Raw genomic sequence first — 137859 nt, 5'->3', positions numbered from 1 at the left:
TTTTGTACGTTGACTCCTAGTGGGACCTAGTTGTGCACCTTCAATTTTGGTTGCATTCCGTTGTTTCTAAGGGGGTCTTTTGCCCTTTTTTGGGGGAAAATCATTGTTAATTTCGATGTAAACTCAACTGGTGTTATAATTTGTCGGACACTTGGCGATATATCGCCAGTGTCTTTTTCGCCAAGTTTTGTCGCCAACTTGGCGACAAATTTAGCGTTTTTTTTAATTTTAAATTTGATTTTAATTTCGCCACTGTTGGTGATATTTAGAGAGTAAACAATTGAATCACATAAAAATTGCCAATGATTTATTAATGACATTAAATTGGAGTAAAAGGAAGTCATGTGATGCACACATCAGCTCGTTTGTAAAAGGAAGTATTGTATTCGCGAAAAAAATTTCACTCAAAAATCGACCTTAATTTCCATTTTACTCACCCCCGAACGAATGTTGAGTTTTTTTTTCGACCCGACCACACGTGGATAAGTGCCTAAGAACGTATAGACAAGCGAAATATCCATAAGACGATTCCCGAGTTAATTACAGCGAATTTTCTCGTGACATCTGTATGTATGTATGTGCGTATGTTTGTCGCATAACTCAAGAACGGTAAGTCCTAGAAAGTTGAACTCTGGTTAATAGACTCCTGGTGGGGTCTAGTTGTGCACCTCCCCGTTTGGTTGCATTCGGGTGTTTCTAAAGGGGACTTTTGCCCCCTTTTGGGGGGAAATCATTTTTAATTTCGATGCAAACTTAAGTGGTGTTATAATTTGACGTACACTTGGCAATATTTCGCCAGTGTTTTGGTCGCCAAGTTTTGTCGCCAACCTGTCGGCAAATTTGGTGAGATTTTTTTTTTGAGCAATCACGATTGCTTATTGTTCTCATTTGACCGTTTTTGGTGTCCGTGCCTTTTTCAACTTGAACCAGAAGCCTCTGCAGCACCACCGCCAACCGTCCTCTGCTGGCGACGCGGCGCTGCTGCTCCGGTTTTGAGCTATCCGCTTCTCCTGGTCGGAGGCGTCCATGTCCTACACACACGCACGTTCACACACATACACACACACGACTTCACACACATAACTCACACACGCCTACGTGCATACACACAGGTCTACGCACACACACAACTATGCATAAGTAACCACCAAGGAGGAGAGGCAGACTTTGGGGGGACAGGAGCCGTTTCTAGAAACAATAACTCCAATGAGTAGGGTCCTGTCTCAGTTCTTGATTGCGAAAAACATAATTTGAATTCAAAATTTCGGAATTCAAATTAATTTTCTTTTTTTTTTTTAATCTGATTTCAATTTGGCCACTGATGGTGATATTTAGAGAGTAAACTGTTGAATCACATTAAAATTGCCAGTAATGGGGAAATTACATTATATTGGAGTAAAAGGAAATCATATGATGCACACATCAGCTCGTTTTAATTTTAATTTTAAACATGAACTGTACAGTGCACAGTGTATTTACATGTAATAACGTCTAAGTGACTTCCGTTAAAATATATAAAAAAATCGTTGAAGCTAAAAATTAATTTTAAGTAGCGACTATGGGTTTAAGGCAGAAAAGTGTTGCTTCTGAGCAAATGAGGCCCCATATGGGAAGAAATTCGGCTTTGGCCTCGCTAGATATGGAAGCACCACCTCCAATATTTACGCATAGTTCTACAGGGGAGGGAAGTCTCCAACAACTCTGAATCCATAGTAACTGCAAGCGATCTACCACAGGGATTCCTGGATTCACAGATTCAATGAGCACGTTTCCCGCACGCACTCAGACTCCGAACCCGGAATTCTCGGTTTCTGAGTCCAGTGCCTTATTCAATAGGCAACCCACTGCCACGCTATTTTAAATATGTGCTACAACACTTCACATGGAAAACGCGTTATGTTACTTAAAAAGCATTACCATAACCTTTTGTAAGTTGTCAAATTATCCGAATTTATCTTAGTCAGATCTGCCTGAAACACGCATGTAATGTTTTTGAAAATTTTGTTTGATAATGCTTTGATCATTATCATATTTTTTTATATTTAAGTATTTAGGGCACTCTTAATTGAAATTTTGTTAAACTGATTTTCACATAAAATATACAGTTACCTGAGATTCAGTTATAAAATTTGCTAACGCATAACTTCTTCAACCCAATACCAAGCATTTCGTTACAGCATGTAGAGAATACACTTTCACCTTTGTTGAGGAACATCAGTCTAGATTAGCCATACTAGAACTGAGGGTAAAAACGTCTCAAAATGAACTGATATTACCTTCACACTGGTAGCTAAATTTAAATGTAGCGCACCAGTGAGGGAACCACAATAATGGTGTCTCACACATGTGGCGGTGATCCTTAACATGGATGAAACTGAGATCTCTGAACGCCGTAACATGCTGTGTGGTGTCTGTTTGTTCAAGTATGCCTAAACTCTGACTCTGGCTCATAATTTACATCTCATTACCCCTTCACCCACAGGATAAATAAAAAGTAAAACTTCCTTGGCGAAGACAGTGGCATAAATGTGCATCATTATCGAAATAACATTTAAACATGAAGTTCGTTCAGAATGGAGTTGTTTCCGAAATTTAAAAAAAAAAAAAAATTCCGAACGAGAGCAAGCATGCTTAAAAATAGGATTTGACCATTTAAATAATAATTTGACAAAGTTTAATATTTTTCAATAATTGTTTTAATCGGTGCGCAGATTCAATTTCATTTTTTGCGTTTCTGTACATGACGTCACAAGTAATGAAGTTCCATTCACTGATGCCATTAGCGCAGAGCGTAATATTTAATTCGCTTCTTTACTCACATGCACTGGCAACGATATGGTTGATAGCAAGAGTAGAACGCAATGTTTAATACGCTTCTGAATTATCATAAGCTGGAAATGCGGTAGACTTCACGCATAAGCATTCAACGCGCCAGTGGAATAGCGCCAAAGTGCATCACTTGTGACCAGTGGTGTTCCCATAGGGTATACTCCATATACGCCGTATAGTCTCAAACATTTTTTAGACACATAGCGTATACCCTCTAGCTTCAAAAATTTTCATATTATGACATACTATGTACATGATCAAAAACACAAATTGTGCGTAATGTATTACTGGGAATATACCCTCAAAAAAATTGATGGGAACATCACTGATTGTGACGTCATCGGACAGTTAAAAAAACTAATTAAAAATAAAACTCTTTTAAAATTAAAGTCCTTCCTCACTCCATGTTACTTTTTTTTTTTGCTCATTCTATCAACTTCAGGCTGCGTTCGGAAACGATCCACCGGTTACACCGCGTGGTTAGTCCGGTGTGGTTATGACGTATTTGGAATTTCTCTAGGAATTCCGGTAGAACAGCTGTGTTTCCGAACGCTCCTGGTTAAACCGCGGTAGTTCTAGTTCAGCAGCAAACGACACTCCAATCAACGCGTAACTTTCATAATAGGCAAGTCACGTGCGTTACGATCAAAACATGAAACACGACCGGATTGGCCAACACAGACTTTGTGACGTTTGTGATCTCGCTAACCGCTTCCAGACAGCGGTGCCACAGGTTGCTACCAAGTCGACCGCCAGAAAACAACCGCAGTGTTTCCGAACGCGGTTAAGTGACGTCACCGGTTCCACCCCAAGCGTTTCCGAACGCTTGCGGTTGCACCGAGGCGACCGATCCGCGTTTCCGAATGCACCCTCAGGCTGCTTTCGGAAACGATCTACCGGTTACACCGCGTGGTTAGTCCGGTGTGGTTATGACGTATTTGGAATTTCTCTAGGAATTCCGGTAGAACAGCTGTGTTTCCGAACGCTCATGGTTAAACCGCGGTAGTTCTAGTTCAGCAGCAAACGACACTCCAATCAACGCGTAATTTTCATGATAGGCAAGTCACGTGCGTTCCGATCAAAACATGAAACACGACCGGATTGGCCAACACAGACTTTGTGACGTTTGTGATCTCGCTAACCGCTTCCAGACAGCGGTGCCACAGGTTGCTACCAAGTCGACCGCCAGAAAACAACCGCAGTGTTTCCGAACGCGGTTAAGTGACGTCACCGGTTCCACCGCAAGTGTTTCCGAACGCTTGCGGTTGCACCGAGGCGACCGATCCGCGTTTCCGAATGCACCCTCAGTGACTAAAAGGGTGCATTCGGAAACAAGGATCGGTCGCCTCGGTGCAACCGCAAGCGTTCGGAAACGCTTGCGGTGGAACCGATGACGTCACTTAACCGCGTTCGGAAACGCTGCGGTTGTTTTCTGGCGGTCGACTTGGTAGCAACCTGTGGCACCGCTGTCTGGAAGCGATTAGCGAGATCACAAACGTCACAAAGTCTGTGTTGGCCAATCCGGTCGTGTTTCATGTTTTGATCGTAACGCACGTGACTTGCCTATTATGAAAGTTACGCTTTGATTGGAGTTTTACCGCGGTTTAACCACGAGCGTTCGGAAATCAGCTGTTCTACCGGAATTCCTAGAGAAATTCCAAATACAGTGAAACCTGTGTAAGTTTACCACTCGCGGTGCAGTGCTTTGGTGGTCAACTTAGACAGGTGGTCAACTTATAAAGGGCGGTAATATTTTTTTTTTGTCATTTCTTGCACCACGTATTCATTTTTTGAGGAATTCACCCTTACTCTTTCTGTTCAACTCACTTTCATTGTTTAAGATTATTGAAAGTAAAACAATAATTAAAAATACTATTCAAATAATTTTGTTAATTTTTCCTTGTTTTTAACTATATTAGACACTTTAGTTTTAGAAATTCCATATATGCCAGCTAATATTCTCTGGATTTTTCCATTTTCAGTTAATTTTAATATTTCATACTTTTTGTTAATCTCAAGTTCAGCTAACTTTCTTTTTGAAGCCTTTTTATGTAAAACTTATAGCACAAAGAGCAACAAGCTCGACTCTCCCAGTTTATAAAGGCAAAATCAAAATGTCCTATCTCTTAATCCCTTGCACCAGAAAAATTTAACTTTACTCATTAGCAAGCCCAGATCTGCGTACCCGCAGTGCAAGAGGCCCGCGTCCTTAAAGGGGCTAACGGCTCTAGAAATTGAAGAAAAAATAGAAAAAAAAAATAGCACTAAGACTTATTCACTTTACTAAAAGACTTTACTTTACTATCTCAAATGGAACAACAAATGAAAAACAAGTTTGGAGAATAAAGAGCAGCATTAAGCTTTATTCTGCTGTTTAGTTAGTAAAATGCTGTTCTGTCATCAAAGCCTTAACAACATTCTGCGAAAGCTATGAAAATAATAATAACAATAAATAAATAAATAATAAAATAAAATAATTTGCTGAAGAAAGTTAAAAAAAAAAAAAAAACCAAGTGGTCAACTTACAAAGGGTTTTTTACAATACTCCAAACCAAATTTGGCGAACGTTAGTGGTCAAGATAGAGAGGTGGTCAAGTTACAGAGGTTTTCCTTCATTACATGAGATAGGACTAATTCCGTTCCTGACAAAAACGGTCAACATAGACAGGTGGTCAACTTACAAGGGTAGTCAACTTTACAGGTTTTACTGTACGTCATAACCATACCGGGCTAACCACGCGTTGTAACCGGTGGATCGTTTCCGAACGCAGCCAAAGTAGTACTGTTGACTGATGGAAACAACCCCATTAAACAAACCTACTTCCCGTGTACCACCATCGCAATTGTAACTGTCTGTCGTTAAGTTTGGGCTTGAATCCTCGCTCTGCGAAAATCTGCAAACAATAATTCGTAAACTGCATTATGTATTTGATCAAGTAGAGTTTTAGGTTTCTGTCTTCAAACGGTAAGGTCCAGACAACGACCAGAGGTTCGAGTCAGATCCAGCAAACGAAAATTCCGGGTAATTAAACAACTTTAGTAAAAGGTTATGGAAATGCATTTTTAGGTAGAACTTCTTTTAATTTTTCTGGGGTTACGATTAGCAATTGCAGTACAAGTGCATATTACAAATTGTGTGTTTACAAGTTAACACAAACTGTATCGTCTATACTTAAAATAATAGTAGAAGACGGATGTTACATTTCCTATGAATCATTCAGTGCTATACTAATATTTTGAAGCTGTGTTTTGTATTGTGGGCAGTTAATTTTAGTACTTTAAGTCTCGATAATTATTTTCTTTAATGCACATAACCCGTGTTATAGTAAAAAACTTTTAGTAATGGTATTTAAATGATGCTTTAGTTTTTTTTTTGAATATTAGAAATGGAAATGTATTGTTTCAACTTGTGAATTAAACGTGCTAAAAGAGTTCTTTTTGCGATAAATGCGACTTTTCGTCTTCTTTCCAGTACTTGAGTAAATTCGACAGTACGCTCCTGTAATGTGAACATGTGATTACATGTTCACGAGACTTAACTCCATTTATAGATACACTTTACGGAAGATTAAAGTCGAAAAATTCTGCTACCGAGTCCTGTAATTTTTAAATGAGTTAAAAGCTTCTTCCTATTGTTAAACACGGAACAAAGGAATTCCTGTTACTTAACTAATCTATTTCAAAACTTTTGGTAAACAAACGTTCTTAAATTAGAGGCGGGCACTTGAGAATAAAGCCTTTGTTTTATGCAGGGTAAACGAACCTTGATGATCGCTACAAGGAAGTTAAACGAGGAAAACTTAAATCTAGTTTTTCCCTGCATTCCAAAATTGTTTTCCGATCTAAAACGGGCTAAACTTCAAAACTAACTAATAAAACACAGAGGGAAAAGAAAAGACATTAGTACGTTTTTAAAAATTAAAATAAAAATATTTTCTTATAATGTTTTTTGCAGGTTTGTTATTTTACTTTTCAGCATTTTCGCGATTTGTTCTTCACTGCTTATTTATTCTCGAAATTTTCGGTTGTCGTTTTTAGTGTCTCCTCAGAAACGCCCCTATGGGAGGTCACGGGGGACCACTGTGACCTCCCAAAAATCTCTTTATTCGGCAAATTTTTCCAGAAGATTCGGCAAAATTTGGAAATCCATTTGACGAAAATTCTCATCATTCGGCAAAAGTTGGAGTTCTATTCGGCGAATTGAAAATTTCTGCCCTCCTAAAAATTTAAGTTCGGGGAGCCTTGTTCCCCCTTTTGAAGCTACCTTACATAATTTACATTTGTTCTATTACATAAACAGAATATGAACAACTGCTCTAAGAGATAGGGGGAAAAAAACTGGCACCAGCAGCTTAAATTCTTTAATTAATTTATTAAGAAAAGTATTCTTTCTTCTTTCTTCCCTACATTCTTAACAAGCAATAAAATTGTCAGATGAAGTTGGGGAGCACAGTGTTTGGTTACGGATAACTACTCTCTGTCCAATTTTATTTCTTTCCGTTTTTTTTTTTCTTCTCTTTAATAATGAGTAGCTTTGTTGTTGTTACCAATCCCAGAAGATGTGCTCTGCATAAAAGCAAAAACCTCCAAAAAGTCCTGAAATAAAGTCTGGTTTCCTAAAATCTCAAGAACTTTGAAATACGAGTACCTTTTGTTCACGTTAGGTAAAGAATTATTTGAAACTTGAACAATTTTTATGTGTATATTTTGAAGCTTTTTGTTGTATTTTTTTTTTCTTCACACGACTGTTTGGCGCCAATTCGAATCCTGGCAGCCCGAGCTTCTCCAAGTCCTTGAACGGTTGGCTGAGGCAGCTCAATCGAGCCATTTTCCTGTGTCAGCCCACACAACCTCCCCAACTGAAAATGATAGAAATAGAACAGACCCAGGAACCCACATTTTCGACCAACCCCGTTCGTTTAGGACGCGAAAAATCGAAGCCATCAAAGAACTTTAGAGTCGGGAAGAAAAATAAGACAGATTTCTTTCATTAGGAGAACTAAAACGAAACAGGTCTGTTCTTTTTGGCAGAAGAACAACTGAAAGAGTTCAGATTGACGAAGACAGATGGTCTGAACACAAACTGGGGTACTAGGTGCTGAAGAACGCAATATGTATTTGTTTTGAAAAAATGATCTCTTCTAACCTTGCGGTGATCAATCAGACAGCACAACACGCTTAAAATCTACTCTGCTTTTGATGTCCAATAATATTCATCAACTTACACTTATATCGTCAAATTGTTCATTCAAAGATAAACATTACGTAGACCGTCAAAATGTCTTGAATTAACTATTCCGAGACTTTTATTTATTTATTTATTGAATGAATTTTTTTTTTCGAGCAAGCACGAATTGCTAATGATCCTCACTTGACCAAAGTTGTTGACCAGATTTTTCCGATTACCATGGTTACAAATTACGACGGTTGTTTTTAACATTTATTTAGAGAGCGAATTTTTCGTGGCCATACTTAAAATCGTCCGGTTTGACTTAATTGAATTTTTCTTTTTCAGGGCTTAATTCAAGCAGAATTTATAAAAAAGTGTTTTTTGTTTCAAATTACGTTTTTTTAGAAAAAAATATTCACATAGATGAACTAACCCCCCCCCCCCCCGCAAAACTTCATCTGAATGCAAAATTTCCAGATTACTAATTCCCATCATTTAGCAGGGCCGTGTCCAAGGGGAGGGTTTTAGGGGTTAAACCCCTCTTATTGGCGAAAAAATAATACGTCAGATGAAGAAAATGTATATTTGACTTAAATTAACTTTAATAAAAAGTTTGTGCGCAGCGTTTTTATTTATTTTTTTTTTTTTCAGCCTTTGAAGTTTTTCCACAATTTACAACTGTTCATGCATTACCAATTGAAATATTATTTGTGAAAAAATATGGTGGAAAAATCGCTGGATGATCTATCAACGGAAATCATTAATATTCCTTATGGTAAGGTGGTACAGTAAAACCTGTAAAGTTGACTACCTGTCTATGTTGACGGCTTTTGTCAGGAACGGAATTTGTCCTATCTCATATAATGAAGGAAAACCTCTGTAACTTGACCACCTCTCTAACTTGACCACCTGTCTATCTTGACCACTAATGTACGCCAAATTTGGTCTGGAGTATTGTAAAAAACCCTTTGTAAGTTGACCACTTGGTTAATTTTTTTAAACTTTCTTCAGCAAATTATTTTATTTTATTATTTATTTATTTATAATAATAATACATTTTTTTGATAGCTTTCAAAGAATTTTTAATGCTTTGATCACATACTAGCATTTTACTAACTAAACAGCAGCATAATGTTTATGCTGCTCTTTATTCTCCAAACTTGTTTTTCATTTGTTGTTCTATTTGAGGTAGCTTTTTGTACTCTGTTCAATGAAAATATGTATCAGTAGAAAAGTTCAAAGTCTTTTCTTTCAGTTGCAATACGTTGTGGCAACACAGGAATTCTGCTAAAAAGAGCAGGCCCGGATCTATACATTTTGGGTCCTCCTGCAACAAAATATGTAGGGCCCCTCCCTAGTGGCCAGCAGTGTCTATTTGTAAAGTGAATAAGCTAGTTTTTTTTCTATTTTTTCTTCAATTTCTAGGGTCGTTAGCCTCTTTAAGGACGCGGGCCCTCACACTGCTGGTACGCAGATCTGGGCATGCTAATGAGTAAAGTCACATGTTTCTGGTGCAAGAGATTAAGAGATAGGATAGTTTACTTTTGCCTTTATGAACTGGGAGAGTCGCGCTTATTGCTCTTTGTGCTATTAGTTGTACAAAAAAGGCTTGAAAAAGAAAGTTAGTTAAACTTGAGATTAAAAAAAAGTATAAAATATTATATTAAAATTAATTGAAAATGGAGAAAGCCAGAGAAAATTAGCCGGCACATATGGAATTTCTAAAACTACAGTGTCTAATATAGTTAAAAACAAGGAAAAAATAACAAAATTATTTGATTAGTATTTTTAATTATTGTTTCACTTTCAATAATGTTAAACAATGAAAGTGAGTTGAACAAAAAGAATATGGGGGAATTACTCAAAAAATGTAGGAAAAACTCAAAAAATACATGGTGCAAGAAATGACAAAAAATAAAAAAAATCATTGTCGCCCTTTATAAGTTGACCACCAAAGTACTGCACCGCGAGTGGTCAACTTACAAAGGTTTCACTGTATAATGAATTTGGCATAGGTTGCAGCTATGAGTGATTGTGTTTGGTAATGTAATTTGCATCTGCGATCAACTCTTTCTTGTTTAGTTTATTAAGCATTATTTCAGAACATAAAACCTGATGTACATTCTACATTATAGAATAATTTGTGGAGTGTTTTTAATACGTATTGCAACATACCGCATAGTAAGCAGATTTAATTAAAAAGAAGCAAACAAGGTTTGATTAAAGTGAACCTGTAAAGTGAAGGAATACTTTGGTCACTTGCGCTGCAGCCAGAATTATTCTTCTGGGACGGGGGAGGGGGGGAGTCCTTTCAGGAGTATAAAGGTCGTACTGGGATCGGCAGTCGGCTTTAAGAGTCATTATTTTGAAGTTCAGACAAGGTGTGGCAGTGACCATTTTTGATTTTTCTAATTTTTTTATATGTCAAAGTAGGTCATGAGAAGTGAACATTCTGAAATTTTTAGCCTTCCAAAAAAAATTTTTCGCTCGTTAAAAATTTCCAAAGTTTGAGGTTTTGCAGCGCTGTTTTAGAAAAATTCTAAAAGTCGCATTTCAGTGCGCTTTAGCTCTTTACAGAAACATTACCCCACGGTTATGTTTATATTTATTGGTTGTACTGTATCTAGTAATGATGACTTCATAGTTATTTTGGTTGGGGGTTGTTGCTTTCTTCAGTTTAGGGGTCGCAAAGTATAGATATTATCCGTTTTCGCGCAAGTTTAACCTGCGTTATTTTCCCCCAAAAAGCCACCCCCCGAAAAAAATGTGATATATACTCAAAGTTCATACTATGAAGAGAGTAAATAGCACAAAATTTGTTTGAGGTTTAATTTTTTTTCGGAGAAAAATGCCCTGATATTTTTCAAATTTTCAAAAATTGTGCTTTATTGATCGCAATTAACTCAAAACAGCATCACTAGGAGAAAAAACCTTTTATATATTATGGTACCTGGCTATGTATAAAACATCATGAAAAAGAAAACAGCGTGGGATCTTTTCTTGTTTTCTAGAAAATAATTTTTTTTGTAGCTCATTTTATTCGTTTTCTCGTGCGTAAAACGTGTGTCCAGTATGCAGATTAGATCTGCTAAAACTTAAAGTATGTAGTAGGAATGTATATATGTGTGAATAGAGAAAGAGAAAAAGACTAGCAATACTTTATTTTTCTGATTTTTACAAATTGATGGTATTTTAATTGCAGGTAAATCAGAAGACGATAAATCGATATCTCATATATATATATATATATATATATATATATATATATATATATATATTGATTTATCGTATCAATCCCAAAATAATTCTTTTTTATTTATGTCCATAAAAGTGGAAGAAATTTCATGAATAATATCTGCTTCACTTTCGTCTAAATGTCAATTTTCTATGTCATCTTCAAATACCTGTTCAGAGTTCTGTTTCTTATGGTCTTGGTCAGGCATCTACCAGTCAACAAGGAGAAAAAAAAGAAGAAAACATTTTGTCAATCTCATGTGAGGGGTGGGCTCTCCCAGCTCGTAAAGAACACGATTTTCAATGAAACAAAGAGAGTTTGAAAAGTTCCTTTATGGTGAGAAAACCTGGAGAAATCAGACGCCCGACCAAGTAGAACATGCAATGAGAACAGAGATGATTGAAGACATAAAAATATTCCAAAAGAACAATATCTGAAAGGTCAAATTCAAGCTGCTTTTAGCCGATATACAAAGCAAAAAAAAAAAAGCAAATAATACTGATTTATCAAGAACCGACAGCCTTTTAGAGATATTTGAAGATAACATAAAAAATAGACATTTAGAGGAAAGTGAAACAGATATTGTTCATGAAATTTCTTCCATTGCTATGGACATAAATAAATAAATAAGAAAGAATTATTTTGGGATTGATGCGATAAATCTATATATATATATATATATATATATATATATATATATATATATATATATATAAAGAAACACTATCATATACTGTATTTATAATCTGGACAAGTCAACCAAAATGAACTTCACTACTCAGTTCAATAGGCGCCATAGGCTGCTCTATGATGCTGGTAGACCCCTTGGGGATAGATAGTATCATAGTATCCCCCAAGGGTAGATACCCTTGGGGAGTACCCCATGATGAGGCCCCAGGGTATTTTGGATTTTTCCTTTTTTCGTTCTTTTAAAAGAATTTCTCTTTCTTGTTCAATCCTTATATTGCTATCAAATATATATATACACACACATATGATATCGATTTAACGTTTTCTGATTTACCTGCAATTAAAATATCATCAATTTGTAAAAATCAGGAAAATAAAGTAGTGCTAGTCTTTTTCTCTTTCTTTATACATACATATATACATTCTTATTACATCCTTTAAGTTTTAGCAGATCTAATCTGCATACTGGACACACGTTTTACGCACGAGAAAACGCATAAAATGAGCTACAAAAAAAAATTATTTTCTAGAAAACAAGAAGAGATCCCATGCTGTTTTCTTTTTCATGATGTTTTACACATAGCCAGGTACCATAATATATAAAAGTTTTTTTTTTTCCTAGTGATGCTGTTTTGAGTTAATTGCGATCAAAAAAGCACAATTTTTGAAAATTTGAAAAATATCAGGGCATTTTTCTCCGAAAAAAAATTAAACCTCAAACAAATTTTGTGCTATTTACTCTCTTCATAGTATAAACTTTGAGTATATGTCACATTTTTTTCGGAGGGTGCCGCTTTGGGGGGAAATAACGCAGGTTAAACTTGCGCGAAAACGGATAAAATCCATACTTTGCGGCCTCTAATCTGAAGAAAGCAACAACCCCCAACCAAAATAACTATGAAGTCATCATCAATAGATACAGTACAACTAATAAATATAAATATAACCGTGGGGTGGTGTTTCTGTAAAGAGCTAAAGCGCACTGAAATGCGACTTTTAGAATTTTTCTAAAAAAGCGCTGCAAAGCCTCAAACTTTGGAAATTTTTAACGAGCGAAAAAATTTTTTTGGAAGGCTAAAAATTTCAGAATGTTCACTTCTTATGACTTACTTTAACATATAAAAAAATTAGGAAAATCAAAAATGGTCACTGCCGAAATTTCCGTTTTTTGTCTGAATTTCAAAATAATGGCTCTTAAAACAAAAGTTTGAGAGGGGGTTGAACCCTCCCCCCCCACAGGTAAGATTAAAACCCCTCTCTTTATGAAAATCTGGAGACGGGCCTGTCATTTAGGATTGATATGAAATAAAAATGCATAACGTTATACGCTGTAAATAATGTTTATGATAAGTGTACTGGTGTATATCGGCCATTCTTTATTACATCATCCTAATCACCATTTCTTTTTTACGGATATGCTTCGTATTACCTATTCTAGGAAATCTTTCAAATTTCTTGGCCATTTCCATTCCATTTGTAGAAGGAAGAAACAGCAAGTAAGGTCCTACAGAAATTCGTGATTGCAAAAAACATAATTTGAATCCAAGACGTCAAAATTCAAATTAGTACTGGATGTTGGAGTTATTTTTTTCTTTTTCAATTAGGGAAAAGAACTTTTCTTCTTCTTGGAATACTTCAGCAGCGTGTGTTAATAACTGATCGGGATGCGAAGCTCAGTTTTGTCAAAATCATTTCATATTACAATTTTCGCTATGACGCCTCAAACACGATTGACATCCAGGAGGACATTGAAAAATTACTTTGGCAGCTCAATAGCAAGGGTAATCTAATACTGCAACGCCATGGTTAAACAAAATCGGATCTTTGAAGTAAATGTATTGCTACGAGCAGGACTTAACTTTTTCAGAAGCTTACGGGAGCTGAGCTTCTGCACTTCTTTTCAATTTTCTGCAACTTTTAAGAGTTCAGGAGAAATTCAGGTTATTTAAGAATAAAAATAAGTTGTGGGCACTATATAACTCCTGCACTTCTTTTATTAGAAATCAAGGTCTATCTACGAGTCAGAAGGTAGCGAACTCAAATTATGTAAAAACATATCCCACACCGCAAGGAAAAGGACGCAACTCAAAATTTTTGAAAGATATACTAACTCAGTCAACTTTCGATAAGTAGAAGTGCCTAGGAATAGGAACCGGCTAAAACGTTCGAGTTGTTGGTAGTTCGAGTAATGGGAAGTTTCCACAACAGTCTCAAGAGTTTGGGAGTCAATAAAAACTTTGAGCTAAAGGAATATTCGAGTAATAAACTTCGAGTTAGTGAGATTCGACTGTATTACTTAAAAATCTAAACTTAATGCTCTTTCTTGCCATAAAACTCGCACAAAATAAGTTAACATAAATAGTGCGTGCAGTGGCGTAAAAACTATACAATCAATAGTAACACATTAATTAAAATTTTGCAATTTAGAAGAAATTGTTTTGAGCAAAAACTAACTAGTAAACATCACATCATAATGTTTTTAGGTGCATTGTTGGAGATGAGCAATTGGTAAACTTGCCCATTAATGATCAAATTTAACAAAATGTGGTGCCTAAAATGGACCACCATTTAAGAACTATGACAAGCCTATTTTATGCTTTGTAAATATCACCGACAAAATACCAACTACTTAATGAAATATAAAAAGGCATTACAATTATATCAATTATATATAGATAATAAAATTTAATAAAATAACATCCGGAAGATAGACTAAAGTCAAAAAAAATCTGTTAGAACTGGCGACAACCGTACTTGGCAGAAACAAATTGCGTATAGCTGAAATAAGAAAGGGTAACTATTTTTTTCCGCTAATGTATTTGGAGGAAAAGATTACTATTCAACCAATTAAACTATTACCTCATTTGTTCCTATTAGTCATATAAGTTCGTTTCTCACCAATCAAACCTGATGACCTGTTATGGGTACATTTACCTTATTACGCAACAAAATACAATGAGAACGCGCGGTAAAAGTTATTTAAGCGTTGAAGAGTATACATATACAATCTCTTATTATAGGAAGTACGCGCGCTTTTCTCGCGCAGGTAATTACTTAAAAAAAAAAAAAGGTAAATAAAGGTTTGCTCCAAAAACCTCTCCATTTCTGTAAACACTAGCTAGTGCAGGTATAAACATTCTTTCAGAGAACGTTTGTTTCGTTAAAATGAAGGAAAATTTAAAGTGTGAAAAACTTTTCTGGAAGTGAAAAATGAATTATTTATGCTATTTTTTTTTATTTGGCCTCTGTGAACTTAACTTTTTGAATGTTAAAAACATAGGAGTAAAATGGAACTCTTAAGACCGACAAAAAATATGTTATTTCTAAGGTTTTAATCTACCTACTTTTGTTTAAACGAAATTTTACCGCACTTTTGTTGTTTACAACTAAATAAGTTGAAAAGAACTCTTTTGTAACAGTTTTGAAAAAAAATTCCAGTATCTTTAAAGCACATTTAAATGTAAAGAAAAAAAGTCATAAAAAAAGAAAAAATTAAATTGAAAACTCGAGATGAAATATACATTTTTTCACACTTATGACCTGTATTCTCTATGTCAATACCTAATAAGAGGTTTTACGACAATATACGGCAAAAGGAAAAATAAACCTCCTGGTTTGTTTTAGAAATTAGCGCATACTCCCTTTTTTCTAACAAATCTGATGTTTGATATTTTATTTTAATGATTTTTTCTCCATAAACAATTGCGTAAAAAATACCGCACACGGAAATACCTAAATCAAATACATCTAATATATAAAAATCTCCTGTTGTTGTGTTAATGTTTGAACTCCTCCAAAACGGCTCGACCGATTTTTATGAAATTTTTTATGTGTGTTTGGTAAGTATGAGAAAAGGTCGTAAAGTACATTTCATATCGCTAGGTAATCAGGGTGTCCCTATCCAAAACTTTTTTTTTTTTGAAAATCATTGTAAAAACCATTGTTGAAAATCATTGTAAAAACCATTGTTGAAAATCATTGTAAAACCCATTGTTTAAAATCATTGTAAAACCTATTGTTTAAAATCATTATAAAAACTATTGTTGAAAATCACTGCAAAAGCCTTGGAAGATACTAGACGTTAAATCCCGGTTATCACAAATTTTCCATTTCAACTGCGCTTGCGCGCGGACTTAGGGTTTTGGGCTTTCTATTTTAAGATTTCGTGTTGCTTGTGTTATATTTAAGCTGAGCTTGAGTCCCAACAAATTAATGAATAGGATTAGAATATTTTGACAGCAATTTCGTGATATTTTATATGAAATTCCGGATATGAATAACTGATAATCTTCATAATGTTAAGAGAAAAATGTCACTTTTTTTATTGGTTTGGAAAAATTTATTTGACATAAACGTAAAACACGCTGTGTACTTCAAAAATGATTGGAATATGAGTACAGATATTCGTCTTTTGCGGATATTTTACGAGGCGTAAACAGCTTAGTATTATACATTTTTATTTAGGTTAGGGGTTCAGCTTTGTATTAGAAGTGATGCAATACTAGTACGCTCTTCAGAGGTTAAAAATTTGATATAAAATCAGACACCAAATCCATTAGTAATTAATACTCAAAACTCAATCTTTACCGAGGCCTAAAAACTAAATCAGAGAAAGCTTTGTGATTTCTAATATTTATCTGTTGCCATCTCATATTTATTAACAAATTTAAAATGTTTGTAATTAATTTTAGCAAGATTTTTGAATTCAGCTAAGTCCGCGCAAGCGCAGTTGAAATGGCAAATTTGTGATAACCGGGATTTAACGTCGAGTTTGGAAGATGGCAGCAATTTTTTTTTTAAAAATCATTGAGGGTTTTTTCCGACGTTTTGCCGGAGCTTGGCATCATTTTGGCATTTCATTCGGCATTTGTTTTGTATCACAAAGCACTACGTGCCAAATTTTGAACGATACAAAAATTTTGTCTATTTGCGTGTTTTTTTTTTTTTTTTTAATTTTTTTTTTAATCGGTGATCATCGTTTTTTAATTAACAACCATAATATTTACTAGAAAATATTTATATGACAGAGCAGCGTTTGCTGGGTCAGCTAGTTAATGTATATTTTTTTAATTCAAGTCTTATAATTTTTTTTTTTTTTTTTTTGTGTTTCAAATGTTTATCGTAGTTTATAGACAAAAATACATCTTGCCGTGCTGTATGAGAGGTGGTATGCAGTAAGCTTGCAAGCAATGTTTGCTTGTATATCAGATGTATTTTCAGAAAAACAAAAAATCTTAGTGCCTATTTTCTACATTTTAATAGAAGTTGCCCATCATCTTGGCTCTCAAGTTGTAACCTATACCCTGTTGTATTTGAAATTTTTTAAAGTGCTTAGAGGAAACTGCTTCCTGCTCGCCAACTTCCCTTAACTGCGAGCAGTTCCATTCGGTTCGATTCGCTGTCACATTTCGCCTCTTTACTTCATTACATACTAAGTGCAGCATTAGGTGCAGGTTCTTTTAGGTGCAGGTTCAGTAAAACTCATAATAAGAAAATATCCTGGCCACTAAAGGTTACTTGACTTTTCCTATCTTGCCAAAATGAAACGAAAATTGCCCATAATTTACGATTGTGCCAAAATATTCCCCACACCTAGGAGCCTGCTTTAACTTCAAATGTTTTTTGTTAAATAAATGTTTTTTTTTTCTTTTTTCTTACAGAAATTATCATAACAGCATACTACTCCATCAATTTAAAAATAATAATGCAAATTTGATCTATTTCCGCCTTTGCTTGAAATTTTAAGTGTCGATTAGAAAATTCAGCCTTACTTTTCTACGTCATAAAGTTTCGACGATTTGAAGCGACGTTATCATTCTTCTGCTACTTCTACAACAACAGCGCTGCTCTTTGTTAATTTTATTCTCAGTCCCCCCCCCCCCCCATGACAGGTTACGGGAGTTCACTGTGATCTTCCGAAAATTTTCATATTCCGCAAATTTTGTCTTACGATTTGGCAAAATTATCATCATTCGGTAAAGTTTGGAGTTCTATTCGGCAAAATTGTCTTTATTCGGCGAAATTTGGAGTTTCATTCGGCAAAGTGAGATTTTCCGTCCTCCCAAAAATTTAAGTTCGAGGCGTCCCTACTCTATCTGCATTAATGAGTCAACTGAAAGCATTGTTATGAGAAACTTTTCTCAAAGTCACGGTGAACTTCTCCAACGAGCAGGTGGCGTGGGATGGCAGGCAACAGGGCTCCACTTCTGCTCTTTTCTGTACTTCTGAGATAAAGTTCTTGCTGATGAGGCGGGAATAAAAATACACTTTTTCTGAAGCATTTTTTCCCCTCAGCGTATAACCTTCTTTTGTCCTCCTTAACCAATCTGCTAATGATTTATCTTGAGCAAAAGAGAAGCAATTACAGGGAATAAAACGAGATGGTAGTTATTGCGGAGGGGTTTTTTTTTTCCCTTTTTCATTTGAATTTTGTTTTTGGTCCTTTGAGTAAGTTTTTCCACAACTCGAATCAAAGCTATTTTAGCCCTTGTATGCTCGATTTTCTAAAGCTCTTATACAGGGTGTCCTGAAAAAGACTGACTGTTTTTAAAAATTTATAACAGGAGAACGGTAAATGATAAAAGAAATAATTCTTGCAGAAAATTCATGTGGTGGGTCGTGAATTCCCCCCCCCCCCCCAGTTCCAGATTTTAGTTGAAATTTTTTCCAATAGATGGCGCTGCAGGTAGTAAGCCCGTAAATCAGAAAAAAAAATAGAAAATTACATCATAATTTTTCGCAAATAATGAAGAAAAAAACAAAACATTTTTTTTTAAACAATCGTCGGCTGTAATCCCATGTCGCAATCGGAAGAAAAATCGGTGAATTTCAATTCTTCTTTTTTGACTTACCGGCTTACTATGTGCAGCGCCATCTATTGAAAAAATTTTGAACTAAAACTTGGAACTCTGAAGGAAAAAATGTAGTGCCCACAACATGAATTTTCTGCAAGAATTTGATTTTTATCATTAACCGTTCTCCTGTTATAAACTTTTGAAAACAGTCAGTCTTTTTCAGGACACCCTGTACAAAAGTTCTTTGGTTTTTATCTGTTTAAAAAAATAAGGAAAATGCTAAAAAAATGATTTAAGTATGGTTTATCTGTAAAGAATATTTGGGGAAATTAAACTTTAACTCGAAAAATACTTCACTGTCAAATATTCAATTTGTTTAAACTAACCGGTTTGAATTAGTCATTTCAACAAGCAGCCTTCAAAGCCTTCAAGAGGAAGAATGATACATTCATCGTATAAAATATGACGGTTTTGATTTGTTAAATAATTGAAAATATTTAGCTTTTTTTTTTTTGTTACAATACAATTTTTAGAGCTCAAGCAAGTTATCTTTACATATTAAAAAAGTAACGTCAAAGAAACTGAAATTGTGTTCATGACTGTCCCCTACGTCCAGACCTCATTGCACTTACAATCTGGAAACTTGCAAAAAAAAAAACCGCACACAGGAGCGTTTCTTAAAATTTCGAATTAGTTTTTTGTAACTAACTTTTAAGCGAAAACTTTACACAATTGCCTATATTAAAGAGATGAAAATATTCACACCTTAACATTCCGTGTCGTTCGAAAGAGATTCTTTTCTGTACAAGATGAAGTTTGTTTCAACTGCTCAATTAATTATATCAGGGGATATAGATGCTGCACCTCTTGCATTTCTTGTAATTATTGATAGAAAGCAGTCAGACGCGCTGTAATGCTTGCACCAGTGCATAACGCGAGTCCCAGTCGGAGGATTAATTTTAGCTGAACAGTTTAATAGTTTGAGTTATAGTGCCTAGAAAGAGTAGTGTGCCGATCGACGGGGAAAAAGTGAGGTCAGATCTGAGGAAAATTCAGATGGCGCTGCGCTCGAGGAGTACGTCATGCTCCTCAATCAGACTCGTTTTAAATCAGAGATTGCATGCTGATTTCGCAGTTTAAAAGCCCCGTTTTCCGGAATGAACTTATTCCTGCGCAAAAGACAAATTCTGTAATAAGTGCTATTTGTTACATGGGTGTTCATTTATTTTTTGAAGCATATAAAATTACCTTATGCTAATTTATCTTCAATGAAAATAGTAGACTATAATGGGCCATTCATTAAATACATAAGGGTCCCAGAGGGGAGGGGTTTGGAAAAGCCTCTACGTACCCTTACTTGGGACTGGGGGGGGGGGGGTCAAACTCATTCTTACGTAATATTTTCCAAGTCGGTATTTCACATTAGAAATTGCGTGGTCGCGTGATTTGGCAGAGATGATGTTCCATTTGCGTCTGGAAGGTAGGAAACGTGTTAGGGTAAGATGTTTTTTTGTTTGTTTTACAAACAATGAATAGTGTAAAATAAAATAAAATAGTAGCATTGTGTATGGCATGTTTTATTTTTAATTAATATTACATTAAAACAAAAAACAAAAAAACAAAAAATGTCGAAAAAAAATTCAGTTTAGATTCTAACTTTTCAGTAACTATTTTTTTACGCAAAAGGTTTAATTTAATAATGTGAATTTGATAACGATTCCAGTGATGTAACGATTCCAAGATTTGTTATTTTATCATTTTGAAAAATGAATCTTACGTAAGAATTGGGGGGGGGGATCTTATGTACCGTTACATGGGGGGAGGGGGATCAAAAATTGCCAAAATCATCCTTACTTATTTAATTACGTTTAATATAACTTACGTGCTCGTTGATTCCGTTTGTCCGAAAGTCTTATGATCGGTCGCTAACAGTTACCAGGCGTAGCGTTGCTGGAGATTTTCAACCTATTCTCCAGAACTATAAACTGTAGAGGTGGTGCTACTAGAGAGCCTAAGTCGGGCTCTTTCTCATTTAGGGGCCTCATTGACTCAGGAGTCGCTCCTTTCTGCTTTAAACTCATGCTGGCTACATGAATGGGGCTTGAGTCTCCCAAGTGGCATTAAAAATAACAACAAACTGCGCCCTAAGCCATCTCGATTGATAATACATTTGCCTTAAAATATAAGTATCAAATTTTCAGTCAATTGTGTAAAATTTTGTTTTGAAAACATCCTTGTCTTTGTGTCTACTTCAATAATGATCTTTTTATCGTCAATATTATTTTCCACATAATTTTCATTATATACAAAAACTACAATATTTGGAGATTTTTTTAATTTCATACAAACCCAATATTTGTTAGGCAAATTAATATGTACAATTTCATTTATAATAGATTTATACGTGGTTATTTCAGTTTCATCTGCGGAAAGATCAAGTTTTATTTTTTTCAAACAGGGAACATTTTTCTTAACTGCATAATTCCTGATGAACCTTTTCTTTGATAATTTTTTAGTAAAATATGTTGGCAGATTTGGAAAAATTGTCGGAATTGCCTCATTTTTCAAAAAAGGTTTTCCCTGAGGAATCAAAACTTCCTCACCATTTATAATGTGCTTAAAATGCGTTTCAATAAAATGTTTTTCGAAATGCAGAGCACAAATTGAGCAATATTTATCAAAAACTTTATCTAACCTGGGAATTAACGAGTTCCGCTTTAGTTTTTCTTCATCTGCTGTAGCTTTAAAAAGCGCAACTTTTTCCTTGCATGTTTTGTATCCACTTTTGCACCCTGTTACGAAACAAGATGAAGCTTTATTTCTTCTAATGTTCAACTTTGATGCCTCCATTAAAAGTCTTAAACGCTGTTTCATGAAATATTCACGAAACAAGGGTAAAAAAGAGAAACGCGGAACTAAATTGTAACAAAATACCGCGTCTACTAATGTAAACACCGCGAAATTGAACGTGCACCTCGACCGCACTGCCCTCTAGCGGTTTTCATAAAATTTGTCTTCAAGAATCTCGGGGGGAAAAAGCGCCGGTCGGCACACTACTCTTTCTAGGCACTATAGTTTGAGTTGAGGGTATAACTTTTTTACGAAAACATTCAAACACCTTATACTGAAATTTTTTTTTGAGGTGACGCTTTTATGCGAGGGTTTTGCAATTCTGAACTACAACATTTTTGGATGTCGAAAGTGACGTAGTTGGTTTTTAGTTGTTGCCAAAAACAATGAAAAATAATGAAGTTGTAATGCTACTGCTTTTTAACTGCTGCCAAAAACAATAAAAAATAATAGTAATAATAAAGTTAGTTTTGTTTATAAATTTAATCAATTTATTTTAAAGCTGGACGAAAACAAGCATAATTTGTATATTTTGGGCATTTTAAACTTTTCAAAAAATTTTGTTGTGAATGTGCCCAAGTCAGGAACAGAAAAAAAGGGACCGTGACGGGAATGTGCGGGTGAAGTGATAGTTCAGAATGTAAAAAAAATAAAGAGAAAGATAAAAGTTTCACTTCTAATGTTCTACGACGCACATTTTTTTTTTTTTTTTGGCACTCGAATCACCGTAACCCCTATGCATGATTTTAATACTAAGTCCATAGGGTCTTTATAGAACAGTGTGTGTGCATGTGAATACACTAATTTCCTTTTCTTGGGCAGACAACTATGGTGTTCGGCTTCTGAGCCGTACAAAACCGGACACTTGCCGCACCACGTTCCGGTACACAGGGTGTTCTAGTTTAACCTGCAAGATCTCTATCTTCGCAACCTTTAGTCCTAGATGCATACATCCAGTTGTAAAAATGTCCGAAATCAGGCGCAGAAATAATCTATTGGAAGTTTGCAGCGAAAATAAAAATAAGTCCAAAAATACAACTTTTTATATGGGCCCTAGTTCCCATAACTTATATTTAGGGAAATAATCTCCATTGAAAATCAATTCCAACACAAAAAAGTGTGACATTAGTACGACCAATATCACCGAGATATGAAACGCAGCGTTTTGTGACCTACACCACTTTACAATCGCCGTGAGTAACACCTTTTGGGGGAAAATATATTGGTTAACAATGGCTTAAAATTATATGTGTACAGAGTACTTGAGGCGGTGGGTTCGATTCCTACCCTCGCTTCGGATGTACTCTTCCCTCTTTGTGCTGTAAATTCTTTCACATGTTGTTTATATGTATTCTGTACTGCGTAGACTAAAAATATATCATGCGTTAGGGAAGCAAGACACTCAGATTGTAGTCATCATCAAAACAAACCCGTGCAATAAGCACCAAAAGAAAGAAAGAAAATGCAATATCAACCTCTTGTGGGAGAATTTGGTAAGGAGGTAATTCTAGCATAATGTGCAATAGAACCAATAACCACACGTTTTCCACTCAATGGAATAATTTGAACTAACGTAATTGTAGACGTAATACCCCTTAATTACTTATTAGTGGAATGTTTACTAATTTCAGAACGTGGACCATGGGAGTCAACTATTCGTTTCATAATGTAAGAAGATTTGTTAAGAATCGCAGATTAAACCGCCATTCTTAGCTTTGATGCTAAAAGACTAGTATTAAAACTTAATTGACCTATCGGTTAACTGATTGTACAAAACCTGTTTTAGAACTCCCAGGTTGAAATGAATATAGGAATCAATATGAGGTCAAACGGGTGAATAAGTTGAAGCACTAAATCAGATCTGGTTAATTAGATACCCTTTTCTTAAAAAAAATAATGCTTGAAATTAAAATTTTGCTTTTGCTTAACACAGCTAAATTGCTATTGTATTTTCAAAATGTAATCACTGTGTGATGAGCATTGGAACTACCACATTGAGGATGTGGCTAACTACTGAGTAAATCAAATAGCACAGTAATCAGTAGTCAGCTCAACCATGATCAAGTATTGGAAATAAAAAAGATAGCAATACCCAATGTTCGTTTTCCGCTTTAAACACAACTTAGAGGCTCATTCAATAACAGAATTCGATCGAATCGAATACGATTCATTGTATCTACCAATCCGCGGGTGCGTGTCATTTTGATCCCGGATAATGAAATATCCTCCTGCTTATTAGGACATTTTTTTGTATATAATTGGTTATTCCACTAAGCGGGTTCGACTACATACTTGAAATAGTATTTAAAGGGTGGTCGAGTTTAGGGTAATGTATTGTTCAATTGCTAAAATAATAAGCATTTAAACCAATTTTTTGAATGTAAACTGATTTTTAGCTTGAAGTTTTGTTGTTTAGTTTATACTTTAATTAAACTTTCTACATGTTTTAATTCGAATTGGTTATCCTGATTAAAACCAGTAATGAACCGAATCGGCTCATCATTAATTCTTTTCTGGCCCAATACTGACATACTTGCGGCGTATTACTAACATAAGCGGCAGGTGCATCAAAAAAGTGGGGGAGTCAAAAGAAGGATAGGAGTTAGGGGGCGTGGCCACATAAGCTGATTTTTCTTTTTGAAAAATTGGGCAATATTACTTTTATAATATTATTGACTTAATATCTTCTAAAAATGTAGAATATGGCATTAAAGATCGGACCGGATGGCTTCAGAGACTTTCCCCTTCCATTTTAAAGTTCCATTCTTGCAGAAAAATGTGAGAAAATTTCATTTGTATGGAATTTTTTGTTTTTACTTTCGTAAAAAAAACCAATCCACCGTACAAAAATTATTTTTAAATAAATCATTAATTTTTAACTCTGAAAAGTGAAGGAGAAAGGCCCCTTTAGTTTTGAAAGTGAGGAGGCAGTTGCCCCCATTGCCAACCCGTACGAGGCGCTTATGGTTACTAATAACTAGAGCGATTCTCTTAAAAAAGTGCTTAATTTATTTTTTGATGATTGTTCTTCGAGGAATAAGCATACATATTTAAGAGGTCCAATTGAGAAAGGGGGAGGGAAAATTAATGGCGCAGCTACTCCCAATATTGGAGCGAAGAGAAGGTTTAAAATTTAGGCATACTTTTGACGATTCCATATAAATAGTATCATGAATGTAAAGATATGAAATATGATGGGTAAATAGTCTTACAACAAAATCCTTAAAAATCTTTATTGTAACTGATTACTGACTTGAAGTACTTAAATGATCTATTATTTGCACATTTACCTTTGTTATCTCCGCACCATCCGCTTCAAATGTTTGTCTTTCATGAGATATTTATTAACAATTAAACCATTCTTTTAATGATAGGTAAATAACAAAACAGGTAATTAATTAGCAGCAATATTTTTTAATGAATATTTTTAACTAGAAAATCGCCCGTCAAGGTGTGACGGGTGAAAATTGCTTCTACATTTGAACGAAGCAATTGCCTCCTTCGTGATATTTTGAAAGTTGAAATTGTAAACCCTCACTCCAGTGAATGATCCCTAAACTCCAGTAGATAGCGTTCATTGTTGATCACTTTTTAACCGACTTTAAAAAGGAGGCGGTTATCAGTTCATGTCGTGTGCATGTTTTTCTTTTTTTTTTTGTTTGTCTACTCACAGCGTCTCACCTAGTGAACCGATTTTGATGATTCTTTTTTTAACGGATAGGGGATGACTCAACTTAGGTCCCATTACTTTGTTTGACCATACTTGTTCTTTAGAAAAAAGTTATGGGCAAAAAACTGTAAATTTTATGCAATTTCCCTATTAAATGATTAAATATAAAAACCCATTGTTAAAAAAGTTTGGTGCCATTAAACAGTAATATTAATAGTAATTGTAATCTAATATTAATATTACTGTAAACCTAACCTGGAATCGAGGTGATGCAGCGGCGTACGCAGACAAATCAGTTCGGGGGGGGGGGGGGGGGGGGGGGGGGGGGGGGGGGCTGAGCTCGAAAGTCTTTGAGCTGGGGGGGGGATACTTATGAACTGTAGCTAAGAAAAGTTCATGTATCGCTTTTCTGATATCAATACCGAATGTAAGATTTCAAAAATACATCATAAAAATAAACTTGTTCTTTATTATAATTTTTATAATTAATTTTGAAAATTTCGGGGGGGGGGGGCTGTAGCCCTATCAGCCCACCCCCTGGGTACGCCACTGAGGTGATGCAGTGATTAGGATCTGCGTTGGAGCAAACCTAACCTGGTAGTATAGCCTTCACAATACTACCAGGTTAGGTTTGCTCCAACTATATATAGTAGTACTTTTATCGTTTTCATCGATGCCAATAATAGATAATCGGGGCTAAATAAGGATATAGGATTGCATCACAAGCAATTCATGATTGTAACTTCTTACTATTTCTGAAATACATTTACACTAAAAAGAATGAAATAAAAAAAATTTGAAAAAAAAAAAATAAATAAAAATAGAACCGACTTCAAAATTGCTCTAAAAAGTGAAAAATAATTTTATACTTTTAACACCGTCGATAATACTTTCAAACACAATTTTTGAAGTTGGCGCAAAAGCGATACATAAAATCATTCACAGCCATAACTCAACTACAGCTATAAATTCAACCCAGTTTCTTTACTACCACATCCATTATGCATTGATTACAGCATATTTGAATTGCGATCTAAATGTTTCATTCCTAACTTTAGATGATTTTCTGGAAAAAAATATGAAGAAAGCATGGTTAGATTGGATTTTACTTTTTGTTTTTGCGCCAACTTCAAAAATTGTGTTTAAAAGTATTATCGACGGTGTTAAAAGAATAAAATTATTTTTCACTTTTTAGAGCAATTTTGAAGTCGGTTCTATATTTTTATTTTTCAAAATTTTTTTCGTTTCTTCATTCCCCTGAAATGACAGTCCTACCAGTAAAACAGTTAAGATACCGGATCCAGTTCAGCTTCGTCAAAGTAAAGCATTTCCCTGAATGTCAAACATTACCAAAAAAAATAGTATCAAATTAGCATGTCGTGGAGCGAGTTTCATTGTTGATGACGTCAGGAGCGTTACTCGATCTTCGCTATTATACATATGAGGATGACCGTGATTGCCATCGGTTGCAATGTATCACATTGTAAAGCTGATGATAGTAAACGTATTATTTTTTTGGTATAGATATGATCATAACCGCATACAGCCGCGGGCAATTCCATTTGGTGGAACGGAACATTTTTATAAGTATATTTTGTTTTATAAATACAAATAAAAAAAGCTAGAAACTTTATTTTTGATAGCAACAGTAAGGATTTGTCATAAGAATTCCGTAGAACACTAAACTTAAGGTTTTTAAATGAAATAATTGTTGAATACGCAATAAAATGCCTGTGACGGAACGGGACTCGTAGGGTTCCGTTCCGCCACGGGCATTTTATTGTATATCGTTCAAATATTTTCTTCCAACTGACTCATTTTTGTTCTACATATTTCTTGTGACAAATCTTTATTGTTGGTATCAAAAATGAAGTTTCTAGCTTGTATTATTTGTATTTATAAAACAAAATCTTGCTGCTCAAAAAACTGCTCAAAATGTCCCGTTCCTCACATAGAGTAACCCACATTCTAAGTTCTTGTATCGGTAATCATAACCAGAATACTCATGTTGAACGTTTCCTTTATGATATGTATTTGAAACACCTGATGGACGTTCTGTCGTATTTCATTCAAAGTATTTATTAACTAGCGGTACCCGCACGGCTTTGCCCGTAGTAGAGAATTAAAAGGTCATTTGGTTCGCCTGTATATTTACAAATAATGGATGAGGAATTTCTCGCCCATTTGCTACGTTAAGTTGCTCACCCATGTTACGGTAGTTTGATCGTCCACGTTATAGTAATTTGCTAGTCCACGTTTTGGCGATTTGTTCGTCCACGTTATGATGTTTTGCTCATTAAAATGTCCGTAAAACTGGAATAGAAAAAGAAGAAAGTCGAATTTTCGAAAAATCGCTTTGAGGTACATATCCCTATGGTACGAACTAATTTTGTGCCAAATTTTATGAAAATCGGCAGAACGGTCTAGGCGCTATGCGCGTAACAGAGATCCAGAGAGACAGAGATCCAGAGACAGACTTTTTCAGCTTTATTATTAGTAAAAGAAGATAAAGATTAGGTTCCACAGGGATGCAGCGAAGACTCCCCGTCCTAATGTTAGGTACGGTAGAACCTAGTTTATCTGGCTCTGGTTTATCCAGCTCAAAATTCTTGAGTTTAAAAAGCATTCTTAAAAATAATGGTTTTAAATTGCGAACGCAAAAACGAAACAATATATACGCCATTTTTTTTTTTTTTTTGATTCAATGTACAATTACCGAGAAAGGAAATTCTTTTAGTACAACTAGGGTAACGGCACCAGTAACCGACATGCATAAGACATCGCTCTCGGTTAAAAAAAAAAAAAAATTCTGTGCCTATTAATGCATTTATACTTTTAAAACTATATTTCTCTAATGCAATTACATTCCATCTAACGTTTAACTGCTTCTACTTCTAGATCCTAAGAATTAGTTAATTCTTTTTTTTTTTTTTTTGCTCAATTTCAAAAAAAGGTCCGAACCCTAGTAACAGACACGGATAAATCTGATGATATCCAGTAACAGATAGGATGAGGAAAGGATGAGTAATGGACAAAACTTCCTTTTTCTCTCGTCATAACGAGAGGTTTTTTTTTTTTTTAATTGCATGCCGTTCAATTATTTTCTTCAAACTGATTAACTTTTGATGTTCTTATAGTTCTTATGACAGATATTTACGGTTGTTATCAAAAATAAAACTTCTAGCTTGTATTATTTGAATTTATGAAACAAATTTTAGTGACAGAACTACACCAAATGTCCCGTTGCGTTATATGGAATGGCCCGCATATCATTGAATAGAGATCAGGTTTTTTAGAATATTTTCCAATATTATATTTATAGATGAAACTATTGGACTGTAATTACGTACGCATGAAAATTTATTTAGTCATTCTGTGTTTGAAGAAAAACAAATCAGTGAACAGTTTTTGTTTCAAAGTTCTTATTCAATACCTGTCTCTAACAAAATCATAAAATAATTTATAACCCCTCCCCCCGCCCCGTTAATCTTCCATTACAAAACTCAACTGTGAAACCTTCATAAAGAAATTCAACTAGTATTCCGTTTTTGAAGAAAAAAAAAGTCAGTGATTAGTTTGCATCAAAATTCTTCTGAAGTGCATGTTTCCATTGCAAACCTACACGTAAATTATGTTGTGCAATCTGTGCTATCCAAAGCAGCAAAGGGATGTTCCTATTGCATTAAAAGTCAATGAGTCGTTTTCAAAGCGCTCTTTACTGCATCCAATTCAGAACGGTATTCCGAAACCTCTCCCAGCATTTCTTTCATACTCATTCACATGTCACTGCGTCCCTCTTTTCTTGAGCTTCATTCAGAACATTTCTGACAAAAGAAGTTATCGTATATCGCTTAAATGTCACTTTCACAAGAAAGGTATTTTGCTCACCTGGGACTCTTTTTTTCTTTACTAATAATAAAGCTGTAAATCTGGATCTCTGTCTGGATATCTATGACGCGCATAGCGCCTAGACCGTTCGGCCGATTTTCATGAAATTTGGCACAAAGTTAGTTTGTATTATGGGGGTGTGAACCTCGAAGTGATTCTTCGAAAAATTTGATTTTGTTCTTTTTCTATTCCGATTTTAAGAACTATTTACCGAGCAAATTATCATAACGTGGATGAGTAAATTACCATAACATGGACGAGCAAATTCCCATAACGTGGATGAACAAATTACCATAACATGGGTGAGAAAATGAACATAGTAAATTGGCGAGAAATTCATCATTCATTATTTGTAAATATACAGACGAACCAAACGCCTTTCAATTTTCTACTACGAGCAAAGCCGTGCGGGTACCGCCAGTTCATAATAAAGCTCGTTTTAACGGAGCTCAACTGCATACATTGCTACATTCTATTTCCATAATAATTGCATTCATTCGGGGGGGGGGGGGGGTTACCCTTTTCCTTCAACTTCTTAACGTTTAACTGAATCTCTCAAACTTCAATAGCGTTATTACCTCCATTGACTGAAAAAAAAAAAGAAAAGATTACGTACTGCTTCTAAACTATTGTGTGGTTAAATTATGTAGTTGTCAGAATTTCGTACTTGAGTGCCAAACTAACGTAAGTCAAAAAAATTGCGAATTTCAGGTTATATTTAAATTGTGTGTAGAATCTTATTCCGAATTAAGCCCTATCCAGGTAAGTCTATGAAAAAAAGTTGAGTTAATTGTTATTTACCGGCGCTATGAGATCGCGACTCCCTGCTTTTGTATGCACCTGACGAATGTTTTTACGCTCTCCTTCGAATTAAAAATATGACTTACGTTAATCAGACTTTGAGGTACAGAATTAAGAGTTAGAAAATCTAAATTCAATGTAATGTATTGAAATGAATGATTAATTGGAGGGTTGATCGAAGTTATCCTGCCCCTTAGGATAACTTTGAATCATGTGAGAAATGTGATGTAAAATAAAGTATTTTTAATAAAAGGAATGCAACTTTAATCCTGAAAAATAAATTTTCTAACTCTTTAAGAAACCTAGTAAATTTTCTTTGTTTTGTTTAATAACATCAAGTGATTTCTACAGTCTACAGGGGCTTCACAAACTTGATAACAGGCTGAACCCCTTCATAGACCAATATTCAGTTTGGACCTCTCCCATTAAAGTATATATATAGTTTACAGTTGATTGAACTTAATTAAATTCGACCTCACTTCCTAGAGGGAAACATCATTTTTAAAAAAAAAGATAAAACCTTGGTAGATAGTTTACCATGCTTAACTTTATTTAAAAAGTCTGGTGCACAAAAATCAAATTGATCAGACAGAAATCAATGTTAAAAATTCAAAATTGAACATGAAATTAAAGGGTTCAGAATCTAGACAGCTTTGGTAATTAGTTTTGGTAACTGCATATCTTAAAAATCCGGATTCAGATAGAAAAGATGTGGCAAATGGTAGAACATACTTCGCTTTTCCAACGAGCGGTTTGTATTTTTTGCTTTCCAGACGAAGTCAAAGGTGCGGGTTAGTATCCTGGAAGACATGTTTCAAGGTGCAGTCTGAAGTTATGCTTATGAAACGTTCATTATCACATGACAGTCTGCATGGTTTTGTCGAAGCAGAAAACGGCTCGACCACCTATGTATCATCTTGCAGCATTGTATCTTGAGATTTCGGGAAGAAGTGCTCGAAGAGCAACTCTCTACGTCGAAGATGAAAAATTCTGGTTTTCAAATTGAAAAACTATTTAAATATTAATTAACGTTTTTAAACATTTTCCCCCCGAAGTTTGCGGCAGACTCCTTACTGAGGGTCTGTGGACTCCCAAGGAGTCTGTGGACCAGTTTGGGCATCACTGGTCTCATATATTGCGTAGATTTTTCGACAACTTCATATTAGCGATCAAGAATAGCTTCCAAACATTCACTTTAGAATAAATGGATGATACTAATTTTGTAAAATTAAAACTTGAAAACGGTGATTATAAATTTTCCAACCGATGCAGCAGTGGAAATTCTCCAATTTTTCTGGAAGTCGAATGAAATAAGAAATATGGGGTAGATCAAAGGTAACCTACATAGTTGGAAGTCACAATAAATGACTATTAGTAGTTCCAGAGTTTGAATACGTCACCTAACGGTGATTTAAAAAATGAGCCAAAAAGGTAAAGCATTTTAATTTTGCGCGGACAATGCAAATTCTCATTGGATTGCTCATTTCCTGCGTAAGTGGGTGAGTTTTCATTTTACCTTTTTCAGCAGCCATGGGCCAGAGGCAGAAAATACTGAAATACGAAAATTGTTTTAAATAATAAGCGTTTTTGTATCGACAAATTTCATTAAAGACATTTCTCTGTCAAACTTCTTCAGTTGAATAGCAAACTGTCGAACTATTGCAACTCAAAATTCAAGAAAGATTACGTTAAAACCAGGTAAAGAGATTTTATTTAAGTATTTCGCCTTACAAAACAACACTTTTGTAAAAGGCAAACAAAATTGTAAGTATGAAAAACATTAGGACACTTCATACAACAAAAGCGTGGTCACTTGTTCTTGGCCCAAGTATATTAGTCCTTAGTCAAAATTTTCCAAAACCAAGCGAAGCTAATGGAGCACAATACTTCAGGACTAGAATTCCTCTTAGTCACATTTTATGTTGCTGCGTTGAATGTGCCAAATTTGAAGGACTTTAAACATAACTACTGTATTTGCTATGCTTAAAAAACTGATAAAAACATAAAAAAGAGGTCTGCAACATTGCAAACTGCAAATTAGAACGCATTTAGGAAATTTCAATAAAAACTTGCGTTCTGTGAATCCATATATCCTTTCTGTCGATCATTAATATTATTCCAAATTGAAGTCATGCAGAAGGTTGGAAAAAGTATATTTGCCCAGAAATACCAATATTTGAAACACTCGGCCCTAAATTTTCATAATAAGTTCACAAATCTTTAAAATATTTTCAATTTTGCACTAAAAAGATTTAGTTGCTTATTACGAAAAAATTTACATGGCGTGTCTAGTACTGGTATAGTCACCCTGAAGTATCTGGCTTAGAAGTTTGCTCTTAGTTCAGGAAATAAATTCATTGTTTTGCTCACCCTTTAAATTTAATGATGTCAGTCTGAAACATTTAACATGAGTAAGTGCACAAGTTTTAGTGATTAAAAATTAAATAATTAAGTTTTTTTAAAGGTATTCGCAATTTTTTACGATTATTTTGGTTTTAAAGGAACAAGACTTTTTATTACGGTAAAAAAATTCTAAATTTCGAAAAAAAAAAGTTTAATGACAAGAAACAAAAACATTTAGTGACAATCTTTCTTAAGTTCTGTTCATGGAAATAAATAGACATTCTTCAACTTTTGTACGCAGCTCTATCTGGAATCTAATTTATATTTAAAGATAATATGCAACTTTGCTAAGCTATCCTCACAGCACCAGTTGGGTAGGGAATGATAGTTGTGGTATTAGCGACAGTAAAGGTAGGTATTCATTTTTTACGTTCAAACATAACAAAATTGAACTTAACATAGTAAGTACTAGAAGGAAAAGAAAGCCACTGTTTTTTAGAGCAGTTAGATTTTAACTTTAAATTCTAATACGACTGCGTTAAAAATATCGACCGTTGATCATGATAAGTTTAAATTTAGGAAACGATTGAATTAACATGTATAAAAATGCAGCCATTTATGTATCTAAAAGTGATAACACACGTAACGTAAGGAAAACATATCTCTTATTTTGAACTTTAGCGATAAAAGGCGTAGAATTTGAGCATCAAAATTTTGTGGAATTGATATAGTATCTAGTCAGAGAGTGGACTGCTTTAATATAGTGCTGTTGCATTTCCTCCTAGCTGTCTTGTGGTAGCTAGGTATAATCTACGAAAGCAAATGCATGTTATGATGTGGCACTATGTTTTATGACACAGCATATTATAATATCTGATCAATAGTGATTCTAAAACAGCAGAAATAACATAAATGCGTGAGAAAATGTAGCACAGTAAGTCGATCTCTTAGTTTACCAAGAAGGAAGAAGTCGCATGGTGTCATATCAGATGGATTTTGAAACATAACACCACATCAGAAGCTGTGTGTGTGTGTGGCATTATGTTTCAAAATACATTTGATATGACGCCATGCGACTTCTTCCTACACGGTATGAGATCATCCTATTTGTACTGCATGTTATTTCTAATGCTTTAGAATTTCTATTGAGCTGAACATTCTCTGCATATCAAACTTAAATATTTTCCCTTTACTTTTATATATTGTTTATTATTTTGTTTTGAAAAGAATCGAAAATCTAAAATTTGAAAATCAGATTTTTTTTTACAAAAGAAAATGACCAAAACGTTCATGTCTTGGAAACACTTTAATAAAAATTAAATATCATTTTTATATCTAAACATCACATGTAATATTAAGTGTACATTGATTAATCTCTTTAAAAGTATAAGATTTTATTTTGTCTATTTTAGCAAAAAAAAAGGACACATTAAGATACTTACAAATAACATATTAGCTTTTTAAAAAAGAAATTAAAAAATCGTTCACCCAAATTCCTTATTATATTTTATTTCCTCCATATGATGCATTCTACATCAAATTCAGATATTTTCGTTTATTTTGAATAAGTCATGCTCTAAAGTCTCTTACGATGGTATTTTTCAGGACCAATCATTATTCTTTAACACTCGTTTCCGCCAATAGTCTTTTTCTACGAAATGCTGTTTGCGTCGGAAAAATGACCAATGGCAAGCTTTTTTTTTTTTTTTTTTTTTTTTTTTTTTTTTTTTGAATCAATTCTAAACGAAGGCGGAAATTTTTAGTAGTTGGTGGAGGTTTCTTCAGTTACAAACACCTGTCGCACACCTCCTGGAACTTGGTTTGTGGTGACCCAGGAACGATGCTTGGCACGGATGAATGACAGGTTGCCTTCTGCTGCTTCTGCTCTATCTTCAGCAGCTTCTAATTCACGTTGGAATCTTCGAACTCTGCTCAGGCTTTGTTGAGAAATGCCCTCCTGAAAGATTTAAACCAACAGCTTGTATCAATTAAAAGCAGAAAAATATTACAAGGCATGAGATAATTTAATTAACCACTAAAAAAAATCATGATAAATAAATGAGCTGTCATCTATTTATTGTTAGAGTATTGTTATAGCCTTTACTCATGTCTACTTAATCAGGGAGTTTCGAATAGTCGGGGCAAAATATACTTATTTTTGTAATTTATTTTCTTTTATTTTACATGTAAAATGAGTTTTTGTAAAAAAAAAAGAAAAAAAACCACCTTGATTGAAATAAATTGCATTGAATCGAATTGAACTGCAAAAAGGCTAAAAGAGTAAGCATTCACTCAAAAAAGGAAAAAGTTACTTTCTGTTGGCAACAAAACAAAATAAATAATAATAATAATAATGTATAAATTTGAAAGGTAAATCAATAAACATTCAAAAAAATAAAACGAAGGGTAAGAAAAATCTTTAACATGTGTACAAATAATGCCTGTATCAATATTTAAATGCGACTGTTCATCTGATAATTAAAATATTCAATCAGTATTATTCCTCATCTAAAACGTTTTGTTTTAATTTTCTGCACTATTAATTCTTATTTTGCTACATAAATTAGTTCAGTTTAATGCATGCATTTCGATTTTTTAGAACATTCTGCTTGGCTTTTTCAATTAATTTTACTCATTCTTTTCATGAAAAAACAACAAATTCGAAATTCAAATAAAGCATAGGATGCGCTGCAGGGATAATAAGTCTAATGGAAAATAACTTATAACCTGCTTGTTAGTTCATTGAATGGCAATTGAGGCAGTTAGTAGCAAAGAGATGTAAGTGGCAAAATTAGAAATTTGGAGTAAGCAACAAGTGCGAATGCTAGGAGAGCCTCTCCTCTGTTTTGGGGTAAGAAATAGTACTAGTAGTCTTAGAAGGTGTTGCTGTACAGCAGTATTTAGAAGAAAAAATTCAATTAGAAAGCCTACATAGGACCTTATCTTTAAACGCAATTTACTCGAAACTTTAAATAATCCACTTACATCCCTTTTGCCTCTCACTGCTTCAATTGTAAATTTTCTTAGTTTTTATGAAGTGTTTCATTTGTATTCTTTTGAAATGGATTTTAAAAGTCTTGTGCATATTCAGGCCTATCCAGAAATGGAACATTTTACTCCTTGGCTAATTTCCTAAATCACTGAAAGGTGGCATATTCAAGGAAAGAAACTTCTTTAATGCCTCATTCAGAATTTAAAGTTAAGAACAAAATCATGTTCTAGATTACAAAGAAAAGAATTTGACTTTATTTTCATAACATTTAAAGATATGGGTTGCAAAACTTTATTTTCGACAAAGTATAAGCTTTTTCCACTTGCTACTTGCACCCTTTCTGTCTCTTAAGTTCTCAAAATCCCTGTCAAGAAATAGTAACTGGCATTGAAACCCGCCCAACTAGTAATAGAAGTACATATTTTCATGTAAAGCGGGGTGACTCTAGACACATGATGGCACTAGGTTCACGAGTCTTCTCTATCGATAAAATAACCCCTCTTGGGTCTTATACTTAAGTCGTTTTTACAACTTGGTAATCGTTCCAAGAAAGAATATTTAAAATGGATGACTGAGTGAGAAGTCGGCTGAAAAACTTCTGGTGCATTATTTTCGTTTAAACAGTCTGTTGCCTTAATGAAAACTGTCATAAAATCTCCCTTCATTCAAAAGTTTTCCAAAATGAATAGCGCCAGCTTAGAACTCTATCATTGGGAGTCTATGGTGCAATTGGCGAAGTTTTAGTTTTGATGAAACAGAGTTACGGAGCGTAACTACATAAACGGTTTGAATGGAAGTGCGAGCTCACTTGTTCATCCAGTTGCCTCTTGTACATCTTGACCTTTTCACTGAGTTTTTCGGTGGCATCGTTGAGCATGGAGATGGTCTTGTGGTCATCCTCCGTCTGAAGGATCAGTTCGCGTAGGCGCTGTTCCTTCTTCCTCAGGCTCTTCTGCGTCTCAGAGTGACGTCTCTTTTCCTCTTCAAACTCGATCTCGATGTCCTTGATCTGAGGGAAGAGAAAGGGTCGCAAAATGTTGAGCATGAAATTCAAAATTCTATCTGTTGAACATCTAAAAGAATTATGTCAAGCAAACCAAAGTTACAGAAAATGCGTGTCCAAAAAGAGGTTAAGGACGAATATTTCTTCCCGAAATTCTGATATATTATTGCGTGAAGAGAAATATTACGACTGAGTGGCGTAATCCTGGACTCAAGAAATGATTCTGAAGTGGCTGCTTTAGTTACTAAATTTAAAATACATACATAAAGATTATCCAATATGAAAAAATCTCCTGTCTCGGTGTTAGTAATTGAACTCTTCCGAAACGGGTCGATTTTAATGAAATGTTTTATGTGTATTTGGTAGGTATGAGAATAGGTCGTTAAGTATATTTCATACCGATAGGTAATCAGGCACTTGTGATGGGTGATCTTCGCGTTCATTTCTGTTTCTAGAATGCCTTAACGAACCGCAATGGAGTGATTCCTTTTTTTTTCACCTACACTAAGCTATTACCATATTTCTCCGACCAAGGTGGCGGCAGATACGCCCTTTCAACGAACTTGCTTCTCTGAGACCTACTGTACGCGCCTTAAAAAAGTCCAACAATTGTTTGTATACCTCTAAAAAATCGCCCTAGTCATAATAGCTTCCTTACAACTCGACAGTTTCGTTTGAAGTGCCCTTTGACGCAAGCTTTCCCAATTTCAATCTTGCCCATCAGCACATCTCGTAAGTGCATAGCGCGTTTACTATTTCCTCACCCGTGACGAAATTTAAATCATCTCTTACAAAACTACATTAATGATGAGTTTGTCGGTTGCAGCTGAACTTATTCTTGATGCATACATTTTTTTGTGATGAAGTGTATTTCAACCTTTCAAGACTTCAGTTTTCGTTACTTAATTATTCCCAACAATTCAGATTTTCAGCTCAAAATTTAAGTCCAAGCAATAGAAAACATTTAATAAGATTCAAAAACAGCTGTAAAAAATAGCTGTCCGTTACTCTAAAGTCTAAAAAGCCTCTATCGGAGTTTTTCAAACTACATCTTCAAAATTTATTTTCAAAAAATTCTGATAAAAAGAAAATTTTCTGCAAAATCGCAAACGAATTGACCATTTTTTCCGTTTTTTTTATGATCATTTGAAATCTTAATCACAAAACTTTAACGGCGCCTATCTCCTTCGGAAGACGTTTGAGACCCTTATTTTTGGCTTAATCTTGTTTGTAATGATGTGTACTATCACCCCTTAGAGTTTTGCCCAAGAGTTCAGAAACACCCTATGTTGTGGATTATAGAGACTTTAAAAGAAGGGTGATTTCATTGATGGAAATGTTGTAAAAGTAAATGTGAAGAAACTGGGTTTAAAAATATATTAGAATAACGACCTGATTGAACAGCAAAATTCATAGTGTTCAATTTTTAAGTACAGTGGCTCCCAAAAGTGTTCGTACACTTTGAAATTTTTTAGTAAAACCAAAATAACTCGAAACTGAATTCGAATATGAAGTCCAATATTTTTTCACATCATTCCTATGTCATTCTAAATACAACCCATTGATTTTTTCAAAATATTGACGGATCTTTTTTTCGAAATGGGTCAGAAAACGAAGAGACAGAGAAATAACACGCCACAAAAGTCATCGTACACTCAAATATTTTCGAATAAATTCATGATTAAAATTATCATATGTCGTTTTATTAATATTTTTGCATTGTGTTGACCCTTATAAGTCATTTGGCTTTAATTTTTTGTTTATTTATTCCTTAATATTGTGCTTATTACTGTAAAAAGGCTGGTATTCGTAAAAAACAGCAAACACCATTCAAAATTTGAATTTTTTTCCCACAGTAGTGGTAAATTAGCTTGAAATGTCTCTAAATTAGTTGATTTATTTGTTTGTATAGTAAAGTGCTCGATAAAATGCTTTAAAGAAAGGAATCGGACCGAAAACAAGGTAAGAAAAGGTCAACCGGCAAAGTTGACAAAACGTGATCGGAGATTTAAAGTTAAAAAAAATTATGAAAAATACACATTTGAGTGTTGTAAAAGTTTCTGCAGAGTTAAATGAAACATTTTACATTTAATTTTCACCTAAAATTGTTCGCCAAGTTCTCTGATTAGCTGGAATAAATGGGACCTCTTCCCGCAGAAATTTTCTTGGCCGTGAGAAAAACAGAAAGCTTTCGCTTTTCGTCGCAAAATCAATGATAAATAAGCTCAAAACATTTTGGAATTACGTCTTACTTACCGATAGAAATGAATTTAACATTTTTGGTTAAATTGTTGTATAATTGTAAATAGAAGAAAAAATTAGGAACTTAATCTTAAGAACTTAGTTGGAGCAGTTTATCAGAACGGTGGAGGTGTTCTAGCGTGAGGGTGCATATCAGCATCAGGACTTGGTAGTTTGTAATTTTTTGATAAAATAATGAATAATGCTGTTCAATTAAATATTTTAAAAAGCAATTTCAAACTCTTAGCCAAAAATTTGGTTATCGGAAACAACTTTGTTTTTTTTAATCAAGATAACGATAAGAAGCACACGGTTTTTAACGTTTGCGTCTAGTGCCTCGAAAATTGTCCTTAAGTTTAGAAAATACTCCCTCAATCTCCAGATTTTAACTTAATGTAACGTATTTAGAGATATCTGGAGGCTAGATTACGAAAATAGGGCTTTAAGACGAAAATAGAGCTAGAAACAGTCAGACTCGAAGTGTGGTTGAACACTTACTCAGAAATTACGCAAAAAAAAGAAAGAAAAAGAATGAAATCTATTCCCAGACGTTTAAAAGGTGTTATGAATACTGTATGATATTCTACTAATTAATAACTTAATCAAAAGTTAGATTATTCAATAATATATAGACATTTTATAAAGTGTACGAAGACTTTTGTAAGATAAAATTTCCGGCACTTTTTGGTATTTTATTTTTAAAAAATTAAGCTTTAATATTTTTTAAAAACTTTTCATGTAGTTTTGTTGCAAATTGATCATAGATTTTATAATTAAATACTTATTCCGAAATATTAATTCTAACCAATGGATTGGGGCCTATTTCGTTGAAAGTCGTAGGTGTACGAAGACTTTTGGGAGCCACTGTATATGTTTATCCATTTTATTTACTGTACAAAGCAACGCTCATACTGTAGTGTTATTTTTGTTTAATAAATATGTCTTAAAGAAATAATTTGGAATATGGGCAGAACAACTTCAAAAAGAATCACTTGCAGGTTGAACGACAGCCGGAAATGCTCAACATGCCAAGAGCAATTAATTTTCTGTCATCAAAAGGTACCTCCTTTTATTATAGCTTTGCGGAGGAAGCTGGAACCTCACCAACTGTACGTCATAAATTTCAATGCGTTGAGAATGTAAATTCTCAAAATAAGTAGATGCTTTGTCGAAGTTGAAATAAAATTAGCCACTTAGAAAGGATCGTAGAGAGGAGACTTGATTGCAAACATGAGTTAGAATACGTATTTTTTTTATATTTTGTTGTTTTGAACTCGGGCTTTCAAAAATACGAAAAAGAAAGGTGTTGCAACGTTCCAAAAGAGCAGAACATTATTTCTTCATTGAAATTCGCACATTTTCACGTGTAATCAGCAGTTCATATTTTATTAAATTTTAAGTAATAAGTAATGAATGTAAATTAGTTCTTTGGGTTTGTCTTATCTATTTTATCGCTTCATCTCCGACATACCAAAAAAGCAATATTTTTAAATTTTCTTTATTTCTCGTAGAAAAAAATATTTTCATAATTTAAGCCCTTTCAGGAAAATTAAACCAAAACTCAGCGAAGCAGTCTTAATATAATATAACCTACGGAGCAACAGTTCAATTCCAGTGGACGTTAAAAAACTTCAGGAATGCAGTGTACACCAGTAACCAAGTATAGTAAAAGATGCTTTTCTTTAATGCAGTTCTTAATCTGTATCGATTATTATTGCTTATCGATTTTTAAAGCATTATTACCTCTTTTACAATGTGTATTGGAAGGGGGACGAAAATAGGATAACTATGATCAATTCTGGTAAAAGTACATTCTTTAAAAAAAAATTTTAAACTGTAAATAAATTGTTTTTGATGCATTTAGGCTTAAATACCATCTATGGGCTTAGTTGGTGGTGTTATATAAACTGTTTTGAATTAATTAATTGTAGCATATGGTACTTAGAAACAAAAAAGCTTAAGGGGGATGAAATATGGCGTCCTTAACCTATAAGTTCAATTTCAGAAAGATGAGATCAGACATTGATAGAAGTTATTTCTTTTTTGAAAATGAGAGGAGAAATTGTTTGGCATACAGTTAAGGTAAGTTCTTATACATAGTATAAGCTCAACTCATCCTCCTGCCAATGCCAAGTGCAAATGAACACATAGAACTGCTGTGTATAGTGTATGGCAGCATTGGAGGTGTAAAATTTCTGGAAATTTTGAAGTGGTGGCAAAAAAAAACTTTTTTTCCGGTTTTTTTCTGGAAAAATTGGAAAAAATGGAAAGCTGATTTTTTTTTATGAATCAAAATAGGGTTTCTTAATAGTATTTTTTTCTTAGAACATATAAAAGGTTAGGCATTAAATAATATATGCAATCCACACATCTTTTTCTGCTTGACAGAAATACACATACAAGTAAGTTTAATTAGAAAGCCTTAGAACTTTCTTGGTGAAACACCAGAAATAAGTCAAATCGTCGTTCAACCAATAATATTGGGAAAGGCGTATCTAATCATGACAATTACATTTTTTATTTTAGATTACATTTGAAACTTGAAATACAATATATTATTAAATAATAATATTAATTATTGACTTTCACACATGATTGATATTTTTTGAAAAGAAACTAAATACGATTTTTCTTCCTTGCAACGTCTCTTGACTGCTTGAAAATGAAAGCTATTGAGTTATGATTTTTTCCAGTCCAGTCTAAGTTCAAATCAAAACCAAATTGGTTTTTCTTTATCTGTCCAACAGAAACTCCAAACCAAAACTGCGTAATGGTTGTTGAAACTGAACTAAAATTTAAACTGGAGTTCCAGTTAACCTATACGGCCGTACTAAGTACAGTAATAAAAGTGGTCATACCTGCCCTTTTGAACAAAAATGAGTTATTGTAACCAAGTTGTTCTCTGTTTCGTATTTTACTTCATAAATAAAATGTTTTAAAATCATTTGATCTGGAACTAGTTTTTAAAAAATTCTGAAAAAAAGGACTCATGAATCAAATATATGGATGAACCAAACTTTGAAACACAATATCTCAGTTGGAGCTCAACTGTAGATTCCACTTTTGTGCTTAGCACGACAGTTATACCTTTGGTTCGCACAGTCAGCAGAAACATAGTTCTGTGATTAAAGTTATGCTTGTTTGTTTCATGAAGAAGAAAACTAAATTCTTCACTAAGGATATTGGTTTTGCTAAAGAATGTTCAGTGTGTAGAAGTTCTCTGTGTGGAAGTACCATTAGCCCAAACCAAGGCGTCAATTTTTTAAAACTTGCAGGAAATGCAATTTTTTTAAAAAGTCTTAACGGAAAATTCGTTGATGAACAAAGCTTTATCTTATAATCATTCGCCAAATCACACGTACTTTGGTGCTTCAAGGAACCTCTTTTTAAATGCAAGCAGATGATATACTGTTTCCATGAGCTCACATCTTTTTGCATAGAAAAATAAGTTCATTGTAATCTCAAAACACATCCATTCACTATAATATTAAAATCTGTTCGCGTCCGTCCGTCCGTCTGTCTGTCTGAAGATCGATTGTCTCGAGAACCGCTGCGAATCCAGAGTCAAACGAGATACCGAACAATTCGAAATTTTCCAAAGAAAACAATAGGACCAGTCTCGTAATTTTGCGACTTTAATTGATGGATATATTAATTAAAACGTTAATTAACATAACGTTATTTAGGAATTTTTATTTCTTTCCTGTTGCCATTTTGCATATGGGTGAGCACTGAGCAAGTAAAATTCTAATAATTCTTTTAAAAGAGATTTTTTTGACTGCTGTCCAAATCGTAAAGCAACGTTTCCATCTAGAACTTCATTTTAAATTAGTTTAAAATTGGTTGCTCTATTCGGACATAGCCTTTATTTTATCGTCTGTCTTTTTTTTTTTTTTTTTTACATTCAACGTTCTTAACTCTTTTCAGCATATTAAAATTGTTTCCTTAGCTATGTTTATTGATTGTAGTGTAAATTTATCATTCACCGGCCTCATATTTTGGTACATTTAGAATGTGCGACTAATTATATTTATTTTTTGGACTTTTTCCCGTCACATGGGTGAGTTTTCGAACTGTAATAACTCTCTTTTTCCTGTTTCTATTTTTGAAATACAGTTTTTATCGTTAAAAGAACATGTTTAATTAAGATTGTTTGGATTTCTTTAAGTGAAACAGAGTTGAACAAAAAAGATTGTTTTTAAGGATTTTAACTAAAGCTAATTTGGAATCTGATGACTTGGTATTAAATTAATGCTTATTGGTATTTATTTAGTCTTGGTGCTTTAGTTTCACGTAATCAACAAAAAGTGTATGTCATTTTATGTAAAAAGCTGATTGTAATCGTACATAAAGAGTTCAGATATAGTCTATCAGATGTAATTCATTTTAACGTGAGCACAGATTATAGTTGATAATGCATATATTTTCATCTTTTGTGCTAATTTAAAATATTCATAACTTGTATCATTGATAACTATGATTAACGCTAAAGAGAATTTTGCCAAAAATATGCTCTACTGCTGTTTAGCAAACCTTGCATTACGCGTATTTATTTACTCCTTAGTGCTTTAGAAACTGATGTCAGAGTAATACAAAAACATCAATTGGACATCTCTTTCATTTTTTTAAGTAGCCCGTGCAACGCCGGCCACGCAGCTAGTGCTTAATATTTTCTGTTATCTTGCACTTTCAATGCTTTTTTTTGGACAACTTCTTGATGATTGAATTTGTTTATAAAATCTGGTGTAATTTATATTTTTCATCTTGAATATACTATGTAAAATTGAAAATTAAAACAATAAGTTATAAGTAAAGCTATAAAAAAGTTAAAAAAAAAAATGCTTACATCCAGTGGTGTTCCCATATACGCCGTATACTCTCAAACATTTTTTTAGACATGTAGCGTATACCCTCAAGCTTCAAAAATTTTCATATCATGACACATTATGTATATCATCGCATACACATATTGTGCATAATGGATAATTGGGAGCATACTCTCAGAACAATTGATGGGAACATCACTATTTACATCGTGATGTAAGGTTTTTGATGTATCACGATGTAGTAATTCCTACATCGCGCAGCCCTAATAGATATAAATAGACTCTCACCTCTAACGATTCCCCTAATTGATATTATTGAAATAATTTTGTGAAAAAATTTTCTTTTTTTGTGCAAAGAATAGTAAATGTTTTTTGAACTATATGCAGATTATATTATAATAAAACAACTTGCATTATCAAAATTAGACAGTATACAGGGAATAGACCAAGAGCTGACCCCCCAAAACACGAATTATCTCTTTTATGGCTTGTGGCCGGTTAAAATAATAAAAAAATGCAATTTAAAACTTTGGCTCGAATCCCCCCCACTAATTTTGGGTCACACGGCTGCGTGGGTGGATGAAAGGTCAAAAAAATGAAAAATATCAAAGTGATGAGTTAAATGGCTAAAAACTATATAATAGCATTAAATTAATTAGAAAAAACCCGTAGCTAATTTCCCCCCCAGCTATGTTGGGGCAAACGTGGTGCCCCCCAGGGGTAAAGTATCGATTATTAAACTTAAAAAAAATGATCACTTTCGTGGGGGGGAATTTTACAGGGTGTTAGTTTCATTATTTTGATTGCCAAAAAAAATTCCCCCCCAGTAACTATGGGTCAATTTGTCAAAAAAAAATTTTTTTGTTCCTCTTTATTTGGTTCAAGTCGAGTATTATTCGAACTTACGCATGACTGTTTAAGTTGCAAAAAAAAACCCCAAAGTTTGAACGTTTTTTCATTAAAAAAAACTCGTAGCAATCCCCCCCACACCTATGGAGGGGGTTGCTACGCGGTGCGCAGTTTTACAACGTGGTGCCCCCCCCCCAGGGGTGAATTGTCGATTGATTAAATTAAAAATAAATGATCACTTTCGTGGAGGGAATTTTACAGAGTATACATTTAATTGCAAAACAAAATATCTCCTCCCCAGCAATTATAAGTCAACTAGCTGCATTGCCAGGCGTTGCACGGTCTACCTCAAAAATGTACGTATATTCGGCATTCCAAGCATTTTATACAATTATATAAATTTTCTCGCTTTCATTACATTTCTTATTGCTGCTCCACTCTTATTAGTCAAAGCGCAATGTTATATAGCCTATAGCCTTCTCAATAAATGGACTATTCAACATAAAATGAATTTTTCAGTTCGAACCCGTCGTCCCTGTAGACCAAGAGCTGAGCCCCCAAAACACGGTTTATCTGTTTCATGGCGGGTGGCCGGTTAAAATAATAAAAAAATGTGATTAAAAATTTTGGCTCTAATCCCCCCCCCCCTCCGCCCACTATTTTCGGGTCACACGCTGCATGGGTGGATAAAAGGTCAAAATAAAAGAAAAATATTAACATAAGTGAAATGGCTAAAAATTATGTAATAACATTAAATTAATTAAAAAAAACCACGTAGCAAATCTCCCCTCCAGCTATGTTGGGGCGAATGTGGGAGCCCCCCCCCCCCCAGAAGTGAATATCGATTGTTAAAATTAAAAAAAAAAAAAAAAAATCACTTTCGTGGGGTTGGGGATGGGGAACTTTACAGGGTATTTGTTTCATTATTTTGATTTCCAAAAAATCTCCCCCCCCCCCAGTAAGTATGGGTAAATTTGTCAAAAAAAAAAGTTTTTTGTTTCTCTTTATTTGGTCCGAGTCCAGTACTATTCGAATTTTCCCATGACCTCTTAAATTGTAAAAAACAATTTCAATTATTTATTCGGTAAAAAAAAACACGTAGAAAATCCCCCTCCAGCTATGTTAGGGCGAACTTGTTGCCCCCCAGGAGTGAATTATCGATTGATTAAATAAAAAAAGAAAGATTACTTTCGTAGAGAGGAGGGATTTTCTCAGAGTTTACATTTGATTGTAGCAGGAAAAAATATCCCCCCCCCCTAAAAAAAAATGTTTTTAATTTAAATTAGAAATTTTGAAATATTTTTCAAAATGAAAGGAAGCAATTCAGCGTCCGTACATCTGCTTCTACCACTGTGTGATCAGCATGAAAAGAATGAAGGGGAAAGTATACGCCTGTGATGATTTCTTCTTGCTGTTTCGAGGGCAGTTTCGTCAGTGATCAACTGTAGCCAACACAGTGAAGTCGTTATAGCTGTTGGTTTTTCTTTTCGGAGCACGCTGTACCGCATCCTTAAACTGAAAACGTAAAAAAATCCTTTTTTCAAAAATATATTTTGATGTTTTTATATTATGAGTGTTTTAAAGGGTAATTTTAAGTGTAGCCAGCCACCAGATAAAAGATAATGTTTTGACAGAAACTTTATTTGAAGGAATAAAAGTTTCAAAGATTCGAAAACACTGAAAACTGAAATTCCGTGATTTAGATTTTTCCGAGTTCTTAACAGAAGCAGATTTATATCATCGAGATTGCAAGAACATTTTTATCAAACTAGATAGACACTATCACAACCAATATGCTGAAGGTAAATAAATCTATATGAATTTCCAAATTATTATTTTAAAAATTCATTTAACGCATCGGATTAACGCATTAACATTTACAAGTAAAAACGTCGTTATTGCAATTTTAACATAAAATCACTTTTGTTTGTTAAATAAACTCATAATTACTGGGGTAGGGGGAGATTTTCTTTTTTTTTTTGCAATTAAAACAATTAAATGTATACTCTGGAGATAATATACTAAATTATCTTTTATCTGGTGGCTGGCTACACTTAAAATTACCCTTTAAAACACTCATAATATAAAAACATCAAAATATATTTTTGAAAAAAGGATTTTTTTACGTTTTCAGTTTAAGGATTCGGTACAGCGTGCTCCGAAAAGAAAAACCAACAGCTATAACGACTTCACTGTGTTGGCTACAGTTGATCACTGACGAAACTGCCCTCGAAACAGCAAGAAGAAATCATCACAGGCATATACTTTCCCCTTCATTCTTTTCATGCTAAGCACACAATGGTAGAAGCAGATGTACGGACGCTGTATTGCTTCCTTTCATTTTGAAAAATATTTCAAAATTTCTAATTTAAATTAAAAACATTTTGGGGGGGGGGGATTTTTTTTCCTGCTACAATCAAATGTAAACTCTGAGAAAATCCCTCCTCTCTACGAAAGTAATCTTTTTTTTTTATTTAATCAATCGATAATTCACTCCTGGGGGGGCAACAAGTTCGCCCTAACATAGCTGGGGGGGGGGATTTTCTACGTGTTTTTTTTTACCGAATAAATAATTGCAATTGTTTTTTACAATTTAAGAGGTCATGGGAAAATTCGAATAGTACTGGACTCGAACCAAATAAAGAGAAACAAAAAACTTTTTTTTTTGACAAATTTACCCATAGTTACTGGGGGGGGGGGAGATTTTTTGGAAATCAAAATAATGAAACAAATATCCTGTAAAGTTCCCCATCCCCAACCCCACGAAAGTGATTTTTTTTTTTAATTTTAACAATCGATATTCACTTCTGGGGGGGGGGGGGGCTCCCACATTCGCCCCAACATAGCTGGAGGGGAGATTTGCTACGTGTTTTTTTTTAATTAATTTAATGTTATTATATAATTTTTAGCCATTTCACTTATGTTAATATTTTTCTTTTATTTTGACCTTTCATCCACCCATGCAGCGTGTGACCCGAAAATAGTGGGCGGAGGGGGGGGGATTAGAGCCAAAATTTTTAATCACATTTTTTTATTATTTTAACCGGCCACCCGCCATAAAACAGATAAACCGTGTTTTGGGGGCTCAGCTCTTGGTCTACAGGGACGACGGGTTCGAACTGAAAAATTCATTTTGTGTTGAATAGTCCATTTATTGAGAAGGCTATAGGCTATATAACATTGCGCTTTGACTAATAAGAGTGGAGCAGCAATAAGAAATGTAATGAAAGCGAAAAAATATATATAATTGTATAAAATGCTTGGAACGCCGAAAACACGTACATTTTTGAGGTAGACCGTGCAACGCCTGACAATGCAGCTAGTAGACTTATAATTGCTGGGGAGGAGATATTTTGTTTTGCAATTAAATGTATACTCTGTAAAATTCCCTCCACGAAAGTGATCATTTATTTTTAATTTAATCAATCGACAATTCACCCCTGGGGGGAGGGGGCCACCACGTTGTAAAACTGCGCACCGCGTAGAAACCCCCTCCATAGGTGTGGGGGGGGGATTGCTACGAGTTTTTTTTAATGAAAAAACGTTCAAACTTTGGGGTTTTTTTTTGCAACTGAAACAGTCATGCGTAAGTTCGAATAATACTCGACTTGAACCAAATAAAGAGGAACAAAAAAAATTTTTTTTGACAAATTGACCCATAGTTACTGGGGGGGAATTTTTTTTGGCAATCAAAATAATGAAACTAATACCCTGTAAAATTCCCCCCCACGAAAGTGATCATTTTTTTTTAAGTTTAATAATCGATACTTTACCCCTGGGGGGCACCACGTTCGCCCCAACATAGCTGGGGGGGAAATTAGCTACGGGTTTTTTCTTATTAATTTAATGCTATTATATAGTTTTTAGCCATTTAACTCATCACTTTGATATTTTTCATTTTTTTGACCTTTCATCCACCCACGCAGCCGTGTGACCCAAAATTAGTGGGGGGGATTCGAGCCAAAGTTTTAAATTGTATTTTTTTATTATTTTAACCGGCCACAAGCCATAAAAGAGATAAATCGTGTTTTGGGGGGTCAGCTCTTGGTCTAGAAGGGGTGGGAGAGATGGAAACAGCATCATAGTTTAAGTATGAAGAATTTCTAGTTTTATCACTTTTTGCTGAAAATTTCAATTAAAACTTCCTGAAAAGTTGAAAGAACATTTTTCAATTTTTCCGGACCGGAGTGGAAATAAGCACCTTCGAAAAAAAAACGGTTTTTTTTTCGTTTTTTTCCGATTGTTTTCATCTTTAGACAGCACTCACTCTGGCTTCCAACTTGCTGATGACCCTTCTGCCGCCGGCCAGAGCGTTGGCCTCCACCTCCTCGATCCTAACCTGCAGGCTGTGCACCTCCATTTCGAGAGACTTCTTGATGGACTCGATCTTGACGCATCGCTCTTGTTCCTCAGTCAACTGATCTTTGGTCGTCTTCAGCTCAATCACGGTTCTCTGGAACCTCTCATCCACCACCTGGAAAAGCACAATAGAATTATTACGGCAGCTCTAATATTTTGGGGAAATGTAACACATAGGATTGTAAGCTAACTTTTAGGAGGCATAAAAATAACAAAGCAAGGGATATGAATCGACGATAACATTACAGGACTACATGACCTTCTCTCTTTTTCTGACTTATCAATATTGCAAAAGAATGAAAAGTCTTGATCTGTTCATTTCGCTTTAAACCTCCTACTTTATGGTAAGCAAAGTAGTTAGACCGCATCAAATCTGTAGAAAAAAACTGATAGTTCAAAATGTGTGTTTGCGGTGATTTATGTGTTTCAGTACTTGAACCCCTTTTCCTCATTTATCATGATAGTTAGAATCATTCATTTAGATCGTAGTTCCTATTGGAATCACCGGAAGGTTAAAACATATCGTTGCAGGAATAAAATGCAAAAGACTCTTTAAAAAAGTAAAAAATGCATGATCTTTTGAGGTAGCCAGTCAGCAGTTATTCAGTATACATTTAAGTTCGAAAATGGACGGGGAAATATAAGGATGAATTCTGATAGAAGAAGTTGGAATTGGTGAAATTATTTGATGATTGAAAATGAACGAAACGTTTGGTTCAAGTATACCGCTTCAACAAGTAGTATGAACGTTTTTTTTACCAACAAAAGAAACTCATCATTGAGCAGAAAAAACTGTTAGCCGGTTTAAATTAAAACAGTTGTAATTCTTCACTGTTGCTAAATTCAAGATTAATTATAACATTTTAGCTTTTCCATCGTTTATAATAAAAGAAATAATAACTATTCTTCCAAAAAAAAATCTGATTTTATTCACGTTTATTTATGCAACTGGGTTTTTATGTAATAACATGTCATCCTAGAAATTTTAGTATATTATCATGTTCTAATGAAACTATTATTCAACAATTGAACGTTCTAATTTATTGTTATTAGTATTACTATTGGTAACGGTCAGGAATAGTTGCATATTTAGAATTTACACTATATGTATATATGTCGAAAGGGGGGGGGGATACCATTTACATTTCTATAAATAACGCAACTGATTTTTGGACAGAAATCCCCATATCATCATGGACGTGTATTATAACTATGTGTAATAAACTATCATTTGATAAAAAAAGGTACTACAATTTATTTTACTGTCATGAAATACATTTAATCAAAAAAATCGCAAATGAGGGTAGTATGTAATAGGTGGTAAAAGCTTTGAACGTTCGGTTTCTTTTGTTGTTATGAAGCATCTGGTTCTTTCTATTTTAGATTATTTCTCAGTTAATTATTTAACTTCGTTTAAATAGGGTATAAGTTGCAAAAGAAGATTTAGATTTCCTCCTTTATTTGACTACTGTTTTGTTAGAGGTCGAGGTGTATGGGTAGAAAAATTGTCTTGTCTTTGAAGTTTTAGGGACAACCAACATGGAGACTCTTGAAAGAACAAGCTTACGTCGGAGATTGCAGATTATGCGGCATTCCACAATACACGACATATTATCTTAGAAAATGAATCTTTACACTGATTGACGAAATACTGTCAGAAAAAAATGATTACAGTATAGTCAACCTCTGGTGTATATTGTGATTAATATCGATGTTCAAGTAACATGCGTACCAGTGGATTAAAATGCCTGAAAATCTGTTAGCAGATACTCTTTGAAATTAGAAGACATACATTATTCTCTATCGAGTGGTACACTGTATGATGGGAGTAGTTTTTCGAGTAACTCGTATATTATTCTCACGCGATATCAGCTCCAAAATTAAAACTAAAACCTCGGTATTTAATATTTCCCGTCTATTCCATTATACTGTACTCCGATATGTATCTACTTTAATATGAGTAAAAGAAATGTTGAAGAAGTGCCACATGGGTTCCCCAACCAACGTAAATGGCAACCGAACTTCTACTAATATCTGAGAATGGAGCAATCATAAAGCAAATTGTGTGGAGGGATCTTCACCAATATCAGAGGCAAATTATTGTTGTTTATTAATTCCTCTTATATCTCAAGTCTTAATTTCAAAAGCAGAACACATAAGAGAAGCTATGAATCGTTTACAAAGGACAGAATACTGATCTCGCCAGGTGTAACCGGTTTGTTTCCTGGCTGTGTTGTTTTCTTAGTATATGCAAAATGTTCTAATTAACTCCTGTCTTTTGGAACTTCACTGAGTCTACAACTTAGAAACACTTTTTGTGTTCGTTGTCAAATGTTTTTACTTCATTTCAACGGTAGATAAAATATAGTAAGGAGCATAAATGTTCTGAAATGAAGCTTTTTAGAAGTCAGAATTTTCAGATGAAATTTTAAAACTAGATTGTATGAGATGTAATTCAGGTAGCACTAAATACAAGGTTGATTGGACATTTGTATTTACGTATATATGAAAAGAATTGCTCACCCGAAGCTCTTTGCTAACTTCTTCGAAATCAGATGAAAGTGTAGACAGGTCGTTCTCCAGCTTGCTCTTGGCAGAAGAAAGGTTGACATTGATGGTTGTGAGCTCGTTAACCTTGCTGTGGGCTTCCTCGTATTGCTGCTCTGCATGGCGCTTGGCACGTAGAGCCTACATCGAGAAAATGAAATGAAGGACATGTTAGAGTCATTTAATTCACACATCAGATGAAAAGTATTGTCGACCGTTTGATCAAGATCAAAATGGACACAACTATTCCTCAATCGCTTGTTTGTAACACAGCTATATGTATGAATAAATTTTCTCTTCTGTTTTATTCGGCTAGTTAAATTAAAGTCCAAAAATACCGCACGAGGAATCTTTTGTGAACGCTAGCGTACACTATGTGAGTACATAACATGGACGTCCATATAGGGCAAGTGGAGGCTTGAGACCCCCCCCCCCCTTACAAAAAAATGTCCTTGCTTTTAGTACTTTTTACTTAGCAAAAATGTTAAAACATTTCTTCTTCCTTCTGTTCTAGCAAAAATGTAAAAACATTTCTTGCATTAATGAATAAGTTTTTTTTAAAAATGTCAAATTTTAATGACTCTAATCTGTCCTGAAATCAATTTCCATGGGGAAAATATCTGAGCTGCCCTTACAATTTTGCATATGGGGTATGAAGGTATAAAGTATGAAGGGAAATTGAAAGCCGGCTGGATATTCTCAGAGTATTTGATGGTACGCACGTTGCAAACGATACTTAGAAAAACACTTTAATAATTGTCAAATAAAGTGAAAGAAAAATGAGTTATCTTGTATCTTAATTTCTGGTGTATTGAATGTGTATTACAAATAACAAGAAGTTTTGAATACGTGTCTATGGAAAACAGATTTACTTGCAAATATAAAAAATGCTGGAAGTTACGCTGGCGGACGCAAATTGGCTGACTTTTTTTAGAACAATACATTGCTAGGAAACGTTGAAGCCAGACTGATGAAAACATTTTCCCTATTACGTATAATATGTATTTTTATAGAAAATTATTTATCGAGTGATTTAAAGAACTTTCAGTACATCTGAGTGTGTAAGCTTTTATTCGATGCATTGAAAAATTTTGCACTTCTTTGTAATCTAAAAATGAATGAAAGGAATTATTATTTACTTGTTCCATGGCGGATCTCATTTCGTCCAGTTCCATTTGAAGAGTCTGACAACGTCTCTGTGCTACTCCCAGTTGATCAATGGCTTGTTGAAGTTGACGAGTCACTTCGTCGTAATGAGATTGCAGCTCCTGCAAACAAAAAGAAACCATGAGAAAAATCGAGAAAATCATTAAGTTACGGGAAAATGTTACGTGAAATTTGGCAGCAACAGTCATGAACCAACACGTTATTTAATTAACTTTTAGTTAAAAAATATAAAAAGAATAGTCTTGAATAATTATTGTTATGATTTAGATAACTGTACCTGATGAGAGGAAAGGGGGACTGTGTTGCACAAACGCGTTTTCAAGAGGTATACTTCAAGTACATGAAATACACCGCCAGCTCAGTCACTCGTTTGGTCTGTGCTAATTCCATTAGCTACCAGTTTGCTTAGCACTCTTCCTTAAGAGGTTTTTCCATCTCCAGCTCAGTCACTTACCTATGCCGGTCTGATGAATGTTAATAAGCACGAAACTACAGTCCTCGACTGGAAATTGACGAGCTGGTGGTGTATTTCATGTATTTCTGCTTTAGCCCTGGCTAATGGGCGGTAATTTGCTGAATATATTTCAAGTGCTTTTATCTGAACACCATCACTTTAAATGTGTTAGTAGGTGCTGTTTTCAATTGCTTACCTTGTTGACTGTTAGAAATTGGACTTAGTGCTTTATACCTCTGAAAAGAGTATAAAAAGTTGAGTAATAGATTGTGTAGATCCTGAATTAAGAAATGGACATAGTGACCTTTACCTGTCAGGTACAGATACAGCTGACACATTCAAACATATATGCAACAAAATTTTAATTAATTGAAGATCTGTACAACTCTATGAACATTAAAATGAAACCTTAGCATGAATGCAACACATGCTTGAAGAATAAGTTGAGTGTACTTCAAATGTGTACCAGTATTCTTTCTGGAAGTCTTAAATAAAGTAAGTGATAATGCTCATGTTTGCTCTTGCTTAGGCAGTTCTATAAAATGGCTGAAATTTGACCTAATGTCATCGTACTTGCGCATTTTGCGCAGTGCCGAAATCTATCACAGTTAAATGACTGCGGATAAATAGGCCGAGTACAATAAAGGTTGGCAGCTTCGAAAAAAAAATTCCAAAAAGAGAAAAAGAAAGGAAGAAAATAGAAACATGTTGTCAGTCGAGGTCATAAAAGTGAGAGGAACAATAAGGTCATGATAGAGAATCCAATTGTTATCTACCAGTTTCCAGTTCTTATAACACCCTAATGAGCATCCAACTTTAGTATTGAGAGGAAGTGAAAAAGGCCTAAACAGGCAACCTTTTGCTCATCTGCAGAAGATAACAGTTCTAAATGGTGTTCTTATTTTTTTACAAGGATAATAAGAATTAATTCACGAAATCCTCAAATAATAATAATCATAATAACAATAATTTAAAAAAATAAGTCGTTGTGAAAACTGATTTCGCAGTTATTCAAAAATAAAATACGTAATTTTCTAAATCATTGCTTTTCATCAAAAAAATGCTTTGATTTTCGACAAGAAATTATTTGGTCCACATTTTTGTTGAATTTCTGTAAACTAAAATGTAATTTTTTGCTATGAATTTGTAATATCAGAAGAGGAAAACATGGTCCAAAGCAGACTTGCAAAACTTTAGTTCCATTATTTCTAACATTTTGATTAATCGTTGAATATCAATTTGTTCTTCTGATTTATCATAGTATTTACAAAAAACTGCTCAATACTAAATCATATTTTAAGTAGTAGAACTTCCCATTTACGGAGCAGTTGGAGCATCATCTTCAAATAAAAGTTGGACACAATTAAAAAAACACAGTAAAAAATTACACTTTACCTGTAACTGAAGAGCTTGTTTCTTGATAGTCTTCTGGAGGTCCAGGTTCTGCTTGTTGGCCACATCCAAAGACATTTCAAGCTCGGTGATTTGTACCTGCATTTTCTTCTTAATGCGAGCAACTTCTGTCTTCAGTTTAGCCTCAGCTTCAGCAAGCCTCTGGTTCAACTGATCGACCTCGATTTGGTATTGTTTCCTGGAATTTCAATAAAAATATTTTTTTTTTTAAACAAGTAAGCATCATTCTGGTTTCTGCTGAATTTAAAGAGATGAAACTTCGTAACAATAAAAGAAGATATCTATGGTACATGGAGACTGATCCTCATTATATAATAGCCAATGATCGAGTAACGCTAATGACGTCACCAACAATGAAACTCACGCCTCGGCATGATAATGTGATAATATGTTTTTGCAACGGTTAACATGCAGGGAAAAGCTTTATTGTGACAGGGCTGAACTGGATCCGGTAATTTAATTGTATTACTGGTAAGACTATGTCATTTTAGGGCAATAAAGAAACGAAAATAAGGTCAATAACGAACTCTACCTACTGGAGTTTAGGGTTAATCCACTGGAGTGAGGGTTAAAATTTCAACTATCAAAATATCACCAAACAAGCAATTGCTTTGTTCAAATGTAGAAGCAATTTTCACCGGTCATATCTGGACAGGCGATTTTTTAGTTTCTAATAAAACTGAATGGTGTACAACATCTTTTCTATAACAACTCCCTAACTCCTCGAGTGAAGTCTTAAGATTTAGGATTGTCATATAGCAGAGTAGTGAGAAGATCTTCTTGTGAGAAGGGATTAAAAAGGTGGAGAGAGTGAAACTTTCAAATTTTGTGTGTGAAGCAAGGATTTCAAGCCAAATGATAGGATTTAAAATAACGTATTGGAAGAAATCAGGTTTCTTTCACTGTTCCACGTAAAACATGTCTTCAATTCGTCGTAGTGTAACCATTTGACTTGGGATCTTTGCCTCAGCGCTTTCTAAGCCAATGATTGGACTTGCTCCCTCCAGTTGCTAATTTCTGCTCTAAAGGTTTTTCCCATGCCAGGGATAGATCATGGGGGAAAGACAGCGGCCCTAACCTCTAGAAAAGATGGGACTCTGCACGTATTCAAATACTTCTTAACAAAGATAAATGTCTACTTTGTTTTCCAGTTGTTGCAATATTACAGATCTCGTAATTAATAAACAACGCAAACTGTTTTTACTCTTTTTTACAAAAAAAAAAAAGAAAGAAATATTGTATTTGCGAAAAAAATTTCACTCAAAAATCTACCTTAATTTCCATTTTGCTCACCCCCGAATGAATGTTGAGTGTTTTTTTCGACTCGACCACACGTGGATAAGTGCCTAAGAACGTATAGACACGCGAACTATCCATTTTGACGATTCCCGAGTTAATTACAACGAGTTTTCTCGTGACGTCTGTATGTACATATGTATGTGCGTACGTGCATATGTGCGTATGTATGTCGCATAACTCAAGAACGGTATGTCCTAGAAAGTTGAAATTTCGTACGTAGACTCCTAATGGGGTCTAGTTGTGCACCTCTCCTTTTGGTTGCAGTCGGATGTTTCTAAAGGGTGTTTTTTTTTGCCCCTTTTTGGTTGGAAATGATTGTTAATTTCGATGTAAACTCAAGTGGTGTTATAATTTGTCGGATTCTTGGCGATATATCGCCAGTCTTTTGGTTGTCAAGCTTTGTCGCCAACTTGGCAACAAATTTGGTGATTTTTAAAAAAAATATTGGTTTCAAATTGATCACTGTTGGTGATATTTATAGAGTAAATTATTGAATCACATTAAATTTGCCAATAATGGGAAAATGACATGGAGTAAAAGGAAGTCATGTGATGCACACATTAGCTCGTTTTTTTACACTTACGCTGACATTTATGTGTACAAAGCTGAAGGACAAAAATATCAAAACACTATTCATATTATTTGCAAATTGTGCTAAAAAGAAAAATAATAATATATTTCTTCTGCATCAGTGCAACTTTTAAACAAGTCGCGACCTATAATTATGAGTGAAGTATAATTTCTACTTCACTATGGTATAATCATCAATGTAACCTATACGAGTATTATTTAACTGAATAGGGTGTTACTCCACTCCGGGTTTATTTTAATGTATGGTTCAATTAGATTTTATGCATCTTTTTTGCGCCTGTAAAAAGTATCTATACGTTTGAAATTAATGTTGCTTAGGAAATCACCCCCTCCCCTGCCCCGTTTTTTTTAAACCATTTTTTCGCAATTTCAAAATGAATAAATTGCTACCAATATGTTTCTATCAATCCTGTTTAATACTCGGTTTTCCATTTTCTTTAAAAAGGAGTTGTTCTTTATTACCATTCTTTTTAGCATGAATATATCTTTTTAAAAGCATCGGCACGCGTTACATCACAAGATCTTCGCTGATCACATGTATCAATACTTTAATTTTTTTAATGAAACGAATCCACGAAAGGGACTATTCAATGTTCATAGATGATGTCACACCCTTTTTCATCATATTTACACCCGGTCTCAGCCATGTCACAATGGGCCATCGCTTTACCCCCTCCGTCAAGTGCCACGGCGAATTACATAATCACATTGTCATCGAAAAATACTTGATATCACACTTCGTGTTACCCCCTTTCTTGTCAAAAATTTCCATTTTTACGACATCCTCTTCTTCTCTCAAAACTTGGCATCATTTCTAAATGACCCCAAATCAGATAATCCTTAGTGAACAAACAAACAAACAAATCCTACACACAATTCATATCATCCCCTTTTTTCAGTAAGTTAAGAATGGCGCAGTAGTTTCGAATAGAATAATTTTACGCTCATTTTAGAGAAACTTTCACTCAAAACTATTATTGTAAGTATCAATGATATCACTGCTTTATGATAACCAATAATTTTAAGCAACTAACATTATATTTGAGATATATATAGAGATAACCCTGATCAGGTTACATAAAACAGATATTCCAGCGCAACTATCTAAAAAAAACAATGCTTTCATATGTTATATGTATGCTACAAATGGGGTGGTCACGGTGTTTAAACTTTGTGTATACTATGTGTGTTGAAAACTAATATATATGTTTAATACAATCAATTTAACTAGCCGAATTTTTTCTCTATTATTGTGGAAAAAAATACAGCAAATATGTCCCTCTTGCAGTAGTACATGATTTCAACGGCAAAAAGTCAAGTTTAAACTCCAATAAAACATAATAATAGTTAATTTTTTAACTGACTTTAAAAAGATGGAAATTATCAATTCGTACCGTATATTTTTTGTGTTTGGTCGATCCATAGCTTTTTACTATAGCTTGATAGCGAATGAATCGGAAGCGAAAATGGACCACTTCATTTTGCAATAGGTAGGATCAGCGGGAACGCGAGAGCAGTGAAAATTTGACTGCTTGCGTGTTTTCGAAGATACTACTTATTACAAAATGAAGTGTTCTGTTTCTGCTTCCAGTTCCATGGTCAAGTTATCAAATTATAAATTCTCGATTATTCCTTTAATCAGTAGGGGTTCATCCAGCTTTAGGTCCTGTACCTTCAGTTGCTACTATTTAGGGATAAAAGGGCATACTATTAAAATTGGAAAAAAAAACTGTCATTTGTATACGAAAATTTGCCTTAATACCCTTGATACCTTATTATTCTAAATAGAAAATTAGCTAATTAATACAATTATTCTAAAAGTCATCTCAAAACGATCTACTAAGGGGGAAGGGAGTGAGTTAAGCTGTCAATCGTATCGATTTCAAAAAAAAAAAAAAAAAAGAAAGAAAAAGGAGTGAGAAATCTAATTCTAGTTCGTTTTAAATTGTAAATGTGCTGAAAAGGAGAATATGCAAGTTTTATTTCCTTTATCATTTATTTTTTTTTTAATTCATAAAATTAGGCCAACATTGAATTTAAGCTTCTTAAAACTCTAGAGTTTAAAGAGGTTTCATGCTCTCTTTGGTGAAACTATCGCATGCTTTTCAGGAACATTGCCAGATGTCAAGTTAAATATAACATTGCTTCCATCTCAAAGTACAGACGACTTTTAGAGTTGCACAGCTGAGACGGAACAGGGATGTAAGGTTTTTCTCCGGAAGTCGAGTTTGTTTATTTTAAGAGTTAAGTTCTTTTCATAAGATTTCATTTCTTAAATCCTACTGCTCCATTGGTAAATAGGGTTACAACTTTTAAAACTAATGATTGAAAAGAAAAATTGAATCTGATCTCGACAGATTAAACGGTTCACAGTCAATGGAGGAGAACGTTTATATTTTTCTAAATACTTCAGCCAGTTTTTAATACAGTTCTCATCAAATTACATTTCAGAATTTCACAGAATTATTTCAGGCGTCGTAAACAAGATTTTATATTTAACAGTATTAGAGAAATTTTTATCAGTTCGCGGGTCAAAAAAGGTTGAGAAACGCTGGTTTAATGCATTACTAAAGTACGTCCGTTTTTTAAATAATTTTTTTTATTTAGTACACTTAATAATAAAAATTGCTGCTTTCTTGACTAGTTTTTGGAATTTTGAACTTAAAATTATCTATTGCTGGATAAAGAGGTGGACCGGTTAAACGTTGACCAGTTAATCGGGAGTCTACTGTAATAGTGTTGAGCATTGCCGAAAATAATTGATTTTTAATGATTGATCTCTAACTCGCCGACGCACATTTTTCAGATCTATGACCTTTTGTCATCAGCGGATACTTTTAAATTCCAGGTTCTTAGATGTAAGAAGATAATATATGTTTTCGAACAAAGGACTCTTTTCAAATAATGATAAAATTATTCTGAGTAATTTGACTATGCAAATTATAAAAAATTTGTTGTGCTATTACGACGACAAACTGCATTCTGATCTCAGTGCCTGATTCACGCACGGTCCTGCAGGTCCATGGTCCTGGGCACCACAACTTTAGAAACATCAAACAGAAGTAAATTTCTTTCTTTCCTACTCCCCCTCCCCCCCCCCCAAACTACTACAGGGGCCGCCGCTTATATGAATCACGTTTGTTCTAAACAGTTTTGATTCAAAAAGCGGCTGATTCAAAAAAGCTGGATTTTGTTTTGTTTTTTACAATTTGATGCATTTAAAGCGGTTGATTCAATTAAACACTGATTCAATTAACCCACTGTACTTTGACAATGTGTGAATTTTCTTGTGAGAGGGGCACTAAGTTTTACCAGAACCTGACCATCACGTTGGCTTGATCGGGACTTGTCTGAACTGACTCGTGCATTCGCTGTATGCGGATTAATGAAATAATAAATAGACTTTGACTGCTGAATAATTAAAATAATTGTGCATGTAACCATTTTCGGCAAAATAAGAAGGAAAAAGTTTTTTTTACTTAATCACCAAAGCAAGACATTACCCGATTCATCATAAAACCAACGTAATGAAAGCAAATGCCAATAAATTTCCAATTTTGTTGCTACTAGTACGTTTATTACGTTTGTTACAAAGGTACATGTTTTTAAAAAAATTATTGCATGATTTTTCTCTTGATTTATAAAGTTTTGCTATCTTTGTTAAAGCGTATTGTCAGATTTTATATCAATAAGGGTTTTTTAATTTTGACTAGACGTTCTGGATGATTTTATTTATTTATTTATTTTTGAATGTTTGATAATACTAGACATCTACATTTACCTTTGAGATATACAAGGGATATATATTACTGACTTACAAGGTATGAGAGAAATAATGCATGATGCTCATTGTAAAATCTGTTTGAAAATATGGAATAAAACCGATATAACGGAATATTAATGCGAAGTATATACGGAAAATATACTTTAAGTTAATTGCAATTAAAATAGTTCAACGTTATTAATATTTACAAGTAAAGGTACTCTAAAAAAGTACGCATAAAGTGTATTCATGTATTACATTAGAAGCTCAAAAGCTACATTTTCCTGGGAAAGAACAAAAACAAAATCTACGATTGATGGGAACTTCCAACATTATAAACAACATTTTACTGAATTATCAAATTTCAAAAAAATCCTGTAATCTATAATTGCTGCGCACTTTTAAAATTTTTGTATACGTGCCACCCAAGAAATTCCATGTTTCTTGTGAAGAAATTAGGAAGAAAACATAATATTTTTTCCACATTTAGAATTTGATGCACATTTCTTTGCATTAAGTACTAAAGCATATAAAAACAAGCTTCATTTTAAACATTTGAAGAGCAAAGATCATATAAGAAGGTGGTGTTTTTACGTATGGGTCATTCCATGTCAAGTGATCCAAAGTTTTTTCCCTCACCTTTTTGTATTTCTTTGAAATTTAGCTCATCAATTGTACCCTTTGAGGTAATCAAAAGTAAAAATTTTTAGATTTTTATCTCTGTTATTTTTTTATTTATGACACTTTGATTTTTCGAAAAACCCGCTTTTTTTCATGGATGCTTGAACATAAAATGGACGATAACTCAGCACCAAATATAGATAGAAAGATTTGGTAAAAAGCATTTTAAAGTACATTAGTTGTTGTTTAATTGGATATGCAACATGACTAATTTCAGAAAAATTTTAATTTTTAAAAAATGAAATTTAAATTTTAAATTAAAATTTCTCAGAAAAGGTATAATGAATTTTTTTTTAAAAATTCTCAAAAATTTGTGTGTATTTTATCTTAATTTGTGCAAAGTTTCAAGTTGGGATCTCAATGGGATCATATTTTAATGAATTTTTAAATAAAATTTGACTTATGAAATAATGACATTTTTCAGATTCTAACTAGTTAAATATAGGGTTCTCTTACTAAGGATGGTCTAGTAAGTAGTAATTGATCATGACTATGCTTGAAATGAGCTGACATGAATTTGTAGATTGGTACCCCCCCCCCCCCCCCCCCGCCACACAACCACTTTTTATCTTTTTTTTTTTTCAAAACTGTATTTAAAAAAAAAAAAAAAAGCTGGCACGTAAGAGTTAAAATCATAATAAACTGGGATGCACGCTGCTAAACATCAGCAGTGACTAAGGCTTATAAATGGGGGGGGGGGTCATAAAAACTAAAAGTCAGAAAAACTTTAACAGACAAATAGAACCACTCATTTGCAGCTTTTTTTTTCTTTCGAAAAGTGGGACGATAGGGGGAGGGGGAAAGGGAGAGGGAAGAGCAATCTGGAATGAAGCTTAACAACATGGAAGGTTATGCTCAAACTAGCAAAATTTGTTTGATCTATAACTGCTTTTAATATATGCATAAATAGATCTCGCTGCATTGCTCTCCTTTACAACTGAAACTAAAAAGAAAACTAGCATTAAAGAAAAGAAGACCGCCGCACTCCAAATGTTGTAGAAAGACAGTTTTATGCGGAGATACATATGATCTGATACTTAGATTGATTTTTAATTTAGTGTGAAAAGAATGAAACAAAATGGGGGGAAACACTCCTATTTTGCTATGATCTTGGGGCAAACTATTTCTTTCCTCCCTCCAAAATTGAAAGTTGGCGCAGGGGTAGGGGATGAAATGAATCATAACTTTCCTTATCAGATAGTGAATTAATCAAGTAATTTTTGTGAAGTTCGGATTGAAAAAGAAACACTTGGTCTGAAAAAAAAAAAAAAAAAAAGCGTCAGGTGAGGCGTGATAATATTATAGTGTTAATCGTATGTGTGGGTGGGGAGGGGGATGTACTTCGTCTTGCTTTAAAGAAGAACATTTACCAGCTTTTTATATGCTTTCTATTCATTTTGTTTTATTTTATTAATTTATTTATTTTTTGCGTTTTGAAAATAGTTTTGAAAAATAAATAAAAGTGGTGGTGCTGGGGGGGGGGGGCTTTTTCTTGCTTTAAAGGAGATTATTTACCAACTTTTAATAAGTTTACTATTTATTTTGTTTTATTTATTTGTTTAATTTTAATTTTCGAAATGTTTTGAAAAAAAAAATTAAAAGTGGTGGGGGGGGGGGGCTTACCAATCTACAAATTCATGTCAGCTCATTTCAAGCATAATCATGATCAATTACTATTTACTAGACCATCCCCAGTATGAAAACCCCATATTTAACTAGTTAGAATCTGAAAAATGTCATTATTTTATTAAGTCAAATTTTATTTAAAAATTCATAAAAATATGATCCCATTGAGATCAACTTGAAACTTTGCACAAATGAAGATAAAATACACACAAGTTTTTAAGAATTTTTTTAAAAAAATTCATTTTACCTTTTCTGAGAAATTTAAATTTAAAATTGGAATTTCATTTTTTAAAAATTAAAAATTTTCTGAAATTAGTCATGTTGCATATCCAATTAAACAGCAACTAATGTACTTTAAAATGCTTTCTACCAAATCTTTCTATCTAAATTTGGTGCTGAGTTATCGTCCATTTTATGTTCAAACATCCATGAAAAAAAAAGGGTTTTTCGAAAAATCAAAGTGTTATAAATAAAAAAATAATAGAGATAAAAATCTAAAAATTTGGACTTTTGATTACCTCGAAGGGTACAATCAATGAGCCAAATTTCAAAGAAATACAAAAGGGTGAGGGAAAAAATTTCCCAAATTTTGGATCACTTGACATGGAATGACCCGTATATACATTGAAGCACCTTATATACGTTTCTCTATACGTTTTTGTCATTTATGAGTTTTTAAAGTTGGTGTCTACAGAGTCCAATACATATTAACGAACATATCAACTATACGTTTTTTCATTTATACTTTTTTTTTTCATACAGTTCCTTCAAAAACGTATAAGCTGTGCTTCACTGTATATATATATATATATATATATATATATATATATATATATATATATATATATATATATATATATATATATATATATATATATATATATATATATTGGGGGAAGGGGGCAAATATTTGTTGAACACTTTAAAGCTTTATGCTTTTCAGGATACTCGAAACACAATATTTAGAATGCATTAAATTTCCATACTTATAGTACTTTTCATCATATCTGAACTTTTATCGTTGTGAAGTATTTAGATTTACCTATTACTTTTTTAGAGTATATTAACATCAAAATGAACATAAAGATGCATTCGTCTCTTAAAATAATGCAAGATTGCGCGCAATACATGTGTAGCAATTTTCACATCAGTTATGATTGATTTTTTTTTTTTTTCAATTCTGCCTCGAGGTTTTAGAAAAATACCACTCTCCAAAAACAAAATAAGTACAGATTTTTCTTTTATTATTTCAGAAAACTTTATTCATTGCCGAACTCCCCCCTCCCTTTTTTAAAAATGCTTCAACAAAATAGTTCAAAACTTTGAAAGACCTTAAAAGTTGAAATCTAATTGAAATGATCGCGTCTTTACTTTATAGTTTTCCAAAAAATTAACGAAATTTAATAAGAACAAGCTATACGATGATTTATTCATTTCTTTACTTTGTTTTTTGTTTCGCGTAAAATTTAGGATTCCTGGAGCTAATATTTAAATTTGGGCATTGCAAAATTTAATATCATAACTATAACTATCATGATCAAACGAAGAATCATGTGTTTATGCACTGTCAAGTATTCAAAAAGAATGGGGTTGTTTCTTTCAGTCAAAAGTAGTACTTTTAGTCACTGAAATTGATAGAATAAGCAAAAAAAAAACATTGACACAGAAAATACTTTTATTTTCCCAACAGTTATTTTTTAATTAATTTTCTAAAATGTCCGATTTTGCAAACAAGGCGTGGTCTTATGACATCTGAAATGATGCTCTTTGGCGCATTTTGTACGCGTTTCCAGGTTATGATAATCAAGAAGCGAATTAAAATTGCGATCTACGTTTGCTATCAATCATATCGTTGCCAATACACGTGAGTAAAGATGCGAATTAAATATTTTGCTCTGTGAATGGCCACACAGAATGGCATTTCATCATTTGTGATGTCACCGGCAAGAATGTAAACAATGGAAGGGCAACGATTTAAGTATTTTTTTTAAAATATTAAACTTAAACAAATTATTTAAAAAATGGTTAGATCCTGTTTTTAAGCATGCTCTTTCAAAAAAAAAAAAAAAAAAAACTTTTGAAATTTTGGAAACGACCCCATTTTTCCCAATTTTATTGCGTCATAAAACTTTATTTAGCGTATGAGAGAAGGTTTTCTTTACATATGGATTTAATTTTGATGTACCGAGAAATCATTTTTGAAAGCACCCCATATTAATATTTAAAATTCAACTAAAAATTTCCAAAATGCTGAAAAATGATACCGCTCATCAGCAGAGAGATGTCCCGAGGGCGGGCCAACAATGATGACATCATTCCTCGCAGCTTTCACTATGACGTCATCTTTTGGTCCCAAAAGCCTCACTTCCACAGGCTGCTCTAATAAGGCCTGCGTTTCTTTTTCCTTCCTCCTGGCTTCCATTTCTCGGCGGTGCCTTTCATGACGCACATCTACCTCCAAACCACTCATAATTTTCAAAATCAGATTAAAATTATATCTGCAGTTGTGGCAACGGAGAGCTGCCTGTTTTCACCAGTTGAATTCCACCAGCTCTGGAACAATATTCTCTCCAGGGAGAGAACTTTGAGTCCGCGAACTTTTTTCTTTTAAGTTCCACTTGAAGTCTCTTCTTCTCTCGCGATCTTGATGAATCAGCCGATGCATTTCAGGCGTCTTGGAGGCAGCACCTCCCAAGTGCTCGACGAGCGAAATTTTTGTCAACCTCACCTTGCATATACAAACGTGACCCAGAGAAATGCTTTGCCCGCTAAGCGGTCCGATTTAAAAGTGCTGGAGAAACACCGCGAGCTAAAAATGTCTCCGGATTTGATGCCCTTTCAGTCGTTATGTAGTGAAATATAATTCATAACCGCGGGTTTTTCTATTTATGTTCCCGCTACCGTGGGCAGAATTTCACGATGTTCATATTTCGAAACTTTAATGGGTGTTTAACGTTTTTTTTTCATTAGAGGTTTTAGTTCAGCGAGATATTTCAACTTTTGCGCATTTAGCCTTTAACTGAAGCCTTTTCAAAAAGTTGCTGAGTCAGTGGTGAGTGATTTCACCATGTCGCAATTGCGAGGAACCCCCGTGACATAAAGACCCCAAACGTCATCGAAAAAGACACATGAACATAATTTTTCGCAGTTCTGTTCATCTCTAAGGGACCCCATAAGTATATTGCGAGCCCCCCCCCCAAACCTGCATATACAGGCGTCCCCCGTATAACACGGTTTCGGTATTACACGGTATGAAACTTGAATTTAATGCTTTATGGTTTTGATACAACACGAATGTTATATTTAAAAAATATGGAATTTCATTTTTGTTTAATGTATTTTGTTAATGTTTGATAATACCTCTAATAAGTTTTTACTTTGTTTTTATGAAACTTGGTTTCGATATAACACGGTACACATCTCTCGGTTCACATTATTTCTAAGTCTTGTTTAACACGGTTTCGATAGAACACGAAACACGATTTCGATACAAGACGATACATATTGACATGATTTTTACCATGTACATGATTAATTAGTGTAAAAAATAAGTTAAAAAGTTATTTTTAAAAAAGTCTCGTATAACACGGTTTCTATACTACACGGAATGAATTAACCATGTTATACGAGGGACGCCTGTATCCACCTCTGGTTCGAGTCTCTTAAAACTATGTAAATTTTAGGGGGCTGCGCCATGGAAATTTTAAAGCAGGTTTATATTAAGAGTCTTGGGCTTTTTTGGAGGGAATACCGTTCTTGGTAAGATTCCTCGTAGTTTCTTTCTTTCTTTTGTTTTTTTAATAGTTTCTCTTTGAGGGATAGGCACGTCTTTAAATTTAGTGCGTAAGTTAAATGTAATAACAATAAAGCATGGAGCAAAGCATTTTTCCTTTATAATACTATTTAAACTTATATTTATTGCTCGCTTAAGGAAAACCATCGATTAATATGAATATAAATCTACTTACACATACAGTCGAGTCCCGACTTACGCGAGGAATGCGTTCCAAGACCCCTCGCGCAAGTCGAAATTTCGCGTTGTGGAACAAAGTATGTTTAGAAATTTTTTTATAAGCATGCCCAATTGTTTCAAACATATGTTAAAACTCCTCAAATTGTTTCAAACCATTTCTCAACTATATATTACCGTATCTTTTACAAAGAACTGACTTTTTACTGCATTTTAGAAAAAGCGTGACTATTTAACATAAATTACTGTTATGATGTACTAAATCAATAATCAATGAGACACATGAATTAAAACAGTACGGCATTTACATTAAGTACGTAACTGCATTATAATAGCACTGAACAGTAGATATTGTAAACTTAATTATAATTTTTAAAACGATGAAGATGATGGTTTATGCAGTGTGGGAACACCCCGCTTTCCGACTTCTTTTAGCCACTATGAAAGAGCAGTTTCCATTTTCATGATGTTTGTATTTTGCTCCTCAGACACTAGTCCGCCAGCTTCAGTAAGAAAGCTAAGTTCTGAACTTTTACAGATTTCCTTTTCTTGAATTTTAATGGAACGTATCGAAGATTCACTCATACTTAATTGTCGTGCTACCTTCGAAGCACTTTTTAATTGTACAATGATATCGAGAATCTTGACTTTTTCTTTAATGCTCAGAAACTTTTTCTTTCCTCTTTCACCAACTTAAAATGAAAACGCGCGTTTTGGAGCTATTCCATTTTATCAACGTTCATTATGTATAATGAAGGGGGAAAAAAACACGTTAAGAATCGGTGCGATAAACTGAAGTAAAGCGTTGTTTAGACTAATGCATCGTGTGAACTTCCGCTTTCAGTGATGCTAAAGGGATGAAAGTACATTCACAAAACCAAAATTTAGTGTCAACGAAGTCCACTCTAATGCTCGGCTGCTAATTTTCAAAAAAAAAAAAAAAAAATCATGTTGCAGGCGAGGAATTTGTGTCCGCAATAAAAAATTCATTACTCATGAAAAACTCGCGTTATAGCCATTTCGCGTAAGTCGGATCGCGTTGTAGCGGGATCCGACTGTATATGAACTACTTTCGAACGCGAATAGCACTATGTAATTTGTGATACCGACTAAATTATGATTAATATTCAATCTTTTAATGCAAACTTTTTCAAACTTTTTTACTTTTTTTTTTAAAGGATTCGATCCTTCTTTTCCTCGACTATGATGCATGGAAACTTTTATTTTTAAAATAAAGACAACATCTGGAGTATTCCTATGAAACGATTTATTGATTTTCTCGTTATATTAAGAAACAATTACTATGTAGTCTAGCTTAAAACTTCTGCACATTACCTCAATTCAAAAATTACAATACTCCACCTCCTCCATTTCAGTTGCTGATTACCCATTTCAGAATTTTAAATTTGTGACTACTTTTCATTTGAGAACAAAACACTGCTGTTGTCCTCTTTTTTAAATATGACACAATTTTAAATATAAGTATTTTTTTAAAAAATATGATTAAGGGGTTCTCGCTACCTCTCATCAGTCCCCGAAAGTAGCTTCGCAGTCTTGTTTCATTGACGAAGATTTAAACCATCTGTTAGGAAGAATCAGATTAAAGTACGCGTGATGATTAGAAAGAAAAAAAAACTCCAATCCGGCTTTTCTTTAACAGAAAATAGAATTTAAGTAAAGAACTTATTACGAGAACAATGTAAACATCACAATGTCATTCAAAAAAAAAAAAAAACTTGATGAAAATACACATAAAAATTATTTTTAAAAAAATCTTTCGAGGAGCACCCCTCCCTCGGAGCTCAAACTAACTTATGCAGAATTTCACAGCTATAAGTACGAAGGGGCTCCTGGGCATAGCAAAACGGCTTTGCTATGTTTTTGTACGTTTCAAAAGTAGTTTTCAAATTCGTGGTATCCATTAACATTTTGCGCTTTAGTTCCGAGATTGAATTTAGTTTAGCCTATAACTTTATCTAAAGCAGAAATTCTTATATCTCCTGTTCTAATTAAATTCGAATATTGGAACAAGCTTCATCTAGCACAGAAAAAAAGCTCTGTCGAATGATATACAAGGGGAATGGAAAACGTCTCACCTCCTTAAGTTTAACTCAAAAAATTAATTACAAAAAAACTAATTCGAAATGAAAAAAAAAAAAAAAAAAAAAAAACTTTCCGAGGTGTAAACCCCCGGTGTCCAAAGTAATTTGGTACCAAATTTCAAGGCTGCACTAGCTGCAATGGGGCTTCCTGGACGTTTGACAGACACAGACCCAATTCCCTTGACGTTTCTGTTTTTTAATGCATAGAGAAAATTTTGTTATGGAATCCATTTTTTTAAATATGGAAAGAAACATGTCGCGCACAGCCCATGTCAATTCAGGCAAAAAAAAAAAAAAAAAACTTCATAGTCTCAGAATCTTTAAATGTAACAAATGTTAAATTTCACGACAAAGAAGATAAGGGTATATCCCCCCTCCCACACACACAGGAAAAAAAAATCCTGCGCCGAAATACAGGTCGCCAAAGTAAGAGCGGCCCCGGGCATCAATTCTCACTTGCGATTTTTGACATACTCTTCAGAGTTCTTCATCTCTGGAACGATACAACATATTTTGTTGTGGTTTACTTTATTTAAAAGGCTATTTTTTGAAATATGTGCTTATTTTTCTTTCCAGTCTTTTGCAAAAAAAATTGAATCTTTTTTTCCTCTCAAAAATGTCGATTTCAAAATTTTTAACTTTTTTACTGCAGATCAGAACTATAGAGTACTACATTTTCTGAAAAAGAGAGCTTCAACTTTGAGTTTAACACGTTTTTGAATCATTTGAAAAGTGAAGTTTTCTCAGGAAATGGGTACGTAAAGGTTAAAAAAAAAAAACTTGAAAATTCAAAATTTTAAACATCAGCGCGTGGCTAGTAAACACTTTTAATTTAATTATATTGCCCTAGTTTCAGTTTTATTTGCCTCTCCATACAGGAATTTATTTTTATGAAAACAAGAACGCAGTTTTTAGCCGATTTTTCAATTTAACTTTTGTCCTCTTGCAACCTTTCAGCGCAGTGCCGAAAAATTCGTTTAGTGTAGTGCTGTCTTTTTTGTACAAAAATAAAAATATTACATGAACTGGAAACTAAAAAGGAAAATGTGGTTGTATAACAAATTAAAAGTATCATCTGACCAGTTGCTGCTAAATAAAACTTTGAACTTTTTAGTTCACCTTTACAAACAGAATCGAGTTCCTGAAAAGCTTCATTTTTTCAAATGCCCTAAAAACTGAATAGGGTATGCCGAAAAATATATGTTTTCGTTTAGCGACATCTAATAGCAAAAAAAGTTGTTTAGGCATCTTTTAATGTTTGAAAAATAGTACAAGATACATTAATAAAAATTAATGTCTTTATATCGCGCACAAGCCTCAAAGTTCTTGAAAAACGGCAAAAAATGGTCAAAATTCAAAACCTCTTATGAAAATAAAAAATGTTAAAAAATTATGTTTTGTTACCGGTGAAATGCTTTTTTTTTAGCATTCCTGTCATGCATCTTTTTATTATTAACATTTCTTTACAGTTTTCAGTTCATCATAAAAGATAAAGTTTCTTGAAGTTTACCAAAATTTGACTTTATTAGCATATTTTGGACATTTCAATAGTTCTTATTTTTCAGTGAAGTTTTACGTTTTTCGCAATGAAAGTTTACTGTGCAGCTCTTAAATAAATCATATTTCATTGCATTAACCCAAGATTCACCTGAAGGAGAGGGCTGCCCTTCTCACCCTGTCCTTTCCATCCACCAAGTCAAGAAGGGCAGTTATTTAGAGAATTTACATGTTTACAATATGCCTACATTTACTATACGATTTTAAACTAGTTTCTATTTTTATAGCAAGGTTTGAAGTTGGACCTATAACTTGGCTTTGACACTGATAACTGCAATGTGAAAATGTTCTTTAAATAAATTATCTCTGGTCTTTTCCCAAATGTCACTCTGCAGATGCACTTACCGACTTCACATTACTTTAACAGCTGAGTGTGACATGGAAACGTTTCGCGGAATTATTGAAAGAGCTTTAAATGCCTTTGAAAATGAATTACTATTAAATTAACTTCAAATTAATTCTATCTGAAGAAATCAAAGTTTCAAAAACTGACGTAAAAAACTGGCTTAAGAGCTTAATGGACATTGTCAGTGAAATACAAAATATAAAACCTAACCTTGACCTCTGTGTCAAACTACAGGTACACTAATTGAATTCTGCGGCTCTATATTTTTTAAACTATATTAATGAGATAAAGATTCTTGTAAGTTACATCTTAAAAAATTATGCAGCAGTATGTTTCGGTATAAAACTAAAAACTTCCGTGAAGCACGGATCTGCACACTAAGTGGAGTTATATAGTCCACAAATCATTTATTTGCTTGATGATATCCTAATCATCGTAGATACAGTGATTCAAAGAAATACTACATTTTCCATTTCTGATGACTTGCAATTGGTCATGACAGTGAACGACAGTCAACGTGTAAAAGACGTGTTAGATTACAGAAGAATATTCAAGGCAAGAGTTTAACCTTCTGGAAACATTTTTGCTACATGATAATTTCTTCTACAAGTATTACGCATTGAAGCTTCAAACTATGAGAGTTGACTTCTGGTCAAGTTTTAACTCATCTCACGTCAATGATGTGAAAAAGATGGATCTTCTAGAAACTAAAAAATTGACAAAGCTTACATTCCCACATCACACTCAAGCTGTCAAGACGATTGCGATCTGTGAATCTGCAGAAAATGCAGTTGGAGAAGACGCAAAAGATGAATTTTTCACGAAAACTTTATACCTTTATCAATACCAAAACGGAGTTGGAGTTCAAAGTCTAACTTCATATCTTGAACCAAAAGTAGAGGCTTGTGGAAAATAATATAGTAATTATAAATGTAAATATACTATCTCGTAAATAAATATCTTTCTTGGCTGGGTGGATGGGAAGGGTGGGATGGAACACGATGGTGAATTAGGGGTTACTTATGTAACGAAATGTAATTGCATTACCAGGAAAGAGCTACACGGTTCACATTTATTGAACAAAATGCAAAACTGTACAGCAAAAGAATTACGGCAGCACCCCAAAAAAAGCTAAAAACGTCAAACTTTGATTACTTTCAAGCAACATGGGAGAACTAAAAACGGTAAAGTAATGTAAATCATTTTAATGACTTATGAAAAGAGTGTTAAAATAAAGTATTTTCATGGTATTAAACAAAAGTATTTACTATTTGTAATTTATTAAACATATTTTAAAATTTCATTATTTTATGCTTTTTTTCCAAATTTGAACCTTAGGCTCGATTTGAAGACTTAAATATTAAATTTTGAAACTATTTTTATCAAATTTAATGTGCCAAGACACTTTTTTTTTTGCTATTAGAAGTCGTTTATCTAAAATATCCATTTTTCGACCCACCCTACTGTTAATCTCTAAGGTAAAGCTCTCCTTTTTCAGGAAGTGTAGTACGCAATGGTACAGATCAAAATTCGAAAAATTAAAACTTTTGAAATTGGCATTTTTAAAAAAAATATAAACAAAACATTTATTTTTTGTGAGTTGGCCGTGATCTTTTTTTTAAAACGCTGTAGCAAGGAAAATCAAACACATATTTACAGATGGTGCAAATTATCTAAAAGAGAAAATGATTACCTATTAAATAAGAAACCGAAAAAAAAAAATATCGTGCACGATTCCGGAGATAAAAGAGTTTGAAATGTTTGTCGAACATCGCAAGTGAGAAATGGCAGACCAGAAATTTTTTTGGAGAAACAAAAATATGCTTTTAGCTTACTTTTTCTGTATTTTAACATCGCTAAATTTAAAAAGTTCGGAGACTATCAAGGTAGTCCCCCTGCCTGAATTGGCATGGGCTCTACCGTCGAAAAAGTTTTGAAACCATCATTTGGTAGGAAAGTAGTAATAGTATACCATACAACTTAATTTCGGTACGCAGCAGTAACAAAAATCAGAAAAATCGCAACGTAAAAAGTGTATCAACTACCCCCAGTCCTCCCTATTATAGCTAACTTGCTAGCTCATATTTTGCAGTAAGTTACAGCCCTAAGCCAGGGATAAGTCAGAAATAAATAAAATACACCACCATCTCAGTCATTCAATCAAATCGGGGTGGAATGACTGAGCTGGTGCCGTATTTTATGTACAGTGTCATATTTATTTGAATGAGTCTTACCTGAGAGCCTCAAGTTCTTCCTCCTTCTGAGAAAGTCTCTTTTCATAATCGTGCCTCATTTGTGCCAATTCTTGAGTAAGGCGCTGAGCCTTAGCCTCCTCCTGTTTTCTTAAGGATTCAGCTTCTCTGTAAGCAGCCGTTAATTCTTCTCGCTCTGTCTCTAGACGTTTGATCTCTAAGTCCATTTCGTGAATGCGTCGGACGGCATCGCTCAACTGTGATTTGCAGTCATTCAAATCATCTAAAGAAAACAACAGAATAAAATCAATTAATCTGATGCGTTGTTATTTGCATTTTGTTTTGAATTTTAAAAATGCAATACCAGCAGTGATAAGATTATTCATTAAGCATAGTAAATGGCATAAAATTGACATATCCAAAGCATTGGATTCAATTTGCATTGTGAAGTAATTTAAGTCCCTTCATTCTTTGAAAAACTAACATTTAATGTCACAATGTCTCAGAAATTAAATTTTATCGGTTTTTCCTTTTAGGACTTTCATTTCAAAATTGTATTTTCCAACCGTTTAACCGACTGAATTTCACATTAGTTTTCGTTTATAAATTTTTCGAGCGTTCAACAAACTAACTAATAATCTTCAATAAAATTTAACCTTTTCATTTTAGTAGGTTAATAATAATTTGAACCTGTCAAAATGAAAAAAAAGGAAAAAAGAATTTTATTAAAGCTTATCAGTTAGTTCTATGTTAACTATTTTAGTAAAGATTGAAGTAAATTGCTACGCTACGCTTGTAGTCAAGATCCCGGTGGTGCCCTCTTATCTTTTAAAAGCGTGTTCATTTGTATGTTAAAGGCAGTTTTGTAACCGAAGAGTTGATGTATGTTCTATTTGTACCAACGCTCAAAGATAAGGCATGCTTTTTCGATGCGATATAAATTACTTTAAATATTTTATGTCTAACGTTTTAACATTAACCGTCCACTGTGATTGTAATTGAAGAAACTTATCATATACTTTTATTCAAGCTTCTTTTTTATTTTAATGTGGTCGACTTTTTCTTCTCGAATATAAATATTGCTTCGATGCCCAATACTCTGCTATACGAATGAAACATTATTAATCATCATGTGTTTAAAAAATGAAGAAAAAATATAGGGTCAGTTGGAGGGAAACAGAATTTCAATGTGTCAACTTTATATCCTTCCCTTACATTTCGGTGCACTGAGAGATAAAAACTTTTGTGCATTGTGTCCATGACTACTTTAGAGAGTAACTGGGTGTGAAACATTTGACTTTATAACTGTTTGTTAGCGAATTAATTCATATTTTCTTTAACCCCAGAGACTAGAGGGAACATAGAAACACCCCATTCATTTCCCCATGATGTTTATGTAGATATGTAATAGCACAGTATACAATCAGTTTTGGAGCTTAAGAAATTCTACGCCAACAGTTGCCAATCTGTGGCTCGAAGGTCATATGTGACCCGTTGAATCCTCCAAATTCAATCAAATTCAATCTAAAATCATTTTTTTTTAAATCATACAAAAGATTTGAATATGTGTTGAATTTATGTTAAATAAAAACAAAAGTTCAATTCATATCAAAATTTAGTCCCCACAAAAATAGAAAGAATGAAAAACAGTATTCATCTACCGCAGAGTACCGCATTTATGGGATAAATGGAAGCCCCTAAATTGCATAGCTAGGAAGGTGGAATTCATACATAAATGTTTTTAATAACCTTCATACGAGTATAAGACAAGTAAAAATGGATAAAACTAGTTACTTCGCATTTGTGGACCTGCTGGAGAAAAAATGTAAGATCACTCAACTGAAAAAAAAGCAGTGTCATCTTCAAACAATAATGACGCCTACACAATCGTTTGGAAGCACGCGGAACTCGCAGAATCTCTTTTATAAGTTGTCTTCACTCACCAACAGTTTAGTTTCAAAAATTACCACTAGTGTGGTGATAGAGTTTTTCCATTTTCCTCCCTTTTACCTCAATTGACCTTATATGATTTTGGAAACGATATTATATCCATGTATTTTACTACATTGCTCAAAACAATTAAAGGATATTGTAAGTCTTTGTACAAAAAAGGTATTAACAATTTTTTTTTATTGCATAGAACCGAAGAAGGGAGTTACAAATGCAAATTTTTCTTAATTTCAAACATTGCAGCATGCAAATGTTGAGTTTGACGTCGAAGACGATGTTTTAGTGGCGGCGAATGAGATTTCTCTCTTAACTTATTGGAAGACAAAGCAGAAAAGAATGATCGACATTCAGTAAGCGCGTTGTTTCGACGAGCGCGATGCCTCAGCGAACTCATTTAACGGAATCAGAAGATTTTAAAGTAGTTGGCAGGCTAGAGGGAAGCCAAACACAAGTCAAGGCAATAGAAGCTATTGGAGTTTTGCAAAGTGTGATTTCTAGGATATGGTAACGTTTTTTACAGACTGGAAATGCTTGCCGAAGATCAGGGCAAGGTCGCAGACGGTCATCAACGCTCAATGAAGACCGTTATTTAGCTTTAACGGCTCGGAGGCATCGAAGAATGAATACCACTCCACTACATCGACACCTTCGCTCGGGTACTGGCACCACAATTTTGACACAAACTGTATGCTCGTCGACCAATGGTGTGTGTCACATTAGCTGCGAGGCACCGTCGCACTACAGGGAGTGGGTAACAGAGCACGTGAATTGGAGAAGAAATGAATGAAGCAATATTCTTTTCTCTGACGAGTCCCGTTTTTGTCTTTATCCTGATAATAGTGTCTTTTCATCTGGAGAAAGCGTGGCATTAGAAACCATCCAGCGTTCGTGCCCGAAAGTGTCAGATTTGGTGGTGGTGGTGCGATGGTGCATGCTGGTATCTCCACTGATGGGCGCACCGATCTGCATGTTATTCCGAATGGAACTCTGACCGGTCGGCGGTCGTCAAAGTAGGGATGAGAGCCTCAGAATTCCTGATGTCCCTTGCTCTGCAGCAACTGGAGGTTGTTAATGGACGATAATTGCAGACCACATCGTTCTAACTTGGTGAATGATTTTCATTTGGAAGAAGGAATCATACGAATGGAATGGCCAACGTATTCTCCAGATATGAACCCAATAGAGCATGTTAGGGACATTCTAGGCAACGAGTTTCTGGACTCCTACCACCTCCACAAACTCTCCAAGAACTAGAAAGAGCTCTTTAGGAGGAGTGGGGAAGAATTCCCCAGCCCCTCATTAATTGCCTCATTCATTCCATGCCTCAGAGCTGTTTTACATTGCTGCCGTCCGGGGTTACCATACCTTCTACTAGAAGCGGTTTACTTTTAAGGAAACCTCGAATTTTACTTGCTTTTCTCATATGCACACAGTGCGTTTTTCTCCCTTTGTACCCAAAAGTTTAAAAAAAGTATTTTTTTTCTGATATACAAATGTAATTTTTGTCTCACATTGTTTACTACGTCTGTCGTTAATGTATCAATCATCCAAAAAGTTCTCTCGGTTCAAGATTAACCCAAAACCTCAATATCCTTTAATTATTTTGAGCAGTGTATAAGAAGAGTTAATTTCTTCTACAAATAAGTTAATTGTTGTTGTTTTTTTCTGTTTGTCTTTAAACTCGTCGCTTTTGAAATCATAGCTTTGTGCACAAATATTGTTAAGTTAGAAATCGGAAGTCTTGTAATATTTATACCTTTATTGCTTTGGTTTTCTCATTTACAGAATCCTCAACCTAAAAAAACAAAAAACCAACGTCTTACCACTACGCCACCCCGTCGGCTAAATGTTGAATTAGCAAAGTAAAAAAAAAAAAAAGAAATTGGGGAGTGTAGTTTGTTTTTAATAAAAGAATAGGGGAAGGTTGCCATCAATGAACCGGCTCCCGTGACTACACCGCGAAGGTATTTCCCGTACCAGAATTTTTGCCGACGCGTAATCAGTTTTAGTACCTTCCTTTGTCTGAAAACAATCTACTGCAGAGTCCTCAAGTAGCTAAAATTATTTAATAATATTTTTAATCGGTCAGAAAAGATTTCTACCAATGTCTTACTAATTATTGAGATTTTCATTTAGCTGTAACATGCTTTGAATATCACTGATCAATTAAAAGTGAACATTGACTTAAAAGTGCCTTTTCAAATATACTTCCCCATAAATCATGTTTCATCATGATTCGTAACAGAAGTAACACCTGTAAGAATATTCAAAATGACGCCGATGCTATCAATGGATCACTAGGTGTTTCCACGAATGAACAACCTGACAAAGTGGTTCATTCATGGAAAATCTCAAATGATATTGTAACTTCAGCTCAATTACCTTTGAAAATTTCTCAATTGTTTTAAAATAAATTCGACAATGGAAAAAATAATCTCAATAATTCAAGAGAACTTTTATACAATCATATTTTCAAGGCAATTTTTTATAAAATTGATTAAAAATTTAAATTATAATAATAGTTTCAAATACTTTTGCTGTTCCAAAAAAAAAAAAAAAATCCAAAGTTAGGAAAATATGGCCAGTGGACAGGTAAGAGTATGTAACGTGCTACAGTAGCTTATAGAAATGGTGGTATTGGCCTTAGTGAAGTCTGCCTACAATATAGAGTCTGAAACCAACTTTAAACAGTCGCATGGAAAATAAAACTGGTTTGTTGTTGCCTTAGTCACTTACTAAAAATTAAGGAGAAAAGCCCTCCATAATAGCAATATGATTAGTGAATCATTTTTTGAAACTGCAGCGGAAGTTTTTGGAACTACTTCCGAAAAATTGGGGGACTTGGGATTTTAAGAGGCTGAGAAAAATAACATGTCTCACAGATTTAATTAAGACAAAAAGTCTGTTACTATACTATACTACTGTCTGTCTACTATATTCTCTAGTAGTTTGAGACTTAAGCTTCTGGTTTTAGTAATAAAATGGTCAAAAATGTTCTCTGACATTTTAGAGAGCAAGTTCAATCTTGCTTCGAACGAAAATTTTCAAAATCGATTTAAAAAATTCTCAACGGTTCAAAAGAGGTTGAAAAGATTTTAGCTAAGTACAGTGTTGCACAGGTTGGGAAAATATCAAGTGGTGAACCAGATGTGAAGACAACAGCTGTGTGTTGTGTGAGTGCTGTTTTTTTTTTTTTTTTTTTTTTTTTTTTTTTTTTTTTTACGCTCCTCTTATCCAAAAATAAAACATTTTAGAAAATAAATCTATTTTTCTCTCACTTATTGTTACTTGTATTATTTATTGATCACCTGTTATAAATATTTGTAAATTACGTATTGATTTTTGAATTTGACAATGCGGTCCATCGATGGAAACTCGATGGTCTATCCATAGCAACCGGTAACCATGAATGGGCCACAAGCTAAAATATTTATTTTTAATTTTCATTCTTTATTGTGTATATTTATCATGAAAGTGAATATTATTTTTAGAAGAGAAATATACAGAGAAATTGTTCTTATAATTAACGTGAAATTAGAGTTGGATTTCCTTTCTAAAAAAATTGAAAACTGTTATGTGGTTCATTGATGGCAGCCTTCCCCTTAAATAAAATTTTCGTGCAAATTTCTTCTTATGAGGCCGGGGGAGGGGGAGAAAATTTTGACCCCTAAAACCCGTTATCTTAAAAGTGCATTAAACCAACCAGCGTTGGACGTCTGTCAAGCATAAGAGGGGCTCAACTATAAAAGTAAATTACCATTCAGCTTCTTATTTTCTCTTGCGAGGGCATCCTTTGTATCTTTCAGTTTATCGTAATCGTGTTGCAGTTTCTGCAGTTCTGCCACTTTAGCCCTGAAGTCTCGCTGGGCTGCCTCTAGGAGGGCTATCAGCTCATCCACCTTCGTCTTCAGATCGTGGTTCAACTTCTCCAGTTGAGAGCAGCGTTTCTCCAAGTTCTGAGCATGAGTTGTTGCCTAAATGGTTGAAGGATTGCAGTGTTAGTGCCCAGCATATTGATTTCATAGGATCACAAGGGCATTCGAATATTTGTTGCATTTTGTTAACTAATGAATTTTACTATTCACTTCTAGTTGACACAATTAATTACGGAGCAACATAATTGATCCCTAATTGCTTATATTTAACAGGCATTATAAAAACAAATGATATTAGCAATAACAAGAATAATAATAGCTGGAAGCTTTAATAGTATAGTTCATGATATTATTTAACTAAAGATTATTGTCCGTTTTTCACGGGAAGGCACTTCGTCCCGCCCTCTCGAACGCAGAGTTCCATTTTACGTGAGGGTGATCGGTAAGCAATCCACGTGCTTCTAAATGAGACAACCGGACAGCCTTAACTTGGGCGTGCATTTTAATGTGCAAAAAAGTCTTAGTGTCCTTCACATCACTTGCTTCACTTGTCTGTAGTCATTTTAGTTATTCTTACATTTCAAAACCGGATGCTTTAACATAATGCTATTATCCGAATACACTTTCTGCCGAAAACAGCGAAATAGAATCATCGGATACCACGTGACGAAGGAGGAGTCAAGTGTATTCTCGTAGAAAACGGACAATACTTTAAGACTCCCCCTTCAATTGTGTTTATTTTTCCATTTATTCATATTGAGATGTTTTAGGAAATTTGTGATTTTCAAAAAATGAAGGAATGAATATTCTAAAATTATGTACTCTTAATATAATTCAAACTTTACAATGTAAGTCAAGTCTTCGTGCATAGCAGTGTATGTTATAGTACGCTGTTTCGTTAGTAAAATTTTGCCCTTTTTAGCCTACTTTCCCAGTAAAAGTCAGAAAAAGAAGAAAAAAGCATGAAAGAAGGTTTAATGCATCTTAAAAATGTCGCTAAAAACAAAAAAAAGTCAAAAATAAATAAAATAATTAAATAAATACCGAAAAATTGAAAATTGGAAAGTAGGGTATTGAGATGGGGAAAAATGTCTGTCGGTCTGTCTGTCGGTCTGTCTGTCTGTCCCCCCTAATAACTTTTGAGTGAATAGTCCGATTCGAACAAACTTTTTTTTGTTCGAAAGATCTCGGCGAGAACACCTGATTCCCATATTTCACTTTTTGATTTGAACTATTTTTTGTTCAATTTTGAACAGTTCAAAAAAAAACTTAACATTAGCGCCTGCGGGGAAACTGAAAGTCAATGTAGATTCCGTACTTGAAGGCGGATTTATTTCAAACGAATTTTGTTGGAAATAGCTATTGACGCCAAACTCCAGACTCCGACTCCGAGAATTTAGAGGCACCTAACTCCGACTCCTATGCCCGACAATTAATCGGACTCCGACTCCCCGACTTCGACTCTGACTTCGTAGCTTTGGTAAAAATTTATACACGGAGGACAAATGACTGACTCCGATTCTTGGATATTCGACTCCTGCTCCTTTATCCCAAAATGAGATTGACTCCGACTCCACAGCTATGGTTTTCACTGTGAAATAATTATTGTTGATATGATTCATTTTTATTTTTACGCTAAAGTTTTAGCTTAGGTACTCAGTTTTCGGCGAATAAACTCGAAGTCATTTATGTTTCTACATAACGATATGCGCAGACGATTTTTTTTTTTTTTTTTTTTTTTTTTTTTGACAATGAAAAGTATTTCTTTAAGTTGACATTTTATTGTTTTTAGTTATTTTGGTAAGTGCATTAATCCATTTAAAAAATTATTTTTGGCAACAGGGGAAAAAGAAACGATTTTTTTTGATATGATGTATTTATTTTAATAAGCTTATTAATTTTAATTATTATTTTTTCGCTTTGAAAACTGTTAAAGAATTTTTTTAAAGGGAAAAAGTGTATTAACTGTTTTTTTTTTTTAAACGGTGCTGCTTTTTTTACGCATCTAATTTTTTTTGATGTGTGAGGAATACTTTATTCCTAGAAATTAGCAAAAATATGTTTGAAACAATTTGCGACTTTAGCTATTTTTGAGAATATTGATCAGGTACTAGAAAATAGTATGGGTATACGGGAAAGTAGGCTCGTATAGTTATAGACGGAACTTCTTCTTTTTTAACTGCTTACTAAACCTGTTATTTCAAAGATTCGTTCCTAAGTATGCAAAAATTTACAGAGATCCCTCTACCTATCTTAAAATTTTATTTTTTGTGCTACTTTTATTTCTTTATCTAAAACGAGTGTTGACTTTTGACTAGAGCTTCCACACCTACTGTAAATATTAAAACTAATTACAGAGATATATGTCATATAGATAATGTCCTTATAGATAGAGCATGTATTGATCACTATTTGCTGATTATGAAATGTCCCAATTCATGGGTAGTTGCCCCGATATAGGGGTAATTTTTAACTAACAAAATTTTGAACTGTTTTAAATTGCATTTTAACTTTCAAGGAAACGAAGGTTGCTTAGAGCTTGGCTAATAAGGAATCAAACTTCCACTAAGCATTAATGGTCTGCCTTTCTTGAACAGTGTTATCAAAAAGCGGATGTTTGCATTTTTTTATCAGGAATTACCAGGGGTAACCCCAGCAGACGATCGGTAAAAAATATGACTTTAAATTTCATTCAAATATCATCTGCTTTAAAAGAGAAGAATAAATGATTAAAGTAAGAAATATAAATAAAAGTAACCATATAAATGGATTTGTTACACCATTTGTATTTTAGTACAAATAGTGTACAAAAAACAAAACAAAAAAAAAAAAACTCTTTAGTCTAATAATTTGTCCAGCACTGTAGTATCTAGACTCGATGGAGATTCCGTTAATTTTAAATCGAATCTGAGCGTCGACAAGCCATCTCACATTCTCAGCTATAAATCTTTGAAAAGGATGGCTACCTTTTCGAGATCCATGATGAGCACTTCGACTTCACTTTGAAGTCTCGACTTGTGCTTCTCCAGGGCACTGCATTTGTTCAGCAGAGCTTGGAGCTGTTCTTCGTATTCGGCTGTCTTCTGAGCCAGGCGGCGTCTGTAAGACATGGACGTACAGATATAAGTTAGATGCAGCACGAAAAAATGTCTTTATTACAGCTGAGAGTTAGTTAATGATTCAGGAAGATATTTCCTTTAGAAAATAAAAGTAAAAGTGAAACTTTTACAAACACGCTTGGGCGGGCTTAATTTAACTACATATGGTTTATGAAAGCTTAATTTTAAATTATTTATGTAGTACATATTTGTGTAAGGAAAAGAGTAACTAATAATGTTTAAAAATTGAAACAAATTTTATAAGCGCAATATAAAATTTAAAACTGAATAAACTTCTAAGTCAGTTTTGGTTTTCTAGTACCTTCCCTGAAGTCAGAAATCAATATTTATGTCTGAATACTACGCATGCTTTTGAATCTATTCGAAAACAGCAAATCCAAACACTACGAGACAGCTCCTTGTTAATTCTGTCATAGAAGATCCTAATTCTACCAACTTTCTCGTAGTTGGCAGTCATCGTGTTAATTGTTGAAAGTGTTTTTTTTTTTTTCATTTCTGGGCAGAATTTTTCAGAAAGGTACTTGTTTTTAAACCAAATTTAAAAATTTATAGAGAAATGGAAATAAATCTTTAATGGCAAAACAAAACTGATAGATTCATAAAAAAGAAAAATAAATCTTTACTTTTCGCGATGTCACACAATTATTACAAGCTTGTTGCACAAAACATGACTGCGTATTTAGCGAAAATTCTGTTTAAAATTAATTACATTTATTTTGTGCACAAGATAATCGGTCTTGGCTGAAACCAAAGTACCGAAAAATGTCCCTCACCTGAGTTCGTCCACTTCGTCGGCGTGTGATTGGCATTCGGCTTCGTACTTCGATTTCCAAGTGGCGGCCTCCCCGTTGGCTTTCGATAGCTGTCTCTCGAGGTCCATCCTGGCTTCAGATTCTTCATCTAATTGAGTTTTCAAGCTCTCCACCTCCAATTCCAGAGTGTGAGAGTGCTGTTCTAAAGCGGAGCGACGCTAGAGGAGGAAAAATACATGTTCTTAATTTTTCCTTTTTTAAAATATAAATTTTAAATAAATAATAATATATATAGGTAGGATTAAAATTTTAAAATCTTGTTACTTGAAGTAGTTTATTATCTTATGTTTTAACTTTATTTATAGTCAGAGAATTTTACTTATGGAAAAATAGAGAAGTGTCCGTATTTTTCTTTCATTTAAATTGCAACTTTAACGAGTCACTTTTTAATTAAACATGGACTGAGTCGAAATGCAATCAGGAACTTGAAATTAGAGTGGTGATAAAAACATACATTTAAGATTCAATTTCAGAATAGAATGTTTTGAATTTTAGCTTTCGAAATTGTATGATTCCGTGTTTCAGTTATTGAATTATACTCACTAAGTTACTGTTGAAAGTACAGGGAAAAGATATCGCGTTTCTCCTTTTAATCGTTGATAGCAATGGGAAAAAAATAGAATACAAAGCTTAAAACTATACGTTAATGTAGTCCACTGCTCATTTATAGTCATTTTCAATTTAAAATGCAGAAAAAATACTCATATTTTCTTTCGCTCCTCAAGTGGGCAAAAATTGTTTTGCTTTAAAACTGAATTTATCACTGCTTGTACAGTTCATTACTTTGAGTAAATTTTTTTCTGACTTTCCTTCTTCAGTTTTAAAGTAATATTTTAACACTGCATAGACAATCACATTGAAGTGCTGCTATTCTTTTGATTTAACTACAAGGATTAAAAGCATTGCTATTTAGGAAACTTTCAGGCATTTTCGCCTTAAAGTGTGTTTTTTAAGTTTATAGCCCATCATTTTTTCCACCAGAGTTCGTTATTAATAAGATCCAAGTCGTAAAAAAGCATCAAATCAAAATTTGCTTTCAAAACTCAAATCTTACAACTGGAACCAGTATCAGCTAAGTAAACTTTCAGAATGAGGTTTTGTATTTGTGAAATCAGCTACTAAGTTCCGCAGTTAGTTATCGCCTCTAAGCCTGGGCTAAAGCAGAGCTACACACAAAAAAACAACAACCCAGTTATGCAATACAGACTGCAGTTTTGTCCTTGGACTCACACCTGCTGGTGTGCTAAGTTCACTTTAGCTACCAGTTTGTTGGCACTCTCAGCTTCACTGAGAAGACATCTGCCTCCAACTCGGTTATTGTCATTTCCAAAATGATGAGTCCTAACAAGGACGAAACTGCAGTCTCTGGATGGCAGTCCCGAAGGATGTCCTCGTTATCACGTACCACAGTTACTGTAAACATGCCACAAATTCGATATAACTCATAGGCTGTCCAATTTACCATCTCAAGTGATCCCAGATATGCTCGATTTGTGACAAATCAGGGCATCGCGCAGGCCAGAGAAATTGATAATGCGGAAGAGAAAGTCCCTTGTCGCCCGTGTTGTTTGTGACCGGCATTGTCTTGTTAGAAAATGGTTCCACTGAACCGTGCCATGAGTGCCAACACATGCGACTAAAGTATGACACAAACGTACTGTTAGGCTGTCGTAGTACTGGGAATTAATATTAGTGGTGGCAATGTTTTGTACATAAAAGCACCCCCATAACGTCACCTCAACTGTGGGTGCAGCGTGCCGCTGGAAAGCAAAGACACTGTTTGGGAGTTCACACTGTCGCATCCATTTGGAGTAGTATCGACTTCCAAGAGATTTGATCGTAACCGAATAGATCCAGATCATCTTCAGCGATAAATCCAGATCAACTTTGGGGAGCGATGACATTTTTGTGTGTTTATGGAGAATCTTTTGTGAGATACTGCATGTGTGTAACTGTTGGTATAATGCATGTAACTATCAAGTTGCATTTGGTGAAAACTTGCAATAATATTAGAAGGGTGCCTCAGCTTGGGACTAGATGTCAGATCAAATTTAATTGAAGTCTATAAATAACGATTGGTTCGCAACAGTAAGTACATATAACGTTAAACCAGTAGCAACTTAATGGGAAACAGGCTATAGAAGGAGCAGAAGAAGAAAGCAAGTGGCTGGTTGCAAATACTACTTTGAACTTACTCTCTCCTCATCCTCAAGCCTCCTTCGGATCTCCTCAACTTGAGTAGCTAGTTGTCCCTTCAGGTGGTTGGCGTTGTCGAGTTGCAGCTTGTACTCCTGGACCTCCTTCATGAGTTCCACATTCTCGGAACTCAGGCGACTCCTTTGAGAGCTCACTTCTGTCACCTGGCGGTTCAACTCTTCGATGTGAATGTTCAAGTCGTGGATTTGGATTTCGAGCTTCTCAACTGTTTTTTGAGCGGCAATCTGTAATTATTATGAGAATAATTAAAATATTTTTGAAGACTGGTTATAAGAGAAACAAAGTATCAGTTGGCACGTCATTAAATTAAAAATCGGGATAAAAGTGATGAATTAACAGAAAATACAGTAGAGGCTATTAACAGAAGGATCACGGACTGGGCATCCGCCTTGGTAAATTGAAAATTCCGGATTTATAATAAAGCACTTAAAAACTGCCAGGAAAACTTTAATTCAGGATTTGAACACGTATTCATTTACAAAATGGCTACTACATAAGATATTTATATTGCATTACCATAAGTATTTAAAAAAATGCTTTCAGTAATTGTTACAAAAATCATTACATTGATGACAAGACCATTTAATAAGGCTTAGTTTACGTAGTAAACTTTAAGTTATTTAATGTATTACTAATAATGCAGTTAGCTGCAATTTCGTTCCTTGATTTTAAGATAAATATGTAGCTAAAGAATTACTTAATAAAACAATACTTTGCCTTCCGATTCATTTGTTCTTGAATTTAGTTACATTTTGAAATTAACGAGTTATTTAGTGTTAGAGGGAAAATAATAACACAAATACAGTTATAACGATCCCTGTCGTCCAAATAAAATCGGTCGCTATAACGAGAGGTCGTTATAACGTATTGCATGTTATTTAGTCATTTTAATTAAAATGCACGAATAGTTTCTCATAGTTATGCTTCTTTTTAAAAAGAGAATCAAGAAACTAATAAAATAACAATATAATTTTTAAAAAATTTTGTTAGTTTCTTTTTCTTTTTAAAATTGTTATACTGCAATTGCAGAAGCTTTCCGCTTGTTTGAGTTTTTAAAAAACATCTAATTCGTAATGTCTACCATTTATGTACGATTTTCATCACTTCTTTGACCCTATACCAACAAATAATTCTCTTCAATGGAAATAATTTACCTTTAAAAACATAAAATATTTAAGTATTAGTTTTTGAATAGTTAGTCCTAAGGATAATCAAAAAATTGAAACTTAGTTTTGGACGTTATATTAGAATGAATGGTTCAGTTCGGTCGCTCTCATGGACAGTAAAATAACATTGCATCTATGGAAAAGGAAATGGGACTTCGTGCATCGGTCGCTATAACGGAAGGATCGCAGTAATAGGAAATCGTTCTATAGAGCGTTGACTGCACTACATGCATAATTCGGTGCCTTTAATGGAATGACTGACTCTAGTGACATTAAAATTATATTGTTTAGTTACCAAACAAATGAAACATAAGGAAACCGTCGTCGGTTAAACGAAGGCCTGATTAAAAGAGTTTTGGATGATTGAGGTCCTACAACATCCTGAAAAAAATGCTAAAGCATTGAATCTGTTGCAGACTGATTAAATCTTCACCGTCAAGTGCTTATTGAGCTATTACAGCGCGACGCAAGACTTTAAGCACAACCGATATCTTTTGAGAAAAAAAAAGTATACATCAAATAGCTTTGAAGTTTTTACTGTACTTAAACAATCAGCTTACAAATTCATGTTTCGGATTTAGAAACAATTTAGAGAAATTAAATAAAATTTCATTAAAAAATCAAAATTTTGCTGTCGCAAAAGTTTAGGCACAAAAACAAAATATTTACATTTAAGAAAGCATAAAAGTCTTTTAATAGTCTATGGTGTTACCATTGCATCTGATAAGCTCGAATACAATATTTTTCATTGATAGCACGAGATTATGGAATTCTTCGGAAGTGAGTCTGTACTAAGCTTCCTCGATTGCCGATTTGAGCTCTTGTACAGAGTAATATTACTTCCCAGAGTGATACTGTCATGTGAGAGAATTCCCTAGATGATTTCCATTGGTTGAGATTTGGGATGAGCGTTGGCCAGTTCATTACATTGATATTTTGAGACGCAACCCATTCCTTTGTGCTTCTGGGAGTGTGTACTGGAGCGTTATCTTGCTAGAAAGTCCAATTAGGACCACCCAGGACTTAGCCAAACAGTAGCAAATGCTCGCTTAGGGTATTTTGACACACTTTTGAATTTATTCTGCCCTTCATGACGCTAAGAGAAGTTTGTCCGTTGAAGTAAAAAGCGCCCCATACCATGAGCAAGCAACTACCTTGTTGCCTACTGAATATGCACTTCGGATCTTTCCTCAAGGCACGCCAATAGTATGAGAACCCATCTAGACCATCTAAATTCCATTTTTTATCTTCATCTGAGACTATAGCAATAATCCATTTGTCAGATTAATGCATGTGGTGTTTTGCACACTGCAATTTTCGTTGTTTGTGACATTGTACCAAAAAAAGTTTACGAGCTAACTTTTGTTTTTGATAAATTCTGATTCGGTTATTCGTCTGCGTATGGTGTCAAGTGAAACTTTTGGTCGAAGTCGAGTTTTTATCTGACTAAGAGACAAATTTCCAGTTAGAGTCATACTTTTAATTCTTCTATCCTCACGAAAGGTAGTTTTTTCCGGCTTTCCTGAGCGATACGCGGGTTTGAATTGTTTTCCAAGTTTCAGAAGATTAAGGATTTTTTTTTTATCAATGGAACCTAACTCCATTTTTTCACACCAATATTTTAATATTAATAAAAATATTTTAATATTTCAACTAATATTTTGTATTAGTTAATTAAATTTCAAGTTAATATGATATTTCTAGTTAACATAAAATATTCTTCGTTACTTCCATTTTTTAATAGAAAAAACCTATGAGGTAAACCTACCTAAAAAGGATTTCTGACTAATCTTATGTTCAACTAATATTCTTGACATTTAGATAACTTTGTTACATTATTTTACTACGTGCTTATTTTTCAAATTAGACTAGAATATGAAAGGGTGTATGAAAATGATAACATGGAATCATTTATTTGTGACAGAACAAAGTTATAGAGGTGCAACTTTTAACCAAATGGAAAATATTCAAAGAAATTTTTACCTTATCTTTGTTCGCAATTTCTACTTGAGAGAGTAAATCATAAACTTCAGCTTGAAATTTCTGTTTTTCTCTTTCAATTCTAAAGTATAAAAAAGTAACATTTAATCAAAACGTTTGCAACATGATAATTTTTATTCAGTCGATACAAAAAGCAAGTACTAAGCAGCTCCAAAATTATTCTTTTTTTTTAATTCAGAAAAATGAGTAATTTTTATCTTTACCCTGAAAGCTAAAATATCACGACCAAATTACAGGGACGTCATTTTGAGTCACGATGGTCATAGTCACAAAGTGATGGCATTATGAAGGGTCTGATACATTTGTGACATGTTATATGTATAACCATTGCCAAGTCGCTGCAACGATCAACTTGTGACATTATGAAGATGTCACTGCAACGTCGCCGCTGGTTCATTCTCTAACTTATGCATAAAACAATTCTTAAAAGTTATCTTTCCAAAGATTTTCTTTTTATTAAAAAAAAGCCTTTGATACGTTTTATATTGTAAACTATATTTCATTTGATATGTATTGAGCAATCACGATTGCTTATTGCTTTCATTTGACTGTTTTTGATGTCCTATCATTTTTCCCACCGCCACCCACCACAGCATCACCGTCGACCGGGTCCTCACGATGCTGCACCTCTAGCGAAAACCGTCTCCAGGTTTCGTCAATATCCTACATTTACACGCATACATACACGCACCTACACACATATACATATATACGCCTACACACATACACAAACACATACACACACAAACACACACACTCACATACACACAACTACCCATACACTCATGCCTGCACACAGACACAAGCACATATGCCTACACACACATACACATACCCCCCCCCCACACACATACACACAACTACCCACACACTCATGCCTGCACACAGACACAAACACACATGCCTACACACACACACATACCCTCCACACACAAACACACACGCTTACATATACACACACACACTCGTGATTGCGAAAAACATAATTTGAATTCAAGATGACAAAATTCAAATTAATTTTTATTTTTTCTCATTTTCATAATTGTTTTAAGTATGACACTACCTTTTAAATTTTTGAAACTAATTCATTTATTTAAACACTGAGCACAATTTACAGGGCGTATTATTTTTTTACAAAGTCTTTGTATCTATATCAAATATTTCGACACATCACCCATTTTAATTTTGCTGAATTTATTGAGCTCAAAATGATCATTTCCCCATCTATCTATCTGGGTCGTTCTCATGACTATGCTATACTAATATATAAAGAGAGAAAGCGAATTTTGTCTGTTTATATGACATGGGTAATCTTCTGAACCACTGAACCTATTTTGAAAATTCCTTCACTATTTGAAAGCTACATAATTACAACGAGACATAGACTCTATACAGGGTATCCCAAAACGACGGCATAAACTCTGCACAGCTAGATTCCTCGTTGGGAGTACATAAAAACTGCCCAAAAGAAGCGTACGATCCATAGTTTATGAGAAAAATACGAAAACCAAAGTACGACGTCATTGCCGGTGCAAGGAAAAAACACTGTATTGGACATATGAATAACAGTATTTGCATATCTTTCCAGACGATAATGTTTGAAATGTCATTACGCGTGTTTGTTGTTATACGTATTGTACGTATACTGCTGTTGATACGTTCAATAAAGTGCTTTTTCTTGCACCGGAAGTGACGTCATACTTTGTTTTTTGTATTTTTACTCGCAAAGTATTGATCGTACAGGAGCGCTTCTTTGGGAAGTTTTTATTAGTTACTCCCAACCAGGAACCTAGCTGCGCAGAGTTTTTGCGGTCTTTTTAGGACACCCTATATAGAAGTCTTCCTGTCCCACTATTAGAAAGAATACTTGGTGATAAAGACCATTATAAATCCATTGATACTGTAATAAATAGAGATGACATCATCCACATATAAATTCCATAAATCTCTTAACCCTTTATGCTTTTAAAATAAAAGGCAGGTTCCAATAATTTTATTGCAAAACTTTTAATTGCCTATTCTATGCAATGGCATTCGACTCCTAGTAAAATCCCTACGGAAAAAAGGGATTTATTCAGTAAATTACCGCCCATTAGCCAGGGCTAAAGCAGAAATACGTGAAATACACCGCCAGCGCAGTCATTTCCAGCCGAGGACTGCAGTTTCGTGCTTATTAGCACTCATCAGCCCGGCATTGGAAAGTGACTGAGCTGGAGATGGAAAACCTCTTAAGGAAGCCAAAAGTGCGAAACGAACTGGTAGCTAATATAGAATTAGCAGACCAGACGAGTGACCGAAGCAATGGTTCGGTTCAACTCGAAGATTGAACGCGAGACTAATAAGCACGAAACTGCAGTCCTCGGCTGGAAATGACTGAGCTGGCGGTGTATTTCAAAGGAATTTAATTAGATTATTCTTACAGGACTAGCCAACAGGTCAATCGGCTCATTATCCTCGCCTTCCAATGATGCCTACAAAATTCCTTTTCCAATTTCAGTGATTACAATTTCCAATAAAAATTTCTTTTGCCAATACCATCAACAAATCTGCATGTCAAATGTACAAACTTTACGCAGTACAACTTTACATACGGGACTATTGCCTTACATGTGGGCAATTGCAGGTTGCTCTCTTCATGGTCAGGAATTGAGGTGAACCGATCTGTTTCAAAAGCACATAAAAACGAAGCAGAAAAGTTGTGTACTATGATGTTTCAATATAAACAGTACCTTAGGGTGGTTGAAAAAAACTTTTTTTCAGCTAGAGTCCAGGACACCACCTTTTTTTTTTTTTTACACTTACTAATAGTATTATGCCGTAAAAGTTTTAGCTTCTTACTCAAATTTTAAGACGGTGCTCAATGACCCCTTAATTTAACATGAGCCGTATCATAGAAAATGTCACAAATTGAGAAATATTTAATTTCCCCAGCTGTTTTTTGTAAGTAATTGTTTTATTGCAATGTATATGCATACTTCTAGTGTATATTCTAATTTGTAGCATTGTTTTTTTCAGTTCGAAGTATTTTTTAACCCCCTCCCCATACTATTGAAGTTTGGGGGAGCGCGTTGAGCAGCCTCTTTCAGTTGAAATAGGAAGCTAAAACTCTTCCAGTATATTGCTATCCATAAGTTTAAAAATATGGAGGGGTGTCCCGCGTATTTAGGAGAAACTTTTTTTTTTACATGTATTTTTGAACCTCCCTACTGTACCTGTGTAATATTTGCTTAAGATTGATAATTTTTCAACCCGAACAAGGTTGAGGCGAACCGCTAGTATATTGTAAAGGGTGTCTAAAGGATGTGCTTGAAAATTACGTCGGGTCTCTAACTTGTTTTTTCTTTTTGGTTTGTTTCTAATTATTTGCGTTTATACATCGACTATCTTCTCAAAGTGAAGGTGGGACGACTCAGCATCTTGATGCTGCATTCAAGAAAAGAAGCCTAGAAACAGGATTATCCAGTTCTTAATGGAGGGTGTTACAAAATGGAATTAAAAGAGCTCGGTGGCAGGTGTTAAACTCATTCTTATGGAGTATCAGCCTGCTAAGTCAGGAATTTGTTGTATTTCATTTTTAATTTCAAGTACACAATTCTGGTGATAGGGGCGCTGCAACTTCATACTGTTGCACACGATACATGCGCGGAAAATTCATTAATGCATTTGTCCTCGGATTCGAGTGCAGTGGTTTCAGCATTCATAAAGGCTTAAAATGATGTATTCTTTGGAGTTAAAGCGTCGTCAATGACTCATGTGAAAAATATTCCATTTAAGACTTTTCACAACGAATTTTGTGCCTCTGTTCAGACGTGTGGTTGCAGCAGAAGTTTCGTACCACATGAAAATGTAAAATTAAATGAAAGAAATTTCTGACGTCGCATGGTTTATAGTACTCGAGAATGAATTTAATATCTCTACCGTGCTAAGTACAGAAGTCGTATCTGCAGATGAGCTCAAAATGAGAAACTGCTATTTAAAGTTTTACCAACCCATATATTTGATTCAGATTATGCTTTACTAGATTTTATTAAAAAACGCTACCCATTCACAAATGACCCCAAAACATTGCATATGGGTAAAATCTTTACAAATAATAAAGCTGAAAGTGTCAGGATCTCTGTCTGTCCGGATCTCTGTTTGTCAGGATATCTGTGACGCGCATAGCGCCTAGACCGTTCGGCCGATTTTCATGAAATTTGGCACAAAGTTAGTTTGTAGCATGGGGGTGTGCACCTTGAAGCGATTTTTTGAAAATTCGATGTGGTTCTTTTTCTGTTCCAATTTTAAGAACAAAATTCTCATAAGCTGGACGAGTAAATTACGAAATTATCATTACGTGAAACCGTAACCAAGCCAATTGGCGAGAAAATTCACCATACATTATATGTAAATGTACAGGCGAACCAAAAGACCTTTTAATTTTCTATTACGGGCAAAGTCGTGCGGGTACCACTAGTATGTTATAAAGAACTATGTCGCGACAGTAATTCAATTTCAATAAAAAGTGCAGATACGACTTTTGTGCTTATCACGGTAGAATTGTACTACACATCTCTTGTAATTCCATTTTAAAAGCCGTCAGTCCATTTTGGAGCAACCTGTAGCAGGCTCGTGCTTTCTCATTTTTTCAGAGGAAGGGGGCGGACAAAGGATGCATAAATGCTCCCCCCTTAAACGACCGGACAGCCTTGTAGTCATTTTTGTGCCCTAAATAATACACGCTTACTAATCTTTATCTTTACTAATAATAAAACTGAAAGTCTTGATCTTTGTCTCACTGGATATGTCTCTCTGGATCTCTGTCTGGATGTCTGTTACGCGCAGAGTGCCTAGACCGTTCGGCCGATTTTAATGAAATTTGGCATAACATTAGTTCGTAGGATAGGGGTGAACGCCTTGAAGCAATTTTTCGAAAATTCGATTTTGTTCTCTTTCTATTCTATTTTTAAGAAATTTTATCGAGCAAATTATCATAACGTGATCGAGAAAATTATCATAACGTGTGCGAGCAAATTACTAACATGGGCGATGAACATAGTCAATTGGCGAGAACTTCATCATCTTGTAAATATACAGGAAAACCAAATGACCTTTTAATTTCATGCTACGGGCAAAGCTGTGCGGGTACCACTAGTTCGTAAATAAGAACGAAAATCTGACCTTACGCTACTTACTTGACTTTTGCTTTATTTGATTGTTCTAATTGGTCTTGGATATCGACGAGGGCTTCCTGATGTTTTTTACGTAAATGATGAGCTGTTTCTTCACTTTCAAGATGGACATCTTCCAATAGCTTCCTCAGTTTGGACAATTCCATGTCACGTTTCTTGTTCATTTCAAGCTGGAAAAGAGGAGTGAGAGTTTCATTATTGGCTGTATTTCTTTTAAATAAGCGTCAAAATTTTTCTGAGAGCTTTTCAATTTTCTACAGTATTTCCAAGCTTTGTTCCAACACCAAGCATTAGAAGCTTTTTTAACTTGGTGAGCTTTAGAAGTACCGTTTAATATCCTCAATTTTAAGAATTTCTTGGCTACATAGTATAGAATGACGATACAGTGATTGTTCTGCTTTTGGAAGCTACGGGTTTCCTCGTTGGTGACATTGAATAACTGTATGGCAATCCTAGTAGTTGCCTCCTTGATAAGCTAATGTTACGCGGAGACACCTTATCTGGCTCACCTTATCCACTCAATACCACGCATTATTTTGTGTTTTAAGTTACTTTTAAGTTAAAAAAGTCGTTAAGTGTTATTAAAATGAAAAATGATCAGCTGACAAAATTGAACGACAGAAAAACTTTTTATTAAAATGTAAAATAAAAGCATGCTGAACAGACATGGCGGCTCTGTGAAGAGCATCTTAGCATTGTTGACGCTTGGTTAGGAGATTCAAAATCATTGAATTCATAGAAAATGTGGAGTTCAATAACCGCGAGCAAATCAAGACCTCCACAGTGTGCTCTTTTTCATGAAATTTGGCTCTGATTTCCTTTGGAAATTAATTTCTCACCGTAAAGTAACAACAACGTTTCACAAAAAAAAAAAAAAACTTATTTAGCTAACGCTTGATTATAGCAACCCAATCTTATTTCATTTTTAGTCGAATTTGAAGCGGACTCGTCCAAGGGCAAGTGCCAACACTCCTGAACTGCACTCGGAACGATGTTTTTCTGTTCTCATCAAATCCGTTCGATTCAATCTATGGGGTATATGGAAATGCACCGAGGCAAATGCTATCAGAACTTCATTCGCTAACAATAGTTATTATTTTCAGTAAGTTATCGCCCTATAGCCAGGGCTAAGGCAGAATTACATAAAATACACCGACAGCTCAGTCATTCCGTCCAAGGACTGCAGTTTCGTGCTTATTAGCACTCATCAGCCCGGAATAGGAAGTGACTGAACTGGAGGTGGAAGCTGGTGGATATTAGCTACCAGTTTGATGTGCTCTCTTGGCTCCCTTAAGAGGTTTTCCACCTCCAACTCAGTCACTACCTATTCCGGACTGATGAGGGCTAATAAGCACGAAACTGCAGTCTTCGGATGAAATGACTGAGCTGGCGATGTATTTTATGTAATAGTTATTATGTCAAGCTCTGCATACATAGTTATTCTTAGGAAGAATAATAAGGTTTTGGATGCACTGCACAAAATTTTATCTCTCATATCATCCGAGAGTCAGAGAAAAATATAAACTTAAAACATTTAAATTTTGATTCCTATTACGTCATCCAACCTTAATGGTGAGATGGGATGTCGTTACGTTATTTTAAATTCTACATAGCACATTATACGAGTTCTACCTGGCTTTCGCTGCTGCCTTCAGCCTCTTCTAACCTCTCTGTGATCTGCATTAGGTGGACAGTCAAATCGGATCTCTCTCGTTCAATCTGAAACAAAACGGTAAATAAGAACATTTTTTTTTTTCAATTTCACATTTGAATTTTTGCAATGCATATTGTAAAACAAAAAGTATTTTGAAATTGCATTTAAAATGCTGTTAAAATAGATGTTTTTAACAAAGTTTACGGGGCACCAAACGTGGCTAAATTTTCTAATCTGAAACTGGTGGTTCTCCAACAATGTGGTGAATTTAGTGTGATAAAGGCAACATCAAGCGGTGTTCTCTGTTGTAATATTTTCAGCTACATATTTTGATCCAAAATAAATCGTCCGCAACATTTTCACGTAAACTCGTGAGACAAAATTATATTTGAACAGGAAATCGTATTCAACTTTGTACGGAGCTGACGCAAGTTAATTTAACTCTTGCAAATCTATAATAAACTACCCTTTTACTTTATTTGATTTATAATATTGTGTTCAAATATTTTTGATATTTTTCCAAAGAAGACTGCAACTTTCGCTATCTTTAAAATTATATATGAACTAATCTATCCAGCATTATGTTTTCCCGTTCATAATGCTACATAAAATTTAAAAGAATTAATAAGTAATTAAAAGTATGAATCAAGTGTTGAAATATTTACAAGTTGTATTAAAATAATTTTGAAACAAAAAGAAATTTGACCATAAATATTACCAGCAATTAACCAGCTAATTAAGGTGAAATAAACTTGGCTGATGAAGTTAGTTTCATAAATCAGTTAAGTACACCTGCCGTACTAAAGTCATGTTTACAGCTGAGCTCGAAATGAGACATTGCTTTTTAAAGTTTCACGCCTCCATGTGTTAGATTCAGATTTCACTTTTTTAGAATTGAAAAAAGATATATTTCCCGTTCACAAAAGACAATGAACTACATATAGGTAAAATACGTTACAAAGAATCACTTCGTGACAATAATTCAGTTTTGATAAAAAGTGCAGATGCGCCTTTTGTGCTTAGCACGGCAGCGACAGTCATTTAGATTTTAAATTTGAACTACGTACGTTAACTTTGCAGCACTTTATATTTTTAGTATACAGTAGAACCTCTTTAATAGGAAATAATTAAGACCGGGGGGAGTTCGAACTGTCAATCCGTTCGGATTGCAGAACATATTATGCTTTTCACTAATTAGTTAAGTCAAGCCTTTAGATTAAATTTGAACTACCTACGTTAACTTTATAACACTTCATATTTTTAGTATATAGTAGAACACTTTTAATACGAAGTAATTGAGATGGAGGGAGTTTGGACTGACAAGTCGTTCGGATTGCAGAACATGTTATTTTTTTCACATGTCCTGTACTAACAGCACCTAGAACATGATTGAAATGGATCACAAAAGTGTTGCAGAATACTTTGCAGTGATACTTAATTAATATTGATTTTTTACTCAATGGTAAACATAGAATGTAAACAGTATTAAGGTAGAAAAAAATTATTTCAATAAACATTCAATACAATACAGTTTTGTACTACCGTGCATATCAGTAATACTGTACAGTAGTGTACTACTGTGTATCATCCGTTCAGCGCGTTCGATGAAGGAATGACGCTTACTTCAAACGCTCTCGCTGAGCGGTACACTAAAGGAATTTTATTTACAGTAGTACAAATATTTCATCATGGCGGTGCCGCGCCGGCGCGGCGTTTGCATTAGTGAAATGTTCGGATTTCACATATTTGAATTCGAGAGATTTTATCGTATTTGACTTTAAAAGAAGCCGCAGTAGGATTAACAGTCGTACTTTGCTGACAAGTTTATAATATTAGTTTCCTATTTATTATTTCACAAATAAGGTGACCACACTGAACACATATCATTGTATGAAGAAACAGTTCTGAAGTTACCGTCTGTTAAGTTACGCTTAAATGCTGATTTGAGGTGTTGATATCTATTTTCGTACATTGTATTTTATGCAATGTAACATATTATGGAGTTTTTGTGATTAATGAAATATAAATGGAGGTTTCGTCATATTTTGCGCAAGATTCAAGGTGACAAAGAGAAGAAGGATAACGTAAAACCAAGTTCAAAATTCACTTTAAATGGACCTTTGTAATTATTATTTTTTTCATTTGGAACAAAACTAAACAATAGTTTAGAAAAAAAAAACTGTTTTATCCTAATGGATAGAGCAATGTACTTAAAATGTGAATAGCGCAGTTTAAAAAATAGAGAAATTGTAGATCAAAATTATTCTGAATGGCTGTACGTATTGCTTCCTTGTATAAAACATGCATTTTTTAGAAACAATTTGTACCAACCACTTTCACTCAAACAGGCTTTTTGATAGGCTGTTGCGTTATTGTTGCACATTTTACTTTTAAATTTCAGATACATGAAAAATTTAAGCTTCTTTTTCAGAGCAGCAGATCCAGGAACAGAACAAAAAAGTTTATTTCGAACAGACGTTAAATGAGGCAAAAAGCCATTCAATTGGTGCTGGCACGCTCGTAGGGACCAGGTATAGTAGGAGGCATTACTGCGGGGGTTCTTGAAGCAGGAAAAACAAACGTAAAGCATCAAGAGATTGCAAATATTCTTCAGAAATTGAAGGATCCAACGTTAGTGGCTATAAAACAAACTTAGATTCTTTTAAGACGCGGTCTTAAAAGGTCTTAAAAATGTAAAGAACTTTGATAAAAATTAATGTCAGTGCAGTAATATAGTGGTGCTCAACCAACGGTCCGTGAGCCACATTAAGCCCGTAAAGCTGATCCGTGTGGCCTGGTTTTTTTTTGTTTTTTTTTTAATGTTACAAATCGAAAAGCGCTATCATTGACAAGGATACAAATTTCGGAGTCAATCATTCAGAAATTGATTTGTGAAAAACAGATGCATTCAATAAAATAATTTTGTAATGACAACAAATATCGGTTTAAGATTTCCTTTCCTCTTCCATATTGTCCTGTGCTATTTAGCAAAATTTTAAATATTTTGAAATTCTGTAATATGTTCTCACCCGAGAGAATGATTTTAATGTGAGGCGTGGCTTTCGTGTAGAAAAAGGTTGGACACCACTGGCACAAATAAATCAACATGAAAGAAGTACTTTAAACTAATCTCCTGGCAATTTTTTTGTGACTTACTGCCCTTTACCTCCCAAATCTAAATTTTAATTAGATTTTTAATCGTTTGTGTGCCCACATCCACCCTCTACCATGAACTCTTCCTCTCGGAGCAACACAAAGCAACAAGTACTATTAAAAGACTGCCAAGATTTGTGATGTGTCTATCAACTGCGAACATTTTTCGCCGAAATTCCCTTCTCACCGAATTCGTCATATTCTGGAAATGTTCCCATTCCCCACAAAAACGGGGCAGGAAAAGAAATATAAACATGCCTCCAGCTCCGAACTCCCTCCTATTTTTGGTCATGCCATCCCTACCATTCCGGGTTGCAGAGCGGATATTTCGAGCCACGTTTTGCATCCGTTTGCCTTCTTTCTCCTTGCGGTGGTTTTTCCGAACAGCTCGATGACAGACTCCCCCACCTCCCCCTCAAACTATTTCTTTAAAATTTTTGGCAATGCTCAGATGAGGTCAGCGTCGAGAAATGTGTCTTGTTCTTGGCGTGTGAGGCGTGAAATTTTATGCCATGCTCTTTGGTTCCGAGGGAGTAGCATTTGAAAAAGATCTGTGAACTCCATGCAGTATGAGTTGCAACTCTTCCACTGTTTACGCTGCCTTTACATTCTGCTTTTTGAGCTTATTATTTGTAATAGTGGTGCGACATCGATGGCAAAACATCGATGTTTCAGAACATCGATGTTGGAAATTAAAACATCGATGGTATTGATACATCGACCAAAAACATCGATGTTTCCGAACATCGATGTTTTAAAACATCGATCTTTTTGTAAATATTTCACATACATTTTTTAATATACTACACTACCAACTTACATAGATAATAAACTCTAACAAATGTTTCTTAATGGATCAGGGAATTCTTTTGGCATTGCGTCTAATTTAAACAATACAAAAGAATACGAACCCCACGAATATATTGAAGCTACTGAACCGCAAATCATGAATACAATTTAATTGGAATAATTTCGCAACATCTTGGTACTATAATAAGACAAAAATTGATAATAAGACATGCAACAATTAATACAAATTAGTTAAATCTGCGAAAAAACATATCATAGCACTTACAGTCAGTTGTATGAGGCGAAAGAGTTGTGCAAATTATATTAAAAGTACAAAGTTAATTCTGGCAATTATTATTAAGAGCAAGAAATATGTTTTGTACTGTTAGTGCTATATAATTAAGCACAAATTGTGAGTAATTGAGTGACGGCTTGCTAGGGATAGACGCAGTGGCGGATACAAGTGAGGGAGTCAAGGAGGTCATAACAATCCCCCCCCCCCAACCCGCAACAGTGTTTGAATGTTTGCCCGAAAAAATAAAAAACTTGATCGAAACCGTAAGAAATGCATACAAGGAGGAGATAAGATCATGGGGGTCATTACCCCCTCCTCCCATCAAAATCTGCGACAATACTTTGTAATCTGTTTCAAGGTTCATTGCATTTGAGTAGTGAAAATGACTGCTTGAAAAAAAAAAAAAAAAAGCCGGACCGAAACCATAATAAGAAACAGTAAATAGTTCTCGATTATTTTTTTTTGGGGGGGGGGGATAAACTGTCACTTTTCTATTTTTCGCATATGTATTTAGACTATGTCGACAGTAAAAATAGCTTTTCTTGAGACAGTTAGTCTGCGGCGCTGGGTTCAGGAGCCAGTATAATGAAAGGTAACAAAGAAGTGTCTGACGCCCGTTTGTTTTTTATAAGCAACAAATTTAATCAACGATAAATTTTGTAAAACCATATCCAAAGCTTCAGGCATCGCTTCAATCGATAAAACATTTGAGTCCGTAAATATAATTTTTAGATAGTTCAGTTTTTAGTCGTGCTGAGTTTATTTTTAAATGTGCTGTAAATAGTTTATTAGTTTGAATTAGTGTTTAGGATTTATTACCGTGCAAGAATTGTAAAATTTGAGTGTCGTGTTAGCGCAAAACCTCATTATACATAGGTTCTCGCAGGAGTGCCCACCTAGGCAGTGGCGGATACAAGGAGAGGGTCATAGGGGTCATGACCCTCCTCCCTAAAACATCGACAATATCCGTTCGCATTGTATTTAAACACTTTATGGATAAAATGTAAATAGTTTCAGTTTTTGTTTCGGTTTTTGAATTATTTTTAAAAGTAAATACTTGAAATACTACTTCTTTTAATTGTTTATAAAATTTATTCGTGAGATTTTTGTCCTATTAGGTGTCATATTCCTGACCGATGTGGTATTTTTTAAACACCTAAGCAGTCTAAGAAATTTTTCATATCAAAATCCATAAGTTTATTCATGGAGGAGGGGGGAGGGTCACTCTTTAGCATGAACCCCCTAAAATGTTAGTCTGTATCCGCCCCTGGGTAGGCGATAAATAACCCCCAATATTTGGTGTTTAAGCGATTTCTCTTTTCGCTGACTATTCTACCAGGCAGAGAAAAAACTCTTTCCAATGAAACAAAAGTCGCCATCACTATCAAATACTTTGACACAACTTTTAACAGTTCTGAATTTTTACAGTTATAATATTCACCGTAGTAATGTATAGGATCCTCCTTCAGTTTAAGATTCGGAACCTTAGAATCGACTGCAAGTTCTGGCAACAGACTACCGAGTTCTTCCAATAGCTTTGACCTCTTCCTCACCCTCCAGTTATCTTTTACCATCTTGTAGCGATCTTCCCAAAAATCATCCTTTACACAGAAAAATCAAACTTTTTAAATGTGCGCAAATAAATGAAATTTTTGGAGCAATTTTATAAGTAAACTTAATTACCTAGCGAGAAAATTGGAGAATTTTACTACAATTTTCAATTATAATACAAAAAACATCAACATCGAAAAAACATCGAAACCAAAACATCGATGTTCCGAAAACATCGAAAGTAAAACATCGATGTTTTCACAAAAACATCGACATCGATGTCGCACCCCTAATTCGTAAGCAAAGTATATCCCTTAAATGCCAGTTTTTTTTAAAGTCCTTTTCAAGAATATTCTTTAGTTTTTATTTGTTCTTTAAATCCTGGAGGAAAGGCCCAAGCAATTTTACTTTAAATCCACTATGGTCTATGGTTTAAAAACCATTAGACAAGATTGGGACTTAACTGAAAAAAATACTGTTCAATCAAGTATCTTAAAATATTGTTAAATGCTGCGAAAATCCCTTACTGTTAAAGTGATAAAACTTTACTCCTCACAAGGCAGCAAGACGTAGACATTTTCGAACGTTCTAAACTTTAAGCGTGCATAGAGCAAACGGTGAAAAAATTAATTATTTCCATTTTCCATCAGTACTAAATCTGTTACAAGTAATCTACAAGTAAAAAATTAACTTTTTAGCGTCTTCAACGGGTACCCCATTATTGGTTATTGGCAATGGCTGAACCTCAGTTTTGTTCTCACTGTACTTTAAAATAAACAATTAGATACTTTACCAAATGGATATGTGAAACATTTACTAGTTAATTATTGAAACTTTTCCACCGTGCTAAGTGATATATTCAGATACATTAAGGGCATTAGATAAATATATCAATCAAACATATCGTCACTAAAAAGACGAATGAGCGTATCTATCTTCTTAATTTTAGCATTTTGCAGAAAACCGATTTAAAGATTTCCAGTTTACTTGCAAAAAATTCAAGACTTCCAGAACTTCCGTTAAACCACCAAATAGTAACAGAATATGTACATAGCTACTTGTAAAAACAATAGATATCCAGTTTCATTCTTTATTACTTACAAAGCGCAAAAATGTCACTTTTATACTCAGGTGTTTCCATTATTTTGATAACTACCTGTACACCTGAGTTATGTACGTTAGTGCCAACATGAAATATCTTATTCCTTCAGTTTTATTACTGAAAACACGTTTAACTGCTGAAAATCATTCGGTAAGGAATAAATTTCTAACTTTAACCTATTTTTAAATGTATAATTGATATAACAACAATGAAATGTCCCCTCCAGAAAGAGAACTCTTACTGTGTTTTGGCCCACAACCATAGACGTTTTCAATTTTTTTAACCTTTTTTTATTTCATTTTAGCCTACTTTCTCAGTAAAAGTCAGAGAAAGAAGAAAAAAGCATGAAAGAAGGCTTTATGCGTCTTAAAAATATCGCGAAAAACAATAAAAAAGTAAGAAATAAATAAAATAATTAAATAAATATCGAGAAGTTAAAACTTGGAAAGTAGGGTATTGAGATGGGGAAAAATGTCTGTCGGTCTGTATGCATGTCTGTCGCCCTCCCCCCCCCCCCCCCCCCCAATAACTTTTGAGTGAACAGTCCGGTTTGAACATTTTTTTTTTAGAAAGATGCGAGGGAAAGATTGCGAGGACACTTCATTTCCATATTTCATTTATTGATTTGAACAATTTTTCGTGCAATTTTGAACGATTCAAAAAAGCTTAACATTAACGCCTACGGGGAAATTCAAGGCAAATATAAATTCCGCGAACTTAGAAACGAATTGGCTTCAAACAAACATTGTAGGAAAAAGCTTTTATAGGAACGCGCGTGTTTAGAAAATTTCTTTTTGATTTGAACAATTTTCCGTTCAGTTTTGAACAGTTCAAATCCTTTAACATTAGCACCTACGGGAAAACTAAAATTCAATACAAATCCCAAACTTAAAGGCGGATTTATACTTCAAACAAATTTTGTTGGAAATAGCTCTTGATTGCTAATTCCCAACTCCGACTCCTAGAATTTTAGGCAGTTGACTCCGATTCCTGAGCCCGAAAAATTAGTAGGACTACGTATTCCCGACTTCGACTCTGACTCCGTAGCTTTGGCAAAAATTTAGACAAGGGGGGAGGGAATTACTGACTCCGACTCTTAGAAATATAAAGTTTTTGACTCCGACTCCGAAAATATTGACAGTCTCGGACTGTAAATGAAAATGACCGATTCCGACTCCAAGTCTTTGAATTAAAAACCTGCGACTCCAAAATTTGACTCTTTTCCCCAAAATTAGATTAGTTCCGACTCGTAAGCCATGTTTTATGCTTTGAAATAATTATTATTGATAAGATTTGTTTTTATTTTTTCATGCTAAAGTTTATGTATTCAGTGTTTGGCGGAGAAATTCGGAGTCTTTTGTATTTCTACATAAAGATATACGCAGATTTTTTTTTTTTTTTTGTTAAAAAAAATTATTTCTTGAAATTGACGTTTTAACGCTTTTTGTTTATTTTGAAAGTACATTTATTCATTTTTTTAAATTATTTTTTAGTAACAGGGTAAACACAAACTTTTTTTTTACATAATGTATTTATTTTAATGAACTTATTGTTTGTCATTTTTCTTTATTATTTCTTATTTTGAAAGCGAATAAAGATTTTTTTAATGGATAAAAATATATTAGCTTTGTTTAAAAGGTGCTACTACTTAATTTGTTCTTTTATTTATTTATTTATTTTTAACATATTTTTCTTCAGATGAGAAAGGCATTTTTTATACCAAGAAATCAGGTTAAAATGTTAAAAATTTACGTTCAAAATAATGTGCGTTTTTCGCTAATTTTGAGAATATTGATCAGATACTAGAAACTCGATATTGGTATACGGGAAAAAAGGCACGTTTAGTTCTGGTCGGAACTTCTTGTTAAACATAGAATACGATGTCACAACCTGGGCAGCAGAATGCATTGGGCCTTCCACTTTTATTTTCCTTTTTTTTTTGATATTTTTTAATACTTAAAAATATGCTTTAAAAGATGAAAAGATGCAAAATTACTCTAAATAACTGTACATATTTTCTCAAATGCTTAGCATACAGTTTCTAAATGTTTTTACATGCAATTTTGTGTGACATTAAAACTACATGCGTGTTTGTTTTTAAGTCAAAACCACAAGCTTCTTGTCGGAAATACAGAGCAATATTCTTGTATTAGAACATTTGTTTTGAGCACGTATCCTTCCCCACTAGAGTAGCTCTAAACTTAAAAAAACTTTTTAAAATCTATTAAAAATGTTCATACTATTTCAACTTTTGTGTTAGTTAGTAAGCTTTTTATTATTGATAGCTGTTATTATATACCTGCTCCAACCTGTCGGTTAGAGGTTAAGTTTTTTTTTATCGTTGCAAAAAATAAAAATAGTCATGGTAATTAAAAAGTTGATTGTAATTAAAGATGATAAAAAAAATTCATAACTTAACTGAACCCAAGCAAAATATACTAAACTTCTGAAATTGTGCAAAAAAAAAAAAAAAAAAATGCAGGTTTTTGTGGCTTTTCTTGATTTTAGTAATCGATTTAGAAGGTTTTTAAAAGTTTTTTATCTGCATATTTGTTTTTTATTACTTTTCACTCTAACACGTATGATTTAAATAAGACTATTTGCTAGAATGCATCTGTGTTTTGAAATTTTTTCGCTATAACGGAGAAAAACGGTACATTTACAGAGTTGCACACAAAACCAAAATCCATATATACAGCCTGATCTAAAGTCAATGTACCCATGAAGTCACAAATTACTTTTTTTATGAATGAAAATGAATACGAATGGACACACACACACATCTACACACAAGTGAATTTAAATCAATTTAACACAAAGCCCCCCCCCCCCTCCCATGTGTCGAGCACAAAAGATTATTTTTAGCTTCTCTAACGTGCTAAAGAATGTATCGGAATATTTTCGTACATTGCTGTCTTCAAAAGAGAGGCGCTTCAACATCTAAAATCTTTTCGCAACTTAATCTTACATTGAAGTAAGAAGTAAATTCTATAAAATGTTTCTAACTAACAATAATGTTGGCAATGAAGGTTCAAACTTTTAACGAAGATCATTAGAGAAATGGGTGCTGTCGTGAAAAACCATTTTAGTAGTTGACATAACAACTGTCGTTGCTTTTTTTTTTTACTAATAATAAAGCTAAAGTCGGGAACTCTGTCTGGATGTCTAGATGTCTGGATGTCTGTGATGCGCATAGCGCCTTGACCGTTCAGACGATTTCCATGAAATTTGGCACAGAATTAATTTGTAACATGAGGGTGTGCACCTCGAAGCGAGTTTTTGAAAATTTGATTTTGTTCTTTTTCTATTCGAATTTTAAGAACATTTTACCGAGCAAATTATCATAACGTGGATGAGTGAATTACCATAATGTGGACGAGCAAATTACCATAATGTGGACGAGCATACTACCATAACATGGGCGAGCAAATTAACATAGCAAATTGACCTAATGGCAGAATGCAATATAATGCTGTTTTCTAAAGACTCAACGCAAATATAATCTGCAAACCTTTTTAAAATCAAACTCACATTGCAATAATAATGTAAAAAAGTAATTTCAAGCATTCAGACTTACTCTTTGTCTGAGCTCCCTTTCAGATTCGAGATCTTCTTGCAGCAAACGAACTTTGTCCTAAAATTATAAAATGCAAAATTTAATAAAAACATAAAACATACATTATCATACACAGAGCTATATTAAAAGTAATTCATATTGATATGAATAAAACCTCTTAAAATAACATGTAATTTCAATTTCCCATTCCACTGTATCTAATAGTAAAAATTATAAAACTTCTGAAAGTCTGTAGTTTTTGAACTTTCATGGATTTATACGTTTTTCAATAGGACTGAACACATTTTGACAATGTGAGAACATTTTCTGTCTGTTTGTTTGTACGCATGCAAACTTATTAATATGTGCTTTATATTTATGGAAGCTCTAAAACAAAACTTAATGAATGGAATTGAACGAATTTGGGTGCACATAAGTGCTGTAATGCGAACCACTGTTGATTACTTTTTGTATCCAATGGTTCAGGGGGTGAAGAAGTGGCGCAATCGAATATGTTTTCCCGTTTAACGTGACAGCTTATAATACTTCAAGAAGTAATGCAAAGACAGGCTGTAGTACCAGCAAAGAAGAAGAATGCAAAGATTCAGATATAAAATATTACTCATAAGTATCCCGATGGGGCTTGCGCTTGTTGAGTTTTGACGAATAACTGAACGGTAGTTGCTGATGATTAATTTTTAGCACCAAACGCTCGAAGGAGTAACGCATTCCAACGTTTATTGCATTAAGCTTGACTGCTTTATCTGAAAAATATTCAAAGACTCCGATAAATAATGGCATGTAAATAGTCTCCTCCAAAAGGCAATGAAGGCACCCAAATTGAATCAGCTAATCCAAAGTGCGTGATACTAAAATTCAGGTTATTATAATTATTTATTGTAAATATTTGCATCTGAAAATAACACAAACAGCAGAAATACTTTTCGAAAAGCGTCATGAATTACAACAACTTGTTGATTTCGAAGTTTCAATATTGAAACTTCGAATGGCGGAAACCTTATGATTGGACCATTTTTGCTTGGGCAACCCTATACCAATGGTTTTGAAATATTTTTACCTACATTTTTTATAACTTATGTGGAAACTGGATGAGGGTAAATTACTCATTTTTGGGCATCTTTTAGTCCCTGGCAACCCTGATCAGGGTTGGCCGGATTGGACCCAATTGGGTTGGGTTGGACCTAATGGGTTTTTTGAAAAAACCCGTTTAAAAAAACCCATTATTTAGCCCAATTTTGGATTTTTAAAATTTTCTGAGAAATTTTTTAAAAAATTAAGTAATTTAAATACTATTACAATTTAAACTTCTATTTGTTCTGCACCACAGACAATGGACATAAAAAATGAATTTCGAACTTTAATAGTATTTCTTAACTCTTAACAGCATTAAAAAAATACTTCAAATATTAAAAAAATATATATTTAACTTTTTTCTTTAACTGGTCAATAAATAACTCAAATTATCTTGACTAAGTCCTGTCACTTCTGATTTTCTCAATATTTGTAGATTGTACAGAGGAAACTACTCTATCAAAAAGGCTTTCATGTGAATTATTTTCGGCAACCCAACACGTCACAAATCTCGAATAAACAAGGTATATTTTTTAGAAATTAACAGGTTTTATAAACAGTCGGACAGAAAACAGAATAGGATGTACAGTATTTTCATTATCTTACGAAAAAGTTTAATATTTCTCACTTTGTACACAGAACTAGAAAAACAGGCAACATAAAATTCAAAGAAATGTCTTGATTAAGCTGGAATTCATTAAATAGGGATTTAAACTACTTGAGCTTCTACAGTAGTTTTGCATAATAAAATGAAATACAATTAAGTAAAATGCAAAAATAAAGAAATAAATAAATAAATAAATAAATAAAATAAATAAATAAATAAATAAATGTAGTAATTAAAAACAAACAATAGATTTTATCACTCAAAAAGTAACTTTGCATTAACTGTTGGTAATCATGGAAACTAAAAAATCTGAAACTTCACCATTCTTGGGTTTCGTCGTCTTTTATACTTTTCTTCAGAAAACGCTGAATTTTAACTAGTTTCCAGCTTTTTTTACCCCAAGACAATTTTTGCACTTTTTCCATATACTTACGATACAATATGCAACAAGTACCCCACATTTTCCTTAAAAAAGACAAAAAGCCCACATTTCTTTTAAAAAACCCAGCTTTAGTTGGGTTTTTTTGGGTTTTATTTTAAAAAACCCAAAAAACCCTGGGTCCGTGGGCTTTTTTTAAAAACCCGGGTTTTTGCCAACCTTGACCCTGATTAGTTCAGAAAAAACAGGTAGGCAAACTTACTTAAGCGTTTTGTTTATAACTTTAACATTATTTATGATAACAGTTTTTTGAAATTCAATGAGGGTAAATTACTCCCTTTTTAGCCTATGGCAACCCTGCTTAGGGTCCGGAAAAAGGTAGGCAACCTTACTTTAGCGTTTTATTTACAGCTTTTACTCTTCATTTATGACAACAATTTTCGAAAACTCAATGAGGGTAAATTGCTAATTTTTAGGAACCTTTCAATCCCTGGCAACCCTGATTAGTTCACGTGAAAGAGGTAGAAATTCTTACTTTCGCGTTTTATTTAGAGATTTTGCTCTTCACATATGGTAGCAATGTTTGGAAACTCGATGAGGGTAGTTCAAACCTAGTTTGATCTTGGTCTAATGTAGGTAATTAACTCCATGTTTTTTTTTCCAAAAGTATTGTTTTTATTTATTTTTTTTCCCAAAAGTATTGATCTCCAAACAAGTTAAGAGGGAAACCATTTTTACATTTCTATGAGAAAAGCTCTTAGTGTTAACTGTAATTCTGCGTTTTACACTTATTGGGGTTCTTTTTCGTGGTGGAAATACCATAGTCAATTCGAAAAAGGCAACAATCGAAAATTGGGAGGGCAGAAATTTGGAAAAGCAGACATTTTGAAATTTAAAACTTATATTTGAAACTATGAGAAAGAGAAACGGGTGGTATTAACGAGTAAAAAGTAAATTTGCATAATAAAAAATTTTAACTAATTAGTATCCATTGGCTCAATTACAATACTGACTGATAAATAGTTTGAAATTGTGGTTGGTCTTTATAAAAGGCAAATAAGAGGGCAAGCTAAACAATTGCAGCATATTCAACTTAGTTATGAATTATATTTAGAAATATGGTGAGCAGATTACGAGGGGAAATACTCGGTTATTTATTGCTATTGTCTCTTTAAATAGATATTCTTCTTAAAGCCGCAATGGGGTCTTTTCGAAAATTTTAAAAGTATTTTTTTCTGAAAGAACATGCTTAAAAACATAGGATCTAACCATTTTTTAAATAATTTGTTTAAGTTTAATATTTTTAAAAAAATACTTAAATCGGTGTTCTTTCATTGTTTACATTTCTTGCCGATGACATCACAAATGATGAAATGCCATTCTGTGTTGCCATTCACGTAGCAAAATATTTAATTCGCATCTGTACTCACGTGTATTGGCAACGATATGGTTGATAGCAAGCGTAGAGCGCAATTTTAATTTGCTTCTTGATTATCATAACGTGGAAACGCGGTACAAAATGTGCCAAAGAGCATCATTTGTGACGTCATCAAGACCACACCTTGTTTGCAGAATCGGACATTTAAAAAAATTAATTAAAAAATAACTGTGGGGAAAATGAAAGAATTTTCTGGGTCCATGTTTTTTTTTTTTTTTTTTTTTTGCTTATTCTATCAATTTCAGCGACTAAAAGTACTACTTTTGACTGAAGGAAACAACCCCATTAAAATGAGAGTACTGGAATAAAATATTATGTAGAACTTTTTTTCAAGAGCAATATATGCAGTTAGGAAGTTGATGACTTTGCATTTTATATTTGTTTTAAATAATAATTGAGTCAATTGTCTCGTTTTTTTATAACTTTTCATCGCATCATAAACAAATGAGCAGTATTCTTTAATTGACATATAGCGGAACGTGGCTTTTTTCTGGCAAAACACCTACTCAAACACAAGTACCTACACTCACAAGCGTTTCGAGGCAACAACTAGTGCTTGCCAAGAAACTTAACACAAAAGAGCAATATTATCGTTTCTTGTTATCGAAGTAATTATTTTTTTACGTAAAAAAAAAACAATTAGCATTTTACAGAAGATATTTATGTTTCAAAATGTACTCCTTTTTCAAGGTCATTTCAAGTAACAAGAAGAATGAATTTAAAAAATCATTTACAAAATTTGGTATTCATTACGTACTAACTGAAAATGAGGAATTTCGAATTCAAAGATTTTATTTTTATGAGTATTTTCTTTCAGTATTCGAGTTCGAGCAGCTTTGAGAGCATTCAGAAAAAAAATATAAAGAGTGTGGAGGAGGATTTGGAACTCTGATTCTGACCTCTTAGAGTCTCCGAGGAAAATTTTCTCATTTTTTTTTTCACTTTCATTCTTCAAATATGGCAAAATTAGATATACTTGGAACTGGAGTGGCAATTATATAAAGTTTGTGAAGACGGTTATTGAAAGTTTGGAACTATGGCATAAGGGAGGGGAGCAGGGGAACTAGAGTTTAACATTCGGATGAAAACCTCAAATGCAGTAGATTATTTAAATACGATATTATATTCTAAGGCGTTGTTTACATATTCGAACTTTAAAATAAATTTGAAACTGGCTTTTTGATTGCTACAGACTTCTGTAAATGCTACTTCTAAACACAAAACTGAGAATTAAAAAAAAAAAATCATTTTCGAATTTTGACTGATTTAAGATTTTAGTCTTTTGAGAAGTCCTAAACACGACCTAATTATTTTCAAAAAAAAATTCTATCAGGATGTACGTCTGCATGTGGTTAAATAATTTTTATTGATTGCTCCAACTCAAAACGTAATGCAAGGAATGAAAGGAAATATGGTGTTACAAATGAGCACTCATGGGAATTGATACTGACTAGATTTTGTGCCAACTGCTCCGAAACGATAGTACAATCAAAAAATGTTCTTGTCATGCATAAATACTGTCTCAAGAGTTATGTAAATTCGACTAGAGATGTATTCTACTTTGACATGCTTTTTTTTACATTTAGAAGAGCAATGCAATAAAATAAAAGTCGACAAGTAAATTTTAGCACTTATTTTTATGATGAGTAAATTACGATAATACAATTAATCATCGGATCCTTGTATTTCACATTGGAGATTATATGTGAATGTTGCAATTAACAGTTCCATGGTTAATTAAAATGAAACAAATAACATAGATAAGGCATAAATTTCAAAGGAAAATGCTGCAGTTTGATGAAAAATGATAAAAAATGCTTTATGCAAAAATATGCCTAAAATGCGAAGGAAAAAAAAACAATGTAAATAAAGTACAAATTGTGGAAAAAAAAAAAAAAAAAAACTCTGCAGCTAAATGAAATTTATCAAAAATGCTTTGAGGTGAAATATGGTTAAAATGAAAAACAACGTAAATAAAGCACAAATTATCAACTAAATCATGCGGTTAGATGAAAAATGATTTAAAATGCTTTATGCAAATTTTGAGCTAAAATGTGAAAACAGCGGAAATAAAGCTCAAATTGTGAAGGAAAATTTTGCAGTTGAACAAAAAATGATCAAAAATACTTTGTTTTGAAATGTAATTTAAATGAAAAAAAAAACGACGTAAATGATGCACACTTAAGAGTTAAATGAAAAATGATCAAAAATTTTTTGTGCTAAACTATAATTGAAATGAAAAATAACGTTTGTACATGACTTTGTTTGTTTTTTTTTTTTTTTTTAAATCTTGTTTTATCAGAAAGCTTTTTATCATTTTTCATTTAGGTTCCAAAATTGCGTCCGCGTATTTTTTTTTTCCACGTAAAACAATATCATTATCTATTTATTTTGTCTTCCTTGATCATCATTCTTTTCGATTCATCATTTGCATACTTTTCTCAACTTTGTGTAGCAAGTAAGGAATTAAAGATGGAGTGCTCTTATTTGAAGCTCATTTTTTTCCGATAGTTTTAATGCAAAAAAGTTTGTTTAAAGATATTTCATTGGAAATTTGATTTTTCTGGTGGCTTTGGTTTTCATACGTTCCTTTTTTTTTTTAAAAAAAACTTTATACTGATAGGTGAAGTTTGCAGTAAAATTGCATACGGTTTCAAATCGAAATCTTTAGTTGAATCGTAAAGAATACATCTATTTGTGCTTATTCTTGTTCCTGATAGTATAATTTTGAAATATTAAATCTTAAACGCATTTTGGATTAAACGTAATCGTAAAATCCGCGAAAGCTAAAATTTTTAAATGTGATTATTATTCTCAATTTTAAAAAAAATCACAAAAGATAACAATGGGCAAAACTACGCAAGCAATTTAATTGCAAAGATAATTTCATTTTATAGAATGTTGAAAGAGCTATACAGGGGTCCATACCAGAACTACGGAGTTTCGAACCAAATTTTTTTAATAAAAGCACAAAATTAAGTTAAAGTTAGAGTATGTGCTTAAAAATGTTAATTTATCAATATTTTTAATATTATGTATCTTTCAATGTGTGACCCGTTTGTTGCTGGTGCACATCCAAAGAGTAATCAACCTCTTGAACTACAATGACCAGCATTTCTGGGGCGCTGTGTGCCACACAAGTGACTATAATTTGCCTGATACGTCTTACAGTTTGAATTTTGCCATCGTAAGCATAATTCTTGACGTATTCCCAGAAATAGGTCTCATGGTGTCAAACACGGGCGTCTTGGTTGCTAAGACATTTGTCCTAACCGAATATACTTATTGCCAAATCGAGTATCCAATACTTTCTCTCTACTTGGTGCTAAAAACCTTATCGTAAACGTTACCCTTTATTTAGGAAACAAAGTAACACTCATGAGAAAAACAGTTATATAAATACTTAAAATTTCATAAATAAATATTTTTTTCATTTTGGCTTAAAATTGTGTGTTTAAAATAGTTTAGTCAGGATTTGTTAGATTATTTATTTTTAGAAAATTACAGAATGGTTTATAAAGGTAACACTCATGAGAAAAACGGTGACTTGCCAAGAAGGTTTTTGGAATTTCTAAAATCCAAGCAAAATAACTCACAAATAATCACCTGGTTAGAAAACTGTAAATTCGTAAGGAATTTAAACCTAGGAGAGTTTTAATGTTTATACCAACAAAAATTTTCTAATTGTATCGAACCTAATGTGTCAATACATTTGAAAATCACCCATGTGTTGATTTCTTTAAAAACAAATTTTTATCCCGCACGTGGCTGTAGTATATTTCTTCAGAACGAGTAATAAACATTTTTTTTGTCTAAAAAATCACATTTGTATGTGTGATTTCTTAATTAAAAAAAATGTTTGTTAATTACATTTTTTAAATATTACTTTTGAAGAGAAATATAGAACTGTCACACACGGAACAAAATACGTGATTTTCTGTGGAATGTGCCATTATTTGCTTCTTTTCGAAACTGATATTTAAAAATAATTAGCAGGAAAGCAAAATTATACATTAAAAAAAATTGCAGCAGTAAATTCGAAGATTGTATTGCTTCAATTGAGAGCTCTGAAGCTGATTTCTAAAAGTGTGTCCTGCACGTGACAGGTAAACGTCATTTAAAAAATAATACATAATTTTAAAAACTATTAGAAAAAGAATTTGCATAACAAATCACACAAGTAAAGTACTTGTACCTTGTTCACAAAATTTTTAACTTTTAGCTCTTATTAATTTGAACATATGTAAAATTGTAAGAAAAATTAAAGTCCAACTTGTCCTACACGTAACGATGGAATCACCCTTGTGTTCATGAAATATGATGAGCTGCATTTATAAAACGTTTACCCACATGAGAAATAAAATTATTGCTCTCATTCCAATGATGTTTTTTTGTTTTTTTTTAATATTCATAACTTCTTCTAACTAGTTCAATATACCTAAACGAAATACTAACCAAAACTTCTGTCACTACTAAATAGCAAAAGTAATTTGATCCTTAGAATTTTCAGAGATTTACTTTGAAGGAAAAAAATATTTTTAAAGCTTTACCTCTTGCATATTTATTTTGCACCTAATATTTATCATACTTGACAAACAATGCCAATTTTGTTTTGACCTACACTCTTCCTCATTTTACCTTTGATGTATACACACAATGACTAAATCATTATACAAGCGTGCATATAAGTTTTGGAACCAATTATAACTCGAAGCATAAGTCAACAATTCTACTGCAAAAATAGGAAATACGTCAAACAAGCTAATGATTAAACTGTTTGCAAGTGATGCATTGTATCTTAAAATATGAGCCGGATGCTCTCAGACACCTAATAAATAAATTTGAACCTTAACTTGCTCAATAAATTTTAACTTTCCACCCTTAGCGGAAATATGAGATGGATTCCTAACTTCAGGTTGAGTGATTCAAAACACATGTATTTATATGTGGGTGGGGGCTCCGATTCGTTGTGTCTAAAGATAGCAAGCCATCTTCAGAGCAAGCTCATTGGCAAACAGTCGTATTCATTTTCTTTCTTTTCCTGGTGAAAAAGCTCGGTTCGGTTTTCTCAATTGTGGAATTCGGAAGTAAATTTTGTGCCGTTTCCCTGTCTTTTTCTTGCAATTCTTGTTAATTCTCCTCGTGAAAATCGCAGCTCCTTTCGCGTTATTCGCTGCTAAGAAGTCAGTGACGGATTGCAGCCATTTTGCAAAGCATCCAAAAATAAAACGTGGGGGAGGATTTGGAACTCTGATTCTGACCTCTTAGAGTCTCCAAGGAAAGTTTTCATTCTTTTTTTTTTTTTTTTCACTTCTATTCTTCAAATGTGACAAAATTAGTTACTTGGAACTAGAGCGGCAAGTATTTAAAGTTTATGAAGAAAGTTATTAAAGGAGCGATGGCATAAGGAAGGGGGAGGAGGGGAACTTTAACTTAACATTCGGGGGAAAACCTCAAATATAGCAGATCATTTAATTACGGTGTAATATATTCTGAGACGCTGTTTACATATTTAAACTAACTTTTTAATTACTATAGACTACATCGAAAAACTTTATTTGTTCGCAGTTATTTAATAACGTATCCAATCATTATGAAAAACGTCAAAGTAAACTTTTTCTTCGTTAAAAATATCGCAGATTTTTTTTTTTTTTTTCTGGATCTGGACACTACAAAACCTTTTGTACATCTAAAAACCGTTCAGAAGTTCATTTTTAAAATTTGATAGCTACAGTGGTAAGCAAAATTTTGTTTTGACGCAGAAAAATTTCCAACACATTGAATGTTTCAGTCCCGATTCGCTCTATATATTGTACTAAAAAATCTTCTGCTCGTGGGGAAAAAAATTACTTTTGTATTGATTTCTTGGCACTTTTTTTAGCTTATTTTGTAAGCAAGCATTTTGTGGATCGAAGAAAATCTTTTATGCATCAGTTTCTTTTTTAAACCCGTGGTCAATACATAAATAAAAATATGTAATTTGAAAAAATCTTCTTCTCATCAAATTTTTAGCCACTTGGTCAATACGTGGGAAAAATTCAGTTATTTTTCTCAAAAAGATCTTTATGTTTTTACATTATCAACTTTCACAATCTTAACATGAGAAAATTTACTTTTGATTTCGAAAAAATCTTTATACGTACGTCCGTACGTCAATTCTTCCAACGTTCCCTCAGTCATTGCTTAAGAAAAATATTTCTTTACTCCAGAAAGGTTTTTACGCGTCGATATATATATATATATATATATATATATATATTTAGTTCTTGTAAACTATACATAAGGAAGCTATTTTTGTACTTCAAAAAATCCTTCACTGGTCCACTTTTATAAACTATTCGTTGGTCAATACGTATGAAACGTTTTATACGAAAGTGAGAAAATGTAATAAAAATAGTATCCAGTAAATCTACAACTTTTCCAAAACACTCTCTTTTAATATAAATATTTTACTTAACTCTAAAACGTTAAAATGCAAAACCCCTAGATTCAAAAATCATTGTTGACTAGGAAAACTAATTGCCGGAACAGAAGGAAGTTAAAAGTGACGCATTATTTTTGTCCTACATTAAATTTGTACATATTTTCTTTAAAAAGTGTTGCCATTTGTTTCATATTGCAAAATCGTGGCACGTTATTTCTAAAATTTTCACAAATCAGAACAAAACCTTTTTTTAAACCGATTTATTTCAAACATGAATGAGTTTGAAAATAATACAACAGGAGATTCTGTTTCCTTCTCTAAAAATTAAATACTTAAATTATTCATTTAACATGTGCTTACCGTCATCATTGTTTTTTTTTTATGTATAAAATAATTTCAAATGAATTTTTTAACTCATTATATGAATAAGAGAAATATATTTAATTCATATTTTTTTTTCAGATGTTTAGTTGCTTTATGAAGATTTTAAAAATTAGTTACTTTAACTAAATAAGGGGTCGTCCACAAATGATAACATGCTTTGACAGGGATGGGGGTGGGTCAAGTTGTAATGGTTTGTGGCAAGGAGGAAGAAGGGGGTAACAAGAATTGTGACATTACGCGTTTAATAAGAGAATAGATATGAAAAATAGCGGGACATGTAAACACCAAAAGATATTTTTGACTTTAAAAAATTCGAACAATTCAGGTGAATAATGACTTATGAAGAATAAGAAGAAATAAGTAAATAAAAATGCTGATTAAAAAAGAATTGTGACATTTTTAAGGCACAACTGGCTCGACCACAATAAGAGACATGATGATAAGCGAGTAGCAAAACCTCTCTGTTGCAAGCCAATCTCGAATAGACCGAGAGAGCGAACAAAAAGGAGATGGCTAGGTGACGTCCTCAAATACCTGCGTTAGGGTGAGTGTTCCTCTCCCCCCTCCCAAAAAAATGATGAAACTAAATGTTTCAAGTTGCACACAATCTTTTTATTTTTTCTTTCATGTCAAAACAACTGTAAAAAAATTTTAAAAATTTTTGAACGACGGCAACCCCCCCCCCCCCTAGGTGGTTCAAAAATAAATGTAAAAAAAAGTTTCTGCTAGATAACAGGACAGCCATCGATATTTTTAAACTTGTGGATAGTAATATACTGGAAGAATTTTAGTTTCTTATTTCAACTAAAAGAGGATGCTCAACCCCTCCCCCAAACGTTATAAATAATTGGGAGAGGGGTTGAAAAATACATTGAACTGAAAAAACAATGCTACATATTATAATATACACAAGTAATATGCATATACATTGCAAAAAAAATAATTATTATTATTTACAAAGAAACAGCTGGGGAAATTAAATGTTACTAAATTTGTGACATTTTCTATGCTACGGCTAATGATAAATTAAGGGGTCATTGAGCACCCTATTGAAATAAGTAAAAAATTTTACAGTATAGAACTATTAGTAAGTTTAAAAAAAATAGGGGGTGTCCTGGACTCTAGCTGTAAAAAGTTTTTGAACCCCCCCCCCTGGCCCGCCTATAAAAAATCAATTTGGCTAGTATGCAAGTGTTAGTTTGCTGGTTCACACTTTCAGACTCAAGTCGGCACGGATCGCCATTGTTCAAAAAATATGAAACTTTCTTTGCAGTTGTTTTGACATGAAAGGGAAAATATAAGAGGGGGGAAGCTTTAAAAATTGACCTTAATTTTTTTGGGACATCCTAACCTGCGTGTTGCACATCATAAAGATTGCCAATTGGCTGGAAAAAAGGGTCAAAAACCGAGTCGTCTGGAAGAAGACTGTGAGGTTGGCTGTGACCCATTCCAGGTTCTAATGCCGAATAAGAAGTTGCCTTTAATAACTTTTGAGGGGATACTCCAATTCAAAAAACTTTTTTTCTTTGCGTTCATCATTCTCATACTTCTTTTCTTTTTATTTTAAAAGGTATTCGTTAACTTTTGAACTGTTCATAAATACTTAGCATTAAAGCTTTCGAAGAAATTTAAGAAAAATATATATTCCGCGAACTTAAAGACAGATTTGCTTCAAACAAACTTCGTTGCATAAAAAGCTCTTATGATTAAAGTGAAAAAAAAAACCAATGTAAATAAAGCACAAATTTTGAAGAAAATACAGCACTTCATGCTGTAGTTTCTTCAAAATTTGTGCTTTATTTACGTTTGTTTTTTCACTTTAATCATGCTGTATTTTCTTCAAAATTTGTGCTTTATTTACGTTGGTTTTTTCACTTTAATCATATTGTAGCACAAAGCTTATATGATAACTTTTCATTTAAAAAAAGCTCTTGTTGAACATGTACAAAAAAAAATATTTTTTGAATTTTTAGGGTATTTTTTAAACAATTCAAAAAACCTTTAACGCCTTTACAGGATAATTTTAAACCTTTTACATCAAAAAAACGAACAACACCAAAAATTTAGTACCTAATAATTGAGAAAATTGTGCAGATTCAGAATATATTCTTAGTTTTGGGAGTCATTCTCATAAAACAGGAAACATTTCAATGCTAGAATATTTATTAAAGGGAGGGATAAATATCTCATCTATAGATATATTTTTTTAATTGTGTTGTCAATACTCTTCACTTTTTGAAAGTTCTTTTTGCGGATATCTGATGTGAAGCTCTTTTTACCATCTATACGAGAAACATCAATTGTAATGATATCTGCTAGGAAAATTAAGTTTTCTAGTGACGCAGGTTTTATAATTATCTTAGGAACTAAGAAGCCCCCTGCTCGCTATAGCTCACCAACCTCCGAAGATTGCTTCGCAATCTTATTTGATTCGCAAAGATTTGAATTGTCAATTAGAAAGAAACAGATTAAAAACGCATTATGAGCTCCCTTTTTAACAAAAAGCACCTCTTCCCCGGATTTCAAAATAACTTGTACCAACTTGCAGAGCCGGAAGGGATAAGGGGCTCCTGAGAATTTCAAAATTGCAGTTTTTACGTTTGAAAAGTCGCTTTCATATTCGTGGTCTCTAGTAATATATTTTGCTCTTTAGCTCGGGATTTGAATTGGGTTGAGCGTAAGATTTTCCGTTAAAGTAAAAACTCTTAAAGTTTGTGAATAAGAAAGAAGAAACATGCGAATCGTAAAGACGTAAGTATGGCAACGCCAAACAAAACATGAATAATTTTAATGGATATGAGATTATTCTAACTTGATTTTTAACGGCTTGTAACTTTTTTCCTTTGGAGATAGAAGCTTATTTTTTCGACCATAAGTCGAGTTAAATCTGGAGTAAAAAAACCGGCTCTTTCTAGTGGTGTTAAAAAGAAAACTGTGGGACAATTTCTTCGCTTTTTACTGATCGATTTAATAAAGAAAGATGTGCCTAAATTTTAGCAAAGACTAAAAAAGCTCGAGATAAAAACACAAATGACTCCCTCCGTATTTAAATTAGAGCATTGAAACAAATTGTGTAAAACGCGGAAAATTCTACCCTTTCCAACGATACATAATATCAATATATGCAAGTGATTTTTCACCCCTTTAATAGGCAATAATAGCCAATTTACACGAAATGTGAGTTTAAAAAATTAATTACAAAAAAGCTAATTCGAATTTTGAAAAATTAAACCTCAGGTGCACTCCCTAGGGGCTTGAAGTAATTTTTTACGAAATTTCAAGGCTGTAGGTGCTATGGGGTCTTCTGGACGCAGGCCCGCCAGAGACATCCTTCCAGAATTTCTTTAAAACCTTACTTTTATTTACTATAAAGAGATAAGAAAGTTGTGATAGTAGTCTTCCAAGTAATTGTTAATAGTTAAAATACCTTTTTTATAAACACCTGAAAAAAGTTTTATTTAAAAAAAATAGTTGCACTATATTTTTAAATGGCGTATATAGCTCTGATGACAAACCAGAACAACGACTTTTGAATTAATAACAGTTTGTAAAAATACAATAAATAAGATGTCTCCATTTCGTAGTAAATACATTTATAGGTTGGTATTGAACAGTAAAAATATGAAAGATAATTTTTAATCATTAATATTTTAATTTCATGGCGTCATGAAATTAAAATATGTGCATATCTAAAACATGTGTTTTATCTATGTGTTGTCTCAAGGTACAACTTAACGCTAAAAAATTAAATTCTAAACTAAAAGTATTATTTCGGTTAGGATGGAAAAACAGTAAATTTCATTGAAATTTCCCCATTAAATGATTAAATATAAAACCCATTGTTACAAAAATTCGTTGCTAAACAGCATAGATATGATAAGAGTGAAAGTTTTGAATGAAAGCTTCTCTTTAGCAATTGTGAAAATTATTCACTCTCATTGCTCTATCAGGATTTTTATCCTTATCTTCGCAACACCACACTTGAGACTTGTATCTAATGTGGTGTTGCCTCTAGTCGATAATGGGGCTAAGTGAAGAGACATGTCAGGATCTTTATCACGAGTAACTTATGTGCTGGGAAACTCAAATTAGTTTGAGAAACCTTTTTTTTCTAAATGGTTTAATTAAATTAGCAAATAAATCAATCCTAGAGAGGAACAAGGATTAATTTCTAGTGCCAACTTCTTAAAGTTTTAGACACGTATATTGGGTTCTTTTTCCTTTAGAGGAGAGCATTTATATGAAAAAAAGTTTGAAGTTTCGTGATAGTAACATTATTCTATTTCAGAAATACATTTACACTAAAAAGAATAAAATAACAGAATTTCTTTAAAAAAAAAATAAATAAAACTAAGCACTTTTCATAATGCACTCAAAAGAACAAAATTACTTTCTTGGATCAGAAAGGACAATTTAAGTATTCCCGTAGTTTTCAATTATTCCTAGAAAAATGACACCGCAAACGGAGAAAAGTGCAGATCAAGTCATTTCAAACCATATTTTCCCATTAAGAAAAATACGCATTCATGTGAATCATACAGCCAAATTCATGATTGAAAGCTAGATAATGATAAGATAGTCAATACATGACTCGAGCCGAACTTTTCTTCGTTTGTGGTATCATTTTTTTTTTTTTTTTTTTTTGGAATAATTAGCGATTATCAGGAATTGTAACCATATAGAAAAATGAAAGAATCGGCTCGCATCCTTCTCATGACGATCAACTCGCCCGGCACGCCAGGTACATGTGCCAATACCATTCACATCCCGATCAGTTGAATCAACCAAAAAAACTTTGCCAGGTGTTATCTTTTGTCAAGAGTAAACCAGTTGAGTCACACGGTTCAATTTTGAAAGCCTAGTGGAGCAGCTGCTCCAACAAATTTGACTCAGTTCAAAGGTGTGAGACATGAAATTATTATTTTTAGACCCCCTTTTTTAGAGAAGAAAGTTGATTCAACTAAATTAACTCATGTCCACACAGCAAAAAACGTCAGTCAACCAGCTGACTTTTCAGAAAAATTGATCCAACTAAATTACCTCGTGTATACACAGCAAAAAATGCCAGTCAACCAGTTGACGTTTTAGCTGATTCAACTTAATTGCCTCGCGTCCACGCAGCGAAAAACTCCAGTCAACCAGTTGACTTTTAAGAAACGTTGATTCAACTAAATTACTACGTGCCCACACAGTGAAATTGATTCAACTAAATTGCCTCGCGTATACACAGCGAAAAACGGCAGTCAACCAGTCAACTTTTCTAAAAGTTAATTCAACTGACAGTTTCGTGTAGATGGCCTAAATCTGCGTGAAGTAACTTGTTCAAGCTCTAGAATCGCGAATTCTAAAGGACCCCTACGCATGAGACGGTTTGTTGAAGCAACTATTCGAAAAAGTTGCCTGCCAACTAGATGACTCGTTTTTCGTTGTCTTCACAAGAGGCAACTTAGTTGAATCAACTTTTCTTCTACTAAGCCGAACCTATACGAGCTGCTCCTCCACCACAATGTTAAAACTGATCCATGTTTACTCAACTAGTTTACTCGTGTGTAGAGCGAGCGCTTGGCAATGGCCCAATGAGTTGAATCATTTTTTTAGTTGATTCAAATTATTGACATAAGAATGGCAGAAGCACATGAGCCCGGTGTGCATGATGGGTTGACAGTCGTGGGAGGGATGTGGACAGTTCCTTCATTTTTCTACTTGGCTACACATCCTGAAAACTGCCCGTTTGAAAGTTGATTCAACTCGGTTGCCCCGTGTGAACGAGGCCTAGTAGTCATTATTTTCAAAATTATTTAGGGATATAGAATTTGGTAAGCACTTTACATGCTTATATTTTATTTTCCTCCAAAAATGTCTAACGTATTTTGTATTTTGAAAGAAATTAAACTGAATAATGTCTTATATCAATGGAAGTAGCAATACATAAAATTAGATAATAACTACTACTTTTGTTATTTAATTTTCAAGAATTAAAACTACAAATTTGTTGCATATTCTGTTTTTTTTTTCTTTTTCTTTTTCTTTTTTTTTTTTTAAACTTAGGAAAAGGAAAAAAAATACACAAATATTTCAAAAGTAAAAAATTAAAACTACGAATTTGTAGCATATTCTGTTATTTTGTTTGAAGGTTTTTAAGCAATAAAGTTACTTTTTTTTAACTTGGGAAAGGGGGAAAAATATACAAAGAAAATTAAAGTTAATCTAGCAACATTATCACCACTCAAATGAAAAAACAGCATATTTTAAGCACAAATTTGTCAAGAAAAAAAATAATTTGTGCTTCTCTTATGTTGTTTTTTCATTTTAATCATATTTTAGCACAAAGCATTTTTGATCATTTTTAATTTCACTGTATATTATGTCCAATATGAATTGATTGGTCAAGTATTAGTAATGGCTTAATATATTAATCCAATTTTTAAATGTTTAAAAATAATTTCATCTGTCAAAAACTTCTTATAATGTTTTCACATTTTTTTCTCCAGGATATTCTTTTAATGGAAACTTGTTTACTCATAAAATAAATATTTTAGGCCTCAGAACACTACACAAGGTTGAAATTAAGAGCTATAAGTTGAAATAATTAAAAGATGCGTGCATCAAGTACAGTGGCTCCCAAAAGTGTTCGTACACTTTGAAATTTTTTAGTAAAACCAAAATAACTCGAAACTGAATACGAATATGAAGTCCAATATTTTTTCACATCATTCCTGTATCATTCTAAATACAACCTATTGGTTTTTTAAAAATATTGACGGATCTTCTTTTTGAAATGGGTCAGAAAACGAAGATACAGAGAAATAATACGCCACAAAAGTCATCGTACACTCAAATATTTTCGAATAAATTCATGATTAAAATTGTCATATGCAGTTTTATTAACATTTTTGCATTGTGTTGACCCCTTTAAGTCCTTTGGCTTTAATTTTTTGTTTATTTATTCCTTAATATTATGCTTATTAGTGTAAAATGGCTGGAATTCGTAAAAAACCGCAAACACCATTCAAAATTTGAATTTTTTTCCCATAGTAGTGGTAAATTGGTTTGAAATGTCTCTAAATTAGTTAATTTATTTGTTTGTATAGTAAAGTGCTTGATAAAATGCTTTAAAGAAAGGAATCGGACCGAAAACAAGGTAAGAAAAGGTCAACCGGCAAAGTTGACGAAACGTGATCGAAGATTTAAAGTTAAAGAATTTATGCAATATACACATTTGAGTGCTGTAAACGTTTCTACAGAGTTAAATGAAACATATTACATTTAATTTTCACCTAAAATTGTTCGCCAAGTTCTCTGATTAGCTGGATTAAATGAGACCTCTTCCCGCAGAAATTTTCTTGGTCGTGCGAAAAACAGAAAGCTTACGCTTTTCGTCGCAAAATCAATTATAAATAAGCTAAAAACGTTTTAGAATCACGTCTTACTTACAGATAAAAATTAATTCAACATTTTTGGTTAAATTGTTGTATAACTGTAAGTAGAAGAAAAAAAAATAGGCACTTAATCTTAAGAACTTATTTGGATCAGTTAATCAGGACGGTGGAGGTTTTCTAGTGTGAGGGTGCATATCAGCATCAGGACTTGGTAGTTTGTAATTTTTTGATGAAATAATGAATCATGCTGTTCCTTTAAATATTTTAAAAACCAATTTTGAACTCTTAGCCAAAAATTTGGTTATTGAAACAACTTTGTTTTTTATCAAGATAACGATACGAAGCACACGGTTTTCAACATTTGCGTCTAGTGCCACGAAAATTGTCCTAAAGTTTAAAAAATATCTCCTAAATCTCCAGATTTTAACTTCATGTAACGTATTTAGAGATATCTGGAGGCTAGATTACGAAAATAGGGCTTTAAAACGAAAATAGAGCTAGAAACAGTAAGACTCGAAGTGTGGTAGAACACTTACTCAGAAATTACGCAAAAAAAAGAAAGAAAAAAAATGAAATCTATTCCCAGACGTTTAAAAGGTGTTATGAATACTGTATGATATTCTACTAATTAATAACTTAATCAAAAGTTAGATTATTCAATAATATATAGACATTTTATAAAGTGTACGAAGACTTTTGTGAGATAAAATTTTCGGCACTTTTTGGTTTTTGATTTTTAAAAAATTAAGTTTTAATATTTTTTAAAAACTTTTCATGTAGTTTTGTTAAAAATTGATCATAGATCTTATAGTTAAATACCTATTCCGAAATATTAATTCTAACCAATGGATTGGGGACTATTTCGTTGAAAGTCGTAGGTGTACGAAGACTTTTGGGAGCCACTGTACATGCAAAGTGTTCTAGTAATTATTTCTGCAGTAGTCAGACCAGTAAATGAACACTTGAGTACAATTTCTTTTCCAGAAACTCATAACATCATCAAAATCTAGCATTTGGTACATGACAGTTAAAAAAACCAAACGTTATTCGTATGTTTATTTAATAAAAATAGTAATGGAGAATTTTTATGCTTATCTTTCAAGTCGTTAGAGATGCAGAAACTCAGTAAATATACAAGTCTCACCAGTGGAGAGTGCAAAATTTTCTAGTCACTTATACACTAGTATCGAAGAAAGTTACTGTTGCCAACTCATCAATGAAAAATCTTTTGAAATTTTTTTAAAAAGATATTTAAACTGTCAATTCATTGTGGTGCGCTTTAGCACAACTATGTGCCTTAACAAATGATACTCAAAAATACCATTTTGCAATATTAATCATATTTTTATTATTCCATACGAAGAAAACGTTTTGGAGTTATTGAATTGATTTTTTTAAACAATTTTTCGCGCCCTTTCTTCTAAAAGAAAAAAAAAAGGAAAAAATTAAGGTTGCCAGTACATAGCAGTAAAATAACATCAACAAAATTCGGCATGGCAGACGATAAATTAAAAAAATATCAATGGGGTCGTTTCCAAACTTTTAAAAGTATTTTTTTCTGAAAGAGCATGCTTAAAAACATAGGATCTGACCGTTTTTTAAATAATTTATTTAACTTTAATATTTTTAAAAAACTACTTTAATCGGTGCTCTTTTATTGTTTACAAATCTTGCCGATGACATCACAAATGATGAAATGCCCTTTAGTGTTGCTATTCACAGAGCAAAATATTTAATTCGCATGTTTACTCACGTGTATTGGCAACGATATGGTTGATAGCAAGCGTAGAGCGCAATATTTAATTCGCTTGTTGATTATCATAACGTGGAACGTGGTAGAAAGATGAGCAAAAATGCATCATTTGTGACGTCATCAAGACCACGCCTTGTTTGAAAAATCGGACATTTTCAAAAATTAAATAAAAATAACTGTTGGGAAAATGAAAGTATTTTCTGGGTCCATGTTATTCTTTTTGCTCATTCTATCCATTTCAATGACTAAAAGAAGTGCTTTTGACTGAAGGAAACCACCCCATCGAATAATTCTATTTAACTTGCTTTTATTAAGTTTTATTTATTTCTTTTTTTTTAAATAAAATTACTCTTAATTAGCAGACGATAGTTTTCTCAGCATGCTATTAGGTTTCTACATGTTCATTCACTAATCGGATAACTGATCTAATTACTGGCACTTTTTCGAGAAAATCAATGATTTAATTCTGGACATTTACCTCGAGCCTGGTGAGGGCCCCGATGTCGGTCCCGTATTCCATGCTGATATCCCCAGCTCCCCCGGCTGTGGACCGGTACACGTATTTCGAAGTCTTGATCGAAGACATCGCGGAGATTCAAAGGTGTTCGAAGTGGACAGCAGCAGCAACCACGGTGCAGAGAACACGCAACCAGGACGATGAGAATGGAGAAGAATCAAGGGTGGGTGACAACGAGAGAACAGGCAAGACGCACACGCGCGCACGGGAGGAATTGGCGGATGATGAAGTGAAACTCCCCCACACCGGAGTTTGGCCTTAAATCCTCGGGATGTTGAGTCGGACGCTCATGTTTCTGTTTTCGAAAGGGACCCGCTGCCGAGGGCTGCCTTTTATGGGTGATGCCGGAGGGAACGGGGAGGAACGACTCTCTGCTAGCTCTCGGCTCGGAAAAGTCTGCCGATGGTCATCGGGTGGGACCCTGACCTAGAATGACGGTGTGACAGTGACTCAAATTTGTTTCCTGTTCACTCTGTACTCGAGCATCTGTCACGTTCAAGATTATTGTCACTTTCTGGCGGTTCTGAGACTTTTGTGGGTTTTTATATTTTCAAAAGAGAACTTTTACAGTCCTAGCAATGTTCCAAAACTAATAAAGTTCTCAGTTTTAAGTCATTTATGTCTTTTTCGAGCAAAATGCCGGCGAGAGTAGTCCAACCATTGAATGAACATATCCAGTGAATGAACAGCTCGCTAGCGTACGTTTTTAAAAAATTAGTGTTTTAATAGGTTTTCCAAGATGAATTGGAATTATGATTACTAGATGAATTGGAACTTCCTTCTACTCAATTAAAAAAAGAAAACGACTGGAAAATGTTGGCAGTTCATTAGTTGGACATGTTCGTTAACTGGATTGCTGTATCACTTTTGATTTAAACCGAAAAAGATAAACCTGTTGCAGAACCTGACAACTGGCGGATGCTATGCCCCAGGACCCCCGTCATTGAGGGGCCCCAACGCGATCAAAACCTAAAATAGAGTAGTCTTGCGCATAAAAACTTGACACTATATGCTCGTTTGCAGTCCTTCGTATTTCTTAAAGTTATGATAGGATCCAGTGTTCTTTTCGTATGATATTTAGTATGAATAAAAGAACCTGTGGAAAGATAAACTGAAATATATTCAAATTCATAACTTTTGGCAAGAGAGAGTAAGCATCTGGTTTCAATCCTTGATTGGGAAACTACAACTTGCCAGAAGCAAGTCCCGCCCCCCCCCCCCCGCCATTTTTTACTGGTTTAAGCATTTTTAGCACCATCGGATATATTCCTGCCTTCAGTTGCTGCATAAAAACCACTCTTACATTCCCTTTCTGAAACCCCCTACCCCCTGAAGAAAGCTGAAGAACAGTAGCATTTGTTGATTTCTACTTAACGTTTATTTTGTAATCTTTTTATTGTACTGTTTGAATCAGGGATTTTCAACCAACCTTCAGGTTTTAACCTGTCCAAGTTTAAAAAGTTCTTTTGATTTAAAAAGTAATAATAATAAAATAATGATAAAATGCTGCACGATATCGTGCACGTTGATGTCATAATCAAGATCTACAGTTCTTCATTTTATTTTTGAAAGTTGGAAGCATTGAAGCGTGATTAATATTTATTACGTACTATTGCTTCTCGCGTCACTTCTCCTTCCTTTGCAAAGAACAGGGCCTGGATTTTTTAGTTACTTTTAACAATATTCTGTTATTTTAACTTCCTTTTACGCAGTAAAAGTTGTCCGAATTCAGGACTATGAATGTATTTTTCAGTTTTAGTATCAATTGAATATTTCTCCCTTGAGAATATTTTATGGTTTTTCCTAATACCTATGCACACATAGAAACACGTTCTGTTCCATCTGTAAACTGAATGTATAGAAACACTTCCCTTTTTACCCAAATAACGCTTTAAAGTTTCAGTTTTACAATGTTTTGCTGTCTAGTATATTCGATTTTTAAAATAGTTCACTGCTTGAAAAAAAAAAGGTTTCAGCGACAGCTAACACATTTTATTTTTTCGAATTTCCTTGCTTGGATTATTTTACGCGATTTTCATTGCATGACCCTCAAGAATCTTAAGGGGGTCCGGGACACATTTTGAAAATTTTTTTATTAAATACTTTAGAGTTTTGAAATTTTTTGCACTGATTTACCATCTATTTAATAAGGAAAATAATAACATAAATATTAAAAAAAAAATTTTTTGTTTCAATTTAATTTATTTTTTTGACAAAAAATGGGGTTGCTTTAAATTGCTATAACTCAAAATATTCTTGGTCAATTTTCAAATTTTTTTCAAAAAATTATGCACAAATATCTAAACATTAATTTTTATTCGGCGATTTTAAAAGTATTGATTCAATAAAAAATATTTGAAGAAAAATTTCGGAAAATTCAAAGATATTTTTTTTTAATCATATTTTTTGTAGTAAACGTTTTTTTTTAATTCGACGAATAAAAGTTAAAGTAAACTGTTTGAAAAAGATATGCTCTAAATTTCATTACTTTATCTTTATCGGTTCCTGACTTATAAGAGTTTGAATGCAAGAAATCGAGAAAAATTGCATCATGGAGAAAACGCGTTTAAAGTTTTAAAGTTAAATACGCATTAGTTAGGTGCATGCAACAAAAATAATTGTATCTTTCGTTCTGATTGAGATAGAAACAATATTCAAACGTCCTTTTAAGCAGAAGAAAACGGAGTAATTTTTCAAATGATAAAAAAAAATTGCAAAATTTGACGGTTTTTGTGTCCTGGACCCCCTTTTAAAATATCCTTTTTGGAACCTTTTTTTTTCATGAGGTTTTCCTGGTGAGGTTTTCACACTTTCACTTCCGCTTGGCAGTGTCTTCAAATCCACTCCTTGCTCAGATAACCGATTGTAAGGATAAAAAAGGAAGGCGGGGTGTAAAATTAAGTTTTTTTTTTTTTTTTTTTGGAAAAAATCAATATAGATGAACGGAAAAAACAAAACTTCGTCTACGAGTAAATACTAATTTTCCAGATTACTAATTCCCATCATTTAAGATTGATAAGAAATAAAAATGCTTATAACGTTATACGCTGTAAATAATCTTTATGATCAGTGTACTGGTGGATTCGGCCTCCGCATCTTAATCACCATTTCTTTTTTTTTTTTTTATGGATATACCTCGTATTATATATTGTAGAAAATCATCAGTCATAATAGGGCCGGTGCATATTTCTTGACCAATTCCATTCTATTCCATTTTTAGAAACAAGAATCTCAAAGAATTGAGTCATATCGCAATTCATGATTGCGAAAAACATAATATGAATACTAGGATGGTTCAAAATAAATTCTTTTCAGCTAGAGTCCAGGACACCCCCTATTTTTTTAGACTTACTAAAGGTTTTATGCTATAAAAGTTTTAGCTTCTTACTCAAATTTTAAGAGGGGGCTCAATGACCTTTCAGTTTAACATTAGCCGTAGCATAGAAAATGTCACAAATTTAGAAGCATTTAATTTCCCCCTCATTTAATTGAGCATCCTCTTTCAGCTGAAAAAGGAAGCTAAAATTCTTCCAGTATAGTACTAGCCACAAGTCAAAAAATATTGAGGGGTACCTGTTATCTAGGAAAAACTTTTTTTTACATGTAGTTTTGAACCACCCTAATGAATACACGACGTAAAAATTCAAAGAAATGCTGGTGATTTCTTTTTTTTTTTTCTGAATCGATTAGAAAATATCGACATGGAACACAAAACATCGATGTTAAAAAAACATTGACCCAAACACATCGATAATAAAGACATCGATCGAAAGCATCGATGATTGACAATTGACATCGATGTCGAAGTCCTAATACACACTTTGTCTCGCGGGCTGACAGGAAGTCAATGTTCGCTTTTTCGCAAAGCAAGTATCATTGCCAAGAAACGATATTTACAGACGGACTTTTTGGACTAGTCGGTCAAGATATTTTTTTAAGGCCTTCAATTCAGTGTTTCGAAAAAATAGTTTTATTAATTGTAAAATTAATCGTTAATCATAACATTTCGTGAAATTGAAGTTTTTGAGATAACCAGTTTCCGAAAATTATTCAAAAATTATTTATTCTAATAAAATTACGAGAAAGATTACTGGTGTATCTACGAAAAGGTGTCTTCTACGATAAGATGCAGGGCTACGATCTTGATGACCTAAAAGGTTTTTTTTTAATGCAAAAAGGCGCTACAAATGACCTTAAAGATTACTGTTGTCTTTTTCTATGGTAACAGCAAAGCTAATATATTAATGGCCAAAACGCTCTTTAAAAACACCGTTACAAAATGACCTTAAAGATCACTGATAGGTCTCTTACGGTAATAAGCAGGGCTAGAATGTTGATGCCCAAAAAAGTCTTTACAAAATGCCTTTTATTTTTTGATGCAGTAAAAAAAACGTCTTTTGAACGTCATGGAATATTAAGGGGTGTGGGAAATCTTTCATCCCTTCAATAGACAATTTATGTGAAATTTTGGCTTAAAAAATAATTATAATCGATTATTTCAGAAAGGGCGTAAATCCTAAGGAAATCCATTGGACTTACGCCCTTTTTGAAATAATTGATTTGACTACAAAAAAAAAAATCTAATTCGGCATTTGAAAAAAAATAAAACTAGGTGAAAACCCCCGGAGCATGAAGTAGTACTTTAGAAAATATCAAATCTTGGGGTCTATAAGACCTCCTAGACGCAGGCAAGCCACGGAAATCCTTTCACAATTTCTTTGACGTTACGTTTTTCTTAATGTATAGAAACAAAGAATTTAAATGCAGATAAAGTTTGGAAAATGAGACAGAAATAAAATCAAAATAAAACCACATCTAAGCATGCACAATGTATATGATCTGCCTTTTTTTTTTTTTTTTTTTTTTTGATCAATGCGAAATTGTTTTTATTTACCTCATCTGAACGTTTTTGATGTTTCTGTGAATTTTTAGATTACCATGACAACGAGAATAAGTCTAGATCGTTGTTTTTAATATTTATTTTGAGAGACTAATTTTCGTCAATATGGTTTAAAATTGACTGTGTTCATTATCTTTTTTTTTTGCGTAAAATCGCATTTTTCCAGGAAAAGCTCACCCATATAGATGAACTCAATAGAAAAACTTGATCTAAATTGGTTTAAAAATTTCCAGATTACTAATTCCTATCATGTAAGATTGATAAAAAATAAAAATACTACTACGGTATACGCTGTAAATATAATCTTTATAATAAGTGTACGAGTGCAAATTCGGCATAATATCTATATCTTTATTCGCAACTCCAGCGCTCAAAAACGCTACCTTTTTTATTTATAAAATTAAAGAAAAAGTTAAAACATTGCGTTCCACGTGTGTCTGTTGGTAAACATAGGCAGTTTGTTTATGAGCATTTATTAACGCATTCGATGTGTCTTAGATTGCTTTCAGCAACGGAAATAATAAATACCTCTCGTAATGGTATTCTCGAGTTTCTCAAAATAATGTTAGTTTTCATTATTTTCCTTTAAAAAGTGAGTTGACTGTCGGAAATGGCGAAACTGTAAACACAAAAAAACTCTGGATTAACAAATTTCGCATTTGCATGAATAAAAACAAATATGCTCCTCTGTTCGAAGCTTTTTTTTTTTTTCTTTTTGAAAGAGGATAACGTTCTACCAGGTAAAGCTTTTATTATTGTTTTATGCGAATTCGTAAGAATATGTTTTTTTCTCTCTTAAGCTAGAAATAAGGATTTAATAACATTAGCAGAAGAATGGGGTCGTTTCCAATATTTTAAGAGTTTTTTTCTGAAAGAACATGCTTAAAAACATAGGATCTAAACATTTTTAAATAACTTGTTTAAGTTTAATATGTTTTAAAAATTACTTAAATCGGTGATCTTTCATTGTTTACATTTCTTGCCGATGACATCACAAATAATGAAATGCCATTCTGTGTTGCCATTCCCAGTGCAAAATATTTAATTAGCATCTTTACTCACGTGTATTGCAACGATATATGTGATAGCAAGCGTAGAGCGCAATTTTAATTCGCTTCTTGATTATCATAACGTGGAAACGCGGTACAAAGCTGCGCCAAAAGCATCATTTGTGACGTCATCTAGACCACGCCTTGTTTGAAAAATCGGACATTTTAAAAACTTAACTAATAAATAACTGTAGGGGAAATGAAAGAATTTTCTGGGTCCATGGTTTTTTTTTTTTTTTTTTTTTTTTGCTTATTCTATCAATTTTATTGACTAAAAGTACTACTTTTGACTGAAGAAAACAACCCCATTCGGGCTTTCATCTCCGCCCAGTTTAATTAATTTAACTAACCTTATTTTACTGCAGCATTTAGTTAGAATGTACAGTATGCAAAATATTTTCTTGAATAAATTATCGCAGAACAAAATGAAAAATGTTTAACCGAGAAAGAAATTTGAAGCAAAAACAAAAGTCAAAAATTTTCATCTCCAAAATAGTGCGCCAACTTTACTTTATTGCTTTCATTCTCAGCTGAAGAGTTACACCAAAATTTGTTTAGGGTTATAGTTTTAGTATTGTGTAAGCAAAGAACCCTTGGCGAGATTTCGCATAAACCATTTTTTTTTTTATCATGAGTGGAATAAAATGGTAGAAAGATTACAGAATTCTATAACTTAAAAGAGATAATGGTACATAGATCAATTAAAAAGAAAACTACCACCATATATCCGTGAGAATTTTGTTGATGATTCGCATAGAATGGCAGAATTTAATCATAATTCAGAAATTAGAAACATACGAAACAAAAAAAAATAATTAATTTTCGATTTTAAATTAATTTTCGATTTTAAATTAATTTCAATTTTAAATTAATTTCGATTTTAAATTAATTTTGATTCGGCAATTTGAGAAAAATAACTCAGCTACAAATGCAAAACAATTAGCGCTAGCCAAGCAAGGCAAAGAAGTATCATCTTCTTTTGATAATAATTCTTAGTGACACATAATTAAATTATCTAGCATTTATTGTTATTCTTGTCATGGCCACATTGAAAATGTAGTTCCATAAAGAATTGATAAATATCGAATTCAACATCGTAGAAATGGCTGCTTAGAACTACGAACTACATAATTTGCATTAATTTATGACGTTTAGTAATGTTTCTTGAATTCTCATTTCTTTCTACGTGGGCAAGAATATCCACAAGATTTTAAAAACTAATTTCAAAAGAATAAAACAAAAAAGTCATGCATACAAACAAAAATTACTAGACTTATTAACATTTTCTACGCTACGGCGTGCGTTAATTTTACCTTTTTCACCCGCCATTAGACGGTGGCTGCAGTGCCCCCCATAGTTTGTTGGAGTTGCGAATTACCGCATCCTAATTACTCTCTGATCACGGTTGCCGTGGAATTGGAAATTGGCCAGTTAAGGCGACTATATCCAAGGCTTCGCTGGATACGCTTCTTACCAGGCTTAGTCATTACTCAAAAGTGCAAAGGCGCCGACTTGCCCGTAAGAGAGCGCTGTAGTATAACCGGAAAATCATTTGTTTATATTAATTAACGTAATATTTCTGCTGTAAAAAGTGATGTTTTTTCCATCTTTAACGTAAAATTTCATTGATATGGTTAGCCGATGTGTAGTACTGTGTGAATTAATGCGAGAACGGAGTACCAAGTCTATTTTTCAGTTGGAAAAAATTCCCTTTTCAGGTAAAGCTGGTGCCAACTCACTATTTAACTATTTCTCATTGACGTTCACTTCTAACAAAAACGAATACCTTCCTGAAGCACATTAAATCTTATTAAATAAAAGTGAATAAATACTATTTGCATTTTGGGGGATTTATGTCTAAATTTTTTGAGACATGTAATGTGAGTTAATATCGACAAGAGTTTAAACACTATTCTGCCCAAGATTTCGACAATAATCGTTTTATTAACCCCAGACACACAACGGAAGGGGTTATAAGTTGACGTGTCTGCATCTGTGTATCTGTGTATCAGTGTGTGGCACTCTAGTGCCTAAACGGATGGACCGATTTTGAAAAATAAGTTATGTTCGAAAGGAGAGTTGATCGAGAGTGATTTAGCTAGGTTGCATCTTTGGATGACAATAATTAACGAAGATATTAATTAAAATCCTCTAAAACGTTTTTCGCAATTTTTGCAGTGAAAACATGGTTAAAAATTTTAAAATTTAATACCGAAATGAAAAGAATTTTTTTCCGCGTCTGATAGAATGTGTTTAGAACTTCCATGTCTCATAGAATTCGAATTATAATGTTTTTTTAAGCAGATTTTAATAACGGCTAAGCCTTTATTCACGTGATTGATAACCGAATTCATTGTTGGCCAACAAGAAAATAAAACGCAATGATTTAAAATTTTTATCTGTTACCAGTTTATTTAATAGCAAGTAAAATACTTGACATTGATTTTTAATAATATAAGGCTTTTAAAAGGATTTTCGAATTTCCCTCTCGATTCTACATTTGCGACTCAGTCGGTTTTTTTTTTTAATTTTTCATTTTATAGTGATTTTATTCTCACAATAACAGTAAGATTGCAATACATATTTTCTCTTTGGATATTATTTCGTTATAGGTACGTCACTTGGCTTGGTGAGTTTTCTCTCTACCTTGGTGAAAACTGAAAAATTTCACTTACATCATAGTCGGCAAAAATTAAAAAATAAAGCTTACATCGTAGTTATGTTTGCTTCTTTCTCTAGTTTTACAAAATGAACACACTTTCAATTTTTATTTATGACTCTGTTATTTTATTCAGCTAATTATTTTAAATAACAATGGAGAATTGAAATTGAGTTAGCGAAATATTTTAACGAGATTTCTCAGATAATTTTAATAGCTTTTTTTTTATTTGGTGAATTATTTTACTTCGTTTTGATTAAAAATCCACGAAAAAAGACGAAATAACATATTGTTTCGACAAATAAATAAATTAGACCATCGAAAAGCATTTTAAGCTTTATTACATACTAGAAGTATCCGCACAGCGATGCCCGTGCTAAAAATTTAATGAAAGTCCGTTGAATAAAAAAACATTTGACACCACCTCCCCCTCTGATGTGAAATGATCATTTTTCTTTGTATAAAATGCGTACACACCTTTTCAAAAAAAAAAAAAAACTATGAAATTTTTTTTGGAATTTAAAGCTTTTCGTCAAATCCTTAAATTAGATTTTAAAGTTGCTTTAAAACTATTTAGCGAGTGAAGCGGTTTTTTATTGCAATTTAAAATATTTCGCCAAATTAAGAAAAAAAAAAGACATCAAATAATATCTTTCAAATGTAAAAATAATCCCGCAACTCTATTGTTTATCGCCAAACTCGCCCAGCAACTACGCTATCATAATCCCTCCTCTAACGAAAAAAAAAAAAAAAACATCCCGTGGAACATTCAAAAATCATCGTCACAAAAAAAGAGAAGAAAATATCGTACATTTCACTCGGATAAAAACAAATCAAAAGTTTCTTTTCTTTCAAAACAAATCGCCAAAACAATGAATTACAATTAAGGTTGATTAAAAACAATAAGCCCTAGACTGAACTGCTCAGCGCCAAGCGACCACGCTACCAGAACCCAGCCCTTTTGCGAATAAAGCGGATGTTTTTTCTTTGGCAATGATAAATGTTTCGCCAAACAAGCAAAAAAGTATAAAATCACATTAACAGTAGGTTTTCCAATCTTTATATATTAAGAGCTGCGTTGCCTGACTTTGCCCGGTCAAATTGTGTCAAGTGACATATATTCAACAATCAGGCTTAAATAAAAGAAAAAAAAACACCATGCAAAATTACCCTTCCAAACAATGACGACAAATATTAAAATACTTTTAAGAAATTAAAATGCGAAAGATGGATTTAAAAGCGTAACCATGGAAACACGAAATGAAATAAGTTTAAGAAATCAAATGCAAAATAAAGAAAGAAACAATGGATTCAAAAAGCGTAAGTGTGGAAATACGAAAATAAAATGGTTGAGAACGTGAATCAAAATGACGTTTTACGAACTTGATTTAAAAACGCTTGTAACTGTTTTTCCTTTGAAGATAGAAGCTAAGTTTTTTGACCGTGGGTCGAGAAAGATCTGGCATGAAAAATGTCGCTTTTCCAATGGTGTAAAAAAGAAAACTGTGGGACAATTCTTTCAATTTTTATTGACAGATTTAACGAGGAAAGTAGTGCCTAAATCTCAGCTAAGCCTAAAAAAGTTCGAGCTAAAAACGTAAATTACTCTCGCCGTAATTAAGTTAGAGCATTGAAACAAATTGTTTAGAACGTGGAAAATTCTACCCTTTTCAACGATATATAATATTAATATGTGCAAGTAATTTTTCACTCCCGTATTCGGGAATTTATGTGAAATTTGGGCCTAAATTGGAATAAAAAAAGAACTATTTATTTGATTCTGTCACTCAGTAAGAAAGTACCTTTCATATAGTGAAGGAATTTTTCAAATAATTGCAGTGGTTCCGGAGATTACCTCGAACATATAAACACACAAAAATCCGCTCTCTCTCTCTTTATAATATTAGTATTGATTTTTCTTTAACCGTTGCAGTTCATTTGCCATTTTCCAATGTATCCACTAGAAATGTTTTCTTGTTTGGGTTACTAGCAAAATGTTTGGAATTTCGACTTTCTGTCCACGCACCTGCTAAAACCCTTCTCACGCTTTCTGTCGCCAAAATTATTTCTAAAGTTACCTTTCATCACTTTTCTGGCGATGCATTTGTCTTCTATAACATCCGTGCTATGAATTAACATCCATATGGTCTAATATCAAACTAGGCTTGACCTACCCTCATCGAGTTTCCTAAAATTGTTAACATATAAGAAGAGTAAAAGTAGTAAATAAAACGTGAAAGTAATTTCTACCTCTTTCTCGTGAACTAATCAGGGCTGCCAGGGATTGAAAGGGGACTAAAAATGAAATATTTACCCTCATTGAGTTTCCAAAAATTGTTATCATAAACGAAGAGGAGTAAAAGATGGAAATAAAACGCCAAACTAAGGTTGCCTACCTTTTTCGGCTACTTACACTGTCAAAACTACGGGTGCATCTGAAAAGCTATTTGGCTCCATAGGGTGAAAACATGGTGCCTCAGGGTGCAATGTAGGCTAGAAATTGTGATCAGGGTGAATGACGCTAATAAATGTAAAGATAGACCTCTTAAAAAGAAAGAGCGACACATTGGCGCATGTGCTTTGATATTGTTCAACAACAATCAATGGCGGACGAAGGAAGTAACTATGTTGATGCACTTTCACATTGAATAAAGTACGAAATTGGATTAAAACTAAAGGTTTCTGCAATTTACTCTTTCAAATTTTGCGTAAGTGCAGGCATTTGATCATAGTGTAGCTTTTAAGGCTTTCAAACATATTTAAAAATGTTTTAAAGTCAATTGATTGTTCAGTTTCCGTTATTTACATTTGTTATTTCTATCATGCGAAAAATTTACTAAAAAATAGCTATCAGCACTGGATAAGTAACATTTAATAACCGAAACGCTTCAATCGGATGATATTTGAAAAGTTAATTCAGCTATTAATTTTGATTGTGAGATTTTACTTGCTTGTATTGTCAGGGATCTTGCGGATTTTTAACTAAGAAATTTATTGTTAACAATATGATGCAATCAGTAAATGAACGGAAATTCTAACGGTGCTGCGTATAAACCAAACAGAAGAGCACGAAAAAAAAGCGGTTTGAAAAAGAAATTCCTTCTCCGTCTCGATTTTTTGAATTTATTATCTCGCGTGTAAGCATCTTTCGTCCGCGTTATTGTTTGAAGCGAATTACTGAGCTTTTTTCATTACGCTTGTAATAGTAAGAATGAATAGAGCGTTAGAATTCGTTTCGGCTTTTAATCTGTCGAAAAAATTCATATTGAAAAAAGTGCTTATTTATCTTCTATACGTATATTCAAATGTCGAATCATATATACGTCTGCATTAATATGTTGCTCTTGATTAAAATTTTGAATGTTTATGAAACGATTTTATTTTTCAATGATTACAATATAATTGAGTATTTATGGATGTTCCTGTAAATAATTTACAAATACCTACGCCCTTCATTTTCGGTTCGATCGTGCTGCTAAAAGTGTCAATAACGTATTAAAATTACTGAGCAATCCAAGTGGATGTACGAAAATTAGGTCACGAACGGACAAATTAAAGTCATGAACACTTTTAAACTTTGTTGTAAAGTTGAAATGTGATCAAATGCCTTAAATTACAAGTTTTAATCATTTTCAGAATTATTCAATGTGAAAAATGTCCCAAGACTTAGTTTTTTATACTCAAAACAATGAATAATAATATACACAACTGTATCCAAAAATGCACGGGCGGGGGGGGGGGGGGGGTGGAGGGTCAGTAACAGGAAACAGAAAGGGTGCCAATGATCTGCCATAGGGTTCCACTTTTCACTGCGGTGCACGCTGGATTAAGGGTGCCAGTTTTTCACCCATGTTAAGGGTGCCGCTGGTGAACAAGCTTTTCACCCTTGAAAGGTGCCAAATGCAACCTGTAGTTTCAACAGTGTAATCAGAGTTGTCAGGGAGTAAAAGGTTTTCAATGAGGGAAATAATTTACCCCTAATCGAGTTTCCGGAAATTGTTGTCATAAATGAAAAGTAAAAGTTGTAAACAAAACGTTAAAGTTAGGTTGCCTACTTGTTGCGTGTGAACTAATCAGGGTTGCCAGAGGCTAAAAAGTGCCCAAAGTGAGTAGTTAACCCTCATTAAGTTTCCAAAAATCCTTACATATTATTTCTCTAGCCTGTTTTTTTGTTTCTACGCGAGATCTTCCTCAATTCTTGATCGATTTCTTTGATTTACACCTTATTTTAAAGCTTATCGTGCAGGCTACTGGCGGGAAATAGACCCACGATCTAAAAATTGTTTGTTCTGTTAAAAAAAAACCTGTTTTAAAGAACCAGAATGAGGTTTTAGGTTAAATTTATAACTTAAAGTTGCAGTGGGACGGGCAGAGCTGAGTAGTTCGATTGGCAGAGCGTTCGACTGGTAACCAAGAGAATAAGTGTTCGGGCCCATGTCCGGACAATCTGCATCAAAAATTTAGAGAAATGTCGCGCATTACATGAACACTTAATAACAAATATGCGGGAATAGACTAAATGAGGTGGAAACGCTCTTTGCGGTTATGAAAACTTGATGCAATATGGAGCTAAATTGTTTCTTAAATGTAAGGCTTTTTTTTTTAAAGCTTTGGCTTCG

At 33.5% G+C, this 137859-nt stretch overlaps 1 protein-coding gene across 1 annotated transcript; it reads right to left on the bottom strand.

Annotated features, from left to right (window-relative positions):
• Nucleotides 1-33557: 33557 nt before the first annotated feature.
• LOC129224511 (paramyosin-like) lies at nucleotides 33558-125025 on the bottom strand. Its single transcript, XM_054858974.1, has 16 exons — nucleotides 124594-125025; nucleotides 104681-104737; nucleotides 94192-94278; nucleotides 92563-92729; nucleotides 87371-87449; nucleotides 84200-84445; nucleotides 81966-82162; nucleotides 81040-81172; nucleotides 77956-78172; nucleotides 72291-72531; nucleotides 54104-54299; nucleotides 52227-52355; nucleotides 51064-51228; nucleotides 48449-48655; nucleotides 36071-36271; nucleotides 33558-34227 (listed from the first exon to the last, which is right to left on the bottom strand). The coding sequence occupies exons 1-16, from the start codon at nucleotides 124699-124701 to the stop codon at nucleotides 34030-34032; spliced, it is 2628 nt and encodes an 875-aa protein (XP_054714949.1). The 5' UTR covers nucleotides 124702-125025; the 3' UTR covers nucleotides 33558-34029.
• Nucleotides 125026-137859: the final 12834 nt, after the last annotated feature.

This window comes from Uloborus diversus, chromosome 6 (assembly GCF_026930045.1).
Source record: "Uloborus diversus isolate 005 chromosome 6, Udiv.v.3.1, whole genome shotgun sequence".
Classification (NCBI taxonomy): domain Eukaryota; kingdom Metazoa; phylum Arthropoda; class Arachnida; order Araneae; family Uloboridae; genus Uloborus; species Uloborus diversus.
Note: the sequence above shows the minus strand (reverse complement) of the source record. Positions and strands in the feature narration are given on the sequence as shown.

Bases quoted from the DNA above. Each gene is read 5' to 3' on its own strand.
- LOC129224511 (XM_054858974.1), bottom strand. From the start codon at position 124,701: ATGTCTTCGATCAAGACTTCGAAATACGTGTACCGGTCCACAGCCGGG. The intron at 92,730-94,191 runs GTAGAACTCGTA...CCTCTTTTCCAG, and splicing joins AAGGCAGCAGCGAAAGCCAG to CTTGAAATGAACAAGAAACG. The intron at 36,272-48,448 runs GTGAGTGCTGTC...CTCTTCCCTCAG, and splicing joins TCAGCAAGTTGGAAGCCAGA to ATCAAGGACATCGAGATCGA.